Here is a 115045-nt window from a genome sequence, read left to right as displayed (position 1 = left end):
AAAGGGTGTGATTACTGTTAAATATTTTTGGGTGAGAGTTTTATCACTTTGTACAGAGAAAGCAGCAGTCTCAAATAAAAAAAACAAGGGTCACAGAAAAAGGGAAGTTTTGTTTTTTCTGGTTTCTATAGACATATAAAACCATCTCCATCTCTTGTGTTAGAGTGTGTAGCCTTTGTGATAAGCATCTTAATATGACATGCAAAACATTTTACATGATAACATATACATTTTCCACCACACCCTCCAGCCTCACTATTATTTAAATAATTGATGCATTTATGTAGTAAAAATAAATTTTATTATAATTATTAATACAATTATTTTATTAAACAGAAGAGGGCAAGACTGCGACGTGATGTAAGACATGATTGTAGTCCACTCAATAAAAGCAGAATATACTCACTAAGAGTGTAAAAATACAGCAAAATTGTAAAATAATCACATCATTTGTCATTGAAATTGTTCTGAAGTTTTGGATTCTGAGACAATCAAGAGAAGTTCAAGCCAAGTGGAGTTCACAAAACTGTCTTATGTTTTTATTAAGTACAGCTAATTTATACACTTCAATCAAGCTGTGAAAACATGTTAAACCTATAGTAATGAGTTAAGCACATATACTTTCATATAGGTTGGTTTTACTAAGTGAAGTGCTTTTGGATGATAGTTTTATCACTTTGTGCAGATCAAAGAGCAGTCTCAGTTTAATTTAGATTTGTATAGCGCTTTTCACAATAATTATTGTTTCAAAGCAGCTTTACAAAAGGTGCATATTATTGCATTACAATAACATTTGAAAAAGTTAAGGTTATTACTGTAGTTACCGTAACTTTATTAATTGCTAATAACTAGGCCCACACAAAATCTGCATTCGCATAAACATGCAGATTTTTAGCCCATCATTGAGTCTATTTAGTTACTTGTGAAGATTTATATTTAGTCAGTTTTTAAATTAATTTCAGTAATATTATTGACTAAGTGTTCATTCGATTAATTTACAGTACCGTTTGTAAAGTAATATTTTCTGTCTTTTAGTAGATACATTATATGAGAGACTTGCTCTGTTTACCAAATGAGTGGATCTAATTGGATTTGCATTGTAAATATTAAATAAATTATTATTTTTTTAATGTCATATAAAAATTATGCACAGAAATAGCTAAAAATGTCTGCAGATTCTGTCTGGGCCTATTAATAACTTTATCATATTTAGTTATCATATATAAACAGTTAACCTTCAGTTATGTAGCATAAGTGATGTCAATAAAGTGTATTTGGTATTAAGTGTATGTGTTGTCCTCAAAGTCTTCAATGGTTAGCATCATCTCTTCGCAGGTCTTGGATCTCATCAAGTGGCGCTGCACAATCTCTAGAGGCCTCGGGATGGGCATCTTCAGGTGGAAATAGGAAACAAAGAAAATAATTAGCGTAGCTGCTGTTCATAACGTAATTGAACAAGAGATATTAAGCATCAATGGAAAAATGAAGTGCTACAAATTAAAATAGGAGTTATATAAACAAACATAAAAACAAACATATAAAACATGGAAGCATTTCTAACAAAAGGCAGAAAGAGTGTGTCTTCCTGAGTTACAGTCTCATGAGTTACAGTAAGCACAGAGACAATCTCATGAGTTACCATAGGGTGTTTCTACCACGTTAAGTGCTTTTGGGTGGTAGTTTTATCACCTTGTGCAGAGCAAGCGGCACTCTCAAATAAAAACCCAAGGGTCATAGAAAAAGGGAAGTACCATTTTCTCTGTACAGCAGCTCCTTGACATCGTGGACTCATTCAGCCAAACATGGGTTCTTAAACTCAACATAAACAAATATGATAAAATATTTTTTTTAAAACAGATGCAAGAAAACTTAATACACTTTCAGAGCAGGAGGACAGGTCATCCAACACACCCAAAACTGGGTCGTTAAATAAGCTCAACTGGAAACTTTAAGCTGGCTGTAAACAAACTAAAGACAAAAGCTCTGCTAAAAAGCTATGGCTGAGCCGAATGCGCTATATGGGATTGAGGTGTGAGGAACACTAAAAACACAGGACTTCTCTAAATGGTTAAAATACAGAAATTTAAATAATGCACACCCAGATTTGTAAGAGCATCCTAAAAGTACACTGATCAACAAACAACTTATTTAGAGCTGAACTAGGCCAATACCCTTTACTGATCAGCATGCAAAAAAAGAGCTGTTAAGTTTTATAGGCATTTGAAATGCAGTGATGCAAGCTCGTATCAGGCTGAAGCGCTGTGCCATCAGAGCAGATACACAAGAGCGCAGCCACAACTACTGCTGTAACTCAACCAGCACAACACAATCAGGCCCAAACACATCATACAGGTACAAAAACACAACTACATCACATATGGCAAAGATGCCACCAAATCACACAAGAAAACTGAACTATATTCACTATTGAGGACTGATTATAGAACAGCAGAATACCTGAGCTGTGTTAAAGAGGCTAAAATAAGACAGCAAGGCAGACACATGGAGAGGGAGAGAGAGCAGAGCAGAGATTGGTGGAAACTGAGGAGCATTTTCTTCTTCACTGTGACTACTACAACAACAGTAGACCCACATACTTCTCCAATTTCCAGATAATTACACCAAGTTTTATATTTCTTGCAAATACGGACAAATTGATGCATATTTTGGAAGAGAACTCTAGTCTGATGTCAACAGCAGCAGCAAAGGATGCATTAGCCTGTCATAAACACAGAGAGTCGGCCAGTGGACAAAACCAAGTCAGAAATACTATTGCAAAGCATCTGAATGAATGTGCATATATACAGTATATGTAGTTTGTTGTGAGTTTTTTCACAAACACATAAAACATAGTTTACATTTTTGTCAGATCTATAACCAAAATATGTGTTTCCAGTATAGTTGTGTGCAATGCACTGTTAACGAGTGTCAACAATTGTACCATTACATTGAAAAACTCATTAAATCTTTATTAGTTAAAAGTGCTCACATCTTCTTGGAACTCAGAACTGTAATTTATAAAATGTAAATTTTCTGAGAAATTGCCTAGGACTTGAACCTGAATGATTAGCCCCTGAATTGAGTTGTAGCTTTTGTTTATAGTGTTAATAGTGTTTCATTTTAGTGTTGCATTATCAAATCTGATGGTGTGAAAAGTTCCAAGCAAATGTCAAGTGTTGACATCGTAAATTTGTGGTAAGTACGACATAGTAGGAATGCAGATGTAGTCTGTAGAGGTTTTAACATCACACACTATTCCTTTGTTCTCTCAGTCAACCAGTTTGATCATTCTTATAGCTTTGGGAAGCCTGATTCATTCTGAATTGCTTCATTGCATCAGAACTTATTAGGAATATAACTTTTCATAAAATTCACAGTTGTAATTGTGCAATTACAATGATTTAGCGAAAAACATTTTTAGTTTAGATTGATAATGAAAATAAATAAACATTAAAATTAAATAATATATAAACAATTCTGCTAAAATACATTTTAGAAGCTTTTAATTTGTTGTTCTCTCTAAAAATGAAATTCAAGCCTTATAAAGCAGTGAACGAATACTGGATGTCATGTTTGTCATTGACTTTCAGACTTTGATTGATCATGCTTTGAGAGTCTTTATAAACAGAGTGAATGAATACAAGTAAATGTTCACAATTGGAGACACAAGTGAGAAGAACTGCAGTTTAGAAATGCTTTATTGAAGTATAAAAAATTTTTTTTCATGTCTTGCTGTGTTTATAATTAAAGATTAAACAGTATTCAATAGTTAATTAATAGGTAGATTGAGAAGATGCTTAGTTCTCTCCATCGACTTTTCACATTCCTTCACACCATACCTTAAAAACAGTGAATAGTCAGTCATTAGGAAGAAATCAGTATTAATACATAAGAACTGACAAGTAGAATTATTAGAAGTCATACCTGCTACTGGCCTCTGACCTCTGAGTTTGATCGGGCCCAGTGTCACAGTACTGGTGTTGTAGGAGCTGTCAAGGGATCTCTTGCGCCGGTATTGGCAACCTTTACGGCAGCGAGAGTTGTAATCATTATCAGGGCAGATGATCACCTTACACTGCAGGTGCACAAAGGCATGAGTTCGGAGGAACTTGAAAGCCCGAAAACTGAACTGAGCATATTGATCCATGCCATTGGTGTAGGAAAGATATGTGCTATCTCTGGGACATCTACAGAAAACAAAAGAAGATAAATCCAGTTTGAACAACACTCAAACTAACCCTATTGAACTGTTTTGACCATTAGTGCAAATGAGTACAAAAACAGTTTAATGAATGATTCCAATGTCACATTAACATATAATAAAATATTTGGTGGAGTAATAATTAAGAATGAACAAGTCTCACCCATTACGCAACAGGTCATAGGAGCGGTTTTTAAAGTCATTTGGATTTGGAGATGCTACACAAGTGTCCAGGAAGAGATCCAGGCTCTCATCAGATCTGGTTAGCTTGACTTGAACAAACAGTTGCTGATTCAGATTCACTTCATATGGAGAGTCGTATATCTGCTGGGTGAAGTTCCTAGAGGTGTAGAAGGCGATGCTGGCATTGAAGCGGCCCGTTCCTGTTATGTTGGCATTGACAGTTTCTTTGGCCTTGTAGAAGATCTGCACCATAGTGTCCGGCTCCATTCGGCAGCCCACATGAAGAAGATAAAGTGACTGATAAGTGATTTCACCTGACTGAGATGGAGATGCCCGCACATTGTTGGTGTAAGACACAAAACCGTTCATCATCTAAAGGGAAAGAGAGCTAGAGAGTGGGTGATGCGGGTGATACATCTTTAACTAATCTGATTAAGCAAATCCATATGTAAAATATTTGACAGAAAGCTACTGATTTCAGATTTGGCAGTGGAGCCATGTTGGATGTAAACATCAAACCTCTTTGGCGGTTCCACATGTGTCGAGGGGGAATCTGAACACAACTTCAGTGCTGCTAATATTAGGTCTGCATAGATGGTCATCCACATAAAGGTCATTTCCACTCAGCCCAAGTGAGTTCAGGTAAGAACTCTGTAGGACAATAACCATGTTGTCTGAGGTACAATCCACACTGCCTGCAATACAAATAATTTCATCCCCTTATTTACAACATTTAAAGCATTACAGACAGACAAAGTGTTGAATGTCTCATAATAATTATAGTTGTTTAACATTTAAGTTTTATTTTAGATTTTTACCTTCATTTGCAGTTAGAGAGCTGGTGAAAAGGGCCTGGAAACCATGGCTAACACCAGAAAAGTCACTCCTGAAGACAACAGTCAAGTATCGTGAAGAGGAGTGAAATGCCTGATGTGTGGTCTCATTGAAGCAGACCTTTCCCAGCTGTGAATAACCAGTGGAAGAGCCGTCGTGAATGGTAATGTAGTCACAGTCACAGCAGTGCTCCAGTCTTAAAGAAACAGAAATAGATCTTTGTTCCACATGGGGGACTTTCGTGATACTACACATAATACTCTCAAGCAGTAACAGTTAATAAAGATGAGATTTTTATTTGTATTAATTACACTTACTGCACATCAGCAAATGTCAAGAAGATCCTCTGTCCTTGCTGAGCAGAAAGATACCACACACAGTAGGCGTTGTCATGATAATAGCTTGGGTAGTTTGGACTGGAAAACATCCCAGAGCCAAACAGATGTCCTCCACACTGAGGATGAGTAGCTGGATATCCCGATGCCCCAAAATACATGCAGGAATTGATTAGTGTCCAAACATAAGGGAAAAGAGAGTAAAAGGACCATAATAGATACTCTGCATATATGTTTATACAACCACAGATATTTTATTTCTAATAAAATTTTGCCAGAGGTGATCCTATTCTCCTTAGGGCCCGTAGCAAAGTTGATCATGATACTAAGAGATACACGATACTAAGCAGGTAATATGACCATAATTGCTGGGGCTTATAATGGATCGGTACGATGTTCTGCAATAAATCAGCAGTAGGAATGCCACACACCTCATATCAGGCACTCAAACGAACTACATGTTCCACAATGCTTTGCACCTCACAACTTATTCATATGAACTCGACTCAACACCTGCAGCCAATTTGACCTCAGATATAAGCACCACTTCCACAGACATCCATTGCTGATCTTTTGTCGTGTCTCACTTGTTTTTGCCTTTAAACAGTTTTCAGATTGTGCTTGTTTTCTGACCTTTGCCTGTGTTTTGGATTACTATTATTGGATTACTCTTGCTATTATTGTTTTGCTCCTATTTTGACTCCTGGATTCTAACCATTCTCCATTTATAAATAAAGCTGCACTTGGAACTTTACCGTAGTCAACATGCCCTCTTTTATAACAAATGCCATCCATTACAAAATATAAACAGATTCATGTTTGTAGATCTGGCATTTTGGCCCCAGTTAACGGACGATTAATTATAAGTGGGGGTTCTTCAAGGATCATCTACTGTATAACAGTAGCAGGGGTCGTCTGAGGGAGGATCTGTTCAATCATTAATATATGCATTGAAAACGAACAAAATAGAATTGCAAGTACTTTATCTTCACAATCAGGTGAAATATTAGCAGTTTGCATGTTTTGCTCTTTTTTTGAAGGACCATCCATTTAAATATTGTTTACCACTGTGTTTTGACATCATATAATTTATTTTATGAAAGTGGAGGATCTCTTTAACTAAAGTGTTTTTCAAACATAATTAATTAGAGTATTGATGTTTAATAGCATAGACCAAGTTGTATTCATCTTAATCACATACCTACAAAGGTCCAGTTTGCATGAAATCCTCTTCTTGTTACACTGCTGTCACTGTAGAAAAGCACGGTCAGAGTGTTGCCTGTGGACTTAAAAGACTGATTCCTGTAGTCCTGTATTTCCTCCAGTAAAGGGTAGAGGGAAGAAGGACCATCATACACTCTAATGTAATCACAGCATGATTCCAAACTAGCAAACAGAGAGAAGAGACAAACCATAACCGTCCTGACCTGAACACATTTACATGCCAATATCCAGATACAGTTATAGCGCCACCTGCTGGCTACAGGAAATGACATGATTTACAGGGAAACGAACTCCTGCCACAAATTTGGTCATATCAGCACCAAATTTGAGTGGTGTCATCTGAAAGCTCTAGCGATGATATATTGTGAAGGTCCAAAGTTTTTGTCGATGGGCGTGTCCGTGGCGGCCTCGCAAACTTTGACGATTTGCCACGAAACAGGAAGTTGTTATAACTCAGGCATGCATGATCCGATCTGCCTCAAAACTCACACATTTGAAAAGAGTCCTGACCTGAACATGTTTACATGCCAATAACCCGATACAGTTATAGCGCCACCTGCTGGCAACAGTAAAATTGCCTATAACTCAGCCAAACAATGTCCGATCTGCCTAAAACTTCACATGGTTGATAAGATTGCTCTCCTGAAGACATCTACATGCCAATATTGAGTCACAGTCATAGCGCCAACTGCTGACGGGAGCAAGTTTGGCATAAATCTGTGATTTTCTCAGATTTTTTTAATGTATCGGCCTAAATTATTATTGTTCGCGGTTCTCTGTCGTCCTACGGCCACCGGGCGGCGGTGAGCCCGGGTGCGAGGTCCCTTTCATCGCTGCTTGCAGCTTTAATTTATCTTTAAGATTGTTACATTTTACATTTCACAAACATAACAAACAACTCTTGACAAATAAAATAAAATTAAATCCAATTACACAACCAACTGAGGGGCAGATGTCTATATTTATGCAGCAATCTCGATGTTACAATTCAAGTAATGAAAGATTACAAGCTGATGTATAATTATTGTCAAGAGCTAGCAAGGGTGATCATTCTAGATCCAGCTGGAGAGTTTTAACATAAGAAAAACAAATGTTCTGTTTTTTTTTTTTATAACCTGCTTTAACACATTTTAATCTGTTTTTAATCTTTTTTAATCATTTTATTGTTTGTTTGTTTTTTTTTTTCTTATTCTTGTCTTTTTTATTCTTGTTTATGTAAAGCACTTTGAATTGCCACTGTGTATGAAATGTGCTATATAAATAAGCTTGCCTTGCCTTGTTATGCCTTTGAAGTATCTAATCTTCTCTAGTTTACCAAATACAGAACATCTTTCAGTCACTGTATATCCGAGAGTGGCTAAAACAATAATATTTGAGTAAAATAATCAGTCTTTTGACTGTGGAAATGATCTTGAGATAAGTATGATGAAATAGTGTCATACTCAACATCGTTGAAGGTCAGGGACACAGTTGTGTTTCCTGTGCTGTGAATGGTCCATGTGCACTGTGCATTATTAGGGTAGTTATTAGGGTACCGAGGGCTGAACAATTCACCTGTCCAAGCTGTCATATTGCCACCGCATGGTTCTTCACATTATCATGGAAAACAAGACAATTAATAAAAAGCAAAAACCAAGAAAAATAACTAATTAGGAAACAGAAATGTGATAAAAATCACTTTTTATAATAAATCATTTTCTCCATTGCCAGGTCATAATATTCTCTGAGGAAGGTTAAAGACAGAATAATTACAGTATACTGTATGTTGATACATATCTGACAAAAACATTCAGTAAAATACAGCCAGACCTGTAAAATCAGAAAAAAATACGTCATGTAAATCTATATATCACCAGTGTAAAAGTTTTGCATAAAACAGCCGTTATCAACACTGTATAACGTTAAATATTGTTTACCTGTTGTCCATGACCCAATGGTATTTGCTGCAATAAGGCATATCAAAACAGTTAATGCAATGTATTTTAACGCTAAAGTCATTTTATCTAAGATCTCAGAGTACGCTTTATGAACTATCAGAAATATCTATGATGTGATGAACACATGGTGCAGAATGTTTCATTACCTGATGAGAGGGTCTCTGGTGTAACAGTTGTATAGCTAGTGTTGAGCTTTTCAACATCTGAAAGAAACATTTTAATAACTGGTTTTGAATAAAGAGATATATTTGTATCTGTATGAAGGGAGCCATATTTACCTGCACAGTATGCAACATTACAGACAGGTGGCCCAACAAACTCATAGACATAATAATCTCCAGGACAGGCTTTCACTCTAATGGGAGCAGATCTTACATGACAGCAGCTATTCGACCAGTGACCACAGACATCTCGGGTCACCACTCCATCACCGACTTTTGGGTGTTGACCGTTTAACCACAGGGGGGCCTGAGTGCCACATCTGTACTTATCAACACATCTGTCTGGCATCTGGGCACTCTGGCCATAAATGAAGAGACGATACCAGCCAAACCATTTCAAAGCCGTGTCGCAGTTTAAGGACGATCCATTATAAGTGGTGGCTCTCCAAGGATCATCTAGTACTGTGTAGCGGTAGCAGGGGTCGTCTGAGGGAGGATCTGTTTAATCATTGATATTTTCATTGAAAGAGAAAAAATAGGATTGCCAGTACTTTATCTTCATGCTAAGATGCAATATAATCAGTTTGTATGTTTAGAATTATTATTAGGATAAGTCACCCCAAAATTAAAAGGAAAAATTTACACAATCTCCACTTTCAAGTCTCTGTCTGCTGTTGAACAAACAAAGATGCTTTGAAGAATGTTGGGAACTGGTAATCACTGGTATTTTTTCTACTATGGAAGTCAGTGTCTACTGGTTCCCACTATACTTCACAGCATCTTCATTTGGTTTCAACAGAAAAGAAAAAAAAATACTTGTAAAGTTTGGAACCACTTAATAAATGTTTTTCTCTCTCTCTCTTTTCTATGAACCATCCATTTAAATACTGTTTACCACTGTGTTTTTACATCATATGATTTATTATATAAAATTGGAGGATCTCTTTCACTAAAGTGCTTTCCAAACATAATTAATTAGAGAATTGTTGTGATAGTGTACAGTGGTAATAGTAAAGATCAAGTTGTATTCATCTTGTTAATCACATACCTACAAATGTCCAGTTTGCATGAAATCCTCTACTTGTTACACTGCTGTCACTGTAGAAAAGCACGGTCAGAGTGTTGCCTGTGGATTTAATAGACTGATTCCTGTAGTTCCGTATTTCCTCCAGTAAAGGGTAAAGAGTAGAAGGACCATCATGCACTCTGATGTAATCGCAGCATGATTCCAAACTAGCAAACAGAGAGGAGACAAACCATATTGTTATCTTGTTGTTGTTTTTTTTTAAATGAGGACATTTGATACAATTTTTACTATACACTACCTGACAAAAGTCGCCTATCCAAGTTTTAGAAACAGCAAATAATAACTTGACTTCTAGTTGATCATTTGGTGTCAGAAGTGGTTTATATGAAAGGCAATAAAATATGATCATGCCTTGATTTTTAATTATTTAATTACGACAGTAAGGTCTGACTTTGTCCAGACAAAAGTCTTGTCACTTAACAGAAATAATATATTAATAAAGTCATCTGGAATGGCAAAGAAAGCGTTCTCGCAGGACTCCCAGAGTTCATCGAGGTTCCTTGGATTTATCTTCAATGTCTCCTCCTTCATCTTATCCAAGACGTGCTCAATAATGTCTGGCTCAATAATAATGTTTATGTCTGGTGACTGGGCTGGCCAATCCTGGAGCACCTTGACCTTCTTTGCTTTAAGGAACTTTAATGCAGTGGCTGAAGTATGAGAAGGAGCACTATCCTGCTGAAGAATTTGCCAACTCTTGTGGTTTGTAATGTAATGGACAGCACAAATGTCTTGATACCTCAGGCTGTCAATGTTGCCATCCTGTCTGCAGATCTCTTGCACACCCCTATGCTGAACGCACCCCCAAACCATGATTTTTTCTTCACCAAACTTGACTGATTTCTATGAAAGTCTTGGGTCAATGCAGGTTCCAATAGGTCTTCTGCAGTATTTGTGATGATTGGGATGCAGTTCAACAGATGACTCATCTGAAAGATCTACCTGCTGCCACTTTTCTAAGTGGTCAACTAAAGGTCAAGTTATTATTTGATGTTCTTACAACTGAGATCTACAACAAGACTTTTGTCAGGTAGAGCTTCGGTTCTAAAATGATTTAATTCGATTATTTTGACTGTGGAAATGATCTTAAGATAAATGAGTATAATTAAATATTCTCCCTACTCAACATCGTTGAAGGTCAGGGACACAGTTGTGTATCCTGTGCTGTGAATGTTCCATGTGCACCGTGCATTATTAGGGTAGTTATTAGGGTACCAAGGGCTGAACAATTCACCTGTCCAAGCTGTCATATTGCCACCGCATGGTTCTTCACATTATTATGGAAAAAGAACACACATCTGATATATATAAAGGAGACATTTTACGTTGCCAGTTAATAATGTTCTCTGAGGAAGGATTAACACAGAATAGCTAAAGTATGTAGATACCTGAAAAACCTTCAGTGGAATACAGCCAGTTATCTGTAAAATCAAAGAAAATTTATGTTAATTGATAATTCACCATTGTGTAAACATATGTTTAAAACAATTAAGTTGTTTACCTGTTGTCCATGACCCAATGGTATTTGCTGCAATAACATTTAATGCAGTGGAATTTAATGCTTATTCTTATGAACAGTAGATGCCATTTTGTCAATCTATGATTATGATTGAGTCAATTTATGAATTACTATATAAACATATGATGTAAATGATATTCTGATTTGCAGCTGTATTTCTTATACTGGACATTTTTCCCAAAAGACTGTTAGTCTTACCTTGAAAAGCAGTTAGTAGCAGGAATGGAAGAAGTGCCATAACTTTCATCTGCCTCATCAGATCAAGTTTGTCTTTCAGCTTTTCAACCCTCCCTTATATACTCAAAACCAACAAGAGTATTTTTTATGACAGATCGATATCTTGGACTTTCCACTGGAAAAAATATCTATAGTTGACAGCTGAATATTATGCAATGTTTATTCTGTTAATCTAGATTCAGTTATGAATGTTTCTGTTGACACAAAGTTTGCCTTTATGAATTGATTGTTAACGATTGTGCACGCACTTTCATGATCACCATTATTTATATACACACATTTCTTCAGCTTAGACCCTGTTTTATCAGGTATTTCAGGTATAGTCTTTCTTTTACTCACACTTCACTTGTTCTAAACTTATTGGAGTTTCTGTCTTCTGCTGAACACAAAAGAAAATATTTTGAAGAAAGCTGAAAACCTAACTATTGATTTCCATAGGTTTTCCTACTATGGAAGTCAATGGTTACTGGTTTTCAACTTTCTTAAAAATATCTTCCCTAGTGTTCAACAGAAAACAGAAATTAATAAAGGTTTGGAAACACTTCAGGGTGAGAGAATAATGACTACATTTTCATTTTTGGATGAACAATTTCTTTAATGTATATTAATATAATATCAAAAATAATTTCTATAATTATTAATAAAACTAATTTTTTAAACAAAAGAGAGCAAGATGGCAATGTGAGTGCATTTATTATGTATTTAAGAAATATTAGAATAGATAAATAGATTTCAAAGTATATTTCGAATTAATTAAATGGTGTTTTGAACAGCAAAGCACTGCCACATCATTATTTGTGCTGCATAAATTGTATTAACTAATGTTTACATTAACATTATCTATATTGCAGTCTCTGATCACATTACTATCACAAACTTTGTGGATGCAACAGATGTGTTATTTCCACGGTTAGCATAGTTTGAGGATCCAGGATATTGATATGGCAAAAAGATATATTTATGGAATGTGTCCACCCAATGAAATAGGAATATACTTAGTGTATAAATACAGCAAAATTGTAAAATAATCACATTATGGTGATATGGTTTATAAACCTATTTTTTTCATATAGGAATTTAATTTTATTTCATGCATGTAACAGATCACTTTACTTTAAACCATCTAAACATTTAAATGATCTGTGTTTTAATGTCACATTTGAATAATTTTGCTGTCTTTTAAACAGCAGTGGGTCTGTCTATGCAGACTGGCAGGTCTGGTAAACTTCTAGTGAACCAGTTTGGTCTGAGTTTGGTGTTTTCACTTGACCACATGTCTATTTTCATAAAGTATTTATTGTATTTAGCACAAGTGTTGAAGTGAATCTGGAGACTGTAAGTTTGGGACTTTTGATTAACCAATGCAGCACAAGTACAAAGCGATTAATATACCATAATATAGCATAATATACCATAATATAGCATGTTCTCCTCGTGTTCACGTGGGTTTTCTCTGGGTGCTCCGGTTTCCCCCACAGTCCAAAGACATGCGGTACAGGTGAATTGAACAAACTAAATTGGCCATAGTGTTTGCATGCTTAAATGTGAGAGTTTATGGATGTTTACCATTACTGGGTTGAGGCTGGAAGGGCATGTGCTGCGTAAAACATATGCTGGAAAAGTTGGCAGTTCATCAGCGACCCCTGATAAACAAGGAACAAAGTCGAAGGAAAATGAATGAATGACATATTGTATATTTCCTCCTCTAAACATATCAAAAAGTAATTTCTGATTAATAATTTGCATTGCTAAGCACTTCATTTAGACTACTTTTTTAGTATTTAGATATTTTGGATGCCTCAGATTCCAGATTTTCGATTAGTTGTATCTCAGCCAAATATTCTCCTATCCTAATAAACCACAAACTTATGTAAAAACCATGTGTTCAGCTTTCATTGATGTATACTATATCTCAATTGGAAAAAAGACATTTTTGGTTTTTGTGGTCACAATCTGTATATGGTATCTAATGAAACTAACCTAAATGGGAAAGATATCTTGAATTCAGAACACAATGATCCTGAACACAATGAATGATGGGACACCTTTAGCCGGCCCTAAATACCAATCCAAAGCAAAGCCATAATACATGTAGTAGATTTTTTAATATTTTTCACAGTGCAATAGTTTTTGTAAGAATTAGGCTGAAAAGATAATTATCCAAAATATAATTATTTGTATACGTTCCATTTATAAGATTTGATTCATTCATTTTCTTTTCGGCTTAGTCCCTTTATTAATCAGGGGTTGCTAAGCGGAATGAACCGCCAACTTATGCAGCATATGCTTTACGCAGTGTATGCACTTCCAGCCGCAACCCAGCACTGGGAAACACCCATACACGTCATATACACACATACACTATGGCCAATTTAGCTTATTCAATTCACCTGTACCGCATGTCTTTGGACTGTGGGGGAAACCAGAGCACCCGGAGAAAACCCACACCAACACGGGGAGAACTCCACAGAGAAATGCCAACTGACCCAGCCAGGACTCGAACCGGCGATCTTCTTGATGTGAGGCGACAGTGCTACGCACTGTGCCACCGTGCTGCCCCTTTTAAGATTTTATGCACACTTAAAATATCTAAATTATTAAATGACAGAGACCAACAACAAAGCTTGCTGTTTAGAAATGCTTTATTGAATTACAATAAGAAACATGCTTAAGATTCATTTGCTGAGTGGTTAATAAGGATTAACAGTAATGATTAAGTCAATGATTGAGAAGATAATCAGATCACTTCCTCCATTCCAGATCATTCCTTAGATTTCTCTGATTCGACACCACGTCTTCGTCCTTGACAAAGAAATACATTGACAGTTATTTGTAAAATGCTCAGACCCGAAATGATTCCCTCATTATCAATCATTAACCAATACAACTGAACTTAATTTAGGTTTAGTTAAATCAACTGTATAATTAAAACTTACTTGAAGCTGAGTAAATGGTTCATTTCTATTTTTTGAGGAACTATGAAATAATTATTATATTATAATAATTATTATATACCTGCTACTGGCCTCTGATCCCTGAGTTTGATCGGGCCCAGTGTCACAGTACTGGTGTTGTAGGAGCTGTCAAGGGATCTCTTGCGCCGGTATTGGCAACCTTTACGGCAGCGAGAGTTGTAATCATTATCAGGGCAGATGATCACCTTACACTGCAGGAACACATAGGCATGAGTCTGGAGGAACTTGAAAGCCCGGAAACTGAACTGAGCATATTGATCCATGCCATTGGTGTAGGCCAGATATGTGCTATCTCTGGGACATCTACAGAAAACAAAAGAAGAGAATTCAGTTTGAACAAAAGTCAAACTCAACCCAGTCATTGTGATATTTTAACCATTAGTGCAAATGAGTACAAAAACAATGATTAAGAAAATAACATTGCAGAATGAACAAGTCTCACCCGTTACGCAGCAGATCATAGGAGCGGTTTTTAAAGTCTTTTGGATTTGGAGATGCTACACAAGTGTCCAGGAAGAGATCCAGGCTCTTGTCAGATCTGGTTAGCTTGACTTGAACAAACAGTTTCTGATTCAGATTCACTTCATATGGAGAGTCATAAATCTGCTGGATGAAGTTGACGGAGGTGTAGAAGGCAATGCTGGCATTGAAGCGGCCTGTTCCTGTGATGTTGGCATTGATGATTTCCTTGGCCCCGTAGAAGATCTCTACCATAGTGTCTGACTCCATTCGGCAGCCCACATGCAAAAAAAGCAGTGATTGACGACTGATTTCACCCGACTGAAATGGAGATGCCTGCACATTGTTGGTGTAGGACAAAGAACCATTCATCATCTAAAGGGAAAGAGAGACAGAAAGTAGGTGATAATGGACCCTTTTCACATTTCCGTGTTCCTTAGTAGCGAAAGTTATCATAGTTGAAAACAGCTAGAGCGCAGTGAATGGAAGAGTACAACAAATAACTTTTTTTTACAATCTTATTTGCTGAAATAATAAGAGAAACAAACTCCACAATGGTGTTATCAAGATTTTCAGAAAAAGAAAAAATAGCGCGAGACTGATAACAACAGCCAGAAGAGAGAACAACGTAACATTTACACAACAGAATCATTTAAATGTTGGCAGTGGTGCCAATTTGGATCCGTCAAACTTATAAATCTAGACATATGCCGACTTATTTTTTTTATTTTGTGTTTTATTTTTGTTATTTTGTCAAATGTGAACGTTTTTACATAATAATCTGATTAACTACATTGTAAAATGCTGACCGAAAATTCTGTGATAATTTAGTTATTGCCTAATAATGTGTTAAAATCCGTATTTGTTTTATTAAATTGAATAAATAACTAGAAGAATTCAGTTTTATTTTTATATTTAAAATATAAAGTATATATTTATATTTATTAACATAGTCGTTAGCTGTAATAAACATCTTAGTCTTTTTCTCATCGTTGATTTTGATCCATTAACATTTACTAATAAAACTTTATTGTAAAGTGTTACCTATTGTACTTTATAACCTTTTTGGAATTTTACTTGGTTGAAACATTTGTTTACTCAGTCACACTTTATTTTGATGGTCCGTTTGTTGAATTTAATGTTACATTGCATCTACATGCCAACTAATTCTCATTAGATTATAAGTAGACTGTTAGGTTGGGGTTAGGGTTAGTGTAAGTTGACATGTACTTGCAAAGTTTCTTATAGTCAGTTAAATTTCTGTTGAAGGAGCAGTATTGGCAGACATTAAGCAGACGGTCTACTAAAAATCAAATGGACCATCAAAATACCGTTTTACAGAGTAAAACATACCATTACCGTTTACATACCGTTTACTCTAAATTAATCTACAAAAAAGAATACACAAGGAGTATTTTGTTATTATTGTTGTTAAAGCAACTTTTTTTTCTAGCTTAGGTCAAATATAATTATAATATAGTATACCTGGATAAAAGCTACAGCAAGTAATTACAACAAGAAAATTCTATAATGAAAATCCTAACAGATCAAACCTCTTTGGCAGTTCCACATGTGTCGAGGGGGAATCTGAACACAACTTCAGTGCTGCTAATATTAGGTCTGCAGAGATGGTCATCCACATAAAGGTCATTTCCACTCAGCCCAAGTGAGTTCAGGAAAGAACTTTGAATGACAATAACCATGTTGTCTGAGGAGCAATCCACACTACCTAAACAACAAAAAAATATATAATTTTATCAGTGTAATTCTGAACACAAATAATGTGTCTATGTTTTAAAATGTGTGTTTTTGTTTTCAAGGACATTTGATTTTGTTAATCAAACATCTCGATATGGTCAGAAAAGGGATATAAGGCATGTAATGAATTTATAGTCATTGAAACGGAAGATGCTCTTAGTATGACAAACAGAAAAAAAAGATTTAGTACCAACCGTAGTAGCGGGAGGAACTGATTGGTGTATTTAGTCAGAAAAAACAAACCAGTAATTAATCTCAGTAGTTTTAGATGAAAACTATATATATATATATATATATATATATATATATATATATATATATATATATATATATATATATATATATATATATATATATATATATATATATATATATATATATATATATATATATATATATATATATATATATATAATATATATGTATTGTGATGGAACCATTTAAACATCCAAAACAATGGTGTTTGCTGAGCTGAATTGCATGTATAAATGTGATATTTGTATACGCTGAAAACCCAGGTGTTTATAAAAGGTGTAAATAAGTGAAAACTGCAACATTATTCTGTCACACACAAAGATCTGTGGCACATTCTGATGCCTGTATTAAATGTTAAAGGCCTAATCATGATTGCGACCAGAAAGAAATAGGTATGCTTGAACATTCTCTTATTTTTATGGTCACACATTATGAAATTATGTCCTGCTTTTTGTATATTTAGGTGGCTTTAGGCTGTGTTGTATTCATATTTCACCTGAAAGCAAACTAAGAGCCATTTTTTTCTGGCCATTATACCTTTTGTTGTTGTTGATGTTGTTGTTGCTGTTGCTGAGCAGAAGGCTGTAAAGAGAAGAAATTTATGAATCTGAATGTGATTCAGCAAAATCAATTTCATCACAGGAAATACAATGTTCAAACTACATAAAAAATTAGAATTTTCTTTTTTAGTATTATTTTAACATATTTTATATCTTTAAGTGTCTCACTGTCATAATCGGGGCAACAGTCATTATAATGTTGGCAAGCAGAATCACATCCACAGTTGTTCAAATACTTGTCACAGTTGTATCTGCAAGATACTGAAGCTAAAAGACAGAAAAAACACATATCCACAAACCCATTAATGCAATTTTTTTATGAATAAAATAATCCAGTAATATATATCTTCACTAACATCAAACTTTCTCAACACCCAGAAAAACAGGGATTACAGTTTTTCTTAATGGCTTTGCCTCAATTCTTGATTGAAATGTAACATTTTCAAAACAAAAAGTTTAGATCTCTGAGCAACTGGCTTCTTGTTCACATCAGATTGGCATTTCTTATAGATATAAGCAAATTGCACATGCTTGGCACATGTGTGCAAACAATAAGTACAATTGTCTGTAGTTTGGACAAAAGCTGTTTGCTTCAAGAGTTCACACTTAGCTGGTGATTGATAATAAAGTTGCCCAGGAGAGAGCCCTTAGCTTATGAGATCCTCGAGCCCTGGGCTCCCCTCTTGCCCTGCAAACAGGAGGAAGTTTGAACGTAGGTAGATCTCGATGAAATCCCCCGGCTTATTTCCGGCTAATGACAGCTATAGGATGGCTGAGAAGAGGTGTACTCAGTAAGAGCTTGGCTATGGTATCAATTTGGTATGTTCAATTTAGTTAGGTTGCGTGTTTTTTGGACTGTGGGAGGAAACCAGAGAACCCGGGGAAAACCCACGCGAGCATGGGGAGAATGAGCAAACTCCGCACAGAAATGTCATTTGGTTTAGTACGGACTTTAACCGGAGACATTCTTGCTGTGAGGCAACAGTGCTAACCACTCATATACTACGGCCAATTTAGTTTATTCAATTCACTTATAGCGCATGTCTTTGGACTGTGAAGGAAACTAGAGCACATGTAGGAAACCCATGCGAACACAGGCAGAACATGCAAAATCCACACAGAAACGCCAACTGACCAAGCCGGGACTCGAACCAGCGACCTTCTTGCTGTGAGGCCATAGTGCTAACTGCTGAGTCACCATGTTGCCCCCGTGTTTTGAAAAATAAAAATTTCATTCAAGAATTGAGCCAAAGCAATTAAGAAAAACTGCAAAATTTAATGCACATCAACACAAAATGCCTACAGTATGTCCTGATAGTATTCTGGACAGACGACGGACAGACAGACAGACAAACAGACAGACAGATGGACAGACAGATAGATACCTGAAAGGGAATGCAGCCAGCTCTCTACAACAAAATAAATACATCATGTAACTTTATATTACAATGTATATGCATAAAACAAATGTTTAACACTACATAAATGATACTTACCTGTTGTCCATGATCCAATGGTATTTGCTGTAATATGACATATCACAAAATAATGTAATGCTACCTACACATCACATGTAGATGTATGTAATAAGTAAGTGTTTTTTTTTTTTTGCAAACCATGATTGCAGAGTCAGCTATATGAAATGATTTTAAGTTTTGAGTAAAACACATGATAATCTTACCTTGAAAAGCAGTTAGAAGCAGAAAGGTAAGGGCAGTCATAGCTCTCATCTTTCTCCTCTGTTTTGTCTTTCAACTTTTTTTAACCAATACTTATATACTCAAAACCACCAGGAAGATTTCCTCATGCACATCAATTTCCTCATCCATATCAATATCCACTTGCCAGGTAAATGGTAAATCATTTAAATGGTTATTGTAATTTATTGTTATTTTGTAATGGTTAACTGTAATTTGTATTGTCTTCAACTTTTCACACTAACGTAATCAAAACCACACAGGTGATTTCAAAGACATATCAGGATCCTGAAGCCGTATCTACATGTAAATGGAAACACAGAACATTAAAAGGGCTGTTCAGGCGGTTCTAAATAGAACTATAAAGCGTAACCTTTTAAAGAACAATCGTTTTATAGTTTGCATTCATTTGAGTATTTCTCATACAAAGCTGAAATATTGAGCCATAACTTGATATTTAAACTTTGTGTAATACAAAAATTAGCCTACGTAGTTTCAGAATACAGTATGGGTATTCTTATAAAAAATTCAAACAAAAGCAAGATATGGTGTGTAAATATTATATAGATAATTTGTTATTTTTTCAACTTTTTACAAATAACATTTTATGACATTTTTTTGTACTTGTAATGAATCCCCTTGGCTGTAAGTGTCATGACTGCTGTTTCTGATGCAGTGCACATTTGCTTCCATATATATATATATATATATATATATATATATATATATATACACATAAATATATATATATATACATACACACACACAGTTGAAGTCAGAATTATTGGCCCCCTAGAATTATTAGCCCCCCTGTTTATTTCTGTATAATCGAGAGATTTGTTCAACACATTTATAAACATAATAGTTTTAATAACTCATTTCTAATAACTGATTTATTTTATCTTTGCCATGATGACAGTAAATAATATTTAACTAGATATTTTTCAAGACACTTCTAAAGAGCTTAATGTGACATTTAAAGGCTTAACTAGGCAGTTTAGGGTAATTAGGCAAGTTATTGTATAACGGTGGTTATAAAATAAAATAAAAAAAACAGCTTTTATTTTTGCTTTTTCCAGAACAAAAAATATTATCAGACATACTGTGAAAAAATCCTTGCTCTGTAAAACATCACTTGGGAAATATTTAAAAAAGAAAAAAAGTCAAAGGGGGGCTAATAATTCCGACTTCCAAATGTTAATTAAATAACCAAATGTTATTTAATTTGTGTTGTTTTGTACTTTGCATTCTCTTGTTTTGTTTGAGAGAGGCCTACACAATGCATTGACTAAATGTGAATATGAACAAATGAAAACAGAAGGTGAGGGAACTGCTGTTTAGAAATGCTTTATTGAATTACAAAATTAAATTGTTTTTCATTCATTTGCTGGGTGGTTAATAGGAATTAAAAGTAATGATTAAGTCAATGATTGAGAAGATGATCAGATCACTCCCTCCATTCCAGATCATTCCTTAGATTTCTCTGATTCGACACCACGTCTTCGTCCTTGACAAAGAAATACATTGACAGTTATTTGTAAAATGCTCAAAATAAACATTGTTTATTCATCATCAACCAATACAACAGTTTTTTTTTAAATATGAAAGTTAAATTTACTGTATGATTACGAACATGTATGGTCTACAGAAAAAGGAACTTAAGTTTGGAAGTAATTGAAGCTGAGTAAATGATTCATTTCTGTTGTTAGATGAGCTATGAACCTATTATTAGAAATTTTACCTGCTACTGCACTCTGACCTCTGAGTTTGATCGGGCCCAGTGTCACAGTACTGGTGTTGTAGGAGCTGTCAAGGGATCTCTTGCGCCGGTATTGGCAACCTTTACGGCAGCGAGAGTTGTAATCATTATCAGGGCAGATGATCACCTTACACTGCAGGAACACATAGGCATGAGTCTGGAGGAACTTGAAAGCCCGAAAACTGAACTGAGCATATTGATCCACTCCGTTAATATAGGATTGAAATGTGCTGTCTCTGGGACATCTACAAAAAACAAAAGAAGAGAATTCAGTTTGAACAAGAGTCAAACTTCATTAGTGCAAATGTATACAATTTTTATCTCAAATGATTCCCGTCAACTATGATAACATATTTGAGGGAGTAACATTTGAGAATGAACAAGACTCACCCGTTACGCAGCAGGTCATAGGAATGGTCTTTAAAGTCATTTGGATTTGGAGATGCTACACAAGTCTCTAGGAAGAGATCCAGGCTCGCATCAAATCTGGTTAGCTTGACTTGAACAAACAGATCGTCATTCAGGTACACTTCATATGGAGAGTCGTAAATCTGCTGGTTGAACTTTCTGGAGGTGTAGAAGGCGATGCTGGCATTAAAGCGGCCCGTTCCTGTGATGTTGGCATTGGGGATTTCTTTGGCCTTGTATAAGATCTGCACAATAGTGTCCGGCTCCATTCGGCAGCCCACTCGCAGAAGAAACTCTGACTGACGAGTGATTACACCTGACTGATATGGAGATGCCCGCACATTGTTGGTGTAGGACACAAAACCGTTCATCATCTAAAGGGAAAGAGAGACAGAGAGTGGGTAATGTTGTGTGGCAAACATGGCTCTCAACAACACACACATTTATCAAAATGACAAAGCAAATTCAAGCATTAAAAGCTGATCAGAAGCTGTCGAGACACATAGATCAAACCTTTTTGGCGGTTCCACATGTGTCGAGGAGGAATCTGAACACAACTTCAGTGCTGCTAATGTTTGGTCTGCAGAGACGGTCATCCACATAAAGGTCATTTCCACTAAATCCCAGTGAGTTCAGATAAGACCTTCGAAGGACAATGACCATGTTGTCTGAGGAACAATCCACACGACCTGCAATACAAAGAGATTAATTAACTTCAATGTAACTGAATTGAATCAAAGATGTTGCATTTTCTTACTTGTAAAGATGTAAGTTTCTTTTGTTAATCGAAAACTTCAATATGGTCCGAAAAGAGTTGGAGTACATGTGACAGCTGTTCACTGAAGACATTATAAAAAATTTATTTTTACACCTTACCTTGATCTGCAGTGAGAGAGCTGGTGAAATGGGCCTTGAACCCATGGCTGACACTAGTGTAATCACTCCTGAAGACAACAGTCAAGTACCGTGAAGAAGAGTGAAATGCCTGATGTGTGGTCTCATTGAAGCAGACCGTTCCCAGCTGTGGATAGCCAGTGGAAGAGCCGTCATGAATAGTGATGTAGTCACAGTCACAGCAGCGCTCCAGTCTGAAAGAAACAGGCATAACTGATCCAAAAACAGACTTTTCACTCAGACAAATACTGATGAAGCATTTGAAATTGGTTCCACCTACAGGTTGGTAGTGGTACTGCACAAATAAACATCAATTACACTATTCCTACAGTACACAATATTTTAATAATATTTGATATATAATGTTAAGATAGACTTTTAGATAATCTGAATTATAGTCTAAATATCTTGATTTTATCAACTTTTAGATTGCAAATGCTTACTGCACATCAGCAAATGTCAAGAAGATCCTCTGTCCTTGCTGAGCAGAAAGATACCACACACAGTAGGCGTTGTCATGGTAATAGCTTGGGTAGTTTGGAGTGGAAAACATCCCAGCACCATACAGATGTCCTCCACACTTAGGGTGAGTAACTATAATACAAAGATATGTGTTAAATCTTAGGATGGAAGTGGTATGTTCATTTATTATTAGTGAATAGTGATTACAAAAAAAAACTACTTGCAGTACCTGGATTATTTGTTGTGGATGATGGGCAATACCCTGAACACAAGTGAGAAGGTAAAACTAGTTAAGTATAAACCAGAGGTGCCATGTACAGTAAATTTAATTTGTGCTTTTAATAAAATAATGATAATAATAATAATAATTAAAAAAAAATAATAATAATAATATATTATTTATTATTATTATAAATATATTATTTTATTTTATTTATGTTACACTGAGTATTTGAGCGTTGTTGCATCTGTTTTTGAGGAACTTACATTGATAGTCTGGGCAACAGTTGCCGTAATACTGACAGTTGAAGTTGCACGAGCAGCTGCTGAAGTTGTATCCACAATTATACCTGCAGGAGTGAAAACCTTCTAAAGAGAAACAAGGAAATTAGCCATTAGCTAATTTCACATAGAGATCAAAGATGCTCTCAGTATGACAGACAGAAAAATGTAGTATGTACAGGTACCAACTGTAATAAAGTGAGGCACAGATTTATGTCGAATTTGACACATTTATGTCAATATGTGTGGGATGGAAACACTGTTGGGTTAAATATTGGTGTGTATAGTTACTATACTCATTCATTCATTTTCTTTTCGGCTTAGTTCCTTTATTAATTTGGAGTCGCCACAGCGGAATGAACCGCCAACTTATCCAGCATATGTTTTATGCAGCGGATGCCCTTCCAGCTGCAACCCATCACTGGGAAACATCTATACACACGCATTCACACACATACACTACAGACAATTTTAGCTCACCCAATTCACCTATACTGCATGTCTCTGGGCCTGTGGGGGAAACTGGAGCATGCAGAGTTAAACCCACGCCAACAAGGGTAGAATTTCCAGACTCCACACAGAAATGCCAACTGACCCAGCTGAGGCTCGAAGCAACCTTCTTGCTGTGAGGCGATCGTGCTACCCACTGTGCCACCGTGACACCCATGTTACTATACTCATATACATATACTGTATCTATACTCAAACTCCTTACTCAGACTCATTACTGTCTTAAAGACAATTGCTGCATTCATCCAAAATATTTAATGGCATTAATCTTATTAGTGTCACTGAGCACAACCTTGTAGTTCAATTCTCCTACATTGATTGGTTGGGACCAAGGAAGTAAATTAGTATGTCTTTGTTCACTTACTGTAGCATCCACACTGTCATTTTGACAGCAAATAGGATCAAAACAATCAGTTAAAGACTTGCAAAGAGCTTATAAAATGGATCCACAGGAATCAAAACAGCACCAGGAATTCAAGCCACGCACACAAACAAATTGCTGCAAAGAAACACATATCTGATTCCCATGTCAAACCATAATAGGCAGCATTGCGATGATGAGAAGAAAAACTTGTGCTTGAACATTCTGTTTGCATCTTGTGATATCATTCATTCATTCATTTTCCTTCAGCTTAGTCCCTATATTCATCACACTCATTCACACACATACACTATGGCCAACTTAGCTTGTTCAATTTGCCTATAGTGCATGTCTTTGGACTGTGGGGGAAACTGGAGTACCCAGAGAAAACCCACACGAACATGGGGACAGCATACAAGCTCCTCACAGAAATGCTAACTGACTCAGCCAGGGCTCTAATCAGCGACCTTCCTGCTGTGAGGTGATTGTGCTACCCACTGCAGGAACGTTCGCCAGCTATTGAATGTACACATATTTTAAGAGAAGACATTTGAGCAATGAATGTAATAATTTTCATTTAATGTCTTCATAAAGTCAGGTCAGGGTATTGCTAACGAATTGACAACCAGAGATGTTATTGAATCAGTTAGATAGACAGATAAAAAATTTGTAGGTGCACCTGTCGTGTCCGGCCAATCGGTGGTCATATAGCAATGGTCTGTATAAAGGTGAGACATGAAGCTTCATTAGATGAATAAAGAAATCCATTGCATGTATGGAATTACAAAAATGTGTGCAATACAATAGAGATTTGTATATAAAATCTATCTTGAAGTTTCTGCTAAAGGAAAACTCACTGTCGTAGTCAGGGCAACAGTCGCCATAGGTGTGACAGTTGTAGCGGCATGAACAGCTGCCGAGGTTGTATCCACAGTTGTATCTGCAGGAGGGCAAAGCTAGAAGACAGAAAAACATACAGTTGAAGTCAGAATTATTAGCCCCCCTGAATTTAGCCCCGCTGTTTATTTTTTCCCCCAATTTCTGTTTAACAGAGAGATTTTTTTCAACACATTTCTAAACATAATAGTTTTAATAACTCATTTCTAATCACTGATTTATTTTATCTTTGTCATAATGTCAGTAAATAATATTTGACTAGATATTTTTCAAGACACTTCTATACAGCTTAAAGTGACATTTAAATGCTTAACTGGGTTAATTAGGTTAACTAGGCAGGTTAGGGTAATTAGGCAAGTTATTGTAAATTGATGGTTTGTTCTGTAGACTATCGAAAAAAAATAGCTTAAAGGGGCTAATAATTTTGACCTTAATTTATTTATTTATTTTTATTAAAAACTGCTTTTATTCTAGCTGAAATAAAATAAACAAGACTTTTTCCAGAAGAAAAAAAAATTATACATACTGTGAAAATTTCCTTGCTCTGTTAAACATCATTTGAAAAATATTTAAAAAAGAAAAAAATATTCAAAGGGGGCTAATAATTCTGACTTCATATTATCCACAATGCCATAAATGAATGTATGGCTATACAAATCATTTACATGCCTAATTATGAATCAGAAATACTTTATTAATCACAGCAGGTAAAGTCAGCAAAACAAAACCCTTTAAAATTTAAATATTTATGCAAGTAAACATATAATATTAATCAATAAAAATATTATTATATTATAAACATCATTTTACTGAAAAAAACAGGGTTTTCCCGTGAGTATCTGTCATTTCCTCTTGTGATGTACCTGTAGTTTCTGTCGTTATGTCTGTCATTGAGCAGTAGTCTGTATAAAAAGGAAGAGAAGCAAGTTTCAATTCTGGAAATGACCCATATGCTAAATACAAGGCATGTATGTTTATAATTATTTGTTGTAGATTTGCAATCTTGAAGAAAAACTTACCATTAAAGTCATAGCAGCAGTTTCTATTTTCCTGACAGGCATATGTACATGAACAAGCGCCAAAGTAGGATCCACAGTTATTCATACATGAATAGGCATCTAGAAAATGGACAAAGAAATGCTAGCACTGATTCCAATATTATGAGTATGACTGGATAACAGAAAGTATTGACAAATCCCTTCTCGGGTTCCAGTTTGTCTTAGTGTTCTATTAATAATGTTTCAGTATTTGAAGAATGAACATTTATCACATAATAACTAGTGCTGTTAGTACTCTGAAAGACTGCTTAATATATTTGAAATATAATAGACAGACAGACAGACAGACAGACAGACAGACAGTACATACATGAAAGATCTGAGGTGGAATCCCACCACTCATAGTCCGCTATAAAACAAAAATTGTGAATTGATGATTCCATATTTTAAAAGTGTATTTATTATTTCATATATGATATGTAATTAATAATAATACTATTTAATAATATATTTACCTGTTGTCCATGACAATGCCTGAGCGCTATTTGCTGCAATGTGATAAAAAGACATGAATGTAAAACTATTTTTGTTGTTGTTTGTTGTTATCCATTGCCAATAAATAATATTCTTACCATGACATGCAATTAAAAGCAGAAGAATATTCAGAGCTTCCATCTTTCTCTTCTGATCAAGTTTGTCTACATCATTTTAATCATCACTTATATACTCGAAATCATGGTAAGAATTATTTCCTTATAACACATCTATATCCTGGATCCTATGCTGGGAACAGGCTGTAGAGTAGCATAAATAATGGGAAGGACACAGCTGGATGTGGATATATTTGTTGACACAGTTGTTTTAAATAGCCTATTTTTCATATATATTACAATAGAGGTTAATTAAACATTTGCACACAGGTCACTTATTTCAGAAATTACTAAATTTATACCCTTTTTTAAATCTGACATTTGAATTTATAAATGGGAATACATATGCAATTTATGTAATTCAAGCATTATTCAAGAATTTGCATTATGATGCACAATAAAAAGAAAAAAGAAAAAAAAAAAGAAAAATGCAAATGACAATAATGTTCTCACCATTGTTGGTCCCATAATTCCTTGCAGACACTGTCTGAAACACTAGCTGTTTAGCTAAGCTTATTTTTTACTATTGTCATTTGAAATGATAAAATACCAAATTCTTATTATTTATTGGCACTACATGATTTAGTCTTTTTGATTTGTTTGTTTGTTTGTTGACTTTTTCAATCTTGTTTCATTTTTTTTTTTTTTTTTTTTGAGCAACTTGGATTTATATATTTATTTATAATTCTTTACAAACAAATACAAAAATACAAATATATTTTATACAATTGTATAAAAAATGCACTTAAGAAGAAGCATGGAAAACACACAGCTGGCTCTGTTGTTAAAAAGATCATGTTGTCAACTACCTCATAAAATCTGGCACACATTTGCATATATGATAAGATCAAATGATTACACAGCTGCACTTAAGTTGAGAACAACTGACACATGAACTATTCTTATGTTTATTATGTAATAATATAATTATGAAATAAAAATAATTATGTACATAATGAAATGAAAATTCAAAACTCAAAAATTTCAAAACTTAAATTCAAATAAGCTATGCAGATATTTCTGCATTTAGAACTTTCAATTCTAATACAAGGAATGAAGCTTTATCTAGAGATCTGTGTAATTAATGTTTTTCCCTTAAAAAGACTTGGCACTTTTAAATGCATCTAAAAGATCTTTTTTCAAATTTCATCAAAATTGAAATTCGATATATACATAAATAGCCTAATTATAGATTTTAGTTTATCTATTTACTCTTTCAGGTTTGCTGTCTGTGAAGTGTAGCATCCTTTTTTTGTATAGCAACCAAACAAAATGTCTACACCATGTTATTTTGGGTTAAGCATCAATATAAATGAAAAATGATTTTCTTTGCAGAGGCAACGCAGTGGCGCAGTAGATAATGCTGTCGCCTGACAGCAAGAAGGTCGCTGGTTTGAGCCTCGGCTGGGTCAGTTGGCATTTCTGTGTGGAGTTTGCATGTTCTCCTGCGTTTGCATGGGTGAATTGAATAAGCTAAATTGACTGTAGTGTATGAGTGTGTATGGTTGTTTCCCAGTGATGGGCTGCAGCCGGAAGGGCATCTGCTGTGTAAAAACATATGCTGGATAAGTTGGTGGTTCATTCCGCATTCCCAGATTAATAAATGGACTAAGCTGAAAAGAAATGAATGAATGAATGATTTTCTTTGCATATTTATGTCTGTTTGTATTATGTCTGTTTTATTCATTTATTCATTATTTGGTTGATTGATAAGAATTACAGAAAATTTCTTCATATTAAAACAGGACATTTTTACATGGATTTATTTAGTGATACTGCAAACTTAATCGAAAGATGATTTGCAAACAATATCTTGTAATGTAATGTGTATTTATATAGCACATTTATCGTGTATGGTCATACACACAAAGTGCTTCACAATCGAGAGGGGGTCTCTCCACACCACCACCAGCGTGCAGCATCCACTTGGATAATGCGACAGCAGCCACAGGACATAGTGCCAGTGCGCTCACCACACACCAGCTTTAGGTGAAGTGGAGAGACAATGATAAAGCCAATTCGGTGGATGGGGATAATTGGGAAGTCATGATGGATAAGGGCCGATGGAGGGAATTTGGCCAGCGTTATACCCCTACTCTTTACGAGAAGTGCCATGGGATTTTAATGACCACTGACAGTCAGGACCTCGGTTTAACGTCTCATCTGAAAGACGCCTCTCACTGACAGTATAGTGTCCCCTTCACTTTATTGGGGCATTAGGACTCACACAGACTGCAAGTTGAATGCCCCCTGCTGGCCTTACTAACACCACTTCCAACAGCAACCAAGTTTGCTGCAACCATGTGCTTGCTCATCCAGGTACTGACCAGGCTCAGCACTGATTTTCTTCAGTGAGTAACCAGTCATGGGCTGCAGGGTGATATGGCTGTGGCTGTATCTTACTAAATAACTACACAAAACCTATTTTGTGAAAGATGCTTTGATTTCAACATATTTTAGTCAAGTACCTTAGTTTCTTGTGAATAGCGTTAGCTATGATACAGTGCTCAGCATAATTGAGTAGAGCCCATTTTGAAAATTAATATTTTTCTCCATTTCTCAGTGAATATAGACTATGTATTTTGGTTCATTTAAACAAAACAGATTTATTAAACCGATATATTTATTTAAATAATATTTTAGTCACCAAACATATTTAGAAATTGAAAGATAATACAACTAAATTCAAGCAAAATATTGAAAAAAAATTACAACCTACAAAATTTCTACTAGTTTTTTCAATTTTTTTGCTTCTCTTGATTTTTCTTTTTTTTTAATTTGTATTTAATATTTTTCTATAATATATATATATATATATATATATATATATATATATATATATATATTTGAGTGTACTGGTTTTGTTAGTTAAGCTCCAGATCTGGCTTCAGTACTGACTAATCTAATGTATATGCACAAATAGAATATTGTACAGCTTCCTATTAAAAATATAAATTTAAAAGATAGATTTGTGAGGGGTGTACTTATATATATATGCTGAGCACTGTAAATCTGGTAAATAATAGGTGAGAGAACGTTATATCTCATTCACTTATTAATTCACACATAGTTTATTCTTTGGTTACTTAATGTGATTGTCAATATTCCATAACTGCTCATTTTTCCATACTACTGTTGCAAAAGACTATTTTGGTAAAGTTAATTTTATACCGATTATTATAACGTTTTCCTTATTATGTGGAAAACATACCTGACTTTCTACTTCTAATTTAACCCCAGGACCATTACTACGTATATACAATATTGCTATTTTAAAGGAGCCTGTAAAGAAGTATAAAGGCTAGAGAGAAAAAAATCTTTATTTATTTATTTATTTATTTATTTTTATTGCATAACCATTAGGAACAAACATACAACACAATATAAAAGATGAAACATAAAATAAAAAACTAATATAAATAAATAAAAATAACAAATTTAATTCAATAAAAAAGCATAGTGTACAGCATTTCTACATCCAATGATTTTAAGAACTGATAGGGGAATCAAAAAGTGTTATAATAACTAATACATATCTCAGATTTTTTGCTTTTCAACAATTTCACAATAGAAATAAAGAAGTCAAACTCGATACAAAAAACTGTTAATGTGGAAGACGATTTAGTAAATTTCTGTTTGTGTATGTAAAATTTTGTCAATAAAATAAAGAGATTAACAATATAGTCAAGACTTTTGTTGGATTTGTTTTCATAATAAAAATAATATCTTTTAATGTAAAATAATAACTAAGTTTTGTCTTTTTAAAAATATATTTGGCTAGATCCAGAAAAGATATCCAAAGATACTGTTGTATAAATTGTACGGAAATCAGTGTTTATGAAACTAATTAAGAGAGCAGAAGTCAAATGATTCATTTGAATTATTTAGCCAGACATGTTTACTGTTCCACAATATTTTATATCAGCGTGTCCACGGGGTCTTAAAAAGTCTGAAAATTTCACAAATGTAAATTTAGGCCTTAAAAAAGTCTTAAATTCATTGAAATATTGTCTTGTAGGTCTTAAATCATTTTAAATGGGTATTTTTTTCCTTTCTTTATGCAAAGCTACCCAGTTGATCAAACACACATACAGTCACAGATAATATGTCTCAATAAAACCTTTAGCAAAACTCTATTTATAGCTAATATTAGAACTAATATTATATCTTTTAATGTAAAATAATAACTAAGTTTTGTCTTTTTAAAAATATATTTGGCTAGATCCTTCCAGAAATTGTTTGCCACGTTGCATTAAAAAAAAAAAGAAATGACAAAGGCTCTCTTTATCCACATTGCAGAAACCACAGATACCCTCCATTTCAATGTAGCCTACTTAATAACGATTTTACTGGGTAAATTGTATGTAGAATTTTAAAATGAATTTCCTTCATTTTATTATTAATAGTGTGATTGAAGGGGGTTAATCAGGCTCTTTCCGATTAATATTTACTATAATAGAGTTCCAGAAAAATTTGCCTCAAGGATTTTATAATTTTATTTTGCTTCTGAAAAATATTACGAATATGTTTGTTAGTACATTTTTTTATCAGTCAACTTAACACCTTCTAAATGTAATTTTGGGTTTACAACTGATAGAAAATTATAGCAAATATGATTTTTTAACAAGTTGAATCATTTTACAGGGGCAGATTTAATAACTAAATTAAATTCTCTAAACAATATTGGGAAATTGTGAATAGACATGCATTGTTCATATGATAGAATATTCTCGAAACTGTCATAAAGTTTTAAAAGATGACTAATGTCTCTATTAAACCAATTTACTGAGAATAAAGATTTATTTGAAGAGGTTATATTACCATTATTCGAGAGAGAAAAATCGGGCACATTCAACCTGACGTGGTGACGTATACAGCCACTTCCGCTCCTGCAGGAAAAACACTCGTGAAGTTTGTGAACGGGGACTCGAGCAGGAGGAGATGGGCTGAACCGAACCACTTCAGCGATAATAAACCGAGTGAGTAGTTTGAGAAATTCGTCTTTTTCGCACATCTGTGTTTGTGTGCGCGCGCGTGATTATGGACATAGAGTTTTGTTGAAGTGTAAACACGGATCCTGCTGTAGATTCAAGGCAGGATTAAATGGAGACAGGGCGAGGTTGGGCTTTTCCGTGCTGTTGCTAACTGACAGACGTGGATTTTACACGCATCCTTGTAAAACACAACAGCAGTGCTTATCTAAATATAGGTAACAGACTAAAATACTCGTTTAGAGGATCATATGGATTAAATAAAGTTAGTAACTGTGAGCTCGCTTCTGTCGCCATTATAGTGGGCTGGTATTTATCTTAGATCATAAATGTTGATTCATTTGATTCAGGGGACCTTTGGTTTTATGTGTTGATGGAATGATTATCAGTTATAGTTTTGTCTTATCTTACCTGCCTGACCTATTTTTTTATACTCCAGTTTTGCATTCATTGTAGCACTTAAATATAGAAGTTTATGTAAATCTTTATTATTGCTGTTACCATTTATAATTTTTGCTTATTTACGTGTATGTTATGGTTGATTATAAGAAAACGTTTCTCCAAGCATTGAAAACTCATGAATAGTTTTGTAATTCAACCCAAGATATATTATAATTTAACTCTGCTTATTCACTCAATACCACTTTGTAACTGTTTTCAAGGTAAAGTATACCATGGTTTGGAAAAGTCAAGGTTTTATAACCGCCAACATTTTCTGCTATACCATTCCCAAGGAATGTGTAAGATTTGTTTATTTTTTATTTATTTTATTTTTATTTTTTTGTTTTTTTAGGAAAACCGTATCTCCAGCAGAAAAGATATCCAAAGATACTGTTGTATAAATTGTACGGAAATCAGTGTTTATGAAACTAATTAAGAGAGCAGAAGTCAAATGATTCATTTGAATTATTTAGCCAGACATGTTTACTGTTCCACAATATTTTATATCAGCGTGTCCACGGGGTCTTAAAAAGTCTGAAAATTTCACAAATGTAAATTTAGGCCTTAAAAAAGTCTTAAATTCATTGAAATATTGTCTTGTAGGTCTTAAATCATTTTAAATGGGTATTTTTTTCCTTTCTTTATGCAAAGCTACCCAGTTGATCAAACACACATACAGTCACAGATAATATGTCTCAATAAAACCTTTAGCAAAACTCTATTTATAGCTAATATTAGAACAGTCTGTTGTGAATACATTTAGTTTATCAATTTTTTTTTAATTTACGTGATGTTGAAAAAAAAGAAGGTTGCTTGTTTTGACAAAAGCAGACCTTTTAAAATAATAAGTAAAATTTTTAAAATCATTAAAATATGTTGCTATAGAATTAGTTTTTTTGAAGGGGCAAGTAATTTTTTTTATTATTGCACCATTACAAAAAAAGCCTTAGCGTAAAAGTCTAAAGTTTCATTCTTGATAGTCTTAAAAAGGTCTTAAAAAGTCTAGAATTTGACTTGGTGAAAACTGCAGAAACCCTGTTAAAGTTTCTCAAAATAAAATATATTGTATTCAAAGGGAGAAATTTTTATTTATGTAACTTTTTAAACCCAGACATTTAAAAAGAATATATTTTAAAGCAGTTATCACAATACCGTGAAACCGTGATATTTTTATCCAAGCTTATCATACCACCAGAATCTTATACCGGCCCATTTCTAGTCAAGTTCCAAAATACTTTCTGGAAAGGTCAAGGTAAATATCCTCATTTGTTAATTTAATATATATTCCAACAAATAGATTACACTTTTCTTAAAATCATTTTCCAGAAGTTACATATGAAAACTGCTATGGCTCAGTCTTGCTGAACAAAGTTATGGTTGTGTGTTATCAGCATTTTTCTAGCTTTTACTACAAATGAAAAAAGTGGACACCTGACCTAAAATGTTGAAATGTTGCATTTGAGGTCATTACTTTTTGTTAGTGTGTTTGTAAGTGGACATAAGTGCAATGATTAAAAGATAAAATAGTTTTAAAAGGCATGAATTAGTCATTATATTTTAAATAGACCTCAACAAAAAATTTCTTTACAATTGAAATCAATACAACAATTGAAAATATTTGTAAAATAGCTGTTAAAAACACTATACATTGGGCCTTATTTCTATGAGGACCAGTCAGCAAATATGGGCTTTGGTTTGCAAACAATACATCAACTGCATGTTTTGCTACACAAGACCTATATTATGAAAGGGGCATCCTTTGATTTCAAAGTATTTTTTTCACTTTACTACACTGAAAATTCATGGTTGCGATTTTAAGATGAATCAGATTTACCTTACGAGAACATGTATTGTGTTAAACTGACTTCAAACAGCTTGCATAACTTATCAAATTAGGTTAGAACAAGATTAACTTAGTTTAGTAAGTTACAATTAGCTGTCAGGAATAATTGATCATATAATTTTTACAGTGTAAGGTCTGTATTTGCTTGCCTTCTATTAATTTTGTTTACCACATGGTTAATTATGATAAATCAGAGAAAGATGTAGGGAGAGACGATTATTTCTCTTGCCCTTGATATCTCTGTATAATGTACAGATGAAATGGGTCCTTGTACACAGTCACAGTGGCATGTTTGTGTCAGGCTTGTAATTATATTTTAAAATAATATATTAAATGCAAGCAGCTGGAAAACGTTGATGTAGCAAAACTGAAGAAAATTACAACTTATTTCCCCAGAAAGTTTGCTTATTTAAGAAATTGTTAGTTCCTTGTTTCTTTACAATAGTCAGTTTAAAAATAACGTTTAAAAGGATAATCCACTCAAAACAATGAAAATGTCATTAATTACTCACACACAAACCCATAAATGTTTAGTTTAGCACAAATAATCTGTTAAAAGTTTATTCCATTAAACACTGATGCTTCAAAAAGGTATTTTAATCAAAGTCCTCTGAAGAGACGCTTTTATGAACTCTTTGTGAAAAAGTAAGCGTATGGTGGAATGGGCTTTCACTAAAGGGAAAAAATTCTCTGTTTTTATATCCATACTCGTAACATTATTTCTTCAACACACAAAGGAAGATATTTTAATGAAACTTGAGAGATATCTTCCCATCCACTGGGGGTGTTTTTATACCCGGTTCATTTGGACCATTCTTTTTTTTTTTGTTTTGTTTTGTTTTTTTTAACCCTTACTTCAGTTCCATAGCTATAGACCATTTTGAGGAATGTAAACAAAAACAATGCTGCCAGTGCATCCTGTTTTAAATCTTTAATTTCTATAGCTTCCCAGAATCTAAAAAGAGCCACATATTAATAAATAATGTCATGATAATTATGATTGTTATGATTAATGATAATATTAGGTTATGATTGAATTGCCTCTTGTTAAATATGAAATAGTTTGTTTGGAAATGTTCATGGACCAATGACATGACCACATTGAATTGGTCACCTAAATGAGCTGGTCTTGACCTGCATGAAACCAAACTGCATTGATTGCTTCTGTTGAGAAAGTAATTTGATCCATCAGACCAGTATGTGCAGTTATGTATATGTATAGTTATCATGTTGCAGGTTTGTTTTTGCTAATACCTCTTGAAATAAATCACCAGCTTACATGAAGCTAAGGTGAAGTCAAATGCTTTATTAAATTTGACTGGGCCAGCTTATTTCTGAACAAATGTCTCACACAAGTAAAAAGTATACAAGTAATAATTCAAAATAAAAGTAGATAAAGTAATAAAATAATTTTATTACAAAACTGCTGTCTGTAGAGCTGGGAATTGATTCAGATGTCTGGATGGCATTCAAATACGATTTGCAAGATCTCATTTCGATGTAATCCTTAAATTGATTTTTGATTTGATCCACTGTTTATTGTGAAATAATGAAGAGGTTAGGGCTAAGCGATATTGCAAAAAAAAAAAAAAAAAAAAATCATGTTTCATATAATTTGATATCAATAATTATTTTATTAATTAATGTGCATGCTTTGTGTATGTCTGAGGTAGTCTACCGTTATTTCTGAAATGTGTATATTCCATACAAAGTGTGAAGCAGATTTGTTAGTTCTAGCGCTCGGGGCATTCAGAAAAGTACAGATGTTTTTCAACTAGGTGTACCTGGAAAATGATCGCACACCATGTGCTCGTCGCTCCCATGTGCGCGTCGTATACGTCGCTAAAACTATATCGCTTCATTCCGAAACTTTATACAGAACTTTTTTTTTATTATCGATATTAACAATGGTGTTAGGTCAAAAAATACTGATATCGATTTTATCGCCCAGCCCAATAAGAAGTACAGTTCAACTTTATTTTTATTTCAGTTGCACAAGGGTGAATTAAAACAGAACCCACATCTCTATTTCCAATATAGACAGAATATATAAACAGATATAGAATCCATATAAATCTATATGTGTAAAAATATAGATTCACAGCTTTTTAGAGTCTTTAAAAAAAATAATTTTAACTGTTTGGTTTAAAGGTGTGAAAACAGTCCATTCCAGTAAACATTTGATGCTTCCTGAAATTTAGGAACCAATTCAAGTTTTCTGAAGAGACATTTTTATACAATCTTTATAAAATATATTTGTCCAAATGGAATGGAATGCTACAAACCTGAGGCACAACAATCTCTCAGGTGTGGATTGTCCACTTAAAGTCAAAATTGAAAAGTTTAAACTCTAATAACCTTAGTGTGTGTACAGTATGTGCATGTTTGCAATTACTGAAAGTAGCTCAAGGGCAAGCGCTGTTCAACAATATTACAACATATGTAGAGGGTGCAAATGTGCTTGCCTGAAATCACTGAAAAAAATATGCCAGAGTTTGATTTATAACAAGAGTGAATTAGAGTTTGCACAGTTTAGGTTGAAGTGGTGTTTCTTCTGTCTTTACTATGGCATTTTCCTTTGTCAGTGAAATGGCAGATTTGTTTTCTAATCAGGAATTCAAAACAGCATGCAAACCAAGTATGCTAAGTGTCTTCCTTTGTATGTCAGCTTGTGTTAAAGCACATTAAATAGCCTAAAAAATAAGCTCTACAGGTTATTCTAATCATGCTACAAACACACACGCGCACACATATGCGTCTGTGATCTAGAGATAAGGAGTTTGGCCTCCCTACTACTTTCTGTCTCTGTGTTAATGTTGTTGGCCTAGTCTAGAGCAAAATGAATCTTGTCTAGTACGTGACCAGACCTGTCTTGGAGACTATCTGCTCAATCTAAAATAAAAAAATCAGGAAGAGGAGAGCAAGAATGAGGCATCTGAACCCTCCCCAGCTGTGTGTAGGCTCTGATAAGTAGCACATCAGCAGATAACACTACAATCTGTGTGCTTTTGTACAAACTATGTCCATTTTTTTTTCCTGCACGTCCTTCAAATAATAGCTTGCACTTCCGGTTTTGGGAGCTTCCAATCAAGAGAACAAAAAATAATAATAATAATCATCACCATAAACAATAAGGTTGTGCTGCAAATAATTCGTAGTGAAAGCTAAAGCCTTGTCTAGACAAACAACGCAGTTAGGCTGTTTGCTCACAAAGAAATGCAGTATCATGTGAAAATCAAAACCTTCTGAAAATTCTGGCCAGGGTGAAGATTTTAAGAAACGAAAATCTAGTTTTTGCATCATGATGTCAGCATCCATGCTATATTATCCTCTCTAATTGGCCAACACTGCTTTATGGCCGCTTTAGCGTGCATTTTAATGTTGACAGATTTTTTTTTAAAGGACGGGAAAAACTTTTTATAAAAACACAAGTGGACATGGCCTAAGTGAGAGGAATGTTTGGTTTTGTCATATTTATCCATCATGAAAATAATGACAAGCTTTCTTTTTTAATGTGACATTAATCAGACCCCCTAATTTTTCACTATTTTTTTTTTTTGTGAATATTTTTTTTTTTGCGATTTTAAAAATGACTGATTTTTGTGGTGGTAATTCCCAGAAATTTGCGGACAATTTTGTGATTTTTATATATATATATATATATATATATATATATATATATATATATATATATATATATATATATATATATATATATATATATATATATATATATATATATATATATATATATATATATATATATATATATATAAATAAATCTAAAAATTAATATTTAAAAATGCACTTCCTCTACTGTAATACACCTAAAACATGGATCGCCAATGGCAGGGAAGTGAAACGAAATCATTTAGTGATTTGACACACGTCATAATAAGCTACCAGCCATAAATGTAAAGCAAAAATAATTTTCTTCAATTTGGTCACGTTCAGAGGCTGTCATCCTTGAACCAATCGCCATCATTGTAAACTGCTTGTTTTTGTATCTGTTCCATTGCTTCGTTTGTTAGATGTTTACTTTCTTTTGCAGTCTGAAGCACATCAAAAGCACAAAACGCCTAATCTGCGCCATGTTATTCAGGCGATTTGCGCAGCAGGGTGTCTAGCATCTTAGCGTTGACTTCACATGTAAATCACTTGCGCTTCATCTGCATCTGCTTACTGCACAGGCTGCGAAACATCCACTTCCATGTTATGCAATGATTCTGAGGGCACAGGTGAGACGACATTTTTCGAGAGACACTTAAATCAATCACTCAAACATCGTGTGCGCTGCATATGCCACATGTATAAGTTATGTAAAACCATTAATTGCAAACTGAAGTAAATATAATTTGATTATATGGTTTGGAATTGGATGTTTTAAGAGATTATTCAAATTTTTTGCGATTAAGAATTTTGCAGAATGGCAAAAAATTTAGACTTTTTGTTGATTTTGCGTTGGATTCAGCAATTGCAATATCGGCAAAAATTAATTGTGATTAATATCACAAAAAGCATATCTGTGGCCAAAGCTCTTTTGAGTTCAATAAGATTTGGTCCTCCAAATAGTTTTTTCCTATAGTACAGTAATATATTTGATGAATCCATAATATTGCTGCAAAAACACTGGGCTTGATTCAGTTTTTTAAATATTTTTTCTTATTATTTTTAGGTTGTTAATGGTCTGCTGACCGTAATTTATAAATTCTAATATGATGTCTTTTAATGCTTAACAGATGAACTGTTATGAGAATAATGACTTCTTGTACCTAGTTTTTAGAAAAAAAAAATCACTGATTCCTTACAGTTTGACTGAATTTACTACCTTAATTCATGCAACTTATCACTGGGTGTACAAAAAAGGTGTATCTGTCGTGTTTAGATTATGAAGGGACAGGCTTCCGTGCTCTCCTCTAAATCCATTGAACATTCCAGAACACAAGGCTGATTCTGTGCTCTGGAACCCAGGCAGGGACGACCAGTGCTTCATGCTAATTGGTCAAGTGACTCATGGTCATTGTTGCCACTGCATGGCGATGACACAGCAGGCCTTGTCTTCCTTCACAGCCTTTGTCTGTTTATGACTTGCACTCATGCCATTAATGCCTCTGCCCTGAAAAGAAGAGAATAGTGGAATTATTCTTGGTCTGACGTGTTATGTGGCTTCATTGCTGTCAAATTGTTCCTGAATTTTAAATGAGACAGTTTGAGTGTGCATGCTCATGCTGTGAAAGTAAGTGGTTATGTGCACTACCGTTGAAAAGTCTATTTTGCTCATTGTGCATTTATATATAAAAAATAATGTGAAAATTATTTGAGTAGCACAATAAGGTTCTATTGAATAACTAAAAGATCCTGTAAATATATTGGTTATGTTTAGGTTATTTTTATCAAACATCAAGAAAAATAAAGGTGGGTTAGCGTAGATATATAATGGTGTTAATATATACAACTTGTGATTTTATTAATGCGTTAGTAAGCATTAACTACTATAAAGTAACATTAAGATTAGTAAATGCATTATTGTTAATTAATGTTGACTAGTGCAGTTAACAAATGGAACCTCACTGTAAAATGTTTACAATCGTTTTAATGTACTTATTTGGCGCTGAAGAAACATTTCTTATTATTATTAATCTTGAAAATCTTTTTTAGCCTTCAGTGATGAGAAGTTCAAAAAAGCTATTATTCTGTGTAGATATGTGAAAGTTTTTTTAGACCATTTAATCATACTGACACATTTGAGCAATAATGTGTAGTGAAGTTAAATAGATTAAAAAAATTATTAAACAGATATTTTATTTATTTTCATTTGTGTTGCTAACCATTAAAATAGCTTCGCTGGGTAAATTGAACGTCCTTAAAAAAAAAAAAAAAAAAAAAGGATTTTTGGTAACTTATGCTGGGTGGTGCAGTGATTCAGATCCTGTGGAGAAGACGCATCAGAGAAAGAAAATATTTTTCAGCTGCCAGAGCTCAAGTCAGGGAACGAAAGGAAGAGAGAGGGGTCATCAAGGAAGAGGGGAGATTTTTAAACCCACATTGGCATCCGCTCATTTACTTTTAGTCTGACTAACCTCTCTTTCTCTCCTCAATTTTAATCTCATACGCTTCCTGTTCTGTCTCTCTGCAGCCGTTTCTGATATCAGAGGGAGGGGGAATGAGTAGTGTGAAGACAGGGGGACATGCCTTACGTGGACCGGCAGAACCGCATCTGCGGTTTCCTGGACATCGAAGATGTGGAGAACAGCGGCAAGTTCCAGCGGCGCTATTTTATTCTGGACACACAGCAGGGTAGCCTGCTCTGGTATATGGACAACCCACAGGTATCCTTTCATTTAAGTCTAAATGCTTTCTGGGTAAAGCAGGGCTAATTCTTTGTCTGAAACAGATGCTGTTTCTTTGTCTTCTAGAACCTGCCTGTTGGTGCCAAACACGTGGGTTTCCTCAGTCTCACCTACATATCGAAGGTAATCTGTCAATCTTTAGTACATGTTGTAATTTGCCTAATGTTGTTTGAGAAGTTATTGTAAACCCCACTTTTGGTTTTAATGTAGGTCAGCGATGCCACCAAACAGAGGCCAAAGGCTGAGTACTGCTTTGGTAAGATTTTCTCATATACACATTATGAGTTTGCGCTCATTCATAATTTTAATTTTTTTCTTAATATGTAGTTACATTTGTAAGCCCTATATGTTTTTACTTGTTTTATACAATACTATCTTATTTTTCCTCATACTTGCATACATATACATACATACATACATACGTGTGTGTGTGTATGTATGTGTGCGTGTGTGTATATTTATTATATGCTATATATATTTATATAGCACAAACTTATCATGGTTAATACAGTTAATTAAAAGAAAAAAACATAAATAAAACATTTTTGTTCACTGAAATAAAGTAAATGTTTACTAATATAAAGAAGTCTATTTTATTTTTGCTTGTTGCCACGGATATATTTTTCTTATTATTTAGTCTATATTGTTGTAAACCTAAATTTGTCATTTAAAAATATATTTAATATATAAATAAAAACAAGAATAATACCTAAGATCTACCAAAATACCATGCAGTAAACAGGAGTTTCGGCCGTAGTTGTTGACTGAAGAGTTTGTGGTTTGAATCCTGACTAGGTGCTATGTTGAAAGCTTTTTAATGTACTGGATCATATTTTCACTGTATGCAATGCTTTGTAATAGTTTGTAATATAGTACGTTTTTGCAGTGGAGCTCCAATAAAGTATATTTCTTTAGCTCTTCCTTTTTCATGCAGAGTTTGAAATGTTTTTCAGCCCAAATTCTCACAGCTTTTACATGCACACTTCTGCACATATGCTTACTGCACTGCACATGGTAACCTTCTGCACAACATCAGTGGAAACAGGAAACGGTGGTCTGGTCACTTGATAGATGTGTGTTACTGAGTTGGTGTGTGTATGCACATGTTCTTCTAAAACCTTGCTCTTTGCAAGATGCTTCTGTGGTAATCTGAACTTCAGTTTGAACCATTTTGATAGACCATTTATTGTGTTTTTAGAAGCAGTCTTATTATTTGAATTGGAGCCTCTATTTCCCATCATGATCCAAATTTATTTGACTTTATTTATTGAAAGGAATTAAAACATAATGTCTTGCTCTTATGCTGATGATACAAAGGATCAGGGTTGCTTTTTGAGCAGTGTTGCTGGGGAACTTTGGGAAATGATGCCATAAATGAGCAACCAGCTGAGAGACTAATTAGGGCAATGTGTTACAGATACAGTATTGTTGCCCATTCTTGATAAGAAAGTACCCAAGCAACAATGCTCTGCAAAATCCCTCAAAGTTTTCCTGTGTGTTATTAGCATTAGGCTTCAAAATGACCAATATTGCATTATCAGAACTTTTTGGTTCACTGGATTTTTTGGCCCCTTTCACAAAAACAGCTCAATAACTCTATAATCTAACTGCAGCATTTAACAGCTCACTGGAAGGAAAGATTATCAGTTTATGCCCACTTATATTTTGGCTTAATTCACAAAAAAACAAAGTAACAATTTTACAAATTATCATTGACAACAGTATTTTACAGCCAGTATATAACCATTTTATAGATAAACACTGTAACAGAACTATACAGTGCATTAGTGGCTACTCACTTTTTCAGCAGAGCTGCATCTGGAAGTGTTTTTTCCCCTAGGTGTTTTAGAAAACACCTTATTAAAGCAATGTTCAAACCATTTAACGGTTAATGGTTTAAACCATTAAACCTCAACAGCTAAAAGGTGAATCTCAGTGTAGTTTCACAAATCACTTGAATTGATGCTATGAGACTTTTTGAACCAAAGAATATGCAATCGATTAAGAGCTCACAAAACGTCTCTGTTTAATAGTTTACCAGTTATGGTTAATATAATCAATATCCATTAATATTACATTAGTGGATTTATTACTTCCAAAACCAAGCTGTTGCAACCTTTTGGTAACAAAGCTAAATATTTAAGCACAGCCTTTATTAAATTGCATATGCACAGCAGAATTTATTGTGATGTAGTGAAATTTAGCATTCTCCTTTTCTTCTTTCAGAATAGCCACTGAATGAACAGACATTGCAGGGAAAATTTAGTCAAGCTTTTTTAGTCTGAAATTGATTCGCACTGCCTTATTGATTTTATGAGCTGTGTCTATGGTAATCCATAAAGTCTGCAGGGCTCTAATACAGGCTGTGATGCCAATTCACACAGGACTGGTATATGCCAACAGACACTTGGGTTTTGTTGGATTAGTATGTTACCTCTGTTGCCGTCTGTCAGTGCTTGTTTTTGCAGATTGAAGATGCTGAATTGGGCTTGCTTATTGGGTCATAGACTGTCTGGGAAGTAACATGCTGTCTTTATCAAGCCTTATCAGGGGACTAAATAAGCTCCTACCTAACCCCTTGTTTAGAACCACCAGTAACGCCTATTTTTAAAAACCTGCATATAATTACTCCACAAACTAACTTGAAACTAACATGAACAAGGAATGCAAGGTTTTGCACAGCAGAAAATCCAGTGTGACTGTAAAGGCACGTAGCAAAACAAGAAAAATTGCATGTCTTCCATGTCTACGTTTTGTTTTAATGATCACAAGACCAATGACACATTTAAATAACATTGCTGTTGGTTTGCGCACAAGACTTAAGAGTGTTTGTAAGTTGTGTGAATTCAAAATGGCCCTGGGAAATTTTGTTCGTTGGGGACTGGCCCTGATGGGTAGTTCCTATAACTACCCGGTTACATCTCTTTCTCTCTGTCTGTTTGCAGTCATCAATGCAGGAATGAGGAAATACTTTCTGCAGGCTAATGATCAGCAGGATCTTGTGGAATGGGTCAATGCTCTCAACAATGCAACCAAAATCACAGTGAGTACATGCACGCAAAAACAGAAGTGTGAATGTCTTCATCAAAGGTAAAGAGGGGTTTTCAAGCATAAAAATATAATTTAGCTTTAAATTGATTTTTATTGTCTATTTTTCTGAGCAACAAATTGTGACTAATACACTTCTACCATATTTTTACCACAATAATTCAAAAACAGTAGTTTCTGTACCAACATTTTTGGTCAGCCATATTTAGAGCATGAAGTATTGACGACATATTAAAAGCAGCCCCCCCCAAATATCATATTAAACCCTTATACCTTGCTGCTCTTCTAGGTGCAGGTAAGTACAGTTGAAATCAGAATTATTAAACCCCCTTTGAAATTTTATTTTCTTTTTTAAAATCTTTTTCAAATTATGTTTAAGAGAGCAGGGAAATTTTCACACTATGTCTGATAATATTTTTTCTTCTGTAGAGAGTCTTTTTTGTTTTGTTTTTTCGACTAGAATAAAAGCAGTTTTTCATTAAAAAAACATTTTAAGGTCAGTATTATTAGCCCCTTTAAGCTACATTTTTTGATAGTCTCCTGAACAAACCATCATTATACAATAACCTGCTTAGTTAACCTAATTAACCTTGTTAAGCCTTTAGACGTCACTTTAATATGTATAGAAGTGTCTTGAAAGATATCTAGTAAAATGTGTACAGTCATCATGGCAAAAATAAAATAAATCAGTTATTAGTTATTAAAACGTTTATGTTTATAAATGTGTTGAATAAAATCTTCTCTCCGTTAAACAGAAATTGGGGAAAAATGAACAAGTGGGCTAATAATTCAGGGGGTTTAATAATTCTGACTTCAACTGTATGTTGTTATAAATATATATTTTTTATATTTTCCATATGTTACTCTGAATTAATTTATGTAAACTTAATATTAGTTTGGTTTAAACACTGAAATGGCACATCTTGAATCGTGGATATCCACAGAATCCCAATTTAACATTGTAACTATTTATTATTCATTGTAATTTAATTTGATTTCCATTTTCTCTAATGTGATTGTCATTAGTGGTATGGAATTAAACAAATAAATGATCTGATCCAAATATAACTATATTATAAACAGTCACAGCTACAATAGGTTTCAGTGAAAATGTTTACCTGGTTCTCAATATTCAATGCAATATCAAACTGAATAAGTGAACATAATGATTTGCAATTGTGCAACCACCATGATGGTATTTTTCAAAAACATTTTATCACATTGCAAAAAAAATGTATCATAATTTAACAATTTACTGTAGATGACTATCTTTTTAGGATCCTGGATTGTTTGCATTAGTTATCTAGCTATTAAATAACTCGTATACTAATCTGATATCCCAGACTACAGCACACAGGAACAGTTAAAGAAACAATGAAAGCACTGAGCGAGTTTATTCAGTCAGTATCAGTGGTTCTGTTAACAGGCAGGTCAATTCTTGTTAATATTCTTTGCGAGTTTAACTATTGAAAATAATTTAAAAGGCACACAATAAAACAGCAAGTTTAAATTTCCTTTTTGGACTTCCAGTCTTCCTTCCCTTTGAGCACACGTGCAGTCAAATATACATAGAAATGCACAGGAAGTTGAAAGTTTTCCAAAAAAAACCCTGTCCTGCCATGCATTCCTCATCCTGATGGCTTTTTCCATGTGCGAGTCACTTGGCTGACTAAAGGGAAGTTGTATTGTTTGAATGACCATCACCTCTGAGTCATCTGCAGTTCAGAATACACACACACACGCACACACACACACACACACACACACACACACTGTCTCTGTCTTTCTTCTCCACTTTTTCACTTTGTATCACTAATACTTCCACATGCAGTGGCAGGAAGGCTCATACTTTAGGCCAGACACATGTGTAGTGTGGGCTGATGGATTAAAGGCCTACTCAATAAGCTGTTGTTGGGATGTCCTGTTAGTCAATTGCTGGCTAATTCATCTGTGTTTCATTTGTTTTTTCTTTTTTTCTGTTTCTCTTTATGTCGCATCTTTAATCTTTTGGTGGTGGCACTGCTTAATTATAATTGTTTGCTTAACTATAAGATTGTTTAATATACAGACCCCAAGGGCTGAGAATTAAATAGTGCAACCCTTAAAAATAGACATCTCTACATGCTCAAAAACAAAACACATCAGGAAGGGAAAAGGTATTCTTGAGATAAAAGAGTTTTTATTTAAAAAAAAGGAGTGTAGAGGTTCACAGATCCTTCATAATTTGTCTGGAATTTGTGATTGAGGGTAGGTGAATTTCTCCAGAGGTAAAAGGCTGATAACTGGGATATCCACATAGTGATAGTTGGAACTTGGGGAATAGACAACTTCACAAGAATACATTTTTAGATAAAAATGGTGGAGTAATTGCTTTATCTTTTGATCTCTGGAATTGCTTGGAGGGCAGTTTCCCCTGTGTCAACAAGCTTGGCCACCCCTCTTGCCCCCTTTAAGTTTGCAATCTTGGAATAATTGAATGATGAGAACCTTTTGTATGGAACCAGACTAAACATCTTGTTGTTGGTAATCTATTTTAAATATTCATTATTAGAAATGTCTTTTTTTTTGTCTGTATGCATGCAATGAACAACTGCATGAATGCTATTCAGCAGCAAGAATATACTATGAACTTCTTTGACTCATTCAAGTTGCCAGATCTTAATGAGAATAACAGCAAACAAGGACAAGACAATTATAAACTGAAATTATTGAAATAAGTTCTATAGAAAATAACATCAAAATTTCAGCATGTTATTTTGGACCATTGTTGTTTATCAATGTTCTAGGAAAGCTTAAATAACCAACCAAGTGGACATGGCAACACTGCATGCATGCACATACCACAATGCATATGCTGTACGTATTTGACATGAATAACATGAAAACATTTCACAACATAATGAGCATTTTATAACAATGTTAATTTGATCAAAAATAGTGAATAACAAACAATACCAGACGGTTTAACCATGCAATTTCATGATCGTGTCATGTTCTTTAGACACACTAAACAATGATTTAGAGAAACTGCTCTTTACTTTTATATTGTGTTGGTTGGTTAAATTGTCTGGTTATCCACTTCTATTAGACTTTTGCTATTTAATTGTGATTTTTAAGGCTACACATGAAGCGATCGCTATGCAAACTTTGATTCCAAGTCTTGAACCACCAATTACTGCCATTTTCTTATCTGAAAATAACTTCTGAATCATTTTTCTCGTCTCTCCCAGGTTCCCAAGTCCTCTGATCCAGTTCATTCTGAGAGTCAGAAGCTGGCTTCAAATGGCAACAAGAAACAGGTCCCGTACAAGACCGAGATCATTGCAGGAGTGGCAGTCGTCACACAGACACAGGTATTTTATTCTCTAGGCTTGTAAGCACCGTTTATGAACAGTGTTTAACTCGCTTTCCATCAGGCAATGCTACGGTTATCATGCTACATGTTTCTTAGTTAATACCAATAAAAGAAAAGTAGCTGTTGTCTGTTACAATTTTAATGGCAGATTAAAATACATATGGTAATTTGATAGTTATTAGTAAATATTAATAAATCAATATCTTTTTGATGATGATATATAAATGCTGTATAATTATATTATGCAACAAATGTAATTAAAACTGTTACATAATTTGATTACCACATTTAAAACTGATATCATAATAATGCACTTTTATGTCAACAATATAAACATTTAAAATTGATACATTTTTGCATTTTAGTTAAAAATGTGTATGATTTTAATACCACATCAAAATCTGATGTAACAATGATCACATGCTTTTTGTTCTTTGTACAATTTAGTTAATCTTTTACATAAATTTTTAGACCACACAAAATATGTTAACATCAAGAGAATTAAGAAAGAGGAAAGAGTAACATTTGCAATAGCAACAAATTATTCTTTTGATCATTTTATGAAAAAAAAGTATATTTACATATGTATATAAAAAAAATATATATATACACACACACACACACACACACACACACACAAAACAATACATAATATAATATGATATAATATAATGCAAAATAATATAATGATAATGCAATGCATTTTTTCTTAAGAAAATATAATATTAATGAAAATAAAACAAATTCAAATATAAACCATTGATTTTAGATAAATGAATTTAGAATTTTAATCTACTTTTGTGTCTAGATTTTTGTGCTTTCTGCGTGTTTATATATAGGGTGTCTGCGGGGTCTTAAAGTCCTAAATTTCAAAAACTAAATCTTATGCCTTGAAGTCTTAAATTCACTGACATATTGCCTCGTAGGTTATAAATAATTTTAAATGGGTCTTAATTTTCCCTTGTTTTAGCTACCTAATTAATTCACCACACATCCAATCATCAAAAATACATCTCAATAAAACTTTTAGCAAAACTCTATTTAAGGACTGAGCACCTACGTGCATAGGCCCTGGTGAAATTGCTCCAGTTATTCTTATTAATATTATAACAGTTTGTTGCAAATACATTAAGTTTAATAAAGTTTTTATTTTTAAAGAAAGATTTTTTTTTATTAATTAGTATGTATACAACTCTGCTCTGCTTGTTTTGACACTTTATTTAAAATATGTGGCTAAGAAATAACTAATTAGAATTAGTTTTTTGTTCAGGCAAGTAAAAAAAAAATTCTTCTGGGCCATTTTTTTTTTAAATTCTTATGCATTTAGCCCTATATAAGTCTAAAATTTTATTTTTGATGGTCTTAAAGTCTTAAATTTGTCTTGGTGAAACCTGTAGAAACCCTGATATTTGTCTCTTTTTTAGCAGGATGGAGAGGTTGGACACAGCGTTGCAGGAGAGAAATTGGGCATGAGGAAGCCTCCGAACCATCTGCCATATTTGCACACGAGAGCAGGGCAGGATCAGACTGTTATTAAAGCAGGATACTGTGTTAAACAGGGGGCTCTGGTGAGTGTGAGGAGCTGTCTTTACCCAAAAATGCAAACACTGAGAAATGAGACCTGTTTACAGATTTGATTGACTACCGAAGAGAATTAAATACACATAACTGTCCTCCTCTCACATCAGATGAAGAACTGGAAACGAAGATATTTTGTTTTGGAGCAGAACTCAATGAGTTACTTCAAGTCTGATCTGGTAAGTGAGCACTTTCTAGGAAGTATTAATGGATTGTATTGAATGTACACGTCATTTTACAGTTCTCAAGCTCAAAGATTCAGGTGACCAATAAATCATGTTAACATTTTAGGTCGAACAGTCGCATTTATATTGACATGGAAGCAGATTTATGTAGTGGAGGAAAAGTGTACTGGATGGCTTTAATATTTTATTGGAGATTAATGTGAATTGAAAGTTTATTCTTTTTTCTTTTTTTTAATCTCATCAAAAGATAAAGCAAATACCAGCGCCCTGCCTCAACATGAACAGCACTATCCCTGTGAAATTCCAGGCACTGCTGGTTGTGTGTGATTTAACTGCATACGAACATGTGTCTCTGCCTGTTAGAAAGCTAAAGATATTATGGGAAAAGTATTTAAGACTTTTTGAGGTTTTGCTCAGTTGGATGTAAAGTGCAATGTGGGTCATACACTATCCAAGTAGTCTCTGTGAGAGTGCCAATTTATTTCTCTCTCTCTTTCTCCCTTGACTGTTCTTTCAGGAGAAGGAGCCATTAAGGATTATTCTTCTGAAGGAGGTCCATAAGGTACAGGAGTGCAAACACAGGTACAAAACCAGTATCTGCAAATCATATGCATGTTCAATTTAAGTGTATTTGTATAGCGCTTTTCACAATAATTATCATTCCAAAGCAGCAGCACATTATTACATTACAATCTAAATCAGAAAGAGAGTTAAGATGTTGAGTATATGGTGGACAGTACAGTGGTCTGTCATTAAGAACGTCAACCTGCAGTTGTACAAAATATTGTGTACTTTCAAAAATGTTTCTATATATGGAAGTATATATTGTTTTTGGTGTGTATCTTTCATGCTCAATTATTTGCTCAGAGTTAAAATGGTAACTAACTGTGAAGTGTTATTTCGATTTAGTATAGATGTAAATGTATGTATATTTGGAAGTGTGTTTTACTCCTGTGATGGTAAAACTCAGTTTTCAGCAGCCATTATGCCAGTCTTTTTTTAACTAATGTTATCAGTGTTTAAAACAGTTGTGCTAATATTTAATTAATATTTCTCTTAATTATATAGTTTATATAAACATGCAATTATATTAAAGATATATTAATAATAATATATTTAGAATGTAATATAATTTTTTTGTGGAAAATATATTTATACATTTTGTGTATTTACAGTATTTGGACATCTCATCTTTGAACCAAATTCTACCATTCAAAAGTCGTGGTCAGTTTTTTCTTTTAAAATAAGCAAAAGAATACTTTTCCTCTCAAAAGAACAGTAAAAACACTGTTACTATGTTACAAAAGATGTCTTTATGAATATATATATATATATATATATATATATATATATATATATATATATATATATATATATATATATATATATATATATATATATATTCATATTGATAAAGACATCTTTTTGTAACATAGTAACAGTGTTTTTACTGTTCTTTTGAGAGGAAAAGTATTCTTTTGCTTATTTTAAAAGAAAAAACTGACCACGACTTTTGAATGGTAGAATTTGGTTCAAAGATGAGATGTCCAAATACTGTACAACATTTTGACAGAAAAAGATTTTATATCAATGGAAAGCACATTAAATACTAGTGTCTGCTTCAGTGTGTCATCATCATTCAGTGTATTAGCAGATATATTTATGTAAAAATAAAACGACATAATTTTTTTTTAACAAATACATTTGTTATTATATCTTGTTGTCTTTCCATTTTCACCTACAGTGAAATAATGATGCGCGACAACCTCTTTGAAGTCGTCACAACCTCCAGAACGTTTTTTGTCCAGGTGAGAAATCCTGTCACTCATCAAGCTTTGCATCTAATACAACTTCATTTCATCAAAAGGGTGAATTAAATGTCTTTCTTCTTCACAAACTTAATATTAGCTTAATATGTAGGTTATTAGGCTACACTGTATTGGTAAACTAAATAGAGACATCAGTTATAGTGACAGACTAAAAAGGATAGTTCACCAAAAAATGATGTGCTCATCTTCCAGGTTCTTTCAAATACCGAACATAAAAGAAAAAATAGAGAATATAGATAACAAACACTTGATGATGGCCTTTGGCATAGTTTTCAATGGTCAATATTCGCTATCAACTGTATGAAGACCAATGGTTAAAAAAACAAACAAACTATATATATATATATAGGCCATAAGCCTTTAAATGTCACTTTAAGCTGTATAGAAGTGTCTTGAAAAATATCTAGTAAAATATTATTTATTGTCATCATGGTAAAGATAAAAAAAATCAGTTATTAGAAAGAGTTACTAAAACTATTATGTTTAGAAAAGTGCTGAAAAAAAAAAACTTCTCTTGGTTAAACAGAAATTGGAATGGAAAAAAGAAAAAAAAAAAAAAAAAAAAAAAAATATATATATATATATATATATATATATATATATATATATATATATATATATATATATATATATATATATATATATATATATATATATATATAATGAAATTTTTATTTATTAAAATTTTTTTATTTATTTATTGAATTTTTATTTTTATTTTTCGTTTTGAATGTTTGGAAGAATTGACGTATAAGTAAATGGCTGGCAAGGGGTATGGTGTAAACTTTGCCTATATTTTACTTTGAAATGGCAATAATAGTATTTCTTTTTTCCCTCGTACAATTCAGGCTGACAGTCCCGAGGAGATGCACAGCTGGATTAAGGCTATTTCAGGAGCCATTGTGGCTCAGAGGGGCCCGGGCCGGTCTGCAGCCTCTGTATGTATACACACGCACATGCACACACAATCACACACACTTGCATTCAAACACAGGTAGTCAATCTTCCTCTGGGTAAAACAATGGAGCAAACCTGATTAAATGTGGACTGCATGTGGACTTTTTTCCACTGCCCCCCCAGACACACTTTTTTTGCACACAAACACACACATACAATGAGGTGTGAGTAAGGTGATTGCAGTGGTTTGGTTTAAGATGAGCTAGTAGTACAGTGTTTAGTCACTCTGGATTCAAGAGTGAATCATTGTGGGCCACATTCTGTTAGTTTCGTACTCTTTCTATCAATCCCTATGAGCCCAGTGACCTCAAAGTATTTGGAGACTTTAGTCACACTTAATGTTTGAATGTCATTGCATTTAACAACCTAAAAAACATTGATGGATCAAGCTCATTTTTGAGCTAAATATTTAGTGAATAAGCATTTCTTGTGTAAGTAGCGGTGGATGTTTACTTCAGTATTGTGTATACAAGAGAAATAGATTTTTGATTAAAAATGTTGGATGGAGACTTGGTTCTTTTTCAGTTGGTTTTTGATTAGATGGAAATGGATGTAAATAACAGTTTTAGAAAAGTGATAGAGTTTAAGAGGACTAAATATCTGAAAAGTTGGATTGAATTTGCATATTTCTTATAATATTAAAGTAATGTTATTAAGATTCACATCTCAAATTTGGCCTTCATGAGGATACAGACAGATACACACACTGCTATCTGTAAGATTCATTTAGAAAATTGGTGAGTTACTAAAGCAAATTAAATTATTTTCTTGATGTGACCATTTGAAGTCAGATTCTGATTTGGGACTCTTTCATATGAAATCCGAAAACAGGCCAGATTCAACCTCAATTCAGTTCAGCCTCAGTCTAAACAGTCATATTAGAATTCGTGTTTTTTTTTAATGTCACACTATTGGTTGACAATCACAATCCTCCACTGACAGAAGTCACTCCAGAGATACCACACTCTTTGTGAATAATAATAATAATAATAGTAATAATAAAACATTTTATTTATAATGCACTTTTCTAAAACCTAAAGCACTACAAACAACAAACAAATCAAACATGCAATAAAATACAAGGATTCAACACTGAAAAATGATAAAATATAAACACATTTGGATGATCAAAAATCTAAAAATGCAGTCTTAAAAAGATGAGCTTTTAACATCTTCTTAAAGCTAGCTAGTGTGGAAGCATTTCTTACAGAATAAAGGAGATCATTCCATAACCAGGGTATCTTTGGGTGGAATAAACAGTAGTGAAGGAACAGTGAGATGTTGTACTCACAGCTCTATCCTAGTTATTTCAATTATTTAAAATCTTGCTGTCTTTCTCTTCATCTTTGTCTTTCTCCTCCTCATCGCATGTGCATGAATTTGGTGGCTTCTCATCTCATGCATTTCATCTCATGTACAAACTCTGCCTTAAGTGGCCTTTATTTCAATATCACATCATGCGGCCATGAACATTTTACACTGAAGATAGTGACTCCATAAAAAAAAAATTCTCAAGAATAAATCAGCATTGTGCATCAATCCTTCGTCTATAAACACGCAGCACAGACCCTCTTTTAGATACACCAATGGCACCAATATTTATTGGCAAATATTGGATTAATTGAAAGCTATCTGCTTGTTAAGTGTGACGTCACGTTAAGCGGCTTCTGGATCCAAGCGCTATATCAAACTGTATGGGGAGACTCATCAAATGATAATAATAAATGTTTACAAAGTGCTGTATTACTTTTGAAAAAACGATTGCAATATATATATATATATCCATGCATAATATCAGATGGCCAGAAAGTGATAAATGTTTTATAAATTGTTAAAATTTTGGTATTTGTGATGCAGGATGCCCAGAGACTGTTTTGTAGACCATGATTTTATATAAAATTCACTTTAATGTGTGATATGACTAAAAAGTGGCCATAAACAAATGTTTTCCCTATTCAAATGATTAGCGTCTTGGACCCGGAAACAGTATTCCATATGTCACCAACTTAACAAGCAGATAAACATATCGAATCAAATTAAAAGAACCTGTATGACTTATCAGTATTGTTATTATCTGTATGTTTTATATAATGCTTGTTAAGAACAAGTTATGTTTGTAAATTATAAGCTTAATAATTATAACCAATGTTGCCATTTATATAGCCAATTCTGCTGATATCAGCACCTGAGCATTTAAAAAAAAATTCCCCGCTCGTTTACTCTAGCATTTAATTTTCTGAGGACTAGCATTCCTTGTGTTATGGCCTCTTCTTGTTGAATTGCTCATTGTAAATGTAAAATATGGCATTAAACATAAATAAATAATTTAATTCATATTAGCATATCGACTATATAAAAATAAACTGTACTAAACTAATAATGGATGTACAATTGTTGGAGCTTTCCATACAAAAGAAACATTTATGGAAAGACAGTATTGAAAGCCTATAACCTGGTTAAGTTTTACTAGTCAATTTAAAGGTATTTACACCATACACCGTCCAGATCTTGACCTGCTGTGAAAGCTGAAGTAGGAGGAGGAAAATAGAGAACGTGTGTATTTGAGAGCATTTTCTCCATTCATCTTCATTAATTGATTGAGGAATATGTTATCCAAACATTTCGATTACCAAGCCAAATAATTTGTGCTGTTTTTGGTAGATTGTAATGATCGTTATGGAAATGAGCTGTTGGAGATACACAGCTCATTTCCATAACGATCATTACAATCTACCAAAAACAGCACAAATTATTTGGCTTGGTAATCGAAATGTTTGAATAACATATTCTTTAATTTGTGTGTCGGGTTCCGTTTAATGCTTACTAAGTTTAAAATCATAAAACCATAGAAATATTTCTGCATTGTGCATTTTTATGTGTTTGTTATGGTTGATTGTTTGCAGATGCCACTTGCTTTATTTTCTAAATATATGTAAAAGCAATGACATTCATATATTAAATGCTCAAATACTTTTTCGAGCACCTTTATCACTGTGGTCCCTCTGTCCTCCTCTAATGTAGCTCTGCACTGTTGTTTCAGATGCGTCAGGCCAGAAGGCATTCGAGCCCCTGTATTCAGAGATACACACCACGTGTCACTCAAGGCAGCACGTATGTGAGCTCCCCCCCCCCTTTTTTTTCCGCTTTCCCGCTTCGCTTTAGAGGAGTCGCTAATATACATACGCTCACAGACGAACTCATCTAGCTTAATCTTTTCTACTTTTGCAGAATAACTTCACAAACACACTCAAATTTAACAGTTCATATGTAGAAATAAATGACATTCAGAGATGCATTAAGTTTTATGCTGACCTAATTATTTCCTTCTAATTCAGATTTTTCTCCCCTGACTTGTCTTCTCAACACTGTGGCTCCTTCATTTGAACTAATGTTTAATTTTAATGCAATTCTCCACTTCTAATGCTTCTGCCTCTCTGCCAGCCCACTGCAGTCTCCTGCTACACACTCCAAACAACTGCGTGTTTCACACATTTCAGCAGCTCATCTCATTTAATTGTTGTTTATTTTGTGTAACATGGGTTAATTTTGGATTTTTATCATCCTAAATTATCTAAATGTGCAATTACTCACTAAAATAACCAAAACCATGTTCACAGCCATTCTGTAATGTGACATATATTTATTGAGATGGAAATTTAGAAACTGTTTACACCAGCTGTCATTTTTGGATTTTTTCTTTTTTTTTAATGCTGGATAGTAGAATTGTAAAATGAGTCGATGGGATTTAATTATAATAAGCAACAATCCCCCACAAGTATCAAATATTCTTTGTACTTAATCAGAATTTAGTGGGTTTTTTTTACTCTGTTATTAACAAAATGAATAAATCATTGATTATTTGTTAGCTTTGCCATTTAGAATAGCATTTTTATTTTTCATTAGGAAACTGGTTGGACGCTTTTGATAACACTATTTAGACTTTAATTTAAACCTTCACTTGTATTATTCACTGAGTCTTTTATTTGAATGAAAAAAGAATCTCAGGGAAATCTTATGTTAATGCGCTTATGTTCAGTGGTGGAAACAGTACTAAAATCATACTTAAGTTAAAGGACTCTTACTTGCCTAAAAATGTAGTGCAAGTAGAGTAAAAGTATCTGTTGTAAATATTACTCAAAGTATGAGTAAAAAGTAGCTCTTTCAAAAGTACTCAAGAGTTGTGAGTATTATGCTGTAAAAAGCGGATGCATGTAATTTGTGGATGTGTGTAAACGTAACATTCTGTAGTGCATTTAGTTATTGCCCAGCAGGCACGCAATGTCATAAGACGCTAATATTAGGATAGATTTAGGTTGTGAAGTCGGGTGACCAAAATTCAATGTCTAGGCAGCGTCAGAATACAACGTTATTTTGATGTTCAATAATGACGTTGATATTTGGTTGATTTTTAGGTTGTGTTAGAAAGTCACCAAATACCAACATCTTAAACCAACGTCAAATACTGACATTTATTCGTCAGGTATAGCAACCAAAATCCAACATCTAATAGACATCATAGTGGTAACATCCACACAACGTCAAGCTGTAACATCATTAGATGTTGATATTTGGTTGATTTTAGGTTGGACATTGACGTCGGCCTGACGTTGAGTTCTGATGTCAACCGGATTTTCATTTTCAAACAAAATGCAATGTCCCCACAATGTTAGGGTACAATGTCAATCTGATGTCATGTTGACATCTTGTTCCTGCTAGGTGTTTAAGGCCATTTCGGTCATCATACAGTAAGCATCCGTCATCTTCTCATCAGTGACATGCATCTAAACAGTCTCTGGATCAATGCGTGTAAAGATTTTGGACCTCTTCTTGGACATTTTTAATGCTTTCAAACAGTTTGGTGCAATTATAATTATAAATCGCCCGTGTCTTGAGGTAGTTCATTATGATGCGATTTACTTTCTATATGCGATTTGATTGGACTGGAATCCCAGGACTGATTTTTCTAATCCCCATAGACAAGAAATTGTAAAATAGTGTTTGTAGGTTGAAGGAAGTAGTGGAGCAAATGTACGGAAACTGCATTAAAAATGTGCTCAAGGGAAGTAAAAGTGCACATTTTAAAAAACTACTTAGTAAATTATCATTCCTGAAATACTAGTCAATTACAGTAATTTGAGAATTTGAAATTTGTTACTTTACACTGCTGCTTATGTTTTTAGTAATTTATAAAACATACAAATATATGTACATCAAATAATGTTGTTGTGCATGTGTGTTTGCTTTGTGTGTGTTATGTTAAACATGAGGTTAAATATGCTTTGCATTGCATATGCATTCCATTTTGGTTTTTATAAAAGTCATCCCAACTTCCGAGTAATGTCTTGCAGTAAGCTTTTTGTCTTGTGAGGTAAATAATAGAGTCTCAGACATCCGCTCATCAGTCACTGCTGTTATTCGATTAGAGATGTCTCCGCTTTCTCGCAAGATTAAGTTAAATGTTGTGGACAATCTACAGCAGTGACTAAGATGTTTTTTTCTGTTGTGTTGCAGTTCTCAAACTGATGCTAATGTGTTTATATTTGTAAATTAATTTGTAACTCTTAACACAGAATGCAGTTATAACCTAGTATTGATATTTCTCACCTTTCTCTTATTTTCGTGATATATTTTCTTTTTCTATCCCCAGTCTTTTCTTTCATTAAATTAACCTTCTTCTCTGTCTGCCAACTTGTACCTTAGGCTGGGCGAGGTAGCTTAAAAATAATACCTTCATGTTTGGATATTTCATATGCATCTCTGTGTTTGTGCTGTACTGTATATCCTCAAATATTTTGAGATTGAATTTTTTACTTATTATTTATTTTAAATCAGAGCTTCAAAAATTGACTCAAAATAGTTCAAGTGGTTGTAGCATAGCAACAAAAACTAAAAAAAAATGTTAATCAATTAAATATAATTAAAAAAAAATTCTATGAACCTATAATACAGTAATATACTACAGGATTTAACTAAATGAATTATTTGGTCAGAACCGTTCAAAAGTTTGGGGTCAGTTTTTTTTTTTAAGAAAATGATTCTGTTCATCAAGGCGCTATTTATTAAATGTAAAAAAAAATGTTAAATTGTTAAATGTTTATTTACATTTTAAATAACTGGTTTTATTGTGTATATAGTTTCAAATGAAATTATTACTCCAGTCATTATTGCTTTTATTACTATTAACATTAATAATAATAATATTAAGAATAATAATTAATATTAGAATGGTTTCTGAAGGATCATGCGACACTGAAGACTGAAGTAATGCAGCTGAAAATTCATCTTGAAATCACTGGACTAAATTATTAAATTAAATTATAAACTACCTTTAAACAGTTATTTTATAGTGCAATAACTTTTCACAATTTTTATGTATTTTTCATTAAATAAATGCAGCCCTTGGTGAGCAGGAGAAGCTTATTTTAAAACATTTATAAATCCTTCTGACCCCATACTTTTGACCAGTAGTGTATGTATAGTTTTGTTCTCACCAATACAACACTACAAAATATGCTTTTTACAGTTTCAGCTGTCAAAAACGAATTTTAAATGATCAGGTTAGTGCATTTTAACAACACATCCTGTAATGTGTGAGTTATTCAAATGTTGTTTGACCTGGTTTTGGATGTGAATGAATGTGGACAAGCTCAAAACACTTTTAGTATTGATTTGATTGACAAAAATGCATTTTAAAACCAAATGTAAACAGCAGCTTTAACACAATAAGGGCTTATGTTAAAAATGTGTAAATAAACCCACTCTTAAATAAACTTACTGGGCAAATGAAAAGCACATTTACTTATGTACAGTTAAAGTCAGAATTATTAGCCCCCCTTAAATTTCTTTTGCTTTTTTAAATATATCCCTAGTTATGTTTAACAGAGCAAGGAAATTTTCACAGTATGTCTGATAATATTTTTTCTTCTGGAGAAAGTCTTATTTGTTTTATTTTGGCTAGAATAAAAGCAGTTTTAAATTTTTTTTTAAAATCCATTTTAAGGTCAAAATTATTAGCCCCTTTTTAATCACATTTTTTTCCGGTAGTCTACAGAACAAACCATCAATATACAATAACTTGCCTAATTTACCCAACCCTGCCTAATTAACCTGTAATTGCTGTATAGAAGCGTCTTGAAAAATATCTAGTCAAATATTATTTACTGTCATCATGGCAAAGATAAAATAAAGCAGTTATTAGAAATGAGTTATTAAAACTATTATGTTTAGAAATGTGTTGAAAAAACGTCTCTCCGTTAAACAGAAATTGGTGAAAAAACGGGTGGGCTAATAATTCAGGGGGGCTAATAATTCTGACTTCAACTTTATGAATGTGTGTATGTATGTATGTATGTGTGTGTGTGTGTGTGTATATATATATATATATATATATATATATATATATATATATATATATATATATATATATATTCGTTTTTTTTCTCTTTTTTTTTTGATCCTTATATCAAATAAACACAAGCTGTATCGTCCACTTCTCCTTTTAAAATCTCTCTCCACCTCTCACATTGTCTCTCTCTCATGTTGTGTTTTCCAGTGAAGGGCATAGCTGGGTTCTCTGAATACTAACACTTGTGATCTGGTGCTCTGCTGCCTCTGGTCTCTGGTACTTCACATCTCCTAAAACGTTTCTCGGATGAACTTAACTCGCTGCATCAGCCTTAACGCTTTCCTAGAAAAAAATTGTTCAAATCAGACATTCAGATGTAAATGCTGTTGTTTTTTTCACCCCATTTAGGAGCACATTGTTGGCGGCTCCTGTTTCTACCGCCAGCACACGGGTTCAGTCATCCCCTGGACGGCCAGCCCTGCCGTGTCAGGCCACCCAGCACGCCATGGTCCCGCGAGGCCTGGCATGGGACAGCGAGCACTTCATGAGCCTGCTGCCCCTGCCCCGTCCACACGCCCGCCTGTCACTGCAAGAGACCCACCTGTCCAAGTGACTCACGAATCGCCCTGGCGGAGACGCAGCAGCATGGGAATGTGCGATGCTCCTTTACCCCAACTTGATCTGGACAACGCAGATCTTCCTGTCAGTGAGGTCTGACTGTTTTATGGTAAACTTTTAACTCAGACAGAAATATCAAGGTGTGATATGACTTCAAAAACAGATCGGATTGAAAGAGCTCATGTTCATATTGATCACGAACACTACATTATGATGATTCAAACACCAAAGATTCTTCAAAGTACCTCCCAACCTTTTTTTGGGGTAAATATCACCCACTGTGTTGGAGGAAGTGAAGATTCACATGGATCGGGGTTGGAAAGTGTTTTTGAGATATGATTCCCTTTTAATATCTGAAAACTCCCCTTTACATTGGATCACAGAACATGCTTTTTTCTGTACAGTTTCCTGTTTTTTAAGGTTTTTCTATGTGCTCTAATTGTGACTAATTGATCCTGTGGACTAAGCTGGAGTTCATTTTAACTCTATTCATTTGCCTTTCTTTAATCCACATACAGTAAATACATATGGGTGACTTCATGTAGTTGTAATATTATTGTCCGTCTTTTGCTCCGCTAAATGAGGAATCAAATTCACTCGTTATTTAATAACTCAGTGTGTTGAATTAGGTGAAACCAAGTGGATTGTACAGATACCGTTTAATTGGTCCACTTTTCTGTTATTTTTCTGGCATCCCGGTAAGACTGTACATGTCTGACCAGATGAGTGAGATGTTGTTGTTGAATTGTTCCTATTGTGTTTTGAGTTGTTGGGATTTGCGCATGACTACTATGACAAAATGCTTTTCAGTGTATGTTGATCTTCGCACTGATTCATCATGTTTGCCCTGTCAAAAAAAAAAAGTGCCTATCTTTTCCTTTCAAAGGTCTGGCAGTTTTAACCCTCAGTTTTGTTTTTGTGTTGTAACCATTTTAATCTTGTTTGTTTATATTATTTATTATAAGAAAAAGCAATAAACAAAGTCTGAATTAATTTTCATTACCTCTCACTTGTGTACAGGACCTCCAAACACAAGAAATTCAAATAGACAAATGGAAATAAAGAAAGTCTGTTCTCCCAAAACTCTGATGTTTAAACAATGAAGAGATCAACAAATTAATCCATATGGGTCAAGCGGTTTAATCCAAAGCTTCTGAATGGACATGGTTGCTTGATAAGACAATGACAATGACCAATCATTAGTGTTTACACAGTGTTGCCAAATAATTTTTGAGGCAAGTAATGCATTAAATGATGATTTGTTATTGTTGTGTAAAGTCTTAATTTCATAAGCATAACATAAATTAGTACTTGTATGTACAACACAATATGTCAATAAAATTCAAATATAACTCAATAACTCAAAATATAAGTCAATAAATGAACGTAAACATAAGAGGATCAGACAAATGCTCATTCTAGAAGAAAATTCCAGATGGCACTTAGAGGTTTTTGCATCTGAACTCTTCAACTATAGACATGTCAATACAATTTGAAAGAGAAATCATAAATGTTTTTTTTCATCGCAATTTAATTCACATATAATATGCAGCACATTATATGTGAATTAAGTTGCCATGAAAAAAAAATAATTTATGATACATCTTTTAAATTGTATTAACTTATCTATAGTTGAAGAGTTCAGATGCAAAAACCTCTAAGTGCCATCTGGAATTTTCTTCTGGAATGAGCATTTTTCTGATCCTCTTATGTTTACGTTCAGTTATTCCATGCTAAAATAGATGAAAATAACCTTTTATGTGCCATAAAAATCAAATTACTGTAGGACCTTGAGAAAAATCCAAATTTTTAAAGAAAATTTCAGATGGCACTTACAGGTTTTTACATCTGAACTCTTCAGTCGTTGTACAATATGTGCACTGATTTCACTTTTCATCTATCAAAAAAAAAAAAAAAGCATGTCAAAGGCAAACAATATCAGACCGGAAGTTGAGGTGGAGCTGACGATTGTCTAGACCACTCACTGTAACATTACTGTAAGCAACAAAATAGCTGTCTAACTCTCATTGCAGTACAGTATGCAGTTCTGTAGTTCGCTACTAGTGACTTGTCTGTCTAGCTCTTTGGCTAGTGCAGGGATTCCCAAACTTTTCAGCCCGCAAACCCCCATAACGACTTGCGATCCCCAATATCCTGGTGGTTAGATACTGTATATACAACCCTTACAAACGCAAAACAGCTCACACACATCAAAAGTCCAAAGTCTATTCTTTGTTTAATTTTGGAGAACGCCACTCGGAGATCGTCCTCTATGTTCAGTCCTGACCTGTATTTAATTTTATTTTTTGCGAGTGCCACAAAGGTGTCAGCAAGTTTACCCTGGTGCCGGGAAATCAATCTGCTACATTTGACATTGTTGTGTCTTTAATCTAACATAATGAGACCCCAAGGGTTACAATCCAATGGGGAAGAAATGTGTGTTGTTTAATAACTATTAAATGCTGTTTTTTTTATTTTCTGTTGGATATGAACAAATTATGCTCATTCTAATAGTTTCATATAATGAATTAGATTTTTGGAAATCACCCGCTCACCTTGCCATGACCTCTACTTTGGGAACCACTGGGCTAGTACATACAGTGTAAATAGGTACTGTATAGTAGGCTACATACTGAACACCTGAAATTGTGTTGGCTACTTACTGTCTTGTAGGTACTACCTTTGAATGTGAGCTTACTCATATAGAACTATTTTTGAATGGCCATGAATAATTGTATAGCAAGTGTCTCTGTCCATTTAATCTCTTCTGTGGCCTCATACACTCTCAGAAATAAAGGTACGTGAGCTGTCATTGGGGTGGTACCTTTTCAAAAGGTACAAATTTGTAACTAAAAGGTCCATATTAATACCTCAAGGATACATATTAGTACCTAAAAAGTACAAAAGTGATCCTTTTAAAATTTGTAGGTACTAATATATACTTTTGACATACCAATATGGACCCTTCAAGTACAAATGTGTACTTTTTGAAAATGTACCACACCAGTGACAGCTCTTGTAGCTTTATTTCTGAGAGTGTAGGATAGTAAAGTGGCTATTAGATGTGGACAAAATTACTTCATAGTTAATATTAATTAGGTGTCATATGAGGTGGGGTGTCAGATGTTTTACTACCTTCACATACTGTTTTTTCTATTAAGTTTCTGTAATGTATGAATTTTGCTTTTAGAGATTCGAGTATCTGCTTGACACGCGAGAACCAATGAAATTTATTCTTCGGGGCACGCAGGAACCAATTAATGAGATTCATTACTGTGAATAGTAATACTATTAAAAGGGGTCCGTGTATGGACAAAATCAAATTTTATTTAATTACATTATCTATTTTTTTTCAGAAGATGAACCAATATGTGTGTGTAAAGACGTGACGGTGAGTAAGTGAAATCAAATTTTCAGTCTGCGTTGAACTAACCCCGCTAGTAAACAAGAAATGCTCAGGTGTTTTTATGGATTTGTCTATCATTAGTGAAAATGGAGGTTTTGTCGCCCTCTGGTGGACATTAGTGGCTACTGCCAGACTGCCCTTTAGAAGCATAGAACACCTGTTAAACTGCTGTAAATATCTCAGAACATGACTCGTTAATTGTAATATAATTCAGATACATTAGGCAATTCACCCAATCTATCAAAACCGTTTTTCTTGGCCCTGCTGCATATACAGTTGTCAAAATTCATCCCTGGTTTTGCATGTGATGTGTGTTTTGTCCCATGTAACTTTTGACTGACCTCACATAAGGGATGATGTCACCAACTATTAGACCATTACAGCAACAGCATCAACTGACATACTGCTGGTGAAGATTCGGCACATGTTCACAAGGCCTTTGAGAACGTGTTTTAAATGTGTAGCACAGTCAAAATAAGAGTAAAGAGATAACTCACCCACAACTGAAAATTATGTTTCATTCTTTACTTGTTTCATACTTGTCAGACTTTCTTCTGTTGAACACAAAAGAAGATATTTTGAAGAAAGCCAAATCCATTGACATCCATAGTAGGAAAAAAAAAACAAAAAACAAATACTATGCAGGCCCATGGCCAGCCTGGTGAATTTTTCTCTTTTCAAAAAGTGGACCTTTTTGCTGTTATTCACCTAATTGTCTATTTAATTAAGAGGTTTAAATACTGCATTTTAGTGACATTTTAAGCACTATTTTTAACTGGATTGGCTTGTCTGATGCTCATCATAACCACACGTTTTCATCATGGTCATCATAACAGCAGGTCACAAGATTTAGAATAAAGAAACATGAAAACAATACTTATTTTTTAATACATTTTTTACATCATTACATCATATAAGTTATTACGTCATATATTTCTAGAAAAATAGGAATCTGTTAAAGTTTTAAATTAAAAACTAGCCTGTTGTCATTTATTAGACAAATAACAAACTGGCCAGCACATTCAACTGTCCTCTGTCAGGAATTGGGACTTCAGGGAAGTCACACTGAAGCAACATCCAACACATGATTCCACTTGATCTTAAAGCCTTCTTTCATGTGTTATTTCTATAGATTTTTTTTTTTACAATTTATAATGGTATACCAATAAATAGGAAAATTAAGCACACGTATGGGACAAATTCTGGACCTTTCTCAGTGAGGGGTTCTCATGCTATGGAAGTCAATGGTCAAAATATAAAGTTTTGGAGCCACTTGAAGGAGAGTAAAAAGTGAGCAAATAATAATTTTGGATGAACTTACTCTTCAAATCATACGTCAAAATCACTGGCCTAAATCTGTGGTGCACAAGTTTATGGGTGTGTGTGTTAAGGTAATACTTTATTATGTATAGGTAAATTTTATTTATTTATTTTTATCATGCATTTTGGTCATGTGCTATACGTGACAAAAATGCATGATATCAATAAATAAATAATTCGTGTGTGCGGGTGTTTTCAGAAACAAAAATTTCTCATCTTTTTTTGGCAGATGGTGTTATATTCAACCCTGGACTCTGTTTAAATCTGTAATAAAAAAAACAAAAGCTCATAAAGTATTGACAATGAAATAATCTGTGGAAAAAAATGCTAATTTAAAATAATAATGATAATAATAAACTGAAATAGTATTTAAACAATAAGCAGCACTGGGTACTTGTTATTATACTTATTTTCGATTCTCATGCACAAGAGCTACTATGAAGTAAATTAAAAGATGAATGTTACATAAAAAAAAATATTGGGATACATAGAAGAGGTTTAGTCTACATTTCTCTTGTCCACTCATCATCTTCAGACAAGTCTTTTCATGTTTCTTCAAGTTACCAACAGTACAGCGTTTGCATTGTGTTTCAGATAACTAAACCATTAGTCAGAACTGTCCAGCTTAATAGACTTTGTTCATGAGGAAAACCATAAATTCGCCCACTTAGAGTTTCTCAGTTCCACTCGACCACAAAAACAACCCAGCCTTGCAGTCCTCAGGCCAGGGGCTTTTCCCATGGCCTAACCCCTCGTAAAGATTCTAAAACAGCCTGGCCAGAATTGTCAGTATTTAGACTAATTAATTTGTATTATTTATTTATATTTTTGCATGCAGCGTCATAATTATAGACCTACCACTAGTATCTCAGACATGTAGTTTGTGTGTGAACAAGCTCTGCGAGGCGCATTATAGGCCTGTAAAATTCCTGGACTCACTCTCATCTGTAAGCGCTGCAGTCCATGTGTTGCCACAAAAATGTTTATCAGGCTTAATTCAAGCGCCTGTAAATTATAGCAGGAAGCTAAAGCTCAGCACGGCCACAAGTAAATGACTCTGTTTGCTGCATGCTTTAATTATGGCTTCAATTAATTTGATATTTGGAGGATGGGGCCTGTTTACCACCAGATTCATACATGGGATGTTTATGAAGTTTTCCATAACAACAGTAAAAATGTATAGAAATAGGCCTGAAGAGATGTTCTTTCTTGCTGTGTGTTTGTGCAGGTTTGTTGTAGATTGAAATTAGTTTGCTTGTATCACTGTGGGTTTTTATACGCATTCAACTATTGGCACCTCAAGGTTTGAGTATTAAGCAAAAATTCTAAGTAGAATCCTTGTAAAAGTCATTGACCTTATAAGTAAAATTATTCGATGTATTAGAATAAACATATATGTGGTGCCAACTTATGGTAGCACAATCGCCTCACAGCAAGAAGGTCGCTGGTTCGAGCCCGGGCTGGGTCAGTTGGCATTTCTGTGTGGAGTTTGCATGTTCTCCTCATGTCGGCGTGGGTTTCCTGCATGTGCTCCAGTTTCCCCACAGTCCAAACACATGCACTATAGGTGAATTGGGTAAGCTAAATTGTCCATAGTGTATGTGTGTGAATGAGTGTTTATGGGTGTTTCCCAGTGATGGGTTGCAGTGATCCGGTGCGTAAAACATGTGCTGGATAAGTTGGTGGTTCATTCCGCTGTGGTGATCCCAGAATAATAAAGGGACTAAACCAAAAAGAAAATGAATGAATTAATTAATTAATTAATTAATTAATTAATTAATAATAATAATAATAATAATAATATAAATGCAAAAATGATATAATTTCACTCAATTACCTAACAGGTTTCAGTGAAAGCTTGGATGTCTGAATTGTCTCTAATTTACAGAAATAAGAAATTTTAACCCCACAAGGCAGGCAGCACGGTGGCTCAGTGGTAAGTTGGCCAGTTGGCATTTCTGTTTGCATGTCCTCCTCATGTTGGCGTGGGTTTCCTCCGGGTGCTCCAGTTTCCTCCACAAGTCTAAAGACATAATGTATAGGTGAACTGGATGGTCTAAATTGAATAGTAGTGAATGAATGAATGTGTGTGTACTGTAAATGAGAGTGTATTTGTGTTTCCCAGTAATGGGTTGTGGCTGGAAGGGCATCCACTGCGTAAAACATTTGCTGGAATAGTTGGCGGTTTATTCCGCTGTGGCGACCCCTGATAGATAAGGGACGAAGGAAAATAAACCCCACTACGTGTATAGCATTTTACAAAAAAAAATCATAATTCAAAATAAAAACCTTCAACATTAGATCACTAATACTACTGTTAAATACAAATTAAATTGAATCAAATGAAATTGTGTCACAGGGCGACGCAGTGGACCAGTCATGGACCAGTCCAGCAGTCCAATCAGAAAATATTTAGTTTTAAAAAAAGTAATAGTTCATTTATTATTTTTAATTGTGAATTCATTTTAAGAAAACAAATTGTTTCAAACATTTTACAAGATGCTTTATATGTTATTATTATTATCCTGCATTAAGATAAAATCAGGCGCAGTAGGTAGTGCTGTCGCCTCACAGCAAGAAGGTCGCTGGTTCGAGCCTCGGCTGGGTCAGTTGGCGTTTCTGTGTGGAGTTTACATGTTCTCCCTGCGTTCACGTGGGTTTTCTCCGGGTGCTCCGGTTTCCCCCACAGTCCAAAGACACGCAGTACAGGTGAATTGGGTGAGCTAAATTGTCCGTAGTGTATGTGTGTGTGAATAAGTGTGTATGTGTTTCCTAGAGATGGGTTGCAGCTGGAAGGGCATCCGCTGCATAAAACAAATGCTGGATAAGTTGGCGGTTCATTCCGCTGTGGTGACCCCAGATTAATAAAGTAACTAAGCCGAAAATAAAATGAATGAATGAATGAAATTGTGTTATTTCAGTGTATATAACAAGAATGTCAACATATGTTATATTAAACCAGTGTTTCTCAACCATGTTGCTGGAGGACCACCAGCTTTGCTCCATGTCTCCTTAACCAAGCACACCTGATTCAGATCATCAGCTCATTAGCAGAGACTGAAAGACCTGAAATGGGTTCAAAGACAAAGGAAACGTCTAAAACATGCAGTGTTGGTGGTCCTTCTGGAACGTGGTTGAGAAACACTGCTTTAAACTCAAATAAAACACCAATTTTGTATAGCTAACAAAAAGTAAAAACATTCTTAAATTATTTTAATAGGCAACTGAAAGTAAATGTTGCCATGACTTATTGATTAAATAATTTTTTACAATGTAAATCAGTTAGACTAAATCTCATATATGCTGACATGAAATAAAAATGTAAAATAGCCTCATCATTTATCTGAAATGATATTACTGAAAGAATAAATAAATAAGAGAGGCGTCTATCCCTAACATACAGTTTTATATCAATAAATAAAAAAACCCTCCCTTCACACAATATTTAATTGTTTCATAAAACGTCTCTTTTTCAATCTTTTTCATTATAAATTGATTCATAAAAACATTGTCGTCAACTAATGACAAAAACAACTAAACTTGCCAGTTTTGCAAGAGGGAGTACAATTTAAAGTAGTGATTTAGCATAAGAGACTCATACTGCGCATCAGTGTGAGAGAGTTTTTGCGGGCCAATGGCATCGCTTGTTGTCATTGTGAAGTGTGCGCGTGGAATCCGCAGCGCTTTTATAAACGCTGCGCCAGCAGAAACTCCAGAGAGACGCGCATAGTGCTCGCTCCCGCGGCGCACCAAATTTACGCAGCTCGGCCCAAAGATTATTTCTGCTTGGAGGCAGCTCGGATTATTTTAGTTTACATTCAAAGCTACACATAACTCACATTCCGTATTTATTTAACGTTCATAACCATGATTTTGGTCACTTTTTTCTGCATCTGCGCTTTGGTAACATCGCTGCAAGCTGATGCGCGCCTTAGTAAGCGGTATGTTATAGGCGGTTGTCCGAGTCACTGCGATAAATCCATTTGTCCGGCGATGCCGAAGGACTGCACGACTGGGCAGGTGATGGATCACTGTAACTGCTGCCTGGTGTGCGCGTCCGGAGAGGGAGAGGCGTGCGGCGGGGTGGGTAAGCTGGGCGACCCGGTGTGTGGAGAGAGTTTGGAGTGCTCCGTGACCGGGGGAGTGAGCTACTCCGCTACCGTCAGGAGGAGAGGCAAACAAGGCGTCTGCGTGTGCAAAAGCAGCGATCCAGTGTGCGGCAGTGACGGAGTCTCGTACCGGGACATCTGCGAGCTGAAGCGGATCAGTAACCGAGCCCAGAGCCTGCAGCAGCCGCCGGTGCTCTTCATACAGCGTGGAGCGTGTGGGACGTGTGAGTACCTTACCAAACCTGTTTACTTATTCGTTTACACTGTGGCACAATATGAAGTATGTGCACTTAAAATGTAGTCAACTTTATATGTAACTTGGATGCATGGATGATTGAATGGATAAAGCTGACTGATTGCTGAAAGGAGTCCAGATGTTGGCAGCAGATGCAGACATCTATTCATCATCGGTTTAAACCATCTGCAAAACTATGCACCCCATTTTTATGATCTTGTTCCTTTGTAACTTTTTTTGCTGAGAATGTGGCTTTCTCTTCATACCTTTAAAGAGAAAGTTCCCCCACATGAAAAAAGTGTCCAAGTGTCCAATTAGCAGGTGACTTTTTTCTTTAGTTGATCATTGAAGAAGACGTTTAGCTAAAACTGTGGTCCTTAGTGATTCATAAAATTCAAGTTAACAGCTACCTGCACTTTTAGAACAAAAAAAAAAAAAACAACACATCCAAGTAAAACTAAATTAATATCTGAGCCTTCTAGCAACACTTAGTAGTAAACAAACATCATCAGCTTAAATGTGACACATTTGCACCTATGCATATCTCATTATGAAACCGCAGACTTGCACTTCAGACTGCATGAACCATTTGCAGAGGCTGTGAGGAATATAGTAATGTTGTAAAAAAATGTTCAGTTTCTCACACAAACTACTCATTTCATATCAAAAGACCTACGCTTATCATCAGGAGCCAGGGGTATTAATTCTGTCAGCATATTTAAGCATGTATATGTTTTCTGACTCCTGTTGACTGGTATTTTATCCTCACCAAGGACCATAAAAGTCAGAGACGTCTTGCATGGTGTGAGGGTGAGCAAATCAACAGCACATTTTTATTTTTGGGTAAACTGTCCCACAAAGGCACAATTTCATGTTTTTATAGTCATGTAGTAGGAACGTGTCTGGTTTCAGTTGATAAAGTGAATAAATGTAAACATTCTGTCTCAAACACTAACAAAATCAAATGTTTTTGAGTCATGCATGTATTTGTGGCTATTTCATCATGTTCACGATGAACATCCAACTATATTATAAAAAAAACGGTGAGATCTACAAGTTCAAATGTGATCAACAATAGAAAGTACCAACTTCAGTCAAGTCTCTGCATTCAGTCACAATAATTTATTTTAATGCATTTTGACCCTCACATGCAATTTGGTCAAAGCACTTGCTCATAGGGCACACAAACACAGCATGACCCATTAAGACCATTGTGCTGGAGAAAAGACAGAGCAGCCTGCATGCTCTTCTCGTGTGTGCCCTCAGAATATTAGGTTTCTGTCCCTGAAATGAAGATCCCTGCATCTTCCTTTCTGTGTTTGTGCATTTAGTGTTAAACAGAGATGAATTTGAGCAGGTTGTAAGGACTCTACTTTTTATTAAAAAACGATAAAGATCCAATTTTTATAATTAAATAAGTTGAAATGTGGCCTCTCTTAATCTTGTTTCCTCATGATTCTTACTGAAAGAGACTCAATGTGTTCATATTGGCACAAACCAAAGTTTAAATTATGTCTGAAAGTGGATAGTTGTCTTGGTCTGGATAGTAGATTTTTGATAGTGAATGCTTACACACTTGTTTTCTCACACACACACACAACAGTATAAATTCCTCAGTATCAGCACTCCAGAGCCCCTGCATTAGAAGCTCTAACATTGAGGATACGTTTGGCATAACTGTTGACATGTGTCTGGTCTCTGCATATAAAGTCTCTAAGCAAAGTGCCAAGCTGTGAGAGGTCTGTGGCTTCCAAGTCCTGGCCTCACCTAAAGAAAACACACCGTGCCTCAGAGCTCATGATGTCATTTGCATCTGGATCTGAAGGCCTGCCTGCATTTGTGCACACTTTTCCTTCACCGGATGCAGATTTAGGTCATATTTGTGAGCCATATGCACTCATCGGGAAGCAGATTTTTATTGAAGCAGAAACAATGTCATCCAGCACCCTCCTGCAAGACTAGATGTTTTGGATTTTGAATGATTGTGATTCAGTGAAATGACCTGCACACCGCTAGCTGAAGGATGGGAATGGAAGTGACGCACCAAGTATGCATTGGAAGTTAACTGTTTTCAAGGTATACCGCCATTTGGAAAAGTCAAGGCTTTAAAACCGCCAACATTTACTGCTATACCATTCCTAAGGTATATGTACAGTAAGATTTTTTTTTGTTTAGTTTTCTAGGATGACAGTATCTCCAGCAGAAAATATATCTGAAGATGCTTTTTTTAAATTGTAAAGGAATCTGTGTTTTTGAAACTAATGAAGGCAGCACAAATCAATGAATTATTTAGCCTGGCATATTTACTACTCCAAAATACTTTAAATGTTTCCCAAAATAAAATACATTGTGTTCAAAGGGGGGAAAAGTTTTTGTTTTTTTGCCCAGACATTTAAAAAGAATATATTTTAGAGCAGAAATCACAAAATACAGCGAAATCGTGATGTTTTTATCCAAGGTTATCATACCGTCAGAATCTTATACCGGCTTATGCCTAGCACCAAATGTTTTCCAGACTCACATTGCACCTAAACTATTATATTAGTGCTGTTACACAACTAGTGAGCTGCCTTGCTGTTTTCCAGAATCTAAAGTGACATGTTTGGAAACAATCTGCAAAGGCAGCAACTTGACTCATAAATACTGCAGGAGTAATTTTTTAACAAAAAACTTTTAAGATGTATTTTTGACCTTTAATAATGGCTCAAATACCAGTAAAATGACTGCTACAAATGCACTAAATCGTTTTCTGTTGTGGATTTCATGTTAAAGGTATAGTTCACACACAATAATAACAATGCTGCTAATATACTCAAATAAAGTCTGACGTGACTGTGTAAAAGTTACATTTCCTCATCTGTCAACATGATAGCTTGTGCAAACTTATTCGCATGGAAATCAGATACTTTCCACATAAATGCATAATCATCTGTGTTGCTCTCAGGATGGTATCAAACTTCATTATTAGTACGTTACTGCAGAGCCATTTTAACTATTTTACTTGTATTTAAAGAATGAAAAAGAACTTCACAGTGAGTACATCAGGACATTGAATAACATCCAGTCTCTTACTGTTTTGTGTGCAAAATTACAAAGACAAGCAATAAGTATATGGCTTTGTTCACTTAACGGCCACTATTGTAACCAATTTTAGAATTCTACATATGACCCCTTTAAATTCACTCGTCTCCGCCCTTCTCTCACAACCAATAACACAGCAATTCTCATCCATGCATTAGTTACTTCACGACTTGACTACTATAATGCGCTTCTCTCAGGGCTTCCTTCTAAACTTCTCCATAAACTCGAACTGGTTTAGAACCATGCAGCTCATGTCATCTAGGACTTCATCTCACAAGCATGTCACACCACTTTTTTATCAGCTTCACTGGCTTCCGGTAAAGTTTCGGATTGATTTTAAAATACTACTTCTCACTTTCAAGGCACTTTATAATCTTGCTCCTCAATATCTCACACAACCTCTACATATTTATACCCCTTCTGGCACTGTTAGATCAGCCAACTCTTTCTCCTTGGTGCCACCTCGCACTCGATTAAGCACAATGGGTGCCAGATCTTTTAGCTTCGCGGCTCCTCGACTATGGAACTCACTTCCCCTGGATCTAAGGAGCAGTGATACCCTTCACACTTTGAAATCTTGTCTCAAGGTCCATCTTTTTAAGCAGGCTTTCTTTTGACTATATTTTAGCATTTTATTTTATACTCACGGTGTGTTTTTACCTGCAACTCCTTACATACATTTAAAATATTGTTTGGCAATGTTTTATTAATTGTTTTAATTTGTTGTGTTATGGCTGTTGATGCTTGATGTAAGGCGTCCTTGGGTGTCCAGAAAGGCGCCAATCACAAATAAAATGAATTATTATTATTATGAATTAAATAGTGCACTCTCTTCCCAAATGTTTTGCGTCTTAAGAGGAAACCTTGTCGGTTGGTTATATGCTGGTAGTTCATCAACCATCTCTGCTTAAGCATCTTTGTCTCTGTCTATGTTTGTATGTTTTGGAAAACAATTTATTGGCTTTATAGGCAGAGTAGGAGGGCATGCATTTATGGTTAGTGTATTTGTGTGAGCATTTTTTTTTTTTATGAGTGACCAGCTGTAATCATTCATTCTCTGAACCAACCGTGAGCTGAAAAAAGCAGTGCTCAGTGTGCCTTAAAGTTAATTGCAGTGTTAATTGCAAAATTATGAAAAAAAATGTGTGTGCATGGTTTTTATTAAGTATTTTAGGCTCGTTTCCCAAAGGTCAAACTACAGTAGGTTGTTTGTGAGTGTTCAGAAGCAAGTTTTATATTGTTGTGTATAACCTGAGCATTGTAATTCCCTCATAATACACACTCAGCATATGTGTGTTTTGTTTGCCTCTGGTTTTAATTACTCTCTGCAGTATGCCTGTGCTGTGGTTTATGTGTTTTTATGTGTTTTATAAGTTGTGTGTGTTTGTTCGGTGGTTTTTATAGGCACTCAGAGGTTTGTTTTGTCCAGACTTCTGCAGATTTGTTCAGTAGCCCTACAAATGCCGATCAAGCACATATTTCTGCAGTCTGTATTGCCTGTCTTTCGCTTTCACTTTCCTTTTCTGTTTCTCTCTTCATTTACATATTTTTTACTATTATTTATTTAAACCCTATTACATTCTAATGACAGTTCATATGCATAGTGTTTTTTAAAGGTGCTGTATTTAAGTTTTTGACTCTTCTCAAGCATAAAAATACCATACTATGTTTGCAGATATTTAAGAAACATGCTAACGTTCTTGTTTATCTGAAAAACAATGCTGAAGTCAGACATTCTGCTTTGAAAATGTGTTTTCCGTGCCGGAACGCTGTTTTTGTTTTGGCTCTTTTAACCTGCCCAATCTCACTTTAGCCAATTATATTTTAGCCTCTGAGTTGCCTTGGTGGAAAACCGCATATTTCATTCATTCATGCATGTATCCGTGACTGAAATGCGACCTCCGGTGGACAGTAGCAGACTCTGAAATGAGATGCAGATTCAGAGTTCCACATGTGGTTATTAATTAGCAAATAATATAAATAATATGAGCGTAAACATTAGGTGAGCCGGTTACATTGTAACTGCGTGTCTTAACAATGCGCTAAGTGGTGAGATTTGTAGTGATAAGCAATTGGGCTGTTTGCACCAGACGAAACACCCACAGAAATTTAAATCAAGCCATTAAGAAGCACAAAATATGCACTCAGTCATGAAATGGTTAGGTTTATAATGTAATTAGTACATATTAAACCTCTTTAACATTATTAAATATTCATGTTGAATCAATTGTTTTGTGTCACAGTTCTGAAGTTCAATTTCAAATGGTTTATTTTATTTTCAAGATCTGAGGTGAACTACAGTATCTGCTGCTGCTTTCAGTAGTATGGCAATAAATGTCATCTAAAATGGCATTCAAACGCACATTATTAGCATTTAGCACTGAATAAAGCACATGAGGTATACCTGAGGTGATTACAGTTTATCCTGTTGTTCAGCTGCAAGAAATAGAGTTTCTACTATATCAATTCGAGGGGTTGGTTAGAACAAAAACTTTTTTTAATATAGAAAGTATTCGCTCTATTGCATGGCATTGCTTTAAATTAGAACTCGACTTAAATCAGCCTTTAGGCTCGATCGTCAGACTCGCTCCTTAATCTGGCAACCTGCGCTTGCCTTTGTTCTGATCCAGGAATGCAATACCTAGTTCAACCACTGGGTGTCGAACTTACAAACTACACCTTTAAATTAACATGTAATTCAAATTTTTTTAACAGTGCAATATTATGTATTAAAATCTCCCTGAAATATTAGTAGTACAACCAAACTAAGATTCTTTTTTTGTTATTGTTTTTCCATTACATTTAATACAAGTTATATTGTTTTGCCTTTTTTTTGTGTAATCTGTGTGTAATTTACACTAAATTAATAAAATAGGGTTATTTTCCTGCAGGCAGTAATAATACAGGGGTGGATTTAATGATTTTGGTGCCCTAAGCAATTCCAGCCATGAGGCCCTTTTGTACTTTAAGTTTTTTATTATTATTTTGCTGTTTTTTTCTTATATCATTCAGTCCTTTTCTTGATTTTATCTTCATTAATTCATTTTCTTGTCAGCTTTGTCCCTTTAGTAATCCGGGGTCCCCACAGCGGAATGAACCGCCAACCCATCTAGCACATGTTTTATGCAGCGGATGCCCTTCCAGCCGCAACCCATCTCTAGGAAACATCCATACACACTCACTCACACTCATACACTACGGACAATTTAGCCTACCCAATTCACCTGTACTGCATGTCTTTGGACTGTGGGGGAAACCAGAGCATCCAGAGGAAACCCACGCGAACACAGGGAGAACATTCAAACTCCACACAGAAACGCCAACCGACCCAGCCGAGGCTCGAACCGGTGGCCTTCTTGCGGTGAGGCGACAGCACTACCTACTGCGCCTGATTTTATCTTAATGCAGGATAATAATAATAACATATAAAGCATCTTGTAAAATGTTTGAAACAATTTGTTTTCTTAAAATGAATTCACAATTAAAAATAATAAATGAACTATTACTTTTTTTTAAACTAAATATTTTCTGATTGGACTGCTGGACTGGTCCATGATTGAAGCTGGGGGACACATTTGCGTAGATGTAATAATTACGTTCTAATTAAAAAAAACTGCCCTGATGTTTGATTACATCACTTTAGTAGTGTGTTTTTATGTTGGTACTATTGCTTCACGTTATGTTTTTGCTTTAGATTTATTAGATTTTATATTCTTTCACTTTTAGTATATGGTGAGGTTTGTAATGCAAATAAATTTTTAACATGATTAAACATCATAAATTTTCTGTAAACTCGTACTGTAAATATCAGAAAAGTACAAATATACTTTCCTTTTTGTCTTTACATTTTTTTTTTCTGGTTTCTGTATGGAGTTTGCATGTTCTCCCCGTGTTCCCGTGGGTTTCCTCTGGGTGCTCCGGTTACACCTATAAGTCTAAAGACATGTGCTATAGGTGAATTGGGTAAGCTAAATTGGCCATAGTGTATGTGTCTGAATGGAAGTATATGGGTGTTTCCCAGTGATGGGTTGCTGCTGGAAGGGCATCTCCTGCGTAAAACATATGCTGGATAAGTTGGCGGTTCATTCCGCTGTGGCAACCCCAGATTAATAAAGGGACTAAGACGAAAAGAAAATAATTGAATGAATAAATGATCTTTTTTGAAGGAAGTTTTGTGTGTTCTTGTTTACATGTTTAGGTTTCTCATATCATTTCAGTGTAGTTCTCCTTAATGTTGTTGGTTTCCTTGGTTACTTATAAGTTAATGATTATGGTCACCTGTTCCCAATGTTTTTAACTCTATGGATATAACCTGCTCTCTTTAGTCCTTTGACAGTTCATATATTTGTGTTATGTCATAATAATATTCCTCTGTGAAGACTCATTTTTCTGGATAATCAATGTATCTGCATCATGCACCTCATTGAGACCACAAACAACACGAAATCATTCATTCTTTTATTATTCACTGCATTTCTTTGTTACACTTTTATGTCCTACTATCATTTGTCGCCATCAGTCTGGTCTATGCTCATCCATCCCCTTTTTTTTGGACTCTTTCCATAACATCCTCCTGCTAACTCCAAAATAAAGGATCCCAGCCTCCTAGATCTTTTACTGATGACATTTACTTCCTCAAACATCTAAACAGCATTGATGGTGTGCATGGAGGCATGGTTTGATACGGTTTGCAAAGGATCTCATCCTTTCACTGTCTCTTGTTCACTGTGTCTTGTTCTTTGTGTATAGGCATGTGTGCTCCGTTTGTCCATGATTTGCGTTTGTTTTAGCTCTTTGCAATTTGCATGTTATGAAGGCCGTGGTTGTTCGTGAGTGCAGTCAAGTGCTTGAACTCTTTTCATTGATACCAACACACACAAGTCTACACGTGGATGCTCAGTCTGGAAATTATCATATTTATGAGGACAAGAACAGGCAGACACATAAGTGTGAATCAATTCTCTTAACAAGAAGAGACTCATCTAGAGATGCATCAATCAATCTGCAAGAAATCGGTAGATCAGAAAAGTGAATTTGTATTTTTTTTCAGTGTTTGTATCTTCTGTGTTTGTTTTGTATTGCATAATCAAAGCCATATGCTATTAATTTCTATAATGTATCACTTCAAAATATAATCCTAAATTGTTTAAATTAAAATCTCTAGACTCGTCATATTAAATTATTTATGAAATCTTCTCTCGTTGAAAAAAACATCCCTTAAAATCCTGCAAAAACATTTTCTCCAGCACTCTTTTCTTGTGCTCTGTGCTTCTGTAGTATATGTCAGTAGTACTTCCCCTTGGTAAGGACTGTTTTCCTGCTCCCTGCTCACCTACATAGGCCTTGACTGAACTCAAATAAACACACTTCTCGACCCTGAGGCCTTCACAAACCCCGCAGAGAGGCCTCTTACACAACTGTAACTGGACACCATAACTCAGAGCCACAGACATGACCTGTTCATGTTCACAAGCTTTCAGTCCCTCACCGGTTCTGTTTACTTTTGACAGAAATGTGCTATCCAGGGATGAGCAGAGCAGAAGATGTTGAATGCTGTTTCAAATATAGAATAAAATTGAATTGAATTGAATTGAATTGAATTGAATTGAATTGAATTGAATTGAATTGAATTGAATTGAATTGAATTGAATTGAATTGAATGGAATGGAATGCAATAGAATAGAATTTGTGTTGTCAAACTATTTCATAACTTTAACAAGAGGCATTTCAGTAACATTATATGTTATCATAACATTATTAATCAATATGTGGACTTTTTTTGGATTCTCTAAAGCTGTGGAAATTAAAAATGTGAAACAGGAAATATGTTATGACCAATGTTATTGTTAACATCCCTCTAAATGGTCCTATACTCCAGTACTTCAGTGCTACAACAGTGCACTGAGTTCATATGAGTTGACATGTCAGAAAATATTATCAAAGTGTCCTGCTGTGGATAGGAATACCTGAAGCCGCTCAAACCCTTTAAACATCTGGCTAGATTTGTGGTCTTAGAGTCTTCTTAACACAGATAAAGCTACTATAACATGCTATTTTAAATTAATTTAATTTTTAATAATATTTTTAAATCAAAGGAATATTATTGTTTCGAATATTACATGTGGTGAGTTTGTTTCTGAATGTAAAAGGTCTGCATGGTACAGTATGGATCGGAATGGCTCGGCAAGCTCCTGCTCAGTTTTGCTTATCTCAGTTTGCATTTTCACTGCATTTATAGTACAGCTTCAAGTGGGTGGGATTATCAGTTGCACCACTTCTAATTCTGTTACATCATTGTTTTTATTCCAGGTTTTCCAGACCATGTTGCTGCCATTATTTTTTCTTGCAGTGATATAAAAGTGGCTGCTGCTGACTTTTTGGGCTCTTGTACCGAAAATCCAATGACACTGATAATTATGATTTTCTCTGACCAGTCTGTGATCAGCAGTGTTTGTGTCAATTTTTAGGAAATGATACAGCTCACTTGGAACCTCACCCAATGTAGTACTAAAAAGTACCAGGTTATAGGTAGGAACGCGATGGAAAAGCCCCCAAAATTGTCCAAACCGTGTTATACCATACAGTGGAAAAAAACCCTGAAGATGTCAGACAAATAAATTTGTAATCTTTTAAAAGAATAATTTCTGAACATGGTCCAGTTTCACTTATATAAAAGATTTAGGTAAAGCTGTAACAAATTTGCATAACGCCAGCCTGTGGTCTTCACTGGCTGCATCTGATTTTTGTCCATAATCAGGAAATTGGTTCACTTGGTCAGTCCTAATAGATTTTGTTTAATTATGAAGGAGGATATGTCTGTCCCCATATCTTCACTATTTATTTAAAGTATTTATTTGGTAGCATTTAAGCAACAAGCTTTAGCTAATTCCTGATGAATATACGCTTGATAATGCTGATATAACAGTTATAACGTTTTGTAATGTACCACAGATGAAGCTGGCACTGAAAAATATTCTGCTTATGATCAACAAGTTGATCAACTTGTTTTTCTAGAGTTTCATCATCAGACTCAGGTTGAAATAGTTATGGAAAGATCAACAACATAGTTACTGTCTACAGTGTGCAAAATCTGGAGCTGATATTCAGAAATGATGGGTGTTTTGTTACTGACACACTGTAAGTATTAAGCCAATAACAGAATGTGCCAACTGGCTAATTGACTTGCAAAAAGGGATTGAGATAGAATTAATCTTTGAATGAATCATTAGAGACTCTTTGAGAAATAAAATAATGATATATTTTTATATAATGTGTGTATTTTAAACAAGCATTAAAGCAATACTTTTCAAGCAATTGGTATGATTAGTTTTATGTACATACTTATTCCAACTTATTCTGCAAAAAAACAGAACAATAGTGCTCGTATAGATGGTTCAATCTGCTTTTACTGCCTGCCTGTCTCTACCCCCACCCCCATAAGAAACATTTGGGATCTCTAAGACATATGAAATTTCATTCAGACCACATGTAATCTGGCAGTGATTCAGGGAAAGCATAAAGACTAGACACGGAAGTACAGTAAGCTTTGATGGTTGTAGGGTCAAGTCTGGCATGCAGGTTTGGGTATCAGCCCAATATAAAATGTATGCAACATTTAACATTTTATATTTTTACTGAGATTTTGAATACAAAAAGATTTACAGATGTTCTTTTTATTATTATTATTATTATGATTTTTTATTTGAAGTTTGGTGACAGCAGTATAGCGCTAAATCTAAAGATGCCACCTCTGTGAACCTATTTAAATGCACATATTTAATCAGAGAACACTTCTCTGGCTATAGGACAGAAGCTATAATAATAATAATAATAATAATAATAATAATAATAATAATAATAATAATAATAATAATAATAATAATAATAATAATAATAATAATAATAAAACAGCTTTTAGCTGTTGCTTGTCTAACTTTGCTAAGAAAAACATAACGGAGACCCTCAGCCCTGAAATTCAGCTTGTTACAGTTTCTCTCTTTTTTCCCCGCTTTACAGTATATGTAATTTTTAGAGCAGTATTATCTCAAACAAAATGCAAAATATTTCAAGACAAGAATTTCAGTCAAATTTTCCCATTATGGCAAGAATTCCAAAGTAGAGTCAGATTTCAACGATGACGGATCGAGACTCAACTATATGGTCCTCCTTTAATTGCAAATTCAATACCATTCATAGTTATCGCATATCGCATATCCCTGATGTGCAAAAAATATATATAGAACACAATTTCACAAGAGTAGACTAGATCGGGATTAAGTAAACAGTTTCCCAACGTTTTATCATTAACAATTCAGCACCACCTGCAGAGCCAACACCTCGCAACATTATATGTAGTAAGGTAAACATTAAGCAACCTCTTTTAGTTACGAAGTCTATGGTAAAAGCACCACCCAGTGGTCAAAAGCTGCAGGCGCATTTACTATCGCAGCGGCGACGGCAAGCACGGCATATTGAAGTGTTAACATCTGTATATTTTGAGAAACACGCCAAGAAATGTTATAACTTTAGTGAAGATGTACCGTTCTCCGATCTTCATATAACCTACAAACACAACGTTATCCAGAACTGCAACCCAGAACATTCCACCAATTAGAGAGTAAAGCTGTTTCTGTAGATAAAGGCAGTCTAATAATATCACTTTCTTTCTGTTTTATGTGTTGTTTGCAATGCTTTATTGGACTGGAGTTCTTTCCCCATTAAAGGAGTTTAGTACACAATCTTATATATCTTTTTGTCAGATTTTTATACACTTCTTTACTTAAAATCAAATTTATCTTGTAGCTGACTGGTTTGGTTTAAGAATGTTAAACAGTTGTGGCAAAGATGAAAAATATTTTCACTGCCACTGTTTCAGTTGTTTAAAAATTACTGATGCAGCATTTTAGATCGACAGTGTGAAGCTATCCTATCTAAGTTATACTTTGTCCATCTTGACCTTGATTTTTACTGTTTTGTTTGTTTTGATGTTTGCTTTTCTCAAAACATGTGATTTCAGATTGAATTCTGTCCTTTTTTAAAGCTGGACTGGAGCTGGTTAGTCTCACCACACTGGAAATTCTGCCGCCATAAAATAAACTTTTGTTTCCCTTTTCCTGCTGGCCTGGTTAGTTGTGGTGGTCAGAGTTTATATTGTTTTTTCAAGCGTTTCATTGGATGAAATGAGTCAGCAGATGCACACAACCACACAGGTGTGAATGTCAACAGTAATGTTGGCTTTGTTGTTTGATTAACTGTCAGATGTTGCAGCTCTTTAAGCAAAGGTTGTGAAGTTTTAAACTATAAATGCATCAGCAGTAGCTCTGGTTAAATCGTTTTGAAGGTTGTAGTGGAATTGTGGCCAGGATACACAGCAATAGTTCATAAGATGTCCAGAAAGGTTTTGTTCTGTCACAGATAAGAGGTTATGGATTTGTTCAAATCTCTGTGATCCTCTTGACTTTTAGTACCTGAGACTGGGCCAAGATGAGACAAGCATGTCTGATTCTATTGTTTCTGCCAGTGCATTTGACCTAATCACAGGTTTTGCTTTCAAAACTCAAATACTTTTCCATCACATGGCTAAAAGGAGCATTTGTTTAGAATTCTTTGGCCTTCTATTTCCCAGAGTAAATCTCCAGTCCAGTCAGTCTGAAAGGCAGTAACAGTAAGATGAATTTAGACATTTGATGATGAATAAAGACTTTATTTGCATTATTTATGTTCAAATGAATGTTACATTTTAAAGGGTTATTTCAGCCGAAAATTTTATTTCGGTTATTTACCCCTGAGTCCTTCGTTCATCAAATTAAGATATCATATTCAAAAAGACATCAAATTCTTTGCTTAAAACTTCAAATTAAGACACAAATTAAGACATTTTAGATGAAATCCGAGAGCTCTATCATCCTACATTGACAACAATGGTCCAGAGTCCAGAAAGGGAACCAAAAACATTCCATGTGGCTTCAGTGGTTCAACTATAATGGTACCTCGAAGAATACTTTAGTATTTACACTTTAACAAATGTGCATATGACTCTGTTCACCTATATCTTCTCTCCTGCTTTAGGTCAATTAGGGTGCATCTTTACTTTGGGCAGTATGACAAATTACCATTAAAGTCTGCAGCACAAAACATATTGCCTGTAGTAAACGCACACCTTGAACTGATACAGAAGACAAAGCCGAATAATAATAAATTGTTTTTTGAAGCTTCATAAGATTACAGAACCACTCATGTCACATGGAATGACATAACAGTGTTTTTGGTTCCAATGTGTCAGGACCATTGCTGTCTTTGGAGCTTGTGAATTTCATTTAAAATATCTTAATTTGTGTGGAATGGTCACATTTTGAAGATGAACAGTCTCAGGGGATTGTAACAACATGAAAGTTGGTAACTAATAATAGAATTTTTTTGGTGAACTAACCCTTTAAAGGTATATTTTAATGTCTTTGTGAGAATACAGACAGATGCAGTCTGAGTTTATTTTTTTAATATTGCTGTTTATCCTACAGTAAAATGTAGAATGGACCTCAGCAACCCGTTTCTGCTTGTTTTTGTTGCACAAGAGCCTTGAAAATCAACCTCCCAATCCTCCGGCCAGATTTTAAACCAATACTCTACATCAACCTTATTTAAAAACAAGAATACATATTCACACATGCCTCTTTACATATCACTGTTCAAACCTACTAGTAGAAGTGTTTTTGACCTTTTTTTTATAGATTAACATATGCAATCAAACACACTTAGAACATGCAATGAAGGATATTATATGTCAGATCTGTCCATTATGTCAGAGTTTAAATGCAAAAAGTGTGTGTAATGTGTATTGGGTTTCATAAAAAGAACTAACTTTGTTCTTGCAAAAACACAACTTTTTACTTAAAGGGTAACGATGCTGAAAGTTTTTGTAAGCTGTTTGGACAGAACTGTGCATGGGTATAGTGTGTCCACTGTCATACTGGAGTGATATCAACACAACAAGTCTTTTTTTTAAATTTCCTGACATTAAAATACTGTACAGTAGGTTCCAAATTCTAGTGATATGGAGGCCCAGCGCAATGTGAAGTAGAAGTGCGGTTTTCCCTGCCTACTGAATTGATTGACAGGTGCCATGTCTCCATTAAAACATGTATACATATTTTTTTTGCAAAGAAACTATGATTAAAACATATGTTACAAGCCTCTGTTATCATCTGAACCTCAATAATGAATTTTATCATTTGAAATGTTTTTAAAACAGAGCATGTTTGTAATAAAGACAGTAAAATCACTATGTAATCCTTAACCGCAATAATCACCACGGCCGCATAGTGTCAGTAAAAGCACACATGTGTATTTGTGTGTACTGTAAACGACATTTGTGAGAGCCTCATCATTTCAGAAAGGCTTGAATAGACTCCACCACCAATACATCAAATAAACTTGCTTGGGATTTTTGACTAATGAGCTGCTTCATCTGCGTCTTTCTCTATCACTGACGGCTGTTTATCTGACTTAATGCATGAGAAGCAGACACGCACATCGAAGCGGTGGGTGGGGAGAAGCAGCTCATTTGCATTTAAAGCCACAGGCTACAAAAACATCTACATTGTGATCAGACACCAAAATGGACAGATTCTACATTATATAATAAATAATCTGGATATATATAATACATATATAATAAATCCTTCTGGAGAGACACCAATGTCTTATCTTACATCTTGTATAAGGGGTAAAATAGGTGCCCTATGAAGACATTTTAAATGTTATAAAAATAATGAAAAACACTGAAAAATGTGTTATCGTGCAAAAAAATAAATAAAATCACATTGAAATGAGATTACATTGTAATAATGTTTCACAAATTTACTGTTTCAATATTTTTTTACCAAAAAAAAAAAGACTTAAGAAGCACACGAAACTTTTCAAAATAGTAATATATTGTAACTTTTTAAATAATAGTATTATATATACTTACACCAGGAAGCTAACAGTCAAGAGTTTGGTTGTTAAATGGATGTGGAAAGAGACCATTTTCTGTCCACAAAACAGTGAGGATTTGGTGTTAAAACTATAATTATGCTGGAGTTCTTCAGGCCAGAGCGCACGCCAGCGCCACGCTGGATATGATTTTAATTACACTTGAGCAAACAGCATAACTCTTCATAAACCGCTCCACTCTTTCATTTTAATGTTCCCTCACTCACAGCACAACCCCATCTGTCCACAGATGCATTCATCTTTTAAACATGCTTTCCAGGTCTTTTCGGAGTCTCTATGATCCTGTAAAATTAAAAGGACTCCTCCATCATTGAGTCCACCATTTTACTGATTGGATCAAATGACAGTTTCTGTCGTCTGTGTGTTTCTGTGTCTGTGATGTACATATTAAAACATATTTTATCTAACTTGATGAAACGAATGAGTGCACAAAATTAAGAGAGCAATCTTCAGGGATTATTATGAGCTTTGAGCGCTGTTAATGAGTATAGAAAAAAAGTTCTCACTTCTTTTCCTTTCATGTTGAAATTACAGAGGACGAGAGTCAACATTTCCAGACACGTCCTCCAGAAGACTCCTCAGATCTTGCTCATGATGTGTGTGTGTGTGTGTGTGTGCGTGTGTGTGTGTGTGTGTGTGTGAGTGTGAGTGTGAGTGTGTGTGTGTGTGTGTGTGTGTGAGTGTGAGTGAGTGATGCTGACTTGCGTAAGCAACAGAAGTCCCATATATATATTTACACAGAAAAATCCCACCACTTGTCTTTTTTTAGTTAACGACTAGTCTTGTATTCCTTTCCATGTCCTGTTTGAGTGAAGTCATTTGATATTTTCAGATGTTTGTTCTCTGGTGTCCATTTCTTCCGTTCCTACATTCTCATTACACCTCATTTTCTCTTTTGCTGTTTTTGTTTCAGCTCTCCATGATAACCCCAACAGCCTGCGATACAAGTACAATTTCATTGCGGATGTCGTAGAGAAAATCGCACCTGCTGTGGTTCACATTGAACTTTACCGCAAGTAAGTTTCTCACATTAGCGTTAGTCCATTTGACCAAAATAGCCCCTTTTTTTCATCACTCTTTTTGTGTTGTTTAGGATGGTTTACTCAAAGCGTGAGATGGCAGTGGCGAGCGGCTCTGGGTTTGTGGTGTCGGATGATGGCCTCATTGTGACAAACGCCCATGTCGTAGCCAATAAAAACCGAGTGAAGGTGGAGCTTAAAAACGGAGCCTCGTATGACGCTAAGATCAAAGACGTTGATGAAAAAGCAGACATCGCGCTAATAAAGATCGATTTGCCGGTAAGAGAAGCTAACACAACAATGCTTTTCCATTGACAACAGAAACAATACTAACAGTTCATTATTCTGTACAATATTTGCATGACCAACCCAGACAATATAGTTTCTAAAACAAAACATTTGCTAAACTTTTCAACATCAAAAGCTCCCAGAATAAAGATCAGAGACCACATAATGCAATTGTAAAATGTAAATAAATGGAAACACGCATGATTTAGAAACTGTGAGATACTGTTAATTAACGGAAATTAATTAAAAAAAATACTTTTTGGGAAAGAAAAGCCTCTTAAAGCCCAAACATTTATAACAATTTTACAAAAATAGCAATTTTACAAAAATGATAAAAGATTGTAGTTATTAAAACTGCTTTTTGATTGATTGATTGATTGATTGATTGATTGATTGATTGATTGGTTGATCAGATCAGGGAATTCATCCAACAACAGCACATTCTAAGTTAAATATAAACAATATACTTTTTATATCATTTATTTATATGGCCATACTGTACACCCAAAGCACTTCACAATCTAAAAGGAGGTCTCTCCACACCACTACCAGTATGCAGCATTCACAGGACAATGATGACCGTGCGCTCACCACACACCAGCTATTGGTGGAGTGGAGAGACAGTGATAGAGCCAATTCTGTGAATGGGGATGATTGGGAGGCCATTATCGTTAAGGGCCAATAGAGGGAATTTGGGCAGGATACCAGAGTTATGCTGTGTTTATGTGCTTTAGGAAGGCTGATAAACAGCGCCGATTAATTTGGACATATTTGTCAAGTCCTGTAGATCCATTCTGAGGTGCACCCAGCTCTGTGAGCTCATAAGCTCCGTCAGAAACTATATCTGGATGATGGAAGCAGGATGTCTATTTGCATTGACTTAACATATAAATCACTCGCACATGACGCTTCTTCCGCATCTAGTGTGAACGCAGCACAACACCCCTGCTCTTTACGAGAAATACCTTGGGATTTTTAATGACCACAGAGAGTCAGGACCTTGGTTTAACGTCTCATCCGAAAGATGCTGCTCACTGATAGTATAGCGTCCTATTCACTTTACTGGGGCATTAGGACTCACACAGACTGCAGGATGAGCGCCCCCTGCTGGCCTCACTAGCACCTTTGCCAACAGCAACCTACTTTTCCCAAGTGGTATCTCATCAAGGTACTGACCAGGCTCAGCCCTGCTTAGCTTCAGTAAGTAACCGGTCTTGGGCTGCAGGGCGATATGGCTGTGGCCATACTGTTACTTGTTATTTGTATACCAGCTATAATATTAAATACATTTATTTTTTGACATGTTTTTAATATATAACATTGGCTTTGATTGGCTGAGTTGACGTTTTTCTGAAATTTAAGCACCTCTTTTCACTGACTTTTTATTTAAAAATAGTTCAAAACAAATCTAAGCCTCTAGCCGGACTAGCAGGTAACTGTAACAACTTCCAGGATAATTTACAGCAGGATTTCCCTTCAGGAGCATCCTAACTGTTCTTCTATTTGTGGTTGACCAGAAGAAAGAGTGAGTAAGGTTAATCAAGGTGAAGACAGAGGAGGATATAAATACTTACAGGGAGAGGGAAAGTTTACTAGGCCTTGTGAACAGATGTTATACTCTCTTCATTAAGTGTGTGTAAGCGGCCACAGATTCACACAGAAACTCCAAGGCTAAAGTAATGCTCTAGAAAGCAGTTTGATGAACTGTTTTAATGACCAACATTCTCTCAGCAGGCACTTAGCATGATTTGCCCACCACAGACCAAACATCTGTGTGGTTTGTATACTGAGGTGGACAGATTGAACTCTTTAATATCATGTTTTTTTATACATGAAATCTCACCGTGGTTTATAAATGGAAACAAACGTTTTATTTTGATCCTGATTGTTTAAACTGTAGGGATTCAGGCTGGGATATGAACTGTGATGCACCAAATACACCAGGCTATGTTTAAGTTATAGTCAGCATCAAAAAGTCTAAATAAACTACGAGTGTTTCATCAACAGAAAAAAAGATTACAGGAATTCAAACTTGGCATCTATATTTCAGCAATTACGACATTGGCACAGCCCTGTAATATTTGCAAAGGAGACTTTTCATGAAACCAAAATAGGAACATTACTGACCTCATAAACACAGAATGACTAAAGCAATCCTTATAAGGCTTCTTAGGCAAAATTTTCTATTACCCCTGGCTCATTCGGCTCGGACTCCTAAAATATATGTCAATGCAGACTGATAGACACCAGGCAGCATGTTTGGTTGACAATCCAAACCTCACAATCAGTCAGGCCCTTACACATATGTTCTCCAGAGAAATAAAGCATGCTCAAACCCAGGCTTCAAGTTTAATCTGATGCGGTGTTCCCAAAAAAAATGCATACTGCTCCATGATCAGATTCCTTCACTGCCTCTTATCCCAGTCCCTGTAGTCAAAACAGATCCCTATGGCCTGTTGCAAGTTAAGTATCCCTCTTTCTCTCTCTATTTTTTCTCTTTCTCGGCTGGTAATTCTGATACTGCTGGATTGAATTAGCAGGCTTTTTTAATGCCCTGCTGCTAAAGCGTTCGCACCAGTTTGACTTTGTGATCTGGAATGACATCATATAGTCAGTGTGTGCATGTGTGAGCAATAAGAGACAGGTCAGACTTGTTTCTGATGTTGGACTTGCCTTTAACTAACAGGGCATTTGGGAAAAGTTAAAAGAGAAGCAGAAAATGGCATTGACTTGAAGTTTACACTTTGGAATAGGATCATGCACCACGAAGACCCTGAGGAGACTGTGTGTGTATGTTTGAGGGAACTTGTGTGTGCCTGTATCCCTCTAAGCAATCACTGCAATTTCTTCCCTTTTTTCTGATATATGTTGAGAGGTTTTAAGTAGGTCAGTACTGTCAGTAGATTTGTTTATAATTGCAGTTATAATCAAGTTTCTAAATAGTCCACTTATAGTCTGAGGCATCCGAGTATGATTAACATGTATACAAGCTGGATAAAACAACAATCACATTATCTCAGACTGGTGCGTGGTTCAAAAACCAGACTGGTCCAATTATAGCCAGAAGGAAAATGAGTACAAGTTTTAAAAAGATACAATTCTGCTTTAGTCTTAAGTGAACTTACAGCAAAAAAAACTTTTTTGGTTTTAAAAACTACTGTCAGGATTTAATCATGAACCAATCTTGCAATTAATGGGAGGAGAGTGTTTAAATGATCGATATAAAGTGAGTTTACAGTAGTTGGTTTACTGGTATGTGGACAACATAGGCTCATTCTGAAAAGGTAGCCCTATATACATTTCTGGAGATCGCGAATTCTGTAGTCAGAAGTACGTATTGCTGCATTTAGTTTTTGAAACGAACGCTACGGGGTGGTATGACACAGTTTTTTTTGTCATGTTTACCAGCTGACCGCTTACCTTCGTATGGACGGCTTTCCCACTGTTACCAGTTTGTCCAGTTAGCTTGCCATGTACGTTGGCGGACTTAAGACACAGAGAGTGTTGCATAGTTAGTTAATCATTACCTTGTGTTTAATAAGAGTAATGCTTTCATTTATACAAATAATAATTAAAGAGAGCAGGTCACATTAAAGGGCACATAGTTGACCTCTTTTTTATGATTTAATATTAATATTATGGTTCTTCTAAGTGTGCCAGTTTAGGTTCAGTTCAAAACACAATTCAGATTTTTTTTATTATAATGTGTTAAAAAGTGTCATGTTGGGGGCGTGTCCACAGCTCGCTGATTTAAGGGTGTGTTGCTTCACATGTAAATTAGTTTCGGCTTCCCGCCAACAAAACAAGGGGGCGGGGCCATGAGCTCACCCGCTCTGCGTTTGCAACAGAGTCTGACAGGCAGATGGAGAAGAAGTGAGAGAATCACCATTCAGTCGTACATGTACGACTCTGACACAGACCAAGCAGAGAGTACAACATCATTTGTGTCTTTGTACAGTTTTACAGCCAACTGTGTGCTAGTTTCAAGTGCCGAGCTTGTACACAGAAACTAATAACCACGCACACTGAATTAACTTTGACTGAGGCAGCGGATGCGCCGCACGAAGCTGCGACACGGCACACCAGACACTCTCTGTGGCGCACCAGAAGCATGAAGTGTCCCGAATCGTCGCGCCACGCATTTTTGAATTCTAAACATAGGTTTCTGCAGCGGTCCACAGCGCCCAGCCGTCGACTTGAGTGTACCCTGATAGAAACCGATGTTTAGAATTCTAAAACGCATACTAGTGAAGATCACAGGGAGCTTCTGAGATCGTGAGAAATGCAAACGACTGAAGTATAAGGTAGACTCAATGAGAAGTACACATGTTTGCAAACCTACCTAAAGATACAACCAATAATTCCGATTAGAGCGATAATGTGGAGAATATTGATCTTGTGTTGAGCCCAATGAGCCTTGCATCTAAAAATAGAGCTAGGGTGTTCCTTTAGTGATATGGCTTCGACTCACGCTGAAAATGGCGGGCGTGAATCAACAAACTGAGGATATGATGACGCGCCTGTCAATCAATATTGGTGGGCCAGGGGACCGCTCTCCTACGTAAAGTAGCTGTCGATTTGAAAACCGCTCCAATTGGTCCACCGTTTTTTACGTTGTTAAATTGAAAAAAAAGCGCTGGGTGTGCTTATATCACCCCAATATGACAGTCTATACACCATACATGCACATATGTCTGTCCAAACAGCTTGAAAAGTAGATTTTTTACCATAGGTGCCCTTTAAGTGTTTGGAAAATGTATGATGACGTGAATGCTAGACAGGATCACGAGTTTTGGTGAGTGTTAGTGTAGAGAGAGAGGAAAAGGAAGGACACCAATAAAAGTATATAAGTTCTATGGCATTTCGAGTCATCTCTATGGACATAACAGAATGGAGTTGACCAAGGCGACAGGGTTCCAAAAAAGTCAGGTTCCAAGTCAGGTTCCAAAAAGCGGGTAAGACAAAAATAGAATCCAAAAAAAATATATATATATATATATAAACAGGTTAATAAGAGGGTGACAATGTGGTAAAATCTGAAAAAGTGGTAAAAATCAGTTGAGGGCTCTACTTTTTTTGGATTGCTTTTTGAAATTGTCGGTTGGGTTGAGGGAAGTGGGTGGGCACTGGTCAATCGATGCTTTTGAAAACACTATTGGTTGGATTTAGGGAAGGAGGAGGGTGGGTCAGTTGATCGGTCAGTCAGTCAGTCAGTCAGTCAGTTAGTCAACAGCAGCCTCTGGTGGACTTACACTAAAACAACATGTGCGAATGGCACTCGCTAGAGAAATTTGAGATCTGAAAAAGCGTACACAGCAGCCTCTGGTGGATGCGAGAAAACAAAAACTGCAAAAAAAAAACATAGCTCCTGGGATGTATTTGGCACTCTCCAGAAATGTTTAAAGAGGTACATTTTCAGAATGAGCCTGGGTTGTATGTGGCCATTATTTAATGTCCTCCAAAAAAGATTGTCTCTACCCATTTTGTGACTGTGGATCATCAGTGATGGATTTAGGCATGGGTTAGGTTAGGGGATAAACCACCCCCTATCTAATCCTCCTCTTTATTTTTGTCTGCGAACGGGTGACATGAATAAGCTTGCGACGATACTGTGTATCATTTTTCAAGCATTGTCAGTATACTGTAAAAAACATGATTTGTTGTTGATTTTACTTCAGAAACAAACTGACTGTACTTTTAAAAAACAAAAATGTAGGTATGTAGTATGTAGTAGGTAAAGCAAATATATGGTCAATGGTTACAGGGGTTTTTTTTTTACATTTTTTTAAATTTCTTCTTTTGTTTTAAACTCAGAAAGGGTGAGTAAATGATGACAGAATTTTCATTAATTTTACTAAGTTGTCAACTTTACAGTTCCAAGTTATGATAGGTTTACTCACTTTTTCAGTATGTCATCTTGTCATGTAAACATCCGTACTGTTGGGTTAAACCAGTGGTTCTCAATTCCAGTCTGCCCTGCACGTTTTGTATGGCTTTCTTTTTTTGTCACACAGAAATCAGTTCATGGCTCACTCTGTTAATGAGCTGATGATCTGAGTGTGTTAAGAAGACATACAAAATGTGCAGGGCATGGGGGCCCGAGGACTGGAATTGAGAACCACTGGTTTAAACTAATAAGCATGTTCATCTAATTTCTGTGTCAGTTGAAAATAACAAACAGCAGAAAGGGACAGTTGTTCTAGAAATGTTAATTCTGTTACCATTTATTCATCCTTTATGCCGTTCCAAACCTGTATGACGTTTTCACTTCTGAAGAACAAAAATAGAAGATGTTTTGTAGAATGGTGCCAACCAAACAACTTCCCAGCTCAGTCTTCAGGTGTATGGATAAATACATTTTCAAAATATCTTCTTTTATGTTCTGCAGAAAAAAAAATAATTCAAATACTGTGAAAATCATGTAAGTAAATAGTTTATGTGCAGTATCCCTTTAAAGCCCCCTATGAAATTAAAATAAAGTTTTTTAGATGTTAGTATCAGTATTGTACTAATGCGTGTTTATGAGATATAAAACTGTTAACCACATAAAGCTTGTAGTTTGTCACACCTTATATATCAGTTTCTCATTAAATCAGTGACCAATCAAATGCTCTCTAGTATCTGACATGCCCCGCCCCCTTCAAGACCTTCATGTTTGATGTGCTTGAGCTCAACCATTCTCAGTGGCAGAAAAGTTATAAAGCAAAATGCTATTGGTTGGTTGTTTATTGTAAAGGGAGGGAGCTACACTATTTCCCACTCTTTCGTTTCACTTGAGATTATATCAAACACTGAATAGAAATGCACATTTCAAAGCACTTCACAGGACCTTTATGTATGCATTTTATTACTGGGTGACCACCAAATTCTTGGTTATATAAAACACTGATGGAAGTTATTGTCATGGCATTGCGATTTTTGTTTAGATGGTTTAGAAGTTAGTTTCACAGCTAATTTTCATTAGTTAGTCCCCAGCACTGTAAACTTCACAGTTTATCTTCATATTCACTTGCATGCAGTTTTCTCATGCCTTGACTTGATGAGGCAGAGATGAGCTTATATATCACACAACACAATTTCACTCATGCGGAAAATGGGTAGCACATGTTGGATGAACTGAGAAAGGAGTCGTCGAGCAGATTATTTATTTTCTTCCCAATCTTTTGTCTTTCTTCCCTCTTCTCTCTCCATTTATTGGTGGCTGTCTGTCTCTTGGGAAACCATTACTCTGTCTGCAGAAGCCAGACTTCTGAAACCCAAAAGAGAGGAAAGTGTTTTCCCTCTCAGAGAAAGTGAGAGAGAGAGAGGAAATGTGGTTAGGGACTCAAAATGAATCCATATGTGTGTATGTGGACACAAAATTCTGCCACATTTAAAGCTATGCTATACGGATGGTGAGGTCTTAAAGGGTCCAACCTCCACGATCCGTTGAACTTCCCATCATTCCTTTTCTCAAACTCAGGAGCTCCAGGAAAATGAATAATTTTCAAGTCTCAGCCCATCACACATTTAGTCAACTCATTTGTAAATCTCCCATGTCTTCATTTCCATTCCTCTGCTCTGGTCATGAGCCAAAGCAAAGAGAAAGATCCCTGTTTAGGTTAAAAGCTTTAAGGCTTATACATATCGCACACGCATACAGTACAGATGAAGGCAAAGCTATTAGCTCTCCTGTGAAATTTGTATTCTTTTTAAAAGATTTTTTTTCAATGCATTTTTAAAGATAAAGGTTTTAATTGTTATCTTCTGTCTTTGCCATGATGACCATCCTGTTCATAATAGTTCACTAGTTATTTGACAAGACTCTAGTATTCAGCTTAGTGCAGATAAAAGGCTTAATATTTAATTAGGTTAATTAGGCAAGTTAGGTTAGGCAAGTTATTGGACAACAGAGGTTAAAAAACAATTGTTAAGGGGGCAAGTAATATTGGCCATAAAAGTAGTTTTAGACAATTTGAAAACTGCTTTTATTCCAGCCAAACTAAAATAAATAAGATTCCCAGAAGAAAAAAATATTATGGAAAATATTACTGTGAAATATTTATTGCGCCCATCAGCTGCGTGAAACACATACCAGAGAAGTTGGCGGTTCATTCCGCTGTGTTGAACCCTGTTACTGAATGGTGTTGCCTGAATATTACTTGCTCTGTTAAACATTACTTAAAAAACAAACAAACAAAAAATTCACACGATGGCTAATAATTATTGCTTATATTAGTTAATATTAAATATATATACACTAATTTATTTGTTATATTTGGTTTCTATAAATTGTGATTTTTTTTTTTTTAGACTTCTACTGACCAAACAATATTTTATATTGCCAGATTCCGCCCTATACTCATAAACATAACCCTAATTTTTACACTTTCAGATCAGTTTTCATCAGTTAGTATTTATATAATGCAAAAGTAACTCAAACGTAATATAACGCATTACCTAAAAAAAGTAAACAAGTAATGCAATTAGTTACTTTTGGAAGGAGTAACTCAATATTGTAATGCATATATACACAGGAGTGCATTACAATATTGAGTTACTCCTTAAAAAAGTAACTAATTGCGTGACTTAGTTACTTTTTATGGAAAGTAATGCGTTGTATTATGATTCAGTTACTTTTGCATTCTTTGCTGGCTTGCTCAAATTTGATCTCTTTCAGAATGTGCAGGTGTTTTTTTTTTTACTTTTTTTTATTGAGAAGCTCTGCATTTAACCACCACTTACTGTAAATAACCTACACCTTCATTTTCCTTTAAAAAATGTAGGATAAAATAGCTATACATGCTGTATATACATATATGTATATTAATGACTGCATGCAAAGTAGTGTTTGATCCTTTTGTACAGTCTGTTTTGAGTTATTAGTTAAGTAAATTCACTGTCCATTGAGATAAAGATGGCAATAAAGCCTAAGAGTACTAACATGAAATAATTTATATTAAGGCAAAAACAGATTTTAAACCTTTTAAATGTTTAAAAACAAAATGAACAGTAAGACAATAAAAAAAACATCTGAAATCGTTTCCCAAAAGAAAAAAAAATCTTATATTACAAAACGTAGTCACTTCTAAAAGCAATAACCATTTTTTTAACTTAGTAAATTTTTTTTTGTTTTACCTGGAGAATGTGAACTGATGTCAATCTATGGTTGTTTAGCTGGAGGTGGGGTGCGGGCGAAGTGCTTTGCAACCAGTTTTTTTTTTTGTTTTCTATGTCGTGTTTCTTGCAGTTGTCAAGAGTTTAGGGTTAGGGTTATGTTTATGAGTATAGGGCGGGGTCTGGCAATATAAAATATTGTTTGGTCAGTCTAAAAAAAAATCACAATTTATAGAAACCAAATATAACAAATAAATTAGTGTATATATATTTAATATTAATTAATATAAGCAATAATTATTAGCCATCGTGTGATTTTTTTGTTTGTTTGTTTTTTAAGTAATGTTTAAAGCTGAAAAGAAAATAAATGAATGAATTTTACTTTACTTGTTACTTTGGAAAAGTAATATTATTACGTAACATGGCCGACGCAGTGGTGCAGTAGGTAGTGCTGTTACCTCACAGCAAGAAGGTCGCTGGTTCGAGCCTTGGCTGGGTCAGTTGGCATTTCTGTGTGGAGTTTGCATGTTCTCCCTGCCTTCGCGTGGGTTTCCTCCGGTGCTCCGGTTTCCCACACAGTCCAAAGACATGCAGTACAGGTGAATTGGGTAGGCTAAATTGTTCGTATGTGTGTGTGAGAATGAGTGTATGTGTATGTTTCCTAGAGATGGGTTGCGGCTGGAAGGGCATCTGCTGCGTAAAAACGTGCTGGATAAGTTGGCAGTTCATTCCGCTGTGGTGACCCCTGATTAATAAAGTGACTAAGCCGAATGAATTACGTAATGCACGTTACTTATAATGCGTTACCCCTAACACTGTATAAATAACAAAGTCAGGCAAAAAAGTCAGAAAAAAGTATACCAAAAAATGTCAGACATTACTATCCTTGTGCATGGGAACATTTGGTCCTCGCACTGCAGGATAAACCAGTACACGCATACACATGGTCTTATGGAGATTATCGATGTTCCAGTGGCCTAAAATGAAGCCCAGACTACTGTAATGTGGCTGACTGCTGGTTTGGCCAAAATGAGTCATTTAATATTAGAGAGTAAGATGTGAATCACACGTGGGAACAGCGAAGCACTTTTGGCCGATTGAGCATGGAAGTAATTTTGGAATTATGCAGATGAATAGAGGGATATGGGACAGAGGCATGGAAATAGTATGTCGATGAAAACTCCAACCCTCCCTCAGCTTCCAACACACACTCAGAAACTCACAAGTCTGAACTCGTCTCAGGTTTGCAGTGTTTGATATCATTCCTGGACCCAAGCTGATATTCTATGATTGAATACACATAAAACCCTAAAAAAACAATAGCACTTGTGATGTTTACAGTGAAATATTACAACTTTTTATAACTGGCTTGTAGAATTGCTTGCTATGCTGTTCAATTATTAAATATTGTATTTTTTTTAACTTTTAGGGCATATGTTATAACTGGTTGACTGTAAAAAAAATCATTTTTTTAGTGGAAAAAAAAGAGGATTTTTTGGTCCCACTTTATATTAGGTGGCCTTAACTAACATGTACACTACCTGACAAAAGGCTTGTTGCCTATCCAGGTTTTAGGAACAACAAATAATAACTTGATTTCTAGTTGATCATTTGGTATCAGAAGTGGCTTATATGAAAGGCAAAGGCCTCTAGATTACGCTTATTTTACCAAAATAAAATACGATCATGCCTTGATTTTTAATTGTTTAATTAGGACAGTAAGGTCTTATTTTGCTTAGACAAAAGTCTTGTTACTTAACAGAAATTAAAAAAGCTACTGTCAAGATTTATAAAAGACGAAACAAAATTGGCAATAAAAAGGCAAGACAGTGAAACAATACAGACTAAGATTTTTTATAGCTCTCTACTATTATTATATGTAGTTAATATACATTTTTTTGATTACACATAAAGGGAATTTTCTGAGAAATCCCGAAGACAAAAATTAGACTTAAATTAAAGATAATTGAGAACTATTACTGAGCTTTGAAGCAGAAACCTCTGAGGTTTTCCTTTGGGAAGAGCCACTCACTGAAAATATGTTGCAGCCACATCCAACACAAACCCACCAATGGAGTCACTCAGTGCGTGCCATTAAATTGGCGCTTATCTTTAAAAGTGCAGTAATTAAAGGCACAACGTGGGACAAGGTGCCTACTGACGGGCACAATGATGACAGAGCAGGACAGTGATCTCAGGAGCTCTTAGTGCATGAGGTTAATGATGTCTGTTTGAATGCGTCTTGGTCTGACTTTGTTCAGATTGTGACTAACTGCGAACTGATGTTTAAATGTAGACACACGTTTTTAGCACGGGAATGTCAACCTGTGGAAACTCTGTGTAGCTCCACAACAGCCTGCTAATAATAACCACATGCTTCGGCAGACTGTGTTACCCATTTTGCACCTGCAGAAGTGCTTGTGAAAGTGTAGCTACTGGAATGGTTTTTAAAGATGTGGGCAGTGGTTTCAGGCACACAGACTGCTGATTAATTCAAATGAACTCAATGAGAAATTAAAAATCCCCTAAAGAAATAAAATACATCACTACCAATTTTAGGCGCAGGACTATCCTTCAGTGTTATTTCATAAAGGTTTGAGGGGTGTTCTTACTACAGATTTATTGTAGCTAATTATAGTAGTTTATTGTAGTTAATTAAACATAAAACTCCAAATTATTCTGTAAATTGGAATAAATTAAACATTAACTAAAAATATTTTTAAAATAAATTGCTTACGTGTATTTAATTTAAGCTGCTTATATTCATTGTTAACTCAAATATCTATAAAACATGAATAAAAACTACATAGAATTTAAAAATTACCAAGGCGCAATAAAATTTATAATACTTACAGTGGTTAAAAATAAAACTGTAAGTTAGTAAGTTAACTAAAATACAAACCTTAAAACAAAAATCAAGTACTTACTGGAAAAAAAAATATATAAATAAATAGTCCTTGTTTTAATTTAGTTGATATTGAAACTAAAATAACCACAAAACATTAATAAAAACTATATAACTTTTAAAATTACTAAACAACAATTACATTTTTAAAACTAAAGTTAAGTTACACATTGTTTGTTAGTAAGTTTTTAAAACTAAAACCTTAAAACAAAAATCATATAGTTACTGCAAACAAAGGATAATTAAAATTCAAGTATAGATAATTTATTTACAATAAATACTACTGTTACATTATTAATATTATTCTAAAACACTATTATTATTATTATTATTATTATTATTATTATTATTATTATTATTATTATTATTATTATTATTATTATACTAAAACATTTCCATTTAAATAAGCTAACACCATTAATAAAATATTAATAGTATCAAGGCTGCACAATATATTGCAAAATTATTGTAAAGTTATTGCGATAATAATAGGAATATACATATCTTAAACATGTGGTATAAATGTAATTTATTTTATGCATCGGCTGTTTATCTATATTTGACCAATTAGATAGGGCCTTACAATATTTATCCCCACCTCCCCAGTACTTGCTGTACTGTTACTGGCTGAAGCGACCCTATAAGGTGAACCCAGAGCTGAAAATATACACTCATAGCGGGAATTGAGGCGAGAAAGGAAAATGACAACAATGGTTTCAGGCACACAGACTGCTGATAAGGGGGAAATTAAAAATCACCTAAATAAATAAAATACATCACCACCAATTTTAGGCAGACGCAGGACTATCATTCAGTGTTATTTTATAAAGGTTTGAGGGGTGTTCTTACTACAGATTTACTGGAAATAATTATAGTAGTTTATCATAGTTAATTAACTGTAAAACTCCAAATTATTCTGTAAATTGGAATAAAATAAACATTAACTTAAAACATTTTTAAAATAAATTGCTTACATGTATTTAATTTAAGCTGCTTATATTCCTTGTTAACTCAAATATCTATAAAACATGAATAAAAACTACATAGAATTTAAAAATTACCAAGGCGCAATAAAATGTATAATACTTACAGTGGTTAAAAATAAAACTGTAAGTTAGTAAGTTAACTAAAATAAAAACCTTAAAACAAACATCATGTACTTACTGGAAAAAAATATATATAAATAAAATTAATGTAAAAAAAATTAAGAAAATACTACTATTTCACTACTACTAAAGCATTTATACTTAAATAAAAACATTAGTAAAACATTTAAAGCATTAGGTCTGCACAATATATAGCATAATTATTGTTATCACAATAATAATATATTAATGGTACATTTATTTTATGCATTGTCTGTTTATCTACATTTTACCAATCAGATAGTGCCCTAATATCTTTATCCCCGCCTCTCCAGTAGTTGCTGTTCTGCTATTGGCTGGAGCAGCACAAATGTGAACCCAGAGCTGAAAATAAACACTAATGGCGGGAGTTGAGGCAAGACAGGAAAATGACAACAGCCAATCAGAGTCAGAATATCTGTGAGGATTTCACTAATGCAAAGTGTTTTAAAGACTTAATTTTTGCACCTTGACACAATTAATTTTTATTCTTAATTAGAATGAATTAGATCTGAAAAAAATACCTTTACCTGTTTATTATAATATCATTAATCAAACAAATAATTATCGCTAATAAAAATAGCGTTTTTCAAGGAAAATTTTATACTCTGTAAAAAAAGTTGGGTTCCACACAATGCCTTCATGTTATCTTAAAATAAACTGATTAAGTTAACTTAATTGTTTTACATATTTATGTGGATTGCACACAAAACAATTAAGTTCTCCCTAAAAACCCTGCAAGAATCATGTTTATTCAGCTCATTTTACATCAGTAGTTTAAACAAGCAGCAAAAATACATTTTTGAGTGTATTGTAAGGATTATCGTTATAGTAGTACTCAACAACAATATTGCATATTTTTCCAGTAACATGCAGCCCTAAATAGCATTTGACTGATGCTTAAAAATACACAGATTTTATTCCCTTTACAGAAAACTGAGTGGTGTTTGTTTTCATTGTCGTCTTTGTTTTTTCCTCTGTCTGAAATGAGCATGGTTGGAATGTGTATATAATATAGCATATCTGCACTCACAGTAGATAAAATCTTGCTTTTGCCTGTCTTGTGACACACATCTCCTTACTTTGGATTGGAAATCTCTAGACTGGCCTTATCCCGACAACAAAGTCTGCTTTCTCTAAGCTCTTCTAGTGTTTCACTGGCATCAGAAGGCTGAGGGTGAGGGTGTTTTTACACGTCCCAGATTGACTGCAGTATCATTAACAACACACCTGCGTAACTTTGGGTGTCGTTGTGCTTTTATAGGCCAGAGGGATGCAGGTGTTTCTTCTGGTAAATGTTTATAAGGAACTGCTGGCCTGAAGCCTCTCATAGCAGAGCTTTATTAGTGTTCATGGCCAGTTTTTGTAACCTCACAACCTGCTGAGTGACCACACTAACAGGTCACCTGCAGCATGTGGTAGAGTACTTTGTACTTTGACCTTCATTTGCATCTATCCAGCCATCCATAGCTATGTTTTGGCATTATGATACTATTGAAACAATAGCTGCAATTCTTTTGAATCATTTATATATATATATATATATATATATATATATATATATATATATATATATATATATATATATATATATATATCATTAATTTATATACATATTTATTTTTTGTTTGCAATTTTGTCATTGAAATTAGTAAAATGTGCGTATCTATATATACATTTTTCATTCATTCATTCATTTTCTTTTCAGCTCAGTCCCTTTATTAATCTGGGTTTGCCACAGCGGAATGAACCGCCAACTTCTCCAGTGGACTTTATACAGCGGATGCCCTTCCAGCTGCAACCTATTACTGGGAAACATCCATACACACTCATTCACACACATACACTTTGGCCAATTTAGCCTACCCAATTCACCTATACTGCATGTTTTTGGACTGTGGGGGAAACCGGAGCACCCGGAGGAAACCCACATGAACACGGGGAAAACATGCAAACTCCACAAATGCCAACTTACCCAGCCGAGGCTCGAACCAGCAACCTTCTTGTTGTGAGGCGATCGTGCTACCCACTGCGCCATCGTGATGCCGATATACATTTTTATTTTAGTTTAAAACTACAGTATTATTTAGCACATCATGTTAAAGTATATGAAAATTGGAAATATTAATTATTTTTTGATGAAAAATGGTTTGTTTCATATTTAAGTATAATGCACTTGTTTCTCTATATAGATAGATAAATACATTGTATACTATATATTAAATATAATATTTATAAATAAATGCATAATATCTATACAGTATAAGTGCATATGTGTGAATAAACATAACAGGCAAGCTTTTATTGCTATATATTATATATAATATTTAAGAAAACGTAACTGTTTAAGTATAATTCAAACAATATTTATAAATATGTAATTTTATCATTAGTTTTAGTTGTATCAATTTATTATTTTTAAAGCAATGTCTTTTTGTATAATTATTTCCTGCCTAAAATATCGCAGCTTTAATGCATTAATATATAATTTGAGATTTGATATGATCACTGAGTCATCTTTGTGGTAAGTAAAAAGAGCAAGAAATGGACAGGGGAATCTTTCAAAGTGTTTTTTGTCTATGTAGAGTGGTTAAACTAGATGTGGAATGTAAACTATCATTTTGCATAGACCCAGAATGGTTAACTACCATGCCACATTGACAAAATGGCTGACGATGCTTCACTGTGGCTAATAAGTGCTGTGAGTTCTAATGCAACCTTGTGTCTGGAGCATGAGCTCATCTTTTTGCAATGGTAACCCAATAGATGTTAATAACTGATGGTCCCACCAGAGCCTGAGCAGTGGTGAGCGGCATGCTCACATAGTTACACAGATACATAGCACAGCTGTGGGATTCTTCATTAGGATAATCATTGTTGAGTTGGACTGAAAATAAATGGACTGGGGGTTTAGTTCAAGCATTTTACCTTAATGCATTCTGTATGTAAACTTTTGGCCAAGTCAATGCAAAAAGAGTAAAACAACTAAATATTTATAGAAATAAATGTTTTCCAAATGTTAATATTTCAACCTCATTTCCTACCATTAATTTATTTTATAGACACAAAATATTGTTACAGTCAGGACCTTCATGACAAAAATATTATAATATAATATTTAATCCTGTGTAAAAAAAAATCATGCATCACATGCTTATTCATTCATTTAAAGGGTTAAAATCCTTCAAATGATAGGATTTTTGTAGTCAACAAAAGTACTGATGCTGGAAAGGTTAGCTTAAAATTTAAAACATATTAAAATATTATTATTTTTTATGGACCTATGCATATTTTTTATTGGACAAACAAGGGTTAATTTATGTAAAAGTACAATAAACAAGTATAAGACTACCTTTTACCTAAATTCACATTTAACGAACACAGAATCACACTGATGTGGCAATAATATAGCTCATCTCTGCACAGCATTTCAGACACAAAGATAGAGAGTGTGGAATTTTTTGTCTGGTTTGCCAGTCATCGTTCTGTTTATCCTCGATTTTTAAAACCCGGTCAGCACAGGTTGAGTTCGCTGAGAGTTCACCTCATGATAAAAGCTCAGGATCAGTTTACAGCTCCGAACTTACAGTTTCTTTTCTCTCCATCAGGTGCACTCAGCCTGAGTAGAAGTAAAAAAAAAATTGCTTCTTTCTTAAGTTCTCTTATTTGTGTATCCAATTGCAATCAATATGTCCAGTAACAATCACATGTTTGGTCAGTAGAGAAAGAGAGAGAGCCTGCATTCTTCTGTAGTTGTTCAAATGTATTGAAACACAAATGTTTATGTTTCTAAAATGCTAACTACATGTTAGCAACATAGAAACATGCTAATCCATGCTAAACGTTCTAGCAATATACTTATTCATGTTACAAAATGCTAGAATTAAGCTAATTAAAACAGAAACTTGCTAATTCATGCTAAATCATGCTAGCAATGTGCTAATTTGTGTTAGAAAAATGCTAGAATTAAGCAAATTAAGATAGAAACTTGTTAATTCATGCTAAAACATGCTAGCAATATGCTTATTCGTGTTAGGAAAATGCTAGAATTAAGCAAATTAAGATAGAAACTTGCTACTTCATGCTAAAACATGTTAGCAATATGCTAATTCGTGTTAGGAAAATGCTAGAATTAAGCAAATTAAGATAGAAACTTTCTAATTCATGCTAAAACATGCTATCAATGTGCTAATTTATGTCAAGCTAACATCAAAGTTTATGAGGTCTAATTAAATGTAACATCAAAGATTCTTCTAGCTTAGCATTTAATGTTGTAGAATATAGATAATTTTGGGATAGCCATATCATTTGACATTCTCCAATAATAAGGCCTTAGAAAGCTCAGACAGACATTGCATCTACAATCTATCTTATATTAAAAATCATATAAACACCCTCATAAAATTCTTCTGAAAAACTTCTGTTTTTTTACAGTTGAGACATCTCAGATCACTGTCACCTGAACTATTCCCAAAATATCTGCAATTCATACAAAGCCCTAGCAAGCATGCAAAAGGTGATTGAATGCTTCTGGTGTGCATTTCAAGTTCAGCTTGTCTGACTCTATTTTTACTGTCAGTAAACAAAATAGACACCAGTGCAGTGGCTAAACACGCATAATCTGTTGTCACGATGGTCGTTCTTATCAAGCCCATGTGTGGATTCCCCACAGGAATGGCAAAACAGCATACCACTTCATCCGTCCTGTCCTAATGGCCTGTTATTTTGTGATGGCGTGAAGGTTGCCCAGTGATAAGGTTTCAGAGGACTTAATTTAAAATCCCAACCCATGTTTTGAAGAAATATATTAGCGGAAGCACAGGGGTGTCAGAATAGGACTGTTTATATGGCAGTTCAGGAAACTGAAGGCTAGAATTATGGAACGCCTGTATATAAGTTTATCACATGACTAGCTTTGCTGGGTTATAAAGTTGCTCAGATGCTAAAAACAACTGTGTTGGGCGAGAAATCAATTAAGGACCTTTTATAAACTTTTGCAAGCTTTATGATTGTGAAGGGTTGGGATATTTCAGTCTTATGGTTAGATGCTGAAATAAAGGCTGCATTCCCAATAACAACCGTTATGCCTTTTTCTCTTTCTGCTCTACAGAATAAGCTTCCTGTGCTTCTACTTGGCAGATCAGCTGACCTCAGACCAGGAGAATTTGTGGTTGCCATCGGCAGCCCATTTTCCCTCCAGAACACAGTTACCACGGGAATAGTGAGCACCACGCAGAGAGGCGGGAAAGAGTTGGGCTTAAGAAACTCAGATATGGACTACATTCAGACTGACGCCATCATTAATGTGAGTGAATTATTATTAGACACTTTGTAATAGCTTTTTTCACTTTAGTGTGATAATTAAAATGTAAATATATGTCAAATAACTTTTTCCCATGAATCATCATTTGTGAGATGATTTCCAATGGTTTTAAATGGACATTAATTTCTGTTCTGAGAACTTTTGATGTCTAAAATTTAACTCTAGCTTAACAAAGTGACTTTTATAGAGATTTGTTTTTCGAGTTTTCAAAAACAATGTATAAAAAATTATATATATATATATATATATATATATATATATATATATATATATATATATATATATATATATATATATATATATATATATCAGTAACATAAGTCATTTATATACTGACTAAACAAGTCAATACTTAATCATAGTGATAACATTTTCACATTAAAAGTTGTCAGTTGTCACTGCAGAGATCAACATCCCTTAAAGCAATTCAAAAGTATAAACACAGTCAAAAAAAAACATGAAATACGAAATATGGGAAACACATTCTGTTGTTTTTTTATGTTTTTTATTTTTTATCTTAATGTCTGTTTTTTTCACCATGATGCTCACACATTCATGCACTCAACAACCAAACATTTGTTAACAAATGAAACATCTCTTTTACAGTATGGCAACTCAGGAGGACCATTAGTAAATCTGGTGAGCATTTCCACATTTCCGAACTGGTGATAAATACCCAATATGAGCTTGCATATACACTGCTTGCTTTTGCACAGAACATGACAGTGTGGTTATCATTCCCCGCATGCTAGTCATTTAAAATGGTGTCATTTTAAAAGTCATTAGTCAAGTATATAAAAATGCATCAGGGATCACAAAAAGGTAGTGTTTAAAACACTATGAATTAAGGAAATTCTCACAGATATTCTGACTCTGATTGGCTGTTGTCATTTTCCTCCCATTAGTATTTATTTTTAACTTTGGGTTCACCTTTGGGCTGCTTCAGCCAATAGCAGAAAAGCAACTACTGGGCAGGAAGGGATAAAGATAGTAATGCTCCATCATATGTAAAGGGGTAATGTGTTCCAATAAGTGATTATTTTGTATTATACTCAATTGTATACCATTGAAGTCAGAATTTATTAGCCCTTCTTTGAATTTTTATTTTTATTTATTTTTTTATTTTTTTTATTTCCCAAATGATGTTTAACAGAGCAAGGACATTTTCACAGTATGTCTGATAATATTGTTTCTTCTGGAGAAAGTCTTATTTGTTTTATTTTGGCAAGAATAAAAGCAGTTTTAATTTTTTTAATATCCATTTCAAGGTCAAAATTGTTAGCCCCTTTAGGCAAATTTTTTTTTTCGATAGTCTACAGAAAAAAACATTGTCATAAAATAACTTGCCTAATTAGCCTAACTTGTCTAGTTAACCTAATTAGCCTAGTTGAGCCTTTAAATGCCTCTTTAAGCTGTATAGAAGTGTAAATAAAATACAATTTATTTATTATTGTTATCATGGCAAAGATAAAATAAATCAGTTATTAGAAATGAGTTATTAAAACTATCATGTTTAGAAATGTGTTGAAAAAAAATCTCTGTTAAACAGAAATTGGTGAAAAAATAAACGGGGGCTAATAATTCAGGAGGGCTAATAATTCTGACTTCAATTGTATATAATATCCCATTTGCACTCACATAATTTTTTTATTGTTGTCATTTTGTATTCAACTTAAAATGTCTTTAATTTTTTTAATTTCAGATTTTCATCTTTTTATCAGACTAATATTTTATTTCAAAAAAGATCCTTTGTTTTAAATTACTGATTTAATTTATTTATTTTATTTATTGACATTACAGATTTTTAATGATCAACAATAACCATGTTGTTTCATTGTTTAATAAAAGTTCTTAATTATTAATATTATTTTAATATATTTTGTAAGAATGTGATATACTAACGGCATAAAATAAACCCATTATAATACATAATTATTATATTTAATAATTTCATTTAATAAATGACCAACATTTATAGGATTATTCCATCATTAAGCAAGATTTAATGGATTATTTTAATGTTCCTTTGATAGTTTTTAAATGTTCCTAGTTTCTTCAATAGTCAATTTTAAAATTTACTTGATATTTACAATGTCGTTTTTTTAAATAGAGTAAATGAACAGCAATATTGCGCATACCTGAGTATTTGTACATGTCTGATAATATTTTTCTTATAGGATGGTGAAGTAATTGGGATCAACACACTGAAGGTGACGGCTGGAATCTCCTTCGCTATTCCATCAGACAAAATCCGTCAGTTTCTCGCTGAGTCGTATGACAGACTGGCCAGAGGTACAACACAATACATGTTTATATAGAGTCAATAACAAAGAATTTCAGTCCTTTCAGTTGATTAACTCACATTTTGTAACATTTGTGCTGTTTTATAGGTCGAGGAACAACAAAGAAAAGATATATTGGTGTTCGTATGATGACTCTCACTCCTTCGTGAGTACATGTAACAAATTAATACTTATTTTAATACGCCTAAGGAAAATTTGACATGATTATGTAATCCTATAAAATCTCTGTTGTGATTTATTGGACTGTATTGGACAGAGTTTAATTTAAGCCTTTCAGCTGTCGTTTTTGGGAATGGAAACAGCAGATCTGACGTAATTGTATTCATCGTCTCTTGCAGATTGTCCAAAGAGCTGAAAGGTCGACTCCGAGATTTCCCTGACATCACCTCAGGAGCCTATGTGATTGAGGTCATCTCTAAAACCCCAGCTGCAGCGTGAGTCACCAGAACTCAAAGTCCCATAATGCCAAGCAGGTCAAGAGAGCAGGTCAACAGCTTTGGCAGCTCTGACAGGGTGTTTTTACTGGCCACATGCTCTCTGCTGTCATGCTTGGAGGAATATTGTCTTTGGCTCCATCTGTCTCCTCATGTTTGAAATTTATGTTAGACCCCCGCCTATCAAAACACACTCTCACACACATGCAAAAACCTGCTGATGTTCATCAATTCAGCCCAACGTGTTTATTGACTCTTACAAAAACCTTTTCCTCTGTATTTTTGAAGCCATTTTTGTTCATACAGTTAGAGCGAGAGGAACATCTTCTGTAAGTTGCTGAAAACGCATTTCAGTTAAAAGGATAGTATAGTTCTGTCATAATTCAATCACAATTATGTCATTCCATACCTCTTATATCTTGTTTCTTCTGATAGGTACGGCTCAGTAGAGTACAGTTTGGTTTAGGTCACCCTTATCAGGCTTGTGCTTCCAGTGCCAATAGTACTTGATTACTTGGTTGGCTGGGTATACAGCAGAAAATTGCAATTGATGTCATTTCCATTTAGAGAAAAAAAAGCTGTTTTGGTCTCTCACGTCATGTGCACACTCTGATGTAGATGCACCACAAATGTATCCAAATAGTGAATGAAGCAGCACACCTTACTTAATGTGTGAACGGCCCCATAAACAACAATGAAAGACATACAGCAGATCATACTCTTGCTTTTTGGCATGTGGCCGTTTGACATACAAAGACTACAAGCTTTGTTTGAGCTCATAGTTCATTGATGTGCACCATTATTGAATTACTCACTCACTCATTCATTTCCTTCAGCCTATTCCACAGGGGTCGCCACAGTGGAATGAACCACCAATTACTCTGGCAATTGTTGTAACATCGGCTGCCCTTCGAGTACAACCCTGAGTGCTGGGAAACACCCACACACTTTCCCATTCACACACTATGGCCAATTTCATTTATCCAACTCACCTATACCGTATGTCTTTGGACTGTGGGTGAAACCATAGCCTCCAGAGGAAACCCTGAAAATCCACATAAAAACTCCTCCTGGTCCAGCCAGGACTCAAACCAGTGTCCTACATGTTGCTGTGAGGCAACCATGCTAACCACTTAGCCATCATGCCACCCCATTATTGTATTATCATGATGTATTTAGGAATGGCGTTTCCTGTATTTTCATTTCACTAGTTTGTTGTGCGTGATTCTCTTGAAGCCAATGGCGTTTGAGTCCCAAAAAGTGGTATGATACAGTATAGTTAGTTCTGGTAATACAGTTCTGGTAATTCTGACAGTGGGAAAAACGTATCAAGTACTTAACTAAACAGAAAACAAGTCATTACTTTCTTGAATTTCTATAAAAAACACAATTTCCATGTTTTTATTTGTGCACCACTGATTTGTGTAAGGACGATTCTAAGGGCCCATGCAGTTTTGTTCTCAACATTATGGTCTTCACGGAAAACACACAAACATGGGATGAACATGCAAACTCCACACAGTAACGCCAACTGGAACCAGTGACATTGCTGCTGTGAGGCAACAGTGCTAATCACTGGGCCACCATGCTGCCCAATCTAAGAGAAAAAAAGATGGAGGAATAGGGGAGGACAGGGAATTCTTCAAGACAAAGTTGACTGTGGAATGAAGACTACGGTTATTTATAGTGACGTAGAAATCATCTGATTGGAGAATTGTGTATTAGCTAATGTGGGTCCGGTTGTGATCAATCATAAGCACACAATTCTCTCAATATTAGTTTATAATTAAACTTCACTTTGCAATATGCAATGGAGGGTTTATGCATGTTAAAAGGTTCGTTGTCGGCAGAGTTTAATGGGCAAAAAGAAGGTCTTACAAAATGATGCATCAGAATGACATACAACATTTAAACAGCATAAGGGGGACCAAACGATGACAGAATCTTCATTATGAAATTACCTTTCCTTTAAAACTGACTAACAATTTCTCGTTAGTTACGCAAATCATGTGACTCAGTTCCTGTCAGTGCCACCTCATATCCATGAGCATTTTAAGGTTTCTTGTCTTTATTATAGGTCTGCTAAAAACAAAAGCAAACACACTCAGAAGCAAATTTAGGGTTTGTAGGTACTTGTCATGAATTCTTTGAGTATAAAACACTGTTTTATTGTAAATAGAACTACAGTAATTCCGCTGCCCACCACATCCTGATCCAGGACTTGTTTAGTTTTCCTGAAAGTGTGGACACGTTACAAACATGCTCAGATGGCAGCCAGACACACAGACACTCAGCATGACACCACTTTGGTTATGATTCACAATTGAATAGCAGATGATCACCAAATGTCACACTTGCAGTCCAACAAACAGGAAGTACTTGTGAAGTCTAGTATGTAGCCTAGGTGGATGGAGCATGTGAATGCCACCTCAATGTGTTCTGTTATGTGATCTATTAAGGCACACATTTAATCTGTGTAACATATTAGTATCTATTTTCATGCTACTAATAGATACTAGTATACTTCCCATTAAGTACTAGTAGAAATGTATTAGGTGTTAGTCTTTATTCTTTAGATACAAATGCTTGTACATTATGTGCTAGGGACAAAAAAAAACATACTATTACGATTATCTTATACTTAATCATTTGCTCCTAATAGGCATTTATTAGATACTCTTAATAAATAGATACTAGTTCTAATTAATTTGATATTAGTTCCTATTTAATAGATACTGAATAGTCTGAACTAAATAGTGATCAATGACAAATCTCAATGAACATTTCCTATACAGAATAATTAGCCACTAGTGAAATACAGGGTATTTTTTAATAAATACCTGTATTTAGTGATTGAGTACTAGTGTATATTTATTAGGTAATATCTAATAAACAAGTATTGGTATCTAATAAACAATATCTAGTATCTTTAAGAGGCTCTATCACCTGAAGAATAAACACTGATACCTAGTGAATAGGTTCTTGCACTTAATTGAAAAGATATCTAAAAAATAGGAAGTAGCATATTTTATTTTAAACTGACATGACATATTAATACATATGTAGGTCTGTATTTGTAAAATATGATGTAAAAATCCATCAGAAATGATAAGGTCTGATTTAAAGAGCCATTATACTTTTAATGCTGATGTTTTGATGAAGCGTACGATTCTACAACAACTGTAAAAATACATTACGCACAGCCTTCAGAGTTGTTTTTGGAAGCTATTTTGGGTTAATTCTGGGAAATGTAGCAGTGTTTGATTTGTAGATGTTTCAGTCTCTGTGATTTAATCTCTTGCTAGATGAAGAGCATCTAAGGCAAGACATCTGAGGCTGAAACACTGTTTTTCATGCAATAGCTTCATTGCATTTCTTTTTTAGAAGTGCAATGCATATTCTTTCGAGCCGTTTCATCCAAATGAGCTCTATTCACAGTATTTACTGAATTAAATAATTTATGAAGTGATAAAAACAGATCCCCAAAATCCCCTGTAAAAAAACTTTGCCCCTAATTTTTACTCCAATTGTTAATATACATTTTAAACCTCTGTGTAAATGTGAGCATATTAGCATGTCATTAATAAAAGAATGCTTAATTATTTATTGAACACAACATTTTAAAATACTTGTAATACAGTTTGCAATCCTTAATATAATCAACGTGGGAATTTTATTTTACCCTATTCACTAACAGTGTCTGTCTCTTTTGCAGAGGTGGACTAAAGGAGCACGATGTCATCATTTCCATCAACGGTCAGCGGATTTCCACAGCCACAGATGTGAGCGCGATCATCAAAAAGGAGAGCAGTTTGCGTGTGGTGGTTCGACGTGGAAACGAGGACATCATCCTTACTATCATTCCAATGGAGATTGACCCTTGACCCTGAACAGAACTGCTGCTCATCCACCTAGCAGCCAATGAACTCACTGGGTGTGTCCTTTCCCCCGGTCATCTGGCCAATAGTCCGTGTTCTTGAAATGACTGGCAGGGTGAAAATCTCGGCCTGAGAATTTAGACTGTACAGAGCACATTAATGTAGACTCACATGTATTAATGTTTTTATTCATATCATCAGGAATGATTTAGAGGATGCTACTACTGTTTACTGTTCATCTTGAGCCATTGGACATGATCAGATTTTTTTTCCCAGAATATTTAGGCTATATGTTTTCCATTACCCATCAATTTAGCACACAGCAACGTTTTTAAGAGCTTGTTTGGAGTTTCTAACCATTTTTTATAAAATATATTGAAATGTTTGTTTTTGAAAAGATTAAAAACCTTTTAATAATGCATTTTTCTACAGCAAACATGTTTTACTTCCTTCATTGCACCTAAAACAAATAAAAAAGAAACAAAACATCTGAAAAAAATTACAAAATTGCTGGTACATTGGCATTAATATTAGTTACTGGTACTGGTGCTTTTTTGTTTGTTTGTTTAAAAAATTTGTTCATTCCTTTTCTTTTCGACTTAGTCCCTTTATTAATCTGGAGGCGCCACAGTGGAATGAACCGCCAACTTATCCAGCATATGTTTATGCAGCGGAAGACCCTTTCAGCGGCAACCCATCACTGGGAAACATCTATACACACTCATTCATACACATGCACTATGGACAATTTAGCTTACCCAATTCACCTATACCACATGTTTTCGAACCCAGAGGAAACCCACTTGAACACGGGGAGAACATGTAACCTCCACACAGAAATGCCAACTGAGCCAGCCGAGGCTCGAACCAACGACCTTCTTGCTTTGAGGCGATTGTGCTACCCATTGCGCCACCGTGCTGCCTTTTTAAAAATAATGGAAAGCTTTTATTCATCAAGGATACAATAAATTGATCAAGTGACAAAAAATATCATTTAAATTGTTAGAGAAGGTTTCAGTTTCAAATCAATGCTCTTCGCGATTTTCACAAAAATATAAAGCAGCACAATGACTTACCAGTAAAAATAATAAATGTTACTCCAAAGTCAGAATATTAAAATATTATTTGAAGATTCATATGGTGATGAAACAGTGTTTATTGTTATTATATTATTAGGCACAATATTTTTCATTTATTTATTTTCTTTCTGGCTTAGTCCCTTTTACAATATTTTTTACTATATATTTTTTTCTTTTATTATCAAATCAGTTTCAGCGGGGCGACACGGTGACCTAGTGGTTAGCACAGCCCCCTTACAGCAAGAAGGTCACTGGTTCGAGTCCCAGCTGGGTCAGTTAGCATTTCTGTGTGGAGTTTGCATGTTCTCCCCATGTTTGGGTGGTTTCCTCTGTGTGCGCCGCTTTCCCACACAGTCCATAGACATGCGCTATAGGTGAATTGAATAAACTAAATTGGCCATAGTATATAAGTGTGTGAATGGATGTTTCCCAGTATTTGGTTGCAGCTGGAAGTAAAACATATGCTGGATAAGTTGGCGGTTCATAACGCTGTGGTGACCTCTGATAAATAAAGGGTCCAAGCCGAAGAAAAATTAATTATTGAATCAGTTTCAGCATTGATGAACATATAAGGCAAAATAAATTATACTGACTTTTAAATGGTAATGTAATTGTGTTTGAACACCTAAGATATGGCAAAGAAAAACAAAGCCGTTTTTGTACAGAAAGACAAAAATAAAAATGTAAAAGTCATTTATTTTACATTTACAGTTGCTCAAACTGTTTAAAGGAAGAAAAACAAAATGTCATGAAATTCTATTAGGGGTTTTTTGCTTTGCACATAACAAAGTCGACTGAAATCACGAACTTTCAGTGTATGTCATGCATGGCACACAGCCATCAGCTGGCACAAACAGATGCCAAAAAGAGTCAGGAATCAGGCTTGTTATGAATACGCCCATAAACCTTGCCAATACTGCTAGAATGTCCATGGTACAGCATGAGCAAATAATTGGTCTGATTAAGCTTCACTTTGTTTAACATCACTCTTGTTGCCAGCTATAGCTGCATTATTCTGAATTATTTATGCATACATTATGTAAACTGCAGATTTTGTAAAAACAATAACAGATGAAGTTTTTGGAAATTCCCCAATACATCAAAAGGAGGTAAGGAACAGTGGCAAACCACAGCCTTTTTTTAACAGTAAACCAAATGAACCGCACAGACAGACTAATCGCCCAGTGTGCACTGCAGTAAACTATGATGCGTATGTCATCTAGTGGAGATAGTGTGTAACCATTTTTTTTTTTTTTGGTCAGAAGCCTAAAATATACATTTTGCTTTGCGTGTATATATGTTTTTGTTTTTTTGTTTTTTATTTTCAAAAAGATGGTAGCTGACTGACTTGCACTTTATGGATACAAGGAATCAACGCGATTTCAACTAAAAACCTATCTAATGTTCTTAAAAAACGGTGACCTACATTTGAGAAGACTCGAAGGTAAGTACATTAAAATTTTATTTAAAATCATTTATTAAATATTATTTAATTATATATATTTTAAAATAATCTTTCATTGTTCCTACCTAAAACAAATTCCTTGTTTACGTAAAAATGTCCCATTCTTACGTTAAGCGGTGGGTGGCGCTATTATACAATGAGAGCATTAGTTCAGAAATCCTCTTCACACTGCCGCATATCGACTCATTCCGAGATCTTAGGAATTTTAAGTAAACAATTTTTTACCAAAACATCAGTGTTGGTTTATATATTTTATCTCTATATTATATTTTACAAAGCTATAAGTTTATGGCTACTGATGACAAGCATATTTTACTAAGGTGTATGGTTTGTGTACTATTTATTTATTAAGTAGATTTATTAAACAAAAAATATTAGAAATTAATTAGAAAATGGCTGTATATGGTAATATATGCAAATAACAACCCAAACAAGTTCATGTTAGGATTTCACATATATAAAATGTAACATATATTTCAAAATATTGCAAATATGGCAGTCTACATATTTTTCCATTGAAATTACAAATATTTACATAACATAAGTTCAAATATATTAGCTATAATTTATTTGTTTATATATATATATATATATATATATATATATATATATATTTTTTTTTTTTTTTTTTTTTTTTTTTTTTTCATATTTGACATACATATTTACATATATTTTTAAATATATCTTGCATATATGACATGTGACATCTACATAAACTTTAATGTCATATAAGTGGTTTGCATATACTGCCGTATATAAGATTATTTTATCGGGGTGAACAAAAGAGACCAAAAACCTTTGTATTATAATGTAGGTAAACCCAATATTTTATTAATAAAATTATATTTTTTCCATAACTTAGTAGCTAATTCCTCAACTTATAAATCAAGTCAATCAAGAAAAATATTTTTATGTTGTTAACATTTGTGCATAGATGTCTTTTTTTCTAAAATTATTCGGAATTAATACCAGTTGCCATTAAACTAACATTTGAGTGCATAAGGCTCATGGAGTTGGCAGGCTCTGTGTGAGTTGGTTATGTAATAGACCATGTTGGTACAACTGGTACCATTGATGCCTTGCTTTCATGCGGTGACCCATGACCTCATCCGAGGACACCAGTGTGACATCATCCATTACCTCAGTGGTGATGCTAGCTGAAGGTTTCTTCATTATACACATGCATCAGTTTCTACTGAACTAATTACAATATCTTTACTGTAAACAGTCGAAAGAATGAACAAGAGTGCAGATGAAAAGAGTTTCTGTGCCAGTAAACATGAGCATAACATTGTTTGGGTTTAACAAAGTTCATTTATAAATGAAAAATCTGTCATCATTTATTCATTCTTGTGTTGCTCCAAACCCATACAGTATGTTTTTCTTTGCTCAGTGAAATACAAAAGGAGATGTTAGGTGGAATGAGAGCCTTTCACACAGTAATACCATTCATTGTATTAAAAAAGGGAATGTTGCTTGAGGCTGTCAGTTGCTAACTTTCAAATTAGTGTAATATCTCCTTTCATATTCAGTGGAAGAACAACAGTCATACATATTTGAAGCAAAATGACGGTAAGTAAATGGTGAAATTTTGGTCCGTTTAATGTGGTCATTAGAAAACAAAAACATATTTAAGACCCAATAAGGGGAGTTCAACAAAAATGCATATTACTTTACCATTTACTCACACTCAAGTGGTTTCAAATGTTTATAAAGTGGCATCCACCTCACCACAATAAAGCAACTGCTTTATTTAACTGCGTAAGAAAAATTGTTTAAATATGAAAATAATGCATTATCTAACCAAATGCATTCATTTACATACAATACATAAAGCCATTACATAAAGCCAGGTACAAAATCCCTCTTTTATTTAGTTGACATTTAGATTTAAAGTAAAAAAAACTTGTTTAAAAAATCATAATAATAATAAAATAAAAACAAACAGTTGTACAAAACAGTTATAATAAATAAATTGTTAAAATAGAATAAAATAGGCTATAGGCTAATTAGTGAAATTTAGTGCAGAAGACACATTATTTAGAGACTATAGCTTTTAAATACGTTTTAAATTAAAACCTACAAGTGCAATAAACACTTAAAAGTTTGTGGGTCTACACACTTCTTTTTAAGTGGACATTTTCTTTAGTTAAAAATAAGAAATGAGCAATTCCATATAAATGTCAACTTTCCCATAAAAAATTTAGTTTTTACCAAAATAGCAAAACCATTTCTATGTTGTTTGCCTTACAGTACTGGAAAAATGTCTCGGTCAATGTTTTCAAACAGTTCTATTTGATTTATCAAAGTCACACAATTTCCATCTGTGTGCCAATTTCACATCTTTCACATTCATAACGAAGCGTTTTCCTCATAAATGCAAAAATGTAAAATCAATCATATTTCTTCTATAGTGACATGAGACAACACTCATCATTTTGATTAGCATTATTTCTTTTGGGTTGTGCAGTTTAATTCACAAAATTTCTACGAAGTATTTTGTATACTAGCTTGCAGACTTTTTTGTCACATTCATAACATATGTTTATTTTCTGTGTAAAAGTTTACAGCTTGATATTTTTATGAT

At 34.5% G+C, this 115045-nt stretch overlaps 5 protein-coding genes across 9 annotated transcripts; 2 read left to right on the top strand and 3 right to left on the bottom strand.

The window, feature by feature from the left end:
- Positions 1-3686: 3686 nt before the first annotated feature.
- On the bottom strand, positions 3687-11737 carry LOC130244912 (deleted in malignant brain tumors 1 protein-like). The gene is made up of 16 exons (XM_056477488.1): positions 11680-11737; positions 11464-11490; positions 11351-11383; positions 11085-11229; positions 9924-10108; positions 8993-9373; positions 8861-8917; positions 8694-8720; positions 8220-8364; positions 6755-6939; positions 5536-5686; positions 5203-5414; positions 4904-5079; positions 4365-4756; positions 3925-4187; positions 3687-3839 (listed from the first exon to the last, which is right to left on the bottom strand). The coding sequence occupies exons 1-16, from the start codon at positions 11735-11737 to the stop codon at positions 3829-3831; spliced, it is 2448 nt and encodes an 815-aa protein (XP_056333463.1). The 3' UTR covers positions 3687-3828.
- A 2605-nt stretch (positions 11738-14342) lies between these two features.
- LOC130244799 (CUB and zona pellucida-like domain-containing protein 1) lies at positions 14343-19457 on the bottom strand. Its single transcript, XM_056477337.1, has 9 exons — positions 19407-19457; positions 19222-19248; positions 19111-19134; positions 17894-17992; positions 17703-17747; positions 16706-16881; positions 15136-15527; positions 14734-14996; positions 14343-14520 (listed from the first exon to the last, which is right to left on the bottom strand). Exons 1-9 carry the CDS (start codon positions 19453-19455, stop codon positions 14480-14482), a joined length of 1116 nt encoding a protein of 371 aa, XP_056333312.1. The 5' UTR covers positions 19456-19457; the 3' UTR covers positions 14343-14479.
- Positions 19458-20753: 1296 nt separating this feature from the next.
- Positions 20754-26930, bottom strand: LOC130244513 (deleted in malignant brain tumors 1 protein). Of its 2 annotated transcripts, none has more exons than XM_056476980.1 (15): positions 26845-26930; positions 26728-26760; positions 26583-26621; positions 26234-26332; positions 26078-26116; positions 25175-25273; positions 24997-25035; positions 23432-23533; positions 23175-23207; positions 22927-23077; positions 22466-22677; positions 22103-22278; positions 21572-21963; positions 21164-21426; positions 20754-20929 (listed from the first exon to the last, which is right to left on the bottom strand). In XM_056476980.1, exons 1-15 carry the CDS (start codon positions 26885-26887, stop codon positions 20889-20891), a joined length of 1761 nt encoding a protein of 586 aa, XP_056332955.1. In that variant the 5' UTR covers positions 26888-26930; the 3' UTR covers positions 20754-20888. The 2 variants fall into 2 exon arrangements, with proteins under 2 accessions (XP_056332955.1, XP_056332956.1); XM_056476981.1 differs by having other exon boundaries at positions 23432-23530.
- Positions 26931-31754: 4824 nt separating this feature from the next.
- Positions 31755-60395, top strand: plekha1a (pleckstrin homology domain containing, family A (phosphoinositide binding specific) member 1a). 4 transcript variants are annotated; one of them, XM_056476786.1, is made up of 14 exons: positions 31755-31841; positions 40274-40466; positions 40554-40610; positions 40698-40743; positions 43433-43530; positions 46766-46888; positions 48315-48458; positions 48579-48647; positions 49171-49235; positions 50398-50461; positions 51331-51420; positions 54480-54550; positions 58992-59060; positions 59193-59283. In XM_056476786.1, the coding sequence occupies exons 2-13, from the start codon at positions 40326-40328 to the stop codon at positions 59014-59016; spliced, it is 993 nt and encodes a 330-aa protein (XP_056332761.1). In that variant the 5' UTR covers positions 31755-31841; positions 40274-40325; the 3' UTR covers positions 59017-59060; positions 59193-59283. The 4 variants fall into 4 exon arrangements, with proteins under 4 accessions (XP_056332761.1, XP_056332760.1, XP_056332759.1 ...); XM_056476785.1 differs by lacking the exon at positions 58992-59060 and having other exon boundaries at positions 59193-59484; XM_056476784.1 differs by lacking the exons at positions 54480-54550; positions 58992-59060 and having other exon boundaries at positions 48318-48458; positions 59193-60395.
- Positions 60396-67829: 7434 nt separating this feature from the next.
- On the top strand, positions 67830-110335 carry htra1a (HtrA serine peptidase 1a). Its single transcript, XM_056477387.1, has 9 exons — positions 67830-68461; positions 84458-84560; positions 84638-84842; positions 103087-103281; positions 103906-103938; positions 105477-105591; positions 105690-105747; positions 105941-106036; positions 109752-110335. Exons 1-9 carry the CDS (start codon positions 67996-67998, stop codon positions 109918-109920), a joined length of 1440 nt encoding a protein of 479 aa, XP_056333362.1. The 5' UTR covers positions 67830-67995; the 3' UTR covers positions 109921-110335.
- Positions 110336-115045: the final 4710 nt, after the last annotated feature.

This window comes from Danio aesculapii, chromosome 17 (assembly GCF_903798145.1).
Source record: "Danio aesculapii chromosome 17, fDanAes4.1, whole genome shotgun sequence".
NCBI lineage: Eukaryota > Metazoa > Chordata > Actinopteri > Cypriniformes > Danionidae > Danio > Danio aesculapii.
This window is presented reverse-complemented; position numbering and strand designations above follow the sequence as displayed.

Excerpts from the sequence above, each read along its gene's own strand:
- LOC130244513 (XM_056476980.1), bottom strand. The coding sequence starts at position 26,887 with ATGGAAGCTCTGAATATTCTTCTGCTTTTAATTGCATGTCATG. Across the intron at positions 25,036-25,174 it reads CTGTTGCCCTGACTACGACA|ACCATTGCTATATGACCACC; the intron begins GTGAGTTTTCCT and ends ACCTTTATACAG. Across the intron at positions 23,078-23,174 it reads ATCCACAACAAATAATCCAG|TTACTCACCCTAAGTGTGGA; the intron begins GTACTGCAAGTA and ends TTTGTATTATAG.
- htra1a (XM_056477387.1), top strand. The coding sequence starts at position 67,996 with ATGATTTTGGTCACTTTTTTCTGCATCTGCGCTTTGGTAACATCGCTG. Across the intron at positions 103,282-103,905 it reads AGACTGACGCCATCATTAAT|TATGGCAACTCAGGAGGACC; the intron begins GTGAGTGAATTA and ends TCTCTTTTACAG. Across the intron at positions 105,748-105,940 it reads ATGATGACTCTCACTCCTTC|ATTGTCCAAAGAGCTGAAAG; the intron begins GTGAGTACATGT and ends CGTCTCTTGCAG.
- LOC130244912 (XM_056477488.1), bottom strand. The coding sequence starts at position 11,737 with ATGAGGCAGATGAAAGTTATGGCACTTCTTCCATTCCTGCTACTAACT. Across the intron at positions 8,721-8,860 it reads ACCAGAGACCCTCTCATCAG|CAAATACCATTGGGTCATGG; the intron begins GTAATGAAACAT and ends GCCTTATTGCAG. Across the intron at positions 4,757-4,903 it reads CATGTGGAACCGCCAAAGAG|ATGATGAACGGTTTTGTGTC; the intron begins GTTTGATGTTTA and ends CTTTCCCTTTAG.
- LOC130244799 (XM_056477337.1), bottom strand. The coding sequence starts at position 19,455 with ATGAGAGCTATGACTGCCCTTACCTTTCTGCTTCTAACTGCTTTTCAA. Across the intron at positions 19,135-19,221 it reads CATTGGATCATGGACAACAG|AGAGCTGGCTGCATTCCCTT; the intron begins GTAAGTATCATT and ends ATTTTGTTGTAG. Across the intron at positions 17,748-17,893 it reads CTGTTGCCCCGATTATGACA|CCTTCTGCTCAGCAACAGCA; the intron begins GTGAGACACTTA and ends TTCTCTTTACAG.
- plekha1a (XM_056476783.1), top strand. The coding sequence starts at position 40,326 with ATGCCTTACGTGGACCGGCAGAACCGCATCTGCGGTTTCCTGGACATC. Across the intron at positions 40,467-40,553 it reads GGTATATGGACAACCCACAG|AACCTGCCTGTTGGTGCCAA; the intron begins GTATCCTTTCAT and ends TTTGTCTTCTAG. Across the intron at positions 46,889-48,314 it reads CAGTCGTCACACAGACACAG|CAGGATGGAGAGGTTGGACA; the intron begins GTATTTTATTCT and ends TCTCTTTTTTAG.